Source organism: Sceloporus occidentalis, unplaced genomic scaffold (genome assembly GCF_023333645.1).
Source record: "Sceloporus occidentalis isolate IW3139 unplaced genomic scaffold, rSceOcc1.0.p SCAF_7, whole genome shotgun sequence".
In the NCBI taxonomy this organism is placed as follows: domain Eukaryota; kingdom Metazoa; phylum Chordata; class Lepidosauria; order Squamata; family Phrynosomatidae; genus Sceloporus; species Sceloporus occidentalis.
Window position 1 is genome coordinate 63,670,634 of NW_028316987.1, and position 144,179 is coordinate 63,814,812.

Below are 144,179 nucleotides of genomic sequence, written 5' to 3' on the forward strand. Positions count from 1 at the left end.
GTATCTGCAAATCTTTATATCTGTGAAAGCAGCATATAATCCCAGTGTCCGTCACTCAAGGCTGACACTTTATTCTGCTCAGTGGGGAAAATGCAGCCTTCCAGATGTTGGACTGCAACTCCCAGCACTCTTCTCTATTGGTTATACTGACCAGGCTTTTGCAGTCAAGCAATATCTTGAAGGACATACTTAGCAAATCCCTGGTCTAATGATAGGGCTGTCTCCACTTTTGTCTAGATATTCACCCCATCAATGGGGCTTGACAGACGGGTGGCACGGAGCTGCCCGTCTGTCAAGCCCCATTGATGGGGTGAATATCTAGACACAAGTATGATTGTTTTGTTACCCAGGAAAAATATAAACTTTTCTAACTGGTGCTAAGCACCCTTTTGCCATAGTGCATCCCAGTAAAAATGAATTGCTGCCTGTCTTTGCCCTGCATCATTGCCGTAGCCACCAAACAGCATGGCAACAATGTGCTGCCAGAAAGAAGTTACCTAAAACGGCTTCTTTTTTGCGGCGCCGTAAATGGAAAAGGGTGCCACCATGATGCCACTTCCTGCCAGCGACGTCTGCATACTGTGCAGCACATGCGTCATCATGGCGGCCCCCGTGTTGATGCGGCTGAGCCATGATGGTGCCACTGGCGCGTACTAGGGTTCAGGAGCGTGCGGTTGCTCTGTTCTCCTGAACCCTAATTTTGGCTCCAGGCCACCGCAAATCAGAGGTCTGTTTCGGGCCAATATTAGTTTTTGAGTGGAGCACTGAGTTCATACAAACACAAAATGCAATTCATCTTTACTGGGATGCACTATGGCAAAAGGGTGGTTAGCACCAGGTTAGAAAAGTATATATTTTTCCTGGGTAACAAAACAATCATACTCACCACTAGTATAAACAATGCTTCTATGTTTAAGAAGGAACTCAACAATTTTAGCTGCTACATTGCTGCCAGCATTTGCCAAGTAAAATAATTTATTTACTATTATTTACTGATGGGGAGAAGAATATATGCATGGATTTGATTTGTGCTTTATTAATTGCATTTTATGGAAGAAAATTGCTAACCAGTTCTTTCATTCCTGTTTTAGAGCAAATAATAGGATGGGCTTTTTTCTCCATGTAAGGTGACCTCTGATTTACAAGTTATGCAAATCTATGATGAAGAAATAGGATGCAGATGCACAAATCTGTTTGTTCTGCATATTTGAAGACAAGCATTGAAAAGCAGTAAGTTTGCAAAGGTCTCTCTGCAATGCATATTAAAACACTGTAACTAGGGTACTAGATTGTATGTATGTGTGTTGCTACAGTGTTCTAATCTCATGTGATACATCATCAATTTTGGAATAAAAGAAGATGGTAAAGCAGGTAGTAGATGGTTAATATAATTATTATCATTAAAAAGTGGTCACTAAAAAGTGTGGTCTTGCAAGGCTTGATGAAGACTACTGATTTTTACTAGATCATGACAAATCTTTGACATGACACAAAAGGAGAAGGGATGGCAGTGGGGAAGAGGACCAGTTCCAATAGATACTACCTGTTCTTCTCTCCCTCCAAAGTCAGGATGGTAGCAAACAAGATGGAGGGAGGGCCTTTCAGCTTCCCTTGGAGCTAGTCATAGTGGAACTGTGCCTGCCTTTCCTTCTCTCCCTTGAAGGCCATGTTTCTGCTGAAACCTTACCTTCTCCAGGATAAACATACCCAACTCCCTAAACCACTCCTCATAGGGCATGACTTACAGACCATTTCACCATTTTGGTTGCCCTCCTCTGGACATGTTCCAGCTTGTGAATATGCTTCTTGAATTGTGGTGCCTAGAACTAGACACAGGTGAGACCTGACCAAAACATAATAGAGCAGTACTACATATTACTTCCCTTGATTTAGACATAGTTTCTATACCAGATTTAACTCCTATTGATGCAGGCTAGAATTGCATTGGCTTTTTTTAGATGCTGCGTCACTAGGGTTGCCATAACCCCCCTGGGGCCGTGACAAACCCGATTTTTGGCCACTTGGCACGGTCACGGCACGGTTTGGCTCTTTGCCCCAGGTTGAGCTGGTTGCCGCCGCCGCCGCCGCAACAACCGCAGCTGTTCTGCAGCCGCCACCGCCCTTGCTGCTGCAGCTGCTGCTGCAGCCTTTTCGCCGCCTGCCTCGCTTTGCCCTGGCCCTGCGTGCTCTTGCGCGGCCACACGCAGGGCTGAGCAGGAGCTCCGGCTGGCTGGCCAATGGCTGGACAGCCCTCCCCTGCTGCAGGAGCCTGTGACTGCTAGCAGGAGGCAGGGCTGTTCCAGCTCCACTCTCCCCAATGGCCAGCCAGCCTCAAGAGGAGGAGTGTCTCCTCTTTGGTCCCTCGCGCGGCCGAGGGCAGAAAAGAGCCTTGCCGGCAAGCTATCTCTCTTCCTTCCCCTTCCCCTATTTTTTCTTCTTCTTCTTTTTCCTCCTCCTCCTCTCCCTCCTCCTCTTTGTTTTCTTCCCCTCCTTCTCTTCTTTCTCTTCCCCCTCCTCTTCTTCTTTTTCTTCCCCTTTTTTCTGTTCTTCCCCCCTTCCTCCTCTTCTTTTTATATTGTTCCCTATTCTTCTTTCTCCTCCTTTTCTTCTTTCTCCTTCCCTTTCCTTTTTCTCCTCCTCCCCCCTTCCTCCTCGGCTGCTGCTTGGGGGACGTTGTGTCCCAGGCCCCAGGGAGGCCTTGGACAAGGTTTTAAAATGTAGGAACTTTTTTTAAAATTTCCTGGCAAGGAAATTTTTTTTTAAAAAAAAAGTCCTACATTTTAAAACCATGTCCTACATTTTGCCCAGTTTGGAGGCCCTCAGGGATGGCAACCCTATGCGTCACACTGTCGACTCCAGTTTGTGGTCTGTTCAGACATTTTGTGCTCTGACTAGGAATATTGCTCCACATTACCGCACTACAAGGGCATAGTGGGGGGGGGGTCCGTACCCCCCTTCTGTTAGACATAATGAATGGAGCATGCTGCTGCTCCCAAGCCTCATTATAATGGTGCCACTTAGGCCTGTTACAGACTGCCAAAATAAAGCTGCTTCAGGTCTTTTTGGAGGTATGCTATTTAAATGATGCATGGGTCCTAAGAGTCCAGAGGTCACGCCAAAGCCACACTCCATTCCTAAGCACTGGAGTGCAGCTTTGGTGCAGCTTCCGGATTCTTAGGATGCATGCATCATTTAAATAGCATACCTCCAAAGAGACCTGAAGCAGCTTTATTTTGGCAGTCTGTAACAGGCCTTAGTCTGGAACCTCCCCCCCCCCCCATCTTTCCCAAAATCCTGGCTACATCGCTGGGCACTACACTCTTATAGTGCTGCTATTCCACTTTTACTGCTCTGGCTGCCTCCTGTTGCATTCTGAGGCTTGTAGTTCAGTGAGGCCTAAGAGCTCTCTGGCTGAGAATTCTAAATGCCCCTCCTTAAACTGCAAATGCCAGAATGCAACAGGAGGCAGCCAGGGCAGCAAAAGTGAAATAGCAGCGCTACAAGAGTGTAGTGCGGTAATCTAGGCTATCATTCTGTAGTATTAATGGACCTCTTGTTGTAGGAATGAAATCATGTTCACATATTGCATTCCAACCATGTTCTGGTATGGAAATGATCTTCCAAAGTAGAGCCCTTGGACCTGAATGTGGAACTTTCCTCAATATTATGTATAACTTGTAAAATAATTTAGTTGTAACACAACTAGCTGTGTTGAAAAAGTATGTAGCAATCACTTGCTGTCCAGTGTGCTGGATGGCAGCAAATAAATTGTGTGGTAAGATTAAAGGAACTGAAAAGATAACAGACATAAACAATTTTTTTATTTTAAATGTATCACTAAACAAGCTAGAAGGAGTCACTCTTAAACTAGCCTGCCTCACAGGTCTAGAAAACATGGATGGAAAACTATGTACACTGCTCTAAGCTTTAGAGATTAAAACGTAACAAATATAAATCAATCAATCACTTTATTTACATCCTACCTTTTCCCCAAGAGTGGGACTAAATGATTAGTTCTGCCAGAATAAACTACACCAAATACAGATAATATATTCAGTCTCCATAGTGAAGTGGATGAATATGTCATCTTTCTAAACTAGTTAAGTTAGGATAAAAAGAAGGAAGACAAAATGCACTGAGCTTTTTGAGAACTGGAAAGCATTTATTAATTGGCAGGATAAGATTCATACATTTCTTGACTAATTTATTATAAAAAAAACCCCAAAGAATCACCAATTATTAAGCCACTGTAGAAACTTTAGAGCTAATGTCACTCTTTGGTAATGTATTTGCTGCTTTGATAGATTTAAAAAATAATCAATATTCTGTTTAAAAGTCCAGCTAAGCATGTGGGTGCCAAAGTTTTGATAGGACAACTGGATGAGGAAACAGGCTTCTCCATGTGGTTTCCATGATGGATTAGGGAAACACAGAAAGATAGACCATGATCTGGAAATGCATCCCAATGTGTATCCAAATTGCAATCTACATCTATTGTGTTCCTCATTAGCGCTTCTGACTGTGAAATACACTTACCACTTCTTCCACAGCACTGAATAGAAACCGCTTGGAAAAAATGCGTACAGCTTTAGAAATGCATTGTTAAATTTGTGCTCAATTCAACAAGCATCTTAATGATCTTAATAATTTTCACGTCTGTTCCTACCATAATACGGCCTGGAATTAGTGGAATGTTCTGGTGAAATGGGTGGATAATGATGGAGATTCTCCTGTACAAATGATATCTTTGGCATAAAAAAGATTTTCAAATGGTCCCTTCTAGCTCTGTGATCATCTGAATATGATACATTGAAACCAGTAATGATGAGCAACAGTTTTGGCAAAGAAGAGAAAATATGTAGTTTTCAGCAACAGGAACACAGCTCTTCATTTTGAACAGTGGAAAAAAGGCTAAAGTTTTTCCTGACAGGGCTCTTACCAGTCACACAGGCTAGGTATACAGCCTGGAGCAGGAATGGGGGACAGGTAGTCTTCCATACATTGAACTGTACCTCCCACGATTCCTCACCACTGGCCACGCTGGCTACAGCCAATGGGAGTACCAGTCTAACAACATCTGGATGGCCACACATTCCCTATTACTAGTTTAGATGCAGAAAGAGTATATAAACCAAACCTGCCTGCTAGTCTGCTGAGCTAGGTCAGTAAACTTACATTTCTTTGTTCAGACAAGTTCAGGGATTGCTCTAGCTCCCTTGCTCCTAGGGCCCAAGACCTTCCCTGAGCTGTAGTCAGTGCTAGTAGTTCACTGTATGACTCCCTGGAGCCTTTTAATATCAGCTTTTGGGAGATGAGCTGTAACATGGACTAAAAATAAATGAAAAAGGTATAGGTATTTGATGACAATAACTAAATCAAAAGTGAAGCTTAAAAGACTATGCCAACATTATGAGCCAAGGAAAACTCTTGGAAACCAAAGCAGCTTTTTCCCAAATGCCCAATTACATTATTCTATGTTGCATTTAGGACAATTCACCAATTACAACTCAAAATAAGGAGCAGCACCCCAGTACATAATAGGACAGATGAGAAAACTATGCTGTGGGAGCTCTGCTTTTCATACTTGAAACTTGCATTAGATCTAGGGGAAGTGGAATTTACAATGGCAGCTGGAAACACTGCACAGAGGTATAGGGCTTCCCCCTTCACACATCTGCATAATCCAAGAACTTGGGGGAAAGGCCATTTCCACCTGCAGCTAGCAACATGGATCTATGTTTATAAAATACGTGCACAATACATTGTACAATCTATACATATACATGAGACTGGGAAATAGAGCATAACAGTTAGTCACATATACACTTATTTATAAGCACATGCTCAAAGCTGCTAAATTCTGGGATTGAAGCTTCTCTAGTTGTTCAGTTTTTCCATTTGTTATAATCCCAGGCCAAAAACCAGCCTGTGAATGTTGGAGGCTCATAACCTTGTTTCACAATAACAACTGGTGTCCCTTTATCTCGTCCAGAAGGATCAGTCTCAATGTAGCGTTTAGCTGAAACACACCAATATCAATTATATTAGTAAGTGATTACAGAGCAGGAAGGATGCATGAATTACATGTTGTAGCTGCCACCATTCCTGATCCTTAGGTCTCTTCTCCAAGCCATTAAATTCACGGGCCACTCCAGGTATGCCTCTTCTCATTTGTGAATTCTTCCATTGAAATGAAAATGCAAGCCCATTCCAGCAAAGTATATTTCTTCAGTTGTCTACCTCACAAATTTACCCTGGCTCCAATACCTGATTACTGAAAAGTGTCCTTGTACTAGTCCTACACCATTGCCTTGGTAGTCTACATAGCAGACCAGAGGAATCCAAAGATCAGAGTAAGTGGCTACATCTATTCTGAGTAAAGAAAGGCAAGCCAGCCTACAACTCAGCACTATTTCCTTCACCTCTGATTCTTAACAAAACCAAGAAAATTAACTCTCTCCATTATAGAAATGTAAGTCAGTCTGCCTTGGAGGTCCTAGCTATTAATCTGTTCTGAAGTACAATTCTATGGGTGTCCCAAAGAAGAGATACTAAGGTGGTGTACAGACCGCCCCTTTGGGGCGGCCTGCACCCACCCCTTTCCCTAACAGATCGGGGCCTCAGCTACCACAGCGGCAGCCCTGAGGCCCCAATCCACCGCTTTTCCAGGCCCCAGGGAAGCGGCAAAAGGCGGCTTCCCCGTGGCCTGGAAAGAGGTGTCCTTGGGGCTTCATGCCCCAAGGACACCCCGACGGCGGTGGGGAAAGGGGGAAAGGGGCCGAGCTGAAACAACAAAAAGGACTCCCTGAAACAACATCTCAGGCTTGGCCACATCGATCACCAACAATGGTCCGCCCTGACCTCACAGCGGGAGGCATGGAGATGCACTATCCACGATACTGCAACCTTTTCCAAAAACTCATGCCGAACAAGTCTTGGAGAGAAACGACAACACAGAAAGAACCACCACTTGGAAATATCATCCAAGGAGTCATTCTGATGTGCTTTCTGCAACCGGACTTGTTTATCTCGGATCGGCCTTTTTATTCATCAACATGCTTGTAGAAAGCGTGAGATGAGTCCTTCCTGAATCTTCATTCGCGAAGAAAAGCCAGAGGGAGAGACAATTCTACGCAAACTTACTTGAAAGCATGCCCCAGGTGAACATGCATAAGACTGCACTATGTGTGTCTCACAGTACTATCCCAAACACTTTTCCTGTAAACTAAGGTGCCGAATGTTCACAGCCTCCCTTCAATCAGTGAACTCATTACACATTTTTCAAATTAATCAAATTACAGGATTTGCAAAATACACAAAGAGAGAGATGGGAAGCACTGATTACAGCCTTTTTCACTCTGTATATGAAGTATATGAAGTATGCATAGAATGGCACCTTCGAGAGCAGAATACTGTAATGGCAAAGGCCTCCAAGACAGACTGACTCATATACTGTATCTATAAGGGGGAGAGTAAGGGGCTCTTCAGATTGGCCATAAAGGCAGGCCTGGGGGCAGAGTTGGGGCAACATGTCCACAAGACACACACCCTGACTCAGTCCCCCCACAGCACTGTGACACCATGTGCCACTCCACATGGCACGTGGTGTCATAGCACTCTTCCAGCACTGCATCCGGGCAGTGCAGCACCAAAGGAGCACTGTATAGCCATGGTGCCATGGCTACCCCACTCTTTTCAGGGCACAAAAAGGAGCCGCTTTTTGCAGCTCCTTTTTGCACACTGGAAAGGCTGAATCGGAGCCACAGCATACAGTTGCCACAGCCCCAATCCGGCTAGGAAAGGGGCGGCATCTTGCCATCCATTAGGGGCTGTCTGTACAGCCCCTAAGTTTTCTTGGCTTGATGCAGACCAGGATGCCACCCCTCAATTTCATCCTTTTTCTCCCGGGGTAGAGCAAATGGGATTGGGGATTTAAAAGAATCAGGGTCCCAATCCTGTGTAGAGCATCTATGAGTGGGATAAACCTCCCTGTTTAGACTCATGGTGTTCTATGAGGAAACAGTAATGGCCAGAGAGACAGAGAAAGTGTTTTTCAACAGATCTCTGTAAGGAGTAAATTGGGCTTATGTCACACAGGTAATGTGAGAATGAGCCTGGAGTATTCAGAATTGATTACCATCTCCTCGGACAAATGTAGCTGGTTTATGGCAGCATTTCAAAAATTATTTTTAATTCATATAAATGACAGTAATTATAATGAGCACTTAGATTTAACTATTTGTTTGCCTACCAGATTTAACTGATTCAGTGCGTTCCATTTCATTTGCATCGTTGCCAATCCAAACAAATACCTGTACAAGAGATGCAGATGTTGTTGTAAATCAAAAACTATCCCATAGGAAGTCCTAACAAAATACAAGCAGCCTGTAGCCACAGATGGTTATAATTTCTAACAAACATTTTAAAGGAAGACTTGTGCATTTCCTGCAGACCATTACGGCTTCAATGGTTTATACTCTTGAAACTGTTCCTTTTGTGTCCATGTCATTCCAAAGATACCTGCCCAGACTTCTTTCTAGCACTATGAGGAGTACTATATTCCTTCTACTCCATACCTTTATTGACAATCATATTACTCCTGCAGCCCTCTATCCTCTCCCCACATGTTCTCCGTAGGCAATGGTTGTTGTTTAAATGACAGAAGGGAGAAACTTGGAGGGCTATTGTGTGATAACTACAGAATGGTTTTGTCAATGATTCTGACTCCAGGCTCAGTTAAAAGTGTGGTTCTGACCTTCAAACCTATGCATACTACTTCTGCCTGCTAATCTTCTAACATGTTCAGCAGAGGCCTTTCTACAACTGTGCCTGCCATCTAAGGTGCAGAGGATATCTACAGGGAAAAGGACTTACTTAGTGATGGCTACCTAAATGTAGAATTTCCTTTCAAAGTATGGTGTTCACCTAGTGTCTACTATTATATCATTTTTATATTCCCAAACTCTTCAATCCCTCCATTTATTTATTTTATACCACTGATATTTTTAATTCCATTGATTGATTTTGTGGTGCTTTTCAAATTACAACTCTGGGAAGCTACTGAAGGACAAGGTATAAATCTAATTAATTAATTAACGAACCAGGGTTCCCTCTAGTGGGGAAGTGATAAAAATAATATCTAGTGTGTTTTGGTCACATACTGGAGAGACAATGCCCTGAAACCTACAAGAAAAAATTGGCTGTTGCATTCATGAAGATACTAACCATTTGGCATGAGACTAAAATAAACTCTCAGACTACATAGTTTTTTGTGGGTTTTGGGGGCTATGTGGCCATGTTCTAGAAAAATTTATTCCTGACATTTCACCTGCATCTTCAGAGAATGGTGGCATGGACGTGTGTGAGGTATATATACTGTGCAATCCTTGGTTGAGGGGAAGTATTTACATGTTAATCTGTGTGTTGGTCTGTTGTTGAATGGAAAGGCCTCAGGGTGGGAGGGTATGCAAGGAGGATTTGTGTCTATTTAATTACTGATCTGGGAAACCCTCTGATTCTAGGTGAGGTTCATTTACATGTGCTGGGTCTTGATTTTGGTGTTTTTCAGGACTGGTAGCCAAACTTTGTTTACTTTCAGGGTTTCTTCTTTCCTGTTGAAGTTGTTCAAATGTGAATCAAAGAACACAACAGACACTGCAGACTGGGCCAGCCAGAAAAATCAGCAGTAGCAGAACATGTTATAAACTGACCTAGGCATAAAATGCTATTTGAAAACACTGAAATTCTGGACCATGCCAACAACTATCAGGTCAAAATGCACAGGAAAGCCATGGAAATCCACAAATACTTGGACAACTTAAGCCCATTTTATGGAGACATATTACCCCATTAATTTTCTTGGTTTTATATTTGCAAGTAACTCAAACAGTAGGAAATGAACTGTAAACATGTAACTTCCCTCCCTACAATATGAACTGGTGCAATCTGTTCTGCCATTTGAACATTTCTTTCACTAAGTGCTGTTCCATATCTATACCAGCTCCATATGTCTCTCTCTTAGTATAGAATTCCATTAATAGAAAAACACCTTACCTGATCCCAAGTATCTAGCAGCATAACATCATCTTCAGCCAAATCATCCTGAGTGAACTCTCCGGGAACCTCCTCAATCTATAATATACAATAAAAAGATTTATTCTACTGTACATCCTCCTAAATACAACCCCACAGACTGATCTAAACTTCTCTGATTTAAGAACGAATGAACTTAACACTGCCGTTAATACTGAAGTGCTTCAACTTGCATGCCAAGTTAAGCTCAGACCTACATGATCTTTTATTAAAATCACAAGCAAATTAACAAACCATCCCAGCTTAGTTTGAAAAAGGATGAAAGAGATATAGCTGCAAAAAACAGTGGAGCACGGTATTACAGTCAAGACATGGTATTCAGGAGTTCAGGTCAAGGTAAAACAAGAATGGAGCCAAGAGCAAGGAAATAAACTGGTTTGGAAACAGTACTGTCTATAACTGCTGCAATTCATATTCTTCTTGGTCAATCAGAATCTAGGACAAGCCAATGGACAGAGATGCTCAAAGACTAAGGCTGCATCTACACTGCAGAAATAACCCAGTCTGACACTGCTTTAAGTGGCACAATGTTATGGAATTATGGGAATTGTAGATTGTTGTGGCACTAGAGCTCTCTGACAGAGAAGGCTAAATACCCCACAAAACCACAAATCCCAAAATTCTATAGCACTGAGACATGGCACATAAAGCAGTGTCAAACTGGATTATTTCTGCAGTGTGGATGCAGCCTAATTCAAGATGTAGGGTTTCTAGCACTAAATCTAAAAACACTGTGTAGCTATTTCATTTGTCTAGCCTTGGAAATCTGTTGCTGTAAGAAAAAGAGATGGAAGAAGTGGTGAGAAAGCTAGTGATGGAAGGTGTCATCTGGATCCTATGAAATTCTGTGAATGAAGCAGGAGGACTGAGTAATAAAATGGGGATCTGGAAGTACCTACGGTGACATAGTTTCTATGGTTTCACAGCAGGGGTTGTGATTCAGTTCTCACAAAGCATATCTGGACACTGAATTGTTTTATTAATAAGTAATATACATATTGTCCATTCACTGTAAAACTAGGCTCAGAAAGGATTTAAATAAATAAATAAATTGCAGTAAATATGTCAGACTAACTAGGCATCCGGTCACATTACACTAAATCCCAATTAAGCAAATTTTGGTACAGAACATTGTGTTTTTGTAAATCAGGGCAGATGTGTGTGGGAATTTGCATTGCCCCTGTTACTTTACCGAGTAAGCTGCTACCATTTGATTAGATATAAAGCTATTGAATAGAGAAAATGCTACTAAGTTCATCTTGCTCTCCCTTTAGATCATGAACAGAATGTGATACTTCTGGAGCAAAAGAACTGTGACAAAATTATACAGGCTGCATCAATCCATCCCTCACAACTTTAAACAAAATGTAACCATTCTTAAACATTTCCTAACTGTAGAAATATTGACCCATTAGAATAAGATACTCTATCATTATTAAAACCAAAAAGAAAATAAGAATTTCTCATCTAATTTTTTTTATCCGACCATCCATGCCTCATGAAGATTATCTGCATGAATTTTTTTAAAACCAGTTGGAATTAACTGATGTAAAAGATGCCACAGATGACACAATTCCTTTATAATACAGTCAGCCCTCCACATTTGTGGCTTTCACTTTTGAGGATTTGATTGTTCATGGATATAAGTGGTAGGACCTCTCTAGGAATCTCTACGTCTTCCAGCTCAACTCTGTTGGAGGTTGACCACAGAGTTGCAATGGAGGGCCTAGGGATTCCTAGAAAAAATATCTAGGCACTCTAGCACCATTTTATAGTCAATTTCCAGTGGATGTTGACTGTCATAGTTGCACTGGAGGACTTTGAGATTCCTAGAGAGGTGTTTCTTCAGGTAAAAAAAAAGTAGTGGTTTATTTGTAGTTTTTTCACTTTCACAGGGATCAATTTCACAGGAAATGTGGAGGGCCCACAGTACCACCAAATACAAAGTAAAACTGTAAGAAGATGCTTGAACTACTGTGCTAGAATAAATCTGCTCCTTTCTGTCTTTATGACCCACAAAATATATTTTCCATTTTTGTGCAAGAGATGCTAATAGTCTCATTCAAAACACAGACTAACTCTAACAAATAACAAACAGAACAAGAAGTATACACATTTTACTTACTATGAACCTGCCAGTCTTATTAGAACAGCCATAAAGACGTGGAGGATGGTCTTCTGACTCCGTCAGTAACTGTGCAGATGTCTGGTATTTTTTCTTTCCACCAAGGGCACTCCAAAATTCTTCTAAAATATACAACACAATAGTTCTTCAGTGAGTTGTATAGCAAGAAAATATAATGAGGGAACTGCCACCTACCATCCATCCTATCCATCTTCTTCCCATCTCCCTTTCCTCCTTGCCCATCACCATCTTTGCATGTAAGCAGCCCTTTCTTAGTCCTACTAAGAGAGAAGGAGAGAGCAGACATGCAAATGTTCACCTTTCATTCTTGAACCATTCTCTCAAACTATTAGACAAACGCTTTCCTGGTCGTCAAGATATTCCTGATTGTCAAGATTTTCCATGCACGAACCTGGTTCCTGGCCTTCTTCGATCCTCAAGGTTTGACATTTCAGGACACCAGCTACATACTGAGCTCCCTTTTCTTCATCTCTGCTTGCTCCTTTACCAATCCAGGTATACCCAGAGTTTCTTGGCAATTTCAAAACAAAAACATCATTGGAATTCAATGAAGTTGCATCTACATCAACCTGAGACAAAAGGAGACCGTTTCAGGTTTTAATTAGCTAAATTAGACCAGTATGCATAGGAGAAGAAACTTTTTTGTAATGCCCCTATCCTATGGCTTCCATCACATTTGAGGGCAGCTTAGCAAGTGCAATTGGCATGATACACACAGCTCTGCTCTTCAGCACTTTGCCATTGCTCCCTGACCCTCAGTATCTGCTGCCTCTCTCTGCATAACAGCATGCAGAGATGCAGTCAAGTGCTCTACATAGAACATATAGCTCTTCTCAGCCCTTCTATCTCCTTCTGGTATACAAACCTTAGAACTGGATCTGTCTTAGTGCTTGGTTAAGGATGTCACTACTTCAATATTCATTTTGTCTTTTTGTCAAATTAGACTGATGATGCTAGCTCAGAATTGTATTAGAAAGAAAGACTGGGATAACGTAACAGCAGCAGAGATGCAGGATGAGTAGTGTTACCACTATCAATCCCACCATCATCTGTCTTTGAAGATGCTTTTCTCCTTAGCTGAGCTCTGATTTCTCATGCAAGGTCAGCTGGGAGATAAGCACCAGGCAGTTACAGTAGGGGATCTGCAGTCCTTAAATTCATGCCTCTAGCAATGTAGAAAATCCACATCCTACACTAATTTGCATGTTGATACTTTGTGTTCAATTCAATTCTATCCTTGTTTTACCAAGTGCAATTTGGGGCTGACTCAAAATTAAGAGCATGGTCATAAATGTATGAAGCCTACGACACCTATCAGCACAGGATGAGGATGCACAGAAGGCTTTCACTAAAGAGCTGCAGTTAGTGGATCCCTGTGTGTGGCATGTCTAGTACATGTCAGGAGATGGTTGGATTCTCCACTTAAAAGGCTGACATCCCCAACAACAACAACAAAAAACAGTGTATGTAACTAGGGCATACATGTGTTTAAGCCAAGGCTGGGCAGCAAGTTCCCTTCCCCACCACACACATTGTTTTTGTGGTACCCACTGTGCCCCAGTAGCCAATGATGACAACAGCCATGCTGTTGGAAAAAGCATAAGGAAAGGAAGGCATAGGGGTATTTCTAAATCCAACTACTAGTCCCAACTGACTGAAGCAATGAGATTTACATAAGCATTGATCCAAAATGGACCACATAAATAATCCAGTTTGAGACCACTTTAACTCTTCTGGCTCAATGCTAGGGAATTCAGGGAACTGTAGGCCTGCTACAGACAGCCAAAATAAAGCTGCTTCGAGTCACAGTGGAGGTATGGTGTTTCACTGATGCATGCGTCCTAAGAGTCCAGAAGCCACACCAAAGCCATGCTCCAGTCCATAGGGCTGGAGCGTGGCTTTGGTGCGACTTCTGGACTCTTAGGACGCATGCATCAGTGAAACACCATACCTCCACTGTGACTTGAAGCAGCTTTATTTTGGCTGTCTGTAACAGGCCGTAGTTTTGTGAGACATTTAGCCTTCTCTGTCAGAGAACTCTGGTGCCACAGTGAACTACAATTCCCAGGATTACCTAGCACTGAGTCAGGGCAGTTAAAACAGTCTCAAACTGGATTATTTCTGCTATGTGTTTTGGACCTTTGACCTCCTACTCAGCAAGTTTATTCACTAAGTCTATTCTAGCAGAGACTTACAATTGAATTTATCTCCAGACTCCCTCATTTTCCTCCCATTTTAGAAAAGAAGAAAAGCACTCTAACTTGTAACAAGGCCTCCTGGAGCATGAGTATAATCTGGCACTCTTATGCACCAAAGAAAGGACTGCTACTGCCATTGCTGCTGCATCGTAGCAGTAGTGACACAGATCTCAGTTCAATCCAGGAGATCCATTGCGGGGCCTTGGCCCCTGGAAGTTGCCCAGCCCCACTTTAAACCCACATATTTGCTCCCATCATCTAAACTGCTCCTAAATCTGGAACATGAAGCAACTCTACCTCATTAATAAGAAAACAGATTTCTGAATTACAAACTGGATACCTCTACAATCCTGGTGATGGATGCTAGATTTCTCCGGATTTGAAACAAACGGATTGGAGGAGCAGCCACCTGGCCACCTTTCTTGGATGTCCCATCCTTGTAAACAATGAGAGGCTTATCCTTGAATAGACTCAACAAGTGTGGAGGTTCTTTGCCTTGGCTCACTCTGATCTGCAGAATATGTTGGAACATAAAAGCACAGAAACATATTATGCAAAGTCTTGTGAGGGGCAAGCTGCCTGCTCTCCTGGCCTGGTCTGGACAGCAGATGCTTCCCAGGGCAAAGAGGCTGACAAGAATTAAGGGCAGCATGTTTTCTTTCAATAATTGATGTTTACGTGACTGCAGCAGGCATGCAGGCTTGGCACTCTTAAATCTGCTCAGTCTCTCATGGTAGAAGAAAAGTGGCATGCCTGTTGCAATCTTTATATTCCCCTAGCATCACATTTGTGTGTGTGTTTGGTTCTGGGAGATTTGCATTTAAATGCAAGAAAAAGCAGCATCTCATCATGTCTGTTTTCACTGTTTGTATATCTGCCTAAAAGTGGAAGAAAGCAAGGAGAATAACGCCACCTGGGAACAGAAATTGACAAACTATACTGATTACAAGAAAGGCTGTCATTTAGGAATGACATGAGAATAGGTCTTTAGAAAGCAGTTATTTCTTATAGCTAATAGTGTAGCAGATCATAAGAATGGGTGGAAGCCGGAAACTGCTTAAAATGATTTAAAATGAATTAAAGACATAGAACTGACTATCTATGGAAAATAAAAATAAAAATGTCCATCAGACGACAAAGCTGGAGCAAGAATGATCTCATTCAGAGTTCCTGAAACTTCTGATAGCCCAATAGTATAAGGTTCAAACTAGATAAGGGTAAGTTTTGGATCTGTGTAGGAAATATGCCACTTAAAGTGCTGAAAGATTTATCATAGCACATGATTGATCTCACCTATGTATTGTTTGGGATTGGTAATTGAAAAGTAATCAAAAGATTAATTGGCAAATCTGATTGCTCAGGTACAGGCTTCTGAGGAAACATACTGTGAGAGGAAAAATGTGACCTCTTACAACTATTGTCCCAGGTGCCATATTTCAAAGACTTGATACTTCGTATAAAGTAGTTTTTATTTACATGGGACTCTAGAGAGTATAAAATGATGGGACCCTGTCACAAGTGCAATCTGAAATCTAGCACAGGGAAAACAACAGACAAAAGTGGGAGGAAGGGATAAATAAACTTTTCAACTTTAGTAACAATTGTGCTTTTGGGTTAAGAAGTTCTTCCTAGACCTGACTTGAAGTTTCTCAGATGGTTTGGTTTCTCAAATACATCCCTAGAAAAAGAAGGCTTATTGAAGGATTTTCTCTGAATATTCTGTGCCCCCCCCCCCCCTTTTCCATGATTACTGCCCCTTCCTCCACTATGGCAACAAATTACAGTAGGTCTGGGAATACTAAAAGCCAGCATGGTGTAGTGGTTTGAGTAAATTGGACTAGAACTCAAGACCAGGGTTCAAATCCCTGCTATGTCACAAAAATCCACTGGATGACTTTGGGCAAGTCACATACTCTTTGCCCCAGAGAAAGGCAATGACAAACCCTCTCAGATCAAATCCTGCCAAGAGAACACTATCTTCCTGTTAGAGTACAACAGGGGATTGCAAATTGAGGCTGCTGCTCTCTATCCGTGGCACCTTGACATGCAGGTGTGATGGGAAAGGAAATAACCAAGTGAAACCAACTGCAGATACCTGGAATTTGATCAGCAGTGGAGGTAGCAAAATTATCTGCAAGTGCATCCCATTATTTCAGTTCTCAAAGAAATACAATGCAAAATTATTTCTCTGTCCTCCCCTGCAGGACCTGTCTTAGGAATATGAAAAATGTCTAAATACCCTAAAGATACTAGGTCCCATCTGATTTTGGAAGCTAAGCAGGGTCAGTCCTGGTTAGTACTTGGATGGGAGGCAGCCAGTGAATATTCAGAAGAAGGAACTAGCAAAAGCCCCTCAGAGAGCTTTGCCTAAGAAACTCTCTCATGAAATTCATGGGGTTGCTGTAAGTCAACAGGCAACTTGAAGGTGAATGCACAGGAATATGAAAACATATGAAAACATCTCAAGAGCTTATTATGTTGAAAAGTAGACTGCACTGCCATCTAGTGTTTCATTAACCAGCTTCAAAACTGAGTTAAAGACAATACTATTCAGGGAAGCATTACATGATTGTTATCTAATGTTATTTTAATTTGTTGTCTGCCTTATTTTATTGAATGTTAACATGTACTAATATGTAATATATTTAATTATTTTTGTAGGCAGGTTTATTTGATCTATTTTAATTGATTGTATGTACAGCACTGTGTAAAACTCCACTCAAGCATGTTATAGCAAGAGTGAGTCGATTTTTGGATCATGAGATCTGAGTTTCTGGTTTTGTATTTTCAAAGTAGAGAATCAAAATTTTTGTTTTGGTTTTTTTTTTCCTCCTAGGAAACTAAGGATTGCTCTAGTGGAAAGTTAACAATATAATATCACTGAATCAGCACCAATTGAGAGCTGACAGACCTATCCTCCCCAGTGCATCTCAAAAGCAACAAATAGACTATATAACTTTTAACATCCAGCCCTCCCTGTTTTTGCCCTTTGCTTTCTGTGTTAGGAGAAATACCACTGACAGATACATATACCAAGTCTCATTTTCTGTTACAACAAAACATGAGTAAATCCATCCTAAAAAAAAAGGAAGAAAAAAGCTGTTGGTTTTCATCAAGAAAAACGTGCTGCTTTTACACTGCTAATACAGTAGTGCCTTGTTCACATCACCACCAATATTCTTCTGTTCTCAGAAAGTTACCAACCTGGACCGCATGCCCCTGAAGTGAGCGATCAAGCTGGACAGTCAAGAATGCTGAAGTAGTCAGCTCATCTTTAGTGGCATGAGCACCTTGCCTGTGGACAGAGAAGACACAAAACTAAAGTCTCACTTGAACAGTAAGATGTCACAGAATGGAGCTCTCTTCTCTGTGGATCAAGGCATATGATTTACTGGGGCAGTGTTCAGCTAGGAGAAACTGCAGTTGTCTAGTCAATACTTAGAGCTGCAAAGATTTTCTTTTTTCTGTGATTAGTAGCCAATCACTACCCAGTGAAACCATCAACAAGATTATTTTTGTGATTTTTTAGAATGCCTTTCTGCTCATATACTTGAGGCCAATGATGACTGGTGGCTCCCACGTCAAGGAAGTAGCAAATGTATTGCAGGTTTTAATCTGAACAAAACAGGTCTCTAAGGTGCTGAGACCTGTGCACAATATATCAGCACTTTGGACAGCTCTTTTAAAATTCATACTAAAACCAAATTCACCACCCTGCCAGAAAAGCAAAATAGTATAATAAAATCAGGAATGGTTAAAAAAAATAATAATAATCAGAAAGCACAATTAAATGTATAAAGTGCAAATAGTCTGTCAAAATGTCTAAAGCAGGGTGAGTATGCTTTTGAATCCTGAAAGGCCACAGACTGACATTTTGAACTCATCCAAAGTGCTGGATAGCTTCAATGCTCTAGACAGTCACAATTTTGGGTGGTGATATTTTCCATTGTGGCTACTGTTTTAAGGTAAATTTAAAGTGGGGTGCCCTTGAATCAGCCTATAATGGCCTCCCAAATGAGTTTGGGGGTGGATGGGTTCACCAAAGCATAAACAAGAAACGTAGCGACATGACAAGCAGTAAAAATAATAATACTGTATATCAGAGTGGACCATGAGAGATCCTGGATCGTGTGAATAAAATGTATTTGTGATGTCCTGGGTTCATTTTTCTTCAGCAATCTACTTCAGGATGTGACAAAAAGAAAGGATAAATCCCTCAGTATGAAGCAAGGAAAGAAAACAAGAAAATCCAGATCTTTCCCCCAAAGCAAGGTATGGCCACTCACAGCAGTTTTAGCTGTTTAAAGGATAACACAGCCAGACTTTGAAGGCCTGGCCCATATACAATGTTTTAAAGCAGCTATTCATACAGCATCCAAGCTAAAAAGAACAGTGAATCAAAGAGCAGTTCAACTTAATTATACATACCAAGTGTAGATTATCTGTCCTTTAGGATAGGTGTACAATATGATGTAACAATCACCACCATAAAACTGCCCATAGCTCTCAGGTTCTATAGGGATTCTGCCATTGCTTTCAACACGCCAAATCTAAGGAACAGAGGCAGCCAATAAAAATGTAAGTATTTGTGGATTCTCAAAACAATTTTTGGCAAAGTAATAAATTCCAGAGGAACAGCACTGTTATTTTGTTGTAACAAAGAGTCATGCAGTACTGTAAGGATTAAGCCAATCTAAACTGCAACTACACTTACCTACCTGCGAATAAACTACAATAGGAATAACTTCTGAGTAGACATGCAAGGTCAACCTTGGTTAGTATCCTAGGTGACTTTAATATCCACGTTGACGATTCCAATAACCCTACAACATCTCGCTTTAACTCTCTGCTAGCTTCTTTTGGCCTCCAACCACACTCCAACTCTTCAACTCATTCTCTTGGTCACTGTCTTGACCTAGTTCTTGCTGCAAACTGCGCCATTTCTGACTACCTGGCACTTGACTTTCCACTATCTGACCATCATTTAATCTCCTTTGCTCTCACTTATACTCCTCCTCCTCGCCATACTATTCAACGCCTTTTTCGTGATCTTCAATCTGTTGACTCTAACCATCTTGGTCTGACCCTGGATTCATCTCTCTCTTCCCTAAATCTCGGGGATTCTGCTGATTCAGCAATGTCTTTATTTAACTCCACTCTTTCCTCGACTCTTGACCATCTTGCCCCTGTCTCTGTTCGCACTTCTTCCTTCAAGACTAGACCTCAGCCCTGGCTTACCCCCAACATTAAGTTTCTCCGGTCCTGCTCTAGAGCGGCCGAACGTCTTTGGAGAAAGTCCAAAGAGTGGGCTGATTTTATCCATTTCAAATTTGTTCTTTCGTCCTTCTCACGCGCCCTATCTATGGCTAAACAGAATTATTACAAATCATTGATCTCTGCCAATGAGAGGAGCCCGCAGCGTTTGTTCTCCACCTTCAACTCTTTGCTTAAACCTCCCTCTCCTCCTGTCTCTTCATCTTTCTCTCCTAATGACTTTGCCAACTATTTCATCTCTAAGATTACCACTATTCGCTCTGAGATAGTCCCTCCTGATTCTTCTTCTGCTCTTAATCTTCTATCGCCTTCGCCTAACAAATCTAATCTTCTATCGCCTTCGCCTAACAAATTTTCTGTCTTTCCTCCTGCCTCCTTGGATGAACTCTCTACACTTCTGAACTCTTCCAAACCTGCTACCTGTCCTCTTGATCCTATTCCTACTCGTCTTCTAATCTCTATAGCTCCCTCCTTTCTGCCCTCACTTCTCCATATCTTCAATCTCTCTCTCTCTACAGGCTCCTTCCCTTCGGACTTCAAACATGCTCTCATTTCCCCAATTCTGAAAAAACCTTCTCTTGACCCCTCCTCTTTGTCTAGCTATCGTCCGATTTCTCTTCTCCCCTTTCTTTCTAAGGTTTTGGAACGGGTTGTTTATTCGCGCTGTCTCAAGTTTCTCGAAACCAACTCCATCCTTGATCCCTATCAGTCTGGTTTCCGCCCAAGGCATTCCACAGAGACAGCTCTCACCAAGATCTCGAATGACCTTTTACAGGCCAAGGCTAATGGCCTTTACTCTGTTCTCATCCTTCTTGATCTGTCTGCAGCCTTTGACACCGTTGATCACTGTTTTCTAGTTGATATCCTCTCTGATCTTGGGTTCTCAGACTCTGTTCTCGACTGGTTTAGATCTTACTTGTCTGGCAGATCTTTTGCAGTAGTTGCAGGGGGTCAGACTTCTTCTCCTGTTCCCTTATCTGTTGGAGTTCCCCAGGGCTCTGTTCTGGGTCCCCTTCTGTTTTCTCTCTACACACTGTCCTTAGGAAAACTCATCAGCTCTTTTGGCTTTTCCTACCATCTGTATGCCGATGACACCCAGCTGTATCTTTCTGCCCCTGACCTTTCTCCAAGGCTTGAACAGCAAGTCTCGTCTTGCCTTACAGCTGTCTCACAGTGGATGCGCCATCGGCGTTTGAAGCTCAACATGTCCAAGACGGAGCTTCTTGTCTTTCCTCCTAAGCCCAACCTTCAACACTCCTTTTCTGTCTCTGTGGACAACATTTCCATTCAACCAGTCCAGCAAGCCCGCAGTCTTGGCTTTATCTTTGACTCTTCTCTGTCGTGTATCCCTCAGATCCAGACCACAGCCAAGGCTTGTAGATTCTTTTTGTACAATATTGCCAAAATCCGACCTTATCTCTCCGCCTCTACTGCCAAGATCCTGGTCCATGCCCTAGTGATCTCACGACTTGATTACTGTAATGTCCTCCTGGCTGGACTTCCTCTTTCTCACCTCCGTCCTTTAATCTCTGCCCAGCATTCAGCTGCACGCATTATCACTTCCACCCACCGCTCTGACCACATTTCTCCTGTGTTGGCATCCCTTCACTGGCTCCCTCTCCCTTTCCGCATTCAGTATAAGCTCCTGCTGTCGACATTCAAAGCCCTCCATGGACTGGCCCCTCCTTACTTATCAGACCTTCTTTCTCCTCACCTTCCCACTCGGGCCCTCCGTTCTGGTAGTCAAGGGTTCCTGTCTCAGCCCAGGATTTCCTCTGCCCCATCCCGGATTCGCCCCTTTTCACTTGCTGCCCCTCACTTCTGGAACCTTCTTCCTCCACAAGCAAGAGTCATCACTTCTTTAACCAGCTTCAAAACAGAGTTGAAAACCATCCTGTTCAGAGAAGCCTTCCCAGACATCGCATAATTGTCGCTTACTATCTGATGTTCTGTTGTTGACTGTCTATTGATCCATTTCCTGTATTGCTATGTACTGTATATGTATTATCCTACTTGTGAGTATGTATTTTCCCTGGATAATGATTAACCTTCCATTTTGAAGCCAAGCCCTCCCTCCTGTCCATCTGCCTTGGTCCAGGCCTCGGAGGTTGAGAGGAACTGCTGGACCTCTTACCCTTTCCCGTCACCACTCCCTTCTCCTTCTGTGTCATGTCTTTTTAGATTGTAAGCCTGAGGGCAGGGAACCGTCTAACTAAAAAAATTGCATGTACAGCGCTGTGTAAATTTACAGCGCTTCATAAATAAAGGTTAATAATAATAATAATATTGGATGGAAAACAGCCAATGAATACCAGGTGCTACAGGCTATATTTCACAGGAAGGAACTGGCAAAATATTCTCTGAGTATTCCTTTCCTAAGAAAGCATATGAAATGCATGGAGTCACCATAAGTTGACAGATGACTTGAAGGTACATATGCTGTAGACACAGAGATATATAAAGGATTTCAGTGTTATTGTGACACAAGAGGCCATGGGTTAGAGGTCATCTCCATCAGATGCATGGAACATTATTTGTATTTGGCAAGTACATATATAACCGTGAGTACAGACAATAGTTAACAATAGTCAACAGTGGGACTTCCACACTACCCAATTATAGTACAATGTCCAATTTAACTGTCATAGCAACATCCTGTGAAATCCTGGGGTTTGTAGTTTTGAGAGAGGTAATTAGAATTTTCTGCATCATAGGATGCAGCTACAGCAGTTAAAGTGCAATTACAGTGCTATAATTGTGTAGTGTGAAAGAGTTTTGTGAGTCCAAAAGTCTATTAAATATTTGAGACTTTGTTCTTTTCAATACTTTTTTAAAAATAGAACTGGTAGCAAGAGCATTTAGGGATACCAAGTGTATCTAAGTATTCAAGGTTCTACACTGGATTTGAATGCTTTCACATTCACATCACAAATGTTGTGGCTCTTCAACTACATTGGCCTGAATCCTGCTAGCAGTTCCAAATACACCAGACCCTTTGAATCACTGGGACTGACATAAATGTTGACTCATCATTCTATCACTGTCTATAGGTCTGCTGTAGTTAGCATTAACACAAGGATTTGAGCCCTCGTCTCTCCCACTTTGCTTTATAAATATGAGATCCAAGCACCATGCTTGTTATAACATAGAAAGGTAAGATGTGTTTCTTTTGGCAAAGTTGGTTTCTGTCTCCTAATGTACCAATGCCTTTCAGTGGTTCTATTTTAGTGGCAACCACTGAGAACTGCTCACTGCAAATCCACCCAAAAGCACACATCTGGGCTAATGTTTAGATGTCAAAATACAGCAATTATTGAACAACAGTTACTGAAACTGTTTACATCTTATGCATCAGAAGACTGATGAGTCACAAAGTTTAAAAAAAAAGGCTGAAGAATCTTACTGTGCCTTAAGACCTATTTTATCAAGCCCAAGTCCACCGTATCAGATAGATAGCACACCCATCCTTTTGAGTTGTGTGTGGCCTACATAGGCCAGGTTGTTCTAAACTGGGGCTGCATCCACCCAAAATTAATATGAGCCACAGAAGATCTTACTGAATATTAAGAGATTCAGTAGGTGTTTCGTATCAGAGTAAAGCTTATTCCTACCCCACCTACTGTGTGCATTTCCAAATCATAGTGGGATGGTTCCCTCTTGAAGTTACAGATGTTCTGCAGGCATGTGTGCACACATCCCACCCAGGGGAGAAAGCCAACATGATGTGAGATAGCTGGTGCTTATATGCATTTTCCTTCCTTTTTTCTTCCCTCCCTAAATTGAGAAGCAGAGCAGCTGTAACAAAAATGGCCCCACTACCCCGCAATTTCTCATGGCTGGTCCAAGAGCCTGGAGAACAGGAGCAGTTGGCCCCTAATCTCCTGAATATGTACACTATGGCAGTTCATCTGCCACATATTCATAACTAGACAACAATGTAACCTGTTTTGACCTATTACATGTTGTACAATGAGCCTTGTACAATGAGAACCAATCAGGTGTTCATGATCATTTCTCCTGGTGACAATTTTTCACATCCACTACACAAGTCTTGGCTAGATAGGCACAATACTCCAGTTGCCTTATTTGTATGTAACATGACCATACAATAAGATTAACAGAGTAGTTATATAGATGTTTAGACCTTATTGCAATTCCCATTGTATTTACCAGTGGCCATGCTAGCTAGCTAGGACTGATGGAAATTAAAGTCCAACAAGTTGCACATGTGTCAAAACAGAACTATTTCAGAAGTGCAGCAGGTTTTACACTCAAAGGAACTCTTTTGCATGGCCAGATTTCAGCCATTCCAGTGAATTCAGCAACATACAGTGGACCCTTGTTATCCACTGGGGTCTGGTTGCAGGACCTCCCATAGATACCAAACTGGTGGATGATCAAGTCCCATTAAATACAGTGGCATAATAAAATGGCAAAATCAGGTTTGCTATTTGGAATTTGTACTTTTAAAAAAATATTTTCAAGTGGTGGATGCTTGAATCTGTTGATGGATATGGAAGGCTGACTGTACTGTGAGCTAAATCCAGCTGTTAGTACCAGTTAGACTAGATCTACTGAGTCAATGGGAGATTGCTAAGTGGATGCTTATTTAGGTTCTACTGACCCAGCAGTGCTACTTGAGTGGTTGCTAATGACTGGATTTAATCCAAAGTTTGTATGAAGCTTAATAAAGAGCAATGCAGATATGTCTCCATTTTTAAGTCAATCAACTACATATATTGTGGGCTCATTAATTATCAGAATCACTGTGTTCAGGAAAGGGAGATTTCTCCCTTTTATATTCAGCTACAATTAATTTTTTTTAAAAACAACCCAGCCCCCTCCACAGGGTCTAGGGGAAAATGCACTCACTGGTGCCAAGAAGAACTTTTTAAAAAGTGATTGTCCAATGGGAGGATTTTTGTCCAGATTGCACCTGGGAAGAGAATAAACATCCCCTCCTTGTGCACTGTTGTCCTAATTACAATTCCAGCTTCTGCTCATGCACACACATGTTGTTGTTGTTTTCCATCAAGTCAACTTTCACTTATAGTGACTTCCAAAAGTCCTTCATCAACAATCCTGCTCAGGTCTTGTAAACTCACGGCTGTGGCTTATTTGAATGAATGAACCCATCTGTAAGGGGGTAATTCTCCTTTCCTACTGCTTTCCACTTTACGAGCATTATCAGCACACATGTGTATATGTAATTAATTAAACACAGCCTCACATTACACATATTGTAATGATTTAATTCTGTTTTAATGTAACATTTTTCTATGTTTTTAATTGTACTGCTTTTCATCTTGTATGATGCTCTGAGTCCCAGTTTTGGGAAAAGGGCAGGGAATAAATATGTTTGTTACTTTTACTAAATTGTTAACTACAAGTATTTGTGTTGGGAGTGGGACAGAATCCAAGCACTGAAATAAGCCATCAAAAAGCAGAGCAACAAATAAAAGAGAGGTCAAGAAATAGACAGTTAATGAAAAGACAGTGACACTCAGAAATACCTCCACTTTCCCAGAGCCATCGTCCACCATGTTGTGCTGGGCTGCCATCCGTGGACACTCATGCAACTTTGTAGCATCAAATTCAATCTGCTCAATCCTTGCCACTCTTTCTGTGACATACACTTTCCCAAAGCCATCACTTTGATCTTTGTCCTTCCAGTCCCTAAAGAACTGTTTGAAAATGGGTGTCTCACCTCCTTCTGGAAGAACTTGAATCTGGAACAAACAAACAAACAAACAAAGACAAAACGGTAAAAGGTCAGAAAACCTCCTTCCTTGAGTAGCACTGTGTGACAATCTACCAAACACACACACACACATATACTAGACACAGAATTGAAATGAGGCCAACTGCTCCTTTGTGTTCCTCCCTCTTATCCCACAATCTAGAAAATACCAGTCCAGGAGAAGTGGCAAAGTTGCCAACCAGAAACGGACAACATGGTAACACTAATGTATTTAAAATAGTGAAAAGGGATATTTGACATAAGAACAGAGACAGCTCTCCCATTTGAATGAACATGCTTTCTATTTGCATTGGAAGGAAAGGCCAGTCAGTTCACACCAGTAAGAGCTTTTATGTCAGTGTCCTTATGGGGGCCCATGGCTCTCTTATTAGTGAGATGCTGAATTTGCTCTGGGCTTTTGTCTGAAACTATCCAAGATATAAAGCCTAAACGGAATAGAGCTTAATGCCCCTGGCAGCTCCTTTAAAGTTAAGTCTAAAATGCAGAGCAATTTCACCATTCCACTAACACGGAAGCCAGTAGCTTACACTGATCTGATGTACACACCTTATGACGCAGGTGGCTCCATGAGAGGTCCTTTTCAGTAGTGACTCCCTGGTTGTGGAATACCCTTCCAAGAAATGCTTGCCTGGAGGGTATGCTGTATATTTGGATTTTTCCAACATAACTTTTTACTACTTTTTAGATCCACTTGCTGTTGATTTTATTCTGTTTCTCTGCTGTTTTCTGTCTTGTTATATGTTTAACTTCTTTTTATGTACTTAGTTTTAATCATAAATAAAAAGACAATGTGTAGAGGACTTTAATCTGCATCAAGATCACAGCTGTGACTGGTATCAGGTCTAGTTTACAGTGGCTATGACCAGTTAACAGCAGTTCAGGGGATGAACTCTCTCTCTCTTTAGAAGGCCCCTATTTTAACTGGGTGGTGCCACATCACTCTAGTCATGTTATATATCATCTCCTTTATTCAAAACATTTGTTGTTGTTATATGCCTCCAAGTTGTTCCCAACTTATGGTGAATGTAAGGTGAACCTATCATGTTTTGTTTTTGTTTTTTGGGGCAAGACTCTTTAGAGAGAGTTTGCCATTGCCATTCTCTGGGGCTGAGAAAGTGTGACTTGCTCAGGGTCATCCAGTGGGTTTTCATGGCAGAGCTGGGATTCGAAAAATTTACACCACCTTTATCCCTATAGCAAACAGGATTAAGGTGACATCATAGCAATTGAATGTAGTTACCACTATACCTGGACAAAAGTGCTGTTGTTTCTCACATAGGCATACCTGTGTGTTAGCAGGATAACTCATTTGCTGAATGAATTCCTCCGCTGATTTCATAGCTGCTTTCCTCTCAGCTGGATTAGCATTCTTACCTTGTTAAAATTAAGTAGCAATTAAGGTTACAATGGCAAAATGTGAGGAAAATTCTTAAAAAATGTAAAATCCATGGCTGAGATCCAACATCAAGAAGATGCAATGTAACTTTATGCTCAGGCAGTTATCTGGCAGTTGTGCATAATTAGTGAATTATGATGCTGTGTAACTAAATATGCCCTGTTCATTGATGCTTATGTGCAGTGTGTATCGATGCACAATAGTGCACAACAGCTCCACGTGCAGTACTCAGTTTCTGCACCTGAAATGGAAATACCTCCAATATGCAATGATGAAAAGCTTTGATCTGCATGTGTAAGGCAATTTATGCCTGCATATGCCACCAACAAGATGCCAGACCATGAAAGTCATATATTCAGAGAATCAGTGCAATATTGTTGGATGCAGCAATGTGGGATGAGGGGGATGCGATTCTAAGCCTTGTGTGGAGGTGGTTGAGAAAGCACTGCCCCTTCCCCAGCACAACAGCTGCTGCTGAAATCGAGAAGGGAGAAAAGAGGGAAAGAGAGAGGAAAGGAGGGGAGAAGAAAAAGGGATCCCGATCCCCTTGAGGGGCAGAAGGAGGAGCCTCTGCCCGATTGAGGAGTGACAGTGGATGCTGGGATGAAGGAAGGCACATGTAAGCAACCAAACTTGCAGAGATGGACAGACATACAGTTTGCGGAGAGATTGCAGTTCCATAGAGTGAATACCAAACCTGGAATGTATGACTGAGGTTATTGATATCATTCCTCTAAAAAAAACCAATGTCTGAATGACCCCCTAGAGGAAAAGTATTTCTAATCATTACTGGACTAGCCATTATACTAGCAATCCAAGCAATAACCAGTAAAGAAAAATGGAACCTAAAAAGTGCAAGTCAGATCTCCTGCAATGTTGGGGCACAATTGTATTCCACATCCCTTAGGTTTATCCTGGCAATACAATGACAAGATAAAAGCTGGGATCAGAAGAACCATGAAATCTTTTAAACTGGTGTTGCTGAAATTAAGCAGATCTGGCTCTCATCAGCAAATCCTAACATATCACGAGTCTTCCAACGATTTCCCATCCTGATCAGCACACTAGATGGGAGACAATGTTATGTATGATTTTTATATATATTAGAGTGCGAGAAGTAGCAGGTGGGGAAGGAAGGAAACAAGCTAGCTAGCAAGCTACAGTTACAGGATTCCATTTTTACACTTGCACTTAAATATATCAAAGTGAGATTGATGCTTCCTCTCAAAGATGGAATTGAAACAGGGTTCAAATAGATGCAGACTGAATGTCTAGTAAAAGTAACTATCTATCAACATCTGCTCCAATTTGTAAATATGAAATTGGTGGAGAATGGGATTATTGTGACACAAATCACAGAATCAGAAATGGAAGAGACCACAAGGATCATCCAGTCTAACCCCCTGCCATGCAGGAATACACAAAGCACTCCTGACTGATGGCTGTTCCACCTCTGTTTAAAAAACCTCCAAAAAAGGAGACTCCATCACATGAGTGAAATAAAGATTGTGTTAATGATCAGTTCATGACAAAGGAACTCTGATGACTCCCCATCTTCCCTTGTTCAAGATACCTTCCCAAATAAGAAGCCAAACACAGCACACAGTCCTTTGAGCATCCTCTTCCCTCACTGCTGATGAGAAAGGGACCCTACACATGTATCAATTTTTGGAAAGGAAGCGTGTCTGTATATTAAATGTATTATGGAATTATTTACTAGTGAAAATTAAAAAAACAACCAGTTTTTCCACATACCTTTCCATACAAATATCTTTTTAGCTGCACCATGATCCAGTATAAAGCACTCCTCAGACAAAAGCATTGCCCTCGAGAAGGGATTTTCTTCTGCAACAACTGAAACATTCATGGAGCCACTTGCATCTGACACCTGATAATGCAGGACATTTATGTTTAGATAACCTCCAAACCTAGAACCATCATTTATTTAAAAAAAAACATTGAGACACATCCTATTGCAATTAGTCCTATTTTATGTGTCTAAGGCACGGGACAGACTGTCCAAAAAGGATGGTCTCCCGGCGCCTACTTTTGGTCCGCGGCAAAGCCGCAGCCACCAGACCATGGGACTACCCTGTAGACCAAAAAGAACCCACGAAAAGCAGGTTCTTCATGCAATGCCATTACGATGTTGCAGTGCACGTGATATGCAGATGCTATGTGTCCGGCACGTCATAATGGCGGTGCCCATCTGTACAGGGTGCCGCCATTTTGATGCCCTCGTCATGTGCGAGGGGCATCTAGAAGTGCCGCCACGAGGCACCCCTCGCACGTGACAAAGGCATCCTTTTCGGCCCGTCTGGACTGGGTCTAAAATAAGAGACTCATTTAGAGAAGCTGTTAGGACACAACGAATTTGAATGCCAGAGATAACTCTGTTGTTAAAAGCGGAAAATTTTGTGTTTCTTATGTTTTTAAAACCAAGCCACAGGCTAAAGAAAGAGAGATAGCAAAGATTGTTGTTCTAGATGAAGAGCCTCTCATGTTAACACCAGAAGGCACTGGACAGCTATTCCATCTTTTTCTCCTCAATGGATTTCCCTCAGTATGAAAGAAAAGATAGAATACACAGTACGAAAACAAGTAAAGGGTTACAAACAGAGGAAACCAATTTTAAAAGCTGAAACTGCAACCACCATTATCCTCACCATCCCACTTGAAGCATCAGAAACAATTTCTCCAATGCTTTCATTTTTTAAGAAATTATTTTTAGAGCTGGGCTGAAAACATTAGCAATTTAGAGGTGGGGGCAAGAAGAAAATGAGCGGCTATCTAGAAGCTATTCATCAACAACTCTGATCATACAAAACAGGATGTAATATACTGCACATGTCAAAAAGGAAACTTCTCATTAACACTGTAAAAGTTCTTTTGCTGAATCAGAATAAATAGTGTAGGAGGATATTCACAATGAGCAAGGGCACTACAGGATAATACATACTATTATATTCAGCATGATACGGAAATAGGGTTTTCCTTCCAGTTCCATTTCATTATGTGAAAGCAATTCTTCACCATCCTAAATAGTGGTCTCAGGATCTTGTGCATTGCAGTAAATCTGATACAAATGTAACTTGATACAATATGTTCCTTCGATGAAATCAGTAGAGGAAATACATCATTCCACTTTATTTCCCAAAGGGGGAGCTGTACTATTATGCTTCATGGCTTTCCTCTTTCTTTCTCACACATCATTTCCTAAAGAGGGAGCTGTACTGTTATGCTGCACAATTTTGCTCTTTATTTCCACAATGTAACAATATGTCTATATAATATATTTATAACCTGACTATCATACAACAGTATGCAGTGCTGAAGTATTCCTTCAAATCATTTCTGATTTATATCCTGGGACAGCCCTTGTCTCTGATGTTTTGTTCCTAAAAGCTGCTGTCCCTGATCCCCGGGACTCCCACATTTATTTTAACAAAGGCTATACCTTTGAATGAGGATCTTCTGCTTCTTAACAACTCCTCTTTCTCTCCCTCCTTGTTATCTTTTAGTAGTAATTATGTTTTAAATGTGTTATAACTGTCTTAACAGTGGCGGGTTACAGACCGCCATGAAAGTACGGAGTCAGTCTGTACTAGGGTTACGAAGGTGCAGTGCTTCCGCACCCCCCTAACCCTAGTACGGACTGAGTCCGTACAAAATGGCGGCTCCCCTTCCACATGGGGGCCGCCATGACGTCATGACCGTGCCGCCTCTATACGGTGCGGTGCGGATGTGACGTCGTCGCTCCATGCCAGGGCACTTAGTGCACCCTTTGCGCGGAGCAGGAAGGAGCTCCGTTTCGGAGCTCCTTCCTAGTTTGCGGCGCCGCTTTGCGTCGCTGGGCACAGCCTTCAGACGGCTGCGCCCAGTGAAGCAAGGGAGAAAGGGGCCAAGCGGCCCCTTTCTCCTCCTCCCCACCGCTGCGGGGTGTCCTCGGGGCTTGAAGCCCCAAGGACACCCCTTTTCAGGCTGCAGGGAAGCGGCCTTTTGCCGCTTCCCCGCAGCCTGCAAAGTGGCGGATCGGGGCCTCAGAGGCTGCCGGTCTGGCAGCTGAGGCCCCGATACACCGGGGAAAGGGGTGGGTGTAGCCCGCCCCAAACGGGCGGTCTATAACCCGCCCATGGGTTTTTTTAAAAAAAATACTCTTATTTAATTCTTCTTTTACTTTTGTAAAATAATATTTTAATTTAATCTTGTTTTAAATTCATGTAAGGCACCTTGGATCACTTCCCAGGAGAAAAGCATGGTATAAATTCAATCAATCAATCAATCAATCAATCTGTTAAAGTTCAGTGAAAGGGCTGCTTCTGAACAAGGAGAGCAGACAGATCACAGGAAGAAATGCTCTTGCAGGATGACATCCTTATCAAAATTAATAGTCCTTCATCTATTTTTTGCTTCTCCAGCTCCACGGAAGCACCTATAACCTGGATGATATCATTAATGACCAAGAGCCAGAAGAAACCAATTTTATTCACATATCCATGTATTCGTTATAGCTTATCTATAATGGATTTTAATTACTAAAAACGCTATTCCAAGAAGCAGACATGGCTGAAAAATACATGTGACCATTAATGCAATTAACTACACCAATAATCTGACAAATATAAGCATGTATCTATGTCACCTGCAGATGATCAGAGAAGCAGATCAAATATGTTCCACACAAAGCAGACCTGAAGAAAAGAGAACATTGCCTACTCACCATGTAAAGTTTAGCAATTTTTCTGTTGGTAATATCAGCAGATTCATCATCATTGTCATCACCCTCCTGAAGTTCCGGCTTGCGTCCTAGAACCTTCATGTACAAAAAGTATGGCAGGGTTGAAAATGGGGAAAGACAAAGAAAAGGAAGTTATGGTAACTTCAAGGGCTTATCTACAAATAAGCCAGTTTGCTTTCTGATATTTCTTGAGGCCAGATGATTTATCCTCTTTATCACTCAGTTCTTCTATTTGCAGAAGCTTATTTCTATACTTCCAGAGTTTAAAACTTCAACAGAATACTTTCAGTACATTTGGCTGGACAAAAAATATTGGGTCATTTTTTAAAAACAGCACCACTTAGGGCCTAATTTGATATAGCTGTGGTGACTGGTGACTTCTACATCAGTGGAGTGATGGGTCTGTATTTCAGTCTCAACTTGAAAAGAGGAATCCAAGGTGCTAAAGACATTTGGGGGATATGATTTAGTATTCTGGATAGCTGACTTAAAGCCAGGGTAAATCCCTGAGCAGATTCACTGCCCCTACTGGCATTGAAGCCACCAGGCATCATGAACACGATGTGGACCACATGCAACCAAATCTCCCAGTGTCTTTTTCTCTGGCAACAAGCAGCCTTTGGGTGACTGGGAGATGGTATGAGCTGGAGCCACAGTACTGGAGAAGAGGGGAGGTTCACATTTTCAACAGTGGTGTTGCCTTACCACCACAACACTGCTATTAGCCACAAAGAGAGGGGCAAACAGGGACCAAAACTACAAGTATCAGTATTTTCAGTCTAATAGGCTTCAGAATATATCAGGGATGTGTGAAGTGATGTGGGAGAAAGAATAAGAACACTTGTCCTTCAGTGCTATGATCCCAGTCTCAAACCACTGTTACCACCAACAGCCAAGGCTTGCTTATGACCAGAGGGGGAAAAGATAGGCGAATACAGCTGCATGTTAGGTGCCAACAGGTGTAAGCAGGTTATGTGGGTGCTGTGGGTGCTCCCCCCCAGCACAGTGACTTCGTTAGCTACTTCTCTGTGAGGGTGGCATGAGGCAACACTTCTTAGACCAGTGATTCCCAAATTCTGGTCTCTAAAAGTTTTGGACTTCAATTTCCAGAAGCTCCACACTTTGGCAAACAGTCAAGAATTCTGAGAGCTGAAGTCCAAAAATACTGGAGGACCAAAGTTTGGAAATCACTCGCTTATTCTTATGCCATTTTAAAAAAATCTGGTTCATCTTCTGATCACTGAATGCTGCACCCGTTGTACTGACATACACATGAGGCATCCTCCAGTTCTCTCTAAATGTGAGCATAGGACTACTCTGCTGGAAAAAAAACTATTTCTAATTTCACGGTCTTAAAAATGCTGTATGAAATTAATGAATATCATAATGAATTGAGATTAGAATAGGCCAAGAATGTTCTCTCATGTGGCCATCTTGGGAGAAGACCAAATGACATGATTCTATGCTTTTGGCTAATAGAAGTGAAAAAGCAAGTCCCTTCTGCACTAAGGATCAAAACTTTTTAACGGCCCAAATTGCAGAATGATCTCTTGAGTCATGACCTCTGGAAAGCCCCCACATTAGTTTCACAGCTGAATCTCTGGAAACAAAAGGCTTGTTGTATATGGACAGTGAAAAATCTGACAGGAAGAAAGTCAACACATTTGAAATGTGGTACTAGATGGATGATATGGATTGGAAAAAGATAAATAAATAGGTCATAGAACAAATCAAGTCAGAACCCTCAGTAGAAGCCAAGATGACCAAACTGAGGTTGCTATAGTTTTGGACGTATCATTAGGCGATGTGACAACTGGTAAAGATGACAATGAGGTGTTACAAAAGCCTGGTAAAGTGAAAGGAAGACCACAGTACAGATGTATTGATTCAATCAAAGAGCCCACAGCCTTGAATATTCAAGACCTGAGTGGGGCTCATAGGGTCACCATAAGCCAAAGTTGACTTGATGGCAAACAACGAAACGAAACAAAAAAAACAAATGTCCACATAAAATGAATAAGAAGCAATAAAATAGCCATCTTTAAAAGGAGGGAGAACAAGAAGCAATTAATGAGGGGAATCCTGTATGTATCATATGGCCTTATGAAAGCCACTCCCTGTTGTAGCTTACCATCTACATTTTGGATAGTAACACAGCAGTATTCATTTTTCTCTAATGCTATGGTCAACTAAAAACACAGGTTAGTACAATTAAAAGGAAGACAGGAAGACAACACCAAAGCTAAAAAGAGCCTAAAATTACTTATCTGCATAGGTAAATTTGTCCTACAATAGTTTACCAAAGCAAAGAAACAGAACAAGATGATAATCAAATAAGTTTTGCTACCACATGCCTGACTGCCAGCAGGTATGACATTTTTCACTAAATTCACTTTGCCCTTACCAGGAAAGGGCTAGTTTAATTGGATTTAATCTCTAACTAGGGAAATGTTTAAATAAGATAAGTGCAATGCAATATTACCCATTTCAGAGCAGATATTAATAAAGCATGAGGTCCCATGTTGACAATGTAAATATTTGATAAGGGAGAGCTGTCAAGAAAGACACATGTATTATATAGTTTTAAAAAGCTATACCTACAAATAGGATTTTGTTTCTCAGTGAACACAACAGCAATACTTTACTAAGCATGCATGGCCTGTGCAACTTACTCCATGCTGGACTGTTAAAGAAACATCAGAGGGGGGAAATGGTTAATGGTCCGAAGAGAGGCTGATCTTTCCTGTCATATACCCTCTAATGGTCCCAGTTTATGAGGGACAGCCTCAGTTAATCCTTTGTTGTCCCACTTTTTCATCTGCTTTGAAAATGTCCCAGTTTCTTTCTCCTTTTCCCACTTTTAATAATAATAATAATAATAATAATAATGTATTTATATTCCACCTTTTCCCAAAGGAATCATGGTGGATTACAACATGAATATAACAATAAAATATCATAAAAATAAAAATTCGCAGTTACAAACAGTCCTACTTTTCCCCCTTGTCCTTGGCTCACTTCAGTTGCTGAAAACTGAGTTCAAAGCGCAAAAGTAGTTTGCATCAGTTAACATAGCAAAAGGAAGAGGAGGGGCAAATTCTTGCTCTTCTCAATAGGCTCACTACTACTATTACTACTGCTACTATTACTACTATTACTTCTTGATGATGTTTACAGGCTTTCCTAAACTCAGCCTGCATCTACACTAAGACTGATACTGCTTTAAGTGCCCTATCTCCATGCTATGGGATTCTGGGATATGTAGTTTTGTGAGATATTTAGCCTTCTCTGTCAGAGAGCTCTGATGCCATAACTACAAACCCCAGGGTCCCATAGGGATCCAGGGCAGTTAAGGTGGTGTCAAACTGCATTAATTCTGCAGTGTGGCAGCAGCCTACATTAAAATTAATATTCAGCTCGCAGTCCAGTCCAGCCAGCTTTTGTACAAGTAGAAGAGGTGCCCTTTTGTCCTTTGCCTCAGACAGCAAAATGTTTTAGGCCAGCCCTGAAGCCATCCTATTTATATATTTGTTCCACACCTTCCAACTGTCTCAACCTGGCACTAACAGTCCCAATTACCATGTATACCTGACTATAAGTTGACCTCATATATAAGTCAAGGGCAGGTTTTGGGGCCAAAATCATGGGTTTTGATACAACCCATTGATAGGTCCAAGGCAAAATCTTGGATATAAATGATGAAGCAAAAGAAAACAATGCCAAAGAACTTACAAAATTCCGGCAGGCATAACTGGCCTAAAGGCCAAATGGATGAGAGAACAGAGGAGAGGGCCAGTGCTTCTAGGAAAGATTACACCTTTGCTTTGCACCAGTGGATGATTCCTTTTTAAATAAGAGTTGAAGTACAGTACTTTACATTGACCAAGGGATAAGTTGACTCAGTTTTTTGAGGTCAATTTTTGAACTAAAATTTCTAGACTTATACATGAGTTTATAGAGCAATCCTTTGTTGTCCTACTTTTTCAGCTGAATTCTGACCCTTCTTCTGGGGTATTAGCTACCCCTTCTAATTTCGTATCATCTACAGATTTGATAAGCATGCCCTTTATTCCTTCATCCAAGTCACTGATAAAAATGTTGAATGGCACTGGGCCCAGGATAGAACCACGTGGCACCCCACTAGTCACTTCTCTCTAGGATGAGGAGCCATTGTTGAGTACTCTTTGGATTCATCCAGTCAACCAATTACAAATCTACCTAATAGTAGCATTGTGTAACTACACTTTACTAGCTTGTTTGCAAGCTTAATGTTCATTAACACGAGGTTCAAAGACCATGTTTGTATGCCCACCCAGTGAGATCAATTATGCTTCTGAGCATATGCACAAACCACTTGGTTTTGGAAGACCTCAAAATGAAGTGTTCATGCCACCTGAAATACTGATTTTCAAATAGGCCTTAAAAAGTTCCCTCTTCTGGTCTGTAAGTACAGTACTGCTACCAGCTGTATAGATGTTTTAGACCAGGGGTAGGCAAAGCGCATTTTGCAGCCATGTGTAGCCCCCAGGACTATTTTTGCAGTCCTCAGAACCCCCTGCCATGGGATTAAAAAGTATGCATTTTTTTCCCAAAAAGACATTTTTGCACTGATAATGCTTATCAGTGCACTTAAGCACTCCCTAAGTGGTTTACAATGTGTAAGCTAATTTCTCCCAACAAGCTGGTTACTCATTTTAGCAACCTATGGAAGGATGCAAGGCTCAGTGGACCTCGTAGTCCTGAACTCACAACACTGTAGCTGTGAATGGCTGCAGTGCAGGCATTTAACCACTACACCACCAGAAGAACTCTCCCAAATACCCTTTGGGGGTGTGTAGGGTTGCCATAAGGCAGGACCTCCAAACCGGGACAAATGTAGGACAAATGTAGGGCCACATTTTCAAATGTAGGACACGTTTTTTAAAAATGGAGGACACATGAAAAAATTGATAATTTTTTTTAAATGTGAATATAAATGCATGTTTCTTAGGCATGCTCAAAATGGAGGACATTTTGGCATTATTCCTAGACAGAAGGCTGAAATGTACTTCTCTTTCTGGTCAAACACCCCCCCCCCCCCATTCTACAAGAACATTTCCCACTTCCAAGCAGGCATAGCATTTGCAAGATCACAGGCAGTCCCTTGTGCCACTGCAAACTACATTTCCCACTCCCAAGCCTTCTTAGGAATTCCCCCCTTCCTCCTTTTCCTTGCCCCCTCCAACCCCCCAAACCCCTAACCCCCTCTTTTTCCCAGGTATGTCTCAACTTAGGAGGGATTTATGGGACAGATCCAAAGCCTTTTTTCTTTTCTAATGGGGGCAAAGCCTTGAGAAGCCCTGGACTCCTGAGAAGAAGAGGAGGGGGGCTTAGAGAGAGGAAGAAAGAGAAAAAGAAGATGAGGAGGGGGAAGAAAGGAAGAAAAAGGAGAGGAGGAAGAGGAGGAGAAGAGGAGGAGAAGAAAAAAAAACGGAGTAACAAGAAGAAGAGAAGGAGGGGAAAGAGAAAGGGGGAAGCAGCTCGCCTGAATGCAAATTCCTCCCTGCTTGGATGTTGCCCAAATAAGGAAGCAGAGGGCTGGCCAATAGAGGCAGGGCATGCAGCAGACCCCACCCCTGCTGGTTTCAGTCCTCCTGCTGCTGCTGCTCCAGACAAGCTGCATAGGCAGCACTCTATAGAAGGCAGGCAGCAGCCCTGGGAGCCCAGAGTTGGGCAGCCACCCAGGAATGGGGGTGGGGGCGGGGCGGGACCGGGCACGCCCCCCAGGGGGCGGGAAAGTCCTGCCCACCACCGTGAAATGGCAACCCTAGGGGTGTGAGGGGATGTTTTGCCATGTTTGGAGCCTCCCAGGTCCATCATGCGACCAGAAAAGGCCTTTGTAAAACAGGACGTGTGCCAGAAGTGACTTCCAGTCATTTGTTTTGAAAAAAGGCTTCTTCTGGACCTAAAATGGCCAAGGAGGGCTAGAAACATGGCAAAATGTCCCTACCGTCCATAGAGGGAGTTGGAGGATATGGAGATCAAAAGGTTTTGGATTGGTTTTTTTGGGGGGGGTTTGCAATGGGGGTTGCAGTGACCCCCTCTCCCCAAGATTTACTAGGGCTTAATCCACCCCCTAGCCGCCACAGATGCCTACCCCTATTTTAGACTGTTTTATAGCCAAAAATATATGGGAATGACTCAGGTCTTTTTAAAAAGTTGCCATTTTAAAACTATTTGAGCACTTTGATTTCCAAAAGTATATCACAGCAAAACAAGGGTCCTATGTCACATTAAAGGCTTTCAAATTGCTTATTGCATGAGCTTTCATGGGCTATCCCCAAAAGCACACCAACTAATAAATGTATTAATCTTTAAAGTGCCACGAGACACTGTTATTTCTGAGGCATTAAATACACTTTATATTTCATTGTATCTGCTGCCTTATGGAAGCATTGTTCCAAAAAGCAAACTAACAATACTGAAATAAATAAATAATGAACCCACTCCAAGGTCTGCTACCTTGTCATGCTTTCCAAATGATCTCCCATGCACTTCAGCCATATAAGGTTGTCTGCCAAAAAGAGCTACCTAATTTTACAAGTCAGTCAGGCCAGCCACACATGGTCACTTGAACATGTAAGTGCTGTATGAAAAACCCAGTTCAGAAAGACTTCTAGCTTGTGGTTAAGTGATCATGCATACCATATCAGTCCTGCACAGGATTCAGCCCAGGTCATGAGTCCATCAGATGGGCTGATCAGGCTAGAAGTCATCCAAAAACTCTGTAGGTTTCACATGAAGAATCTTTTATTTCATTTGCTATATTTCCAGCATTAACTCATAAGCATGAAACACACCAGAAATATAACAAGACATATTACAGATGCCAGCACTTTTTTTATCAGGGAAAAAATGGCCATTTGAGATGCAAACCCCATCTCTCATATAATTTCATAAATTATCAGCATACCAAACAGAAGTAATGCAACAACTTATTCCTAGCTAAAAAAAATTTTTTTAAAGGTATTATTGACTAGGATGTCACCTGAAGGTTAATGCAACACTTGCCATCAACAGTACACTAGTTTTACAACCTTGCTCTCAGCAACATGAGCTCCATAAAGGAAGTTTGTTTTTACTCTTCTGTGGCTTATCAGGTTCAGTCTCTGACAATAAACCAGAAACACCTGTTTTGTCTCTACCTGGAAAATGCATTTTCACATTTGCAGCTATGATTAAAATATAACAACAACAACAAAAAGACTAAAGAAAGAAGCAAATTAATATAGTTTGGTATACTATATTCACAAATTCTTATTTATTCAGTATATTCATGCTGCTGTTTAGTAAAGACCAGGAAGATCATACAGTAATTCTAAAAAGCATGGGTCTTAAAACAAATACATGCATCTGTTCTTCAGTAATCCATATGTTTAGTGTATCACTTGGAATATTTAGATATCAAATTTAAAATCTTCTATCTAGAGGAGATCTTCCCAACCTGGTCCCCTTCAGATTACTATGCTATTATTCCTAGCCAACACAGCAAATGCTCTGTTGGCCAGGACTGAGGGAGATACAATCAAAGACTTCCAAAAGATGTCAAATGGGTGAAGGTTGTTGCATAGCCATTAAATTTAAAACGTACTTCCCTGTTAAGAGAAAAATGACATTCTGAGATGCAAAGAAACAAGCCTTGCAAAGGAATTAGCAAACCCATTACATGCAACGGCGATATTTAGTTAGAGATTTTATGATCACTCAAATCAGTAAAGCCAAGTCATTCATTTACAAATCCCAGGATTCCATAGGATGGAGCCATGACAGTTAACACAGTGTCAAAATGTATTAAAATGACAGTTAATGCAGTAACAAAATGTTGTTACATCAAGCTTGATACTGGATATCAGGGAATGTCAAATCATTACAGACATGGTGATTCAACCCTTGCTTCCGGAAGATCCCTTCCTTCATCTGGAAGGATCATCCATTATTCCAAGATAGATGATTTTTCATACCCCTCTATTTATGCTTCTAATTCACATGGGCTCTGCAATATAATTTGGTCTCCAATTATTAATATTGCCATCTTTGTTGCTGTGTGCCTCCAAGTGATTTTTTTACTGATGGCAACCCTAAGGCAAACCTATCAGAGGGTTTTCTTGGCAAGTTTCTTCAGGGGAGGTTTGCCATTGCCTTTCTCTGAGGCTGAGAGGGTGTGACTTACCCATGGCCACACAGTTGGTTTTTAAAATTTGAGAGAGGATCTGAACCCTAAGTCCAAAATACACTGCAGAAATAATCCAGTTTCAGACTGATTTAACTTCCCTGGGCCAATGCTAGGGAATTCTGGGAACTGTAGTTTTGTGAGATATTGAGCCTTCTCTGTCAGAGAGCAGCCACAATAAACTAAAATTCCCAGGATTCCCTAGCACTGAGCCAGGGCAGTTAAAGTAGTCTCATACTGGCTTATTTCTGCAATTTATTTTGGACCCTAGTCTCCAGAGTTACAATCCAATGCTCAGATCACTACACCATGCTGTGCCTCATTGCCATCTATAAACTATGGAGAATATTTCCTTTTCATCTTCTGAAAACAGACTGTTCTCTCCACTAACTAACATGCCTCTGGAGAGTTCTGGGCCCTTTGTTGTGTTCTTAATTGCCTGCAAGTCAGCTTCAACTTATGGAGACCCTATGAATCTTAGCAGGTTTATAATGCAGATTTATGCTATCTGCATCCTGGCAGTAAAAGAGAGGTCTTCCAGAGCAGATGGATTGTAGTCAGAACACTTGGGTTGATCTCCTGACAACTCGCTTTGGTGACCTCCTGACAACTCTCATCAAGTACATTCTGCAGATAGCAAGAACTTAACTCCATTTTGCTACCACTATTGATAATGGCTATGGAAAATGGTAATGAGATCTCTCTACCCGTCCTCTCTTAATGTGGGTGTAGGTGTGTATACACACTCAAACAAAGAAAAAGTTGGGGAGGAATCTAACAGCACCTTCAAGACCAACAAACTTATTTTAGAATGAGCTTTTGTGAATTTCAGTATCTTTTTTTAGATGCAACGATGGATTACAGTATTAAGGTCTGAGGCATTTAGCAGTTTCATAGTTCTGGGAGTGGGAGGAGAGTGTAAATGAGATGTAGAAAAATGAAAATTTCAACATTGGCCATAAACTTTTTAAGAGTAAATTGATACAGGCCTCTCAAGCAGCTGGCTTATTAATCTTGAAGTGATAAACCAGCACGTCCTGTGGACGGCAGTGGTATACATAAGGAAATTGCTAGCCAAGGCTGACTGGCAGCAGCCACCTGGCTATTGCTACCATTGTCTAGGAGTTAGCCTGGACAATGATCAGCACAGAAAATGTACTCTTTGAAGTGCCTTTTTTCCATTTTGCTCAGCCTTTATAAAAGACAGGACTGGTCAAGGCTCATCCATGCTCCATGGAAGAAAGGTTAAGTAGGGATAAAGACAGGATTCCTGCCTAAAGTCCTGGATGTCACAATCTAATGCCCTTTCTTTCTTGAGGTTACCAAGCTCCTTGCATTTTACTGCATGCTCCTAAAATGAGTCTGCGACTTTGCTAATCTTGGCCACTTAGCTCAAAAAATCTGGCTAAGCTAGAAGTCTTGCTTGGTCTATTTTGAGGGGCCTTGGCTTGTTTCCTCTAAATCCAAGTTTCCAACTTCATGGACCTTGTTAATCTGCCTGCACTTCAGCTTTGAGATCTTTGTCAGATTTGTCCCTACCCCGGTGTAGTTATGGGAAAATGGAGATGAGAGCAGTGTCTCCTCAATAAAAATTCTGCCCTTCTGCAATGAAATTTACCTTCAGTCCCTAAATTTCTAGCATTGCAGAGAGTGAGACAGTGAAAATCATCCCCACCGAGAACTCTCAAGTTTGATGGGTTCACGTTCCCTTGATAACTTTGCTTGTCCCTTTTTTCTTTGGAAGCCTCAACTGTATTTTTAAAAGGTCAACGGAAGTTTTAAGTGACTGCAATGCTAATAACTGGAGGATGGGTGGAAAAAGTTTTGTGGTGGAACAAGAATTCCTGTTTGGGAGGGGAAATCCCTCATTTTCCACCACCACCCCGTCCTAAAGCAAGCGAAATGTAATATCCTCAGCTCCTTTTCAAGGCTGCCTCCACACTGCAGAAATAATCCAGTTTGAGACGGCTTTAACTGCCCTGGCTCAATGTTAGGGGATTCTGGGAGCTGTAGTTTTGAGACATATTGAGCCTTCTCTGTCTGAGACCTCTGGTGCCACAATGAACTACAATCCCCAGGATTCCCTAGCACTGAACCAGGGCAGTTAAAGAGGTCTCAAACTGGATTATTTCTGCAGCGTGATTTGGACCCAAGATGAAACTTTGCATTACCCATGTAGAGTTAGCTTTGCAACTGCTATCTATCATCAGGAGGCATTTTCCATGCCAATTGCCAGTTCTCTTACCCTTTGCTCACTCTTTTTACTAAGGTATTCATGCATGCATATTTTTAAAGCAAGTTTAGTTAGCAACATAAGAACATAAAAGGAGCCCTATTGGTTCAGTTCAAGAAAAGATGTAGTCCCAGATTCTGTTCATACAACAGCCAACCAGTTGTGCATTGGACGCCCACAAGTCTTACATGAGCACAACAATGCTCTCTTATATTGTTCTACTCCTACAATAAACTGTTGGAAATTCTTTTCTTCTTTCTTTATCTATTAATCCCAATTCTTTTTCTTCTGCCAGAAAAAAACCTTAAATCTACATTTTGCTTTGGCCCCCATTGCTACCAATTTCTGGAAGTAAAGCCCAGCCCATCATAATCTATGGAGGCTCCACAACCACACCGTGGAACACAGAAACCTCCCAGTCCCTATGCCTAACAGTGAATAGACTCTTCAGTTAATTTTTCTTCATTTTGAACCATTGTAATTTACTCACTTAGCCCTGAATCCTATCATTTATCCCCACAACAGACCCATTAAATCACCTGTTGAGTTCTATAAATGCCACTGATTCTATTACTCTATCTAGTGGACACTAACAATAGAATTCAGACAATAGTTATTTGTCTAATAACTACAACAATAATAATTTTTATTTCTTACCTGCCTTGCCTTATGGATCAAATGAGTTTACTAACATACGTAAGTTTACTAATTTATGGCTTGCTGTTTATCACGTTCTGCCATAGTATTATATTATTTAGTGAACCAGTGTGGCATAACAGTTTGAGTATTGGACTAGGACTCTGGCAGCATGCATCCTTGTGTGCACCTTCAAGTCAGCTGTCAACCTATGGTGACCCCATGAATTTAATGGTTCAAATCCCTGCTCGGTCATAGAAACCCACTGGGTGACCTAGTCACATTTTCCAAGCCTCATAAGAAAGCAATGGTAAACCCCTCTGAACAAATCGTGCCAAGAAAATTTTTTAATTGGTTTCCCTTAGGGTTGTAATGTGATGGAAACAAATGAAGGCACACAACAACAACAACAACAACAACAACAACAACAACCATAGTATTTGTTATTCTGCAATGAAGTAGTTGTTTATATTTCAATTACTGGTTGCTCAGTAAAATTCCCTTAGGAAAGAACTCTGTGTGAATGTGCAAATATAGTGAAACCAATCTACTTAGGCTCTACTGCTAGATTTAAATAACCATTACACATATGTATTCCCAGAACATTACGAGTATATGCATGTATCTGAAGACAACTCTCAGTAACACTTTCCAGCTGCAAATTAACATTTTTATTGTTAGATTTTCAAAATTAAAAATGCATACTTTTTTTACAGGCCAAAATGCAATTTATTGTCCCATCTATAGAAGAAATACTGAATCAACTGTTGTATTGTAAATCAACCCTTATGCATATCTCTAGTTGGGGCTAGCAGTTGGATTTAGACCATGGAAAACCAATAGAAAAATTTATTTAAGCTAATGGTTTGAGTCAATTAACTTTTTTTGTGTGTGATTTCAATCAACTTTCAGAATTTCCATATTAAATAAATTAATCAGAGTGATATGTATGGTAGTTTTCATTGTTGTGAGTGAAAAAAATCCCTGAAGAACTTTGTGCTTTGACCATGAGATATTTCCTAATCCCTCACTCAAACTGGATAATCATTTTATCAAACCAAAGCATACTGGAGACAAGACAACAGGTTTCATATTTGTGTTTAAATACTGACGCACCATTAATAAGAAATGGCGTTCAAATTCATTGGAACTATTTGCATAAAGCAGAAAGTGATCGTTGTTTATTCTAAGAGAGCAAGCTATACATTCCATAGCCAGAGTAAAGGCTGGGAACACTACTCAGCCAAGGTTTGATCTTGGATGTTCTGCTTAGCAATGCTTTTGACTAATTTAGGCTAGCAATCAAACTGTGCCCATACTGAAGCTTGAACAGAATACTTTCGAACTTTATCTCCAAGAAACCCCAGCTGGATGATTCTATGAATTATACTTTACAAAAATAACTTTCCCAAGCTCTGTCCATAAATGGAAGCCTGATGCATGGCTAGGCTGACATATGGGTTATATATTATGCCTTGCTTAGTGTTCTGCACTTCACATCCATCTTCCTTTGAAGAGAACTGTACCTAGATGTGGCAGCAAATCTGGCTGCCGAAAGGGACAGAGAATTGCAGATGATTCCTTCATTTTAAGAGGAGAATTAAGGATGGTTCATCACCTAGCTAAATCCAAATATGTTTGACTATAAGTCCCATAATCTGTACTATTTGGTACTGATGGGAGCTATAGTCCAACACAAATGGAAAGCACAAAATTGGGGGAGACTACTCAAGTCTAATTAATCTTGATATCTAGCAGTGCAGGTAATTATCAGCTTTTTGGTTGGTTCCTGAAATAATAGCAGGGTTAAATTCAGTTCCTGAAATAATACATTGCTCTTCTTTTCACAGTAAGACAAGCAAGCATGCCCTGCTAGGTTTCACTTCACATGAGCAAAACAGAAAATAGAACAAACCACCTTTTCTACTTCACCCTCCTCATCTAAATTATAGCACTTTGATAATAGTCTTGCAAGTAAAAGAAACAATCACTATTTTGATAATTGTAAGGTAGTGGTTTAAGAGTAATATCTAATTCTTTAAGGCTCTGACCTTGCAAGTGGAAAAGATGCTGAGTAGAAAACCATACAGGACAAATGAGTAGGTTTCATAATGCTGATGTTGTACACTATAATTTTGCTTCTGAGCATTCTGCCTCCACCCCCCAGAATCATAATTATTGTAGAAAGATATTTAAACACCTAATAAGAGGATGTCTTGGTTTGCCTAAGGAATTAAAGGGTATTTACAACCATTCATTTCAGAGTTTCTTCTAAAGTACAAGATTAATGTCATCTCTTGCAGTAACTGTCTTGTCAGGAAAAATTAAGCAAACCACTTAAATTCCTATATAGGCCTCTAGATAAGTACTGTGCACCCACACCATACGTAGGCACACTATACATGGCTTCAAGTTTACGGTGAAGCCATGGGACAATAAAGTGTATGGCACAAGCACTGCACCACAAGCACACGCCCCATTGTTTTTATTGGGCCATGAGCATATGTGGAATTCCCCTTACGCAGGGGGATCTGGAACGGATCCCCTGCGTAAGGGAAGGGCCCACTATACTGCAGTCCTGTATTTCAGGCACCCAACTTGAAAAATAACAACCTGTATACAATTACACAGAAAATATGTCAAAACAGAAGACAATCTGTTCTTGTAACAACTAACTGCAGTAAGCAGTTGTGAGTTCAAAAGTTTCATCAATTTAAAATGAATTCCTTTCATATCTGTACAATAATTCAGTCTTGCCTGCTGGAATATTTTGCACTTAACATGCTGCCTCATCTCCAAGGAGATTGGTGGGGTTCACCCCTTTCATAGTTTCACTCTATTTGATGAGATCTTTGCATGCTGATCTTTTTAATTGGTTGGATTTAAAGTTAGTCATGCTTAGAGCAGACCTACTACAATCAAAGGCAATGGCAATACTCATGACATATTTAAGATTCACTGATTTCAATTCTTCTATTCTAATGTTAACTAAAGGCCTGTACAGACAGCCCTAAAGAGGTGACTTGACACCACCATTTTGATTGCTGGATTCTGGACACAGCAACCATACACCACGGCCCCGATTCAGCATTTTTTCGGACCAAAAAGAAGCCACAAAATGTCACTCCTTTTTGGGGTGGAAAAGGGGCAGCTTTTCCACTGCAGAGCCACAGGGTGTGCATAATCTAAACGCTGCCCCCAAGTCAGCGTATTGTGCCACTCTGTTTTGCCCCTCAGTCTGGATCTAACCAAATATGAATTTCATATTTAAGGCATAATAACTCTTTACTTGGCATCTATCACTCTGTGAAAACTGGGAATCATTCCTGAAATTATGCAGTTCCTCTCAGCACAAACATAAGTTGCTAGCTAACTGGAGAGATTGCAACATTTATGTGCACACTCATTAACTTTAATCTATAATATAATTAGTAAGGGAGAGTTAGCAGAGAATGGAAATGAAAGCCTACCGTACTCTCAGTCTCACCATGAACACAATCCTGGAAGCCATATTATAAATCAACAGCCCCTTTGTTATGTTCCTGAACAGTTGAACACCTAATTTGAGTTGAACATCAAATCAAACATGTTGCAATTGATCCATGACCAAGAACACAGGAAGCACCATCCACAAAGTATAACCACTAATCAATCTAACTCAATATTATGTACTCTGACCTTCAAATGGCTCCCTAATATTTCAGATGAAGTCTTTTTATCAACATATCTGAAAATGCCAAGCACAGAATCTTGGATCATCTGCATGCAAAGCATGTGCTTTACCAATACATTATGGCCCTTCTATAATCAGAATTGACTTTATATTCTTTATACACTTTGAGGAGGTGGTGGCTTAGTGGTTAAGATGCCAATTCTGATTATCGTAAGGTTGGCAGTTTGAGGCCCAAATGCTGCCTGATGAGGTAAGCTCCCATCACTAGCCCCAGCTTCTGCCAACCTAGCCGTTCTAAAACATGCAAATAGGTACCCCTTCAGTGGGAAGGTAAACAGCGTTCAGTGCAGTCATGTTGGCCACATGACCACCAGAGTTGTCTTCGGACAATGCTGGCTCTTTGGCTTAGTAACAGAGATGAGCACAGCCTCCTACAGTCAGTTACAACTAGACATTCATGTAAAGGGAAAACCTTTACTTTACTACTTTATGGGTTTTTTTGTTGTTGTTTCCACTCAAAGAAGCAACTGGGATGTAGACTGCATCAAGGAAGTCATAGTGGGAAATGGAATTCTTCAGGATTCATTACCTTTGCACTTTATCTTTTTTTAAAAAATTATCTGGTATCTCATTTTAGTTGTATATATTCCTTTTTAAATGTTTTTGGCTTGCTAAAACATAAAGGTCTAAACACAACTGCTGGTTTCAACTAGGGTAGAGTCACTAAATTATGATATTTGGATAATTATTGACTTGCCATTTCATAAAAAATTCAATGGGCCTACTTTGTTTAGGGCTGACTGTTGGAGAAAGGTGTTTGCATGCAAATTGAGGATAAAATGCCTAGGGCAGATTTTAATGAAACATTTCCCATGACATGTCTATTAAGCTACAAGTCACTTTATTTCTTAAAAGCAATTGTTCTAAGGAGTTTTCAATTGTTCTAAGTGGAGTATGTTTGTCTCTAACTAAAGAAACAAAGAAATTATTGGATCCTGGCCCTGGCTGATATTCCCTATTCAAACTATCATGTTGATGTTTTACTGATTTTGTTATTGGGTATCTTTCAAATTGCTCTTCAAAAGGCAATAAACAAAAGAACACAATAGATAGTGAAGATGGCATGGACAGGAAAGTGCTTTCTGTAGATTAGCTCAATCATGTTAAAAAGGCTCAAACTAATTAAACAAAAGTCCACATTCTCATTGTGCCGAGCCATCACTAAGTGTGAGAAAGTCCCAGGAAACCTTTTCATTGTTAGAAGGAGGGGTGAGCAATTGTTCTCAGTTTATCACGCCAGAAATTTGGAGAGCAGACTTACACGTTCCAGTCTATCATTTTCTTCTTGCTCATCTGTGATCTTACGGTACTTTATTACATTAGGGGTACAGACTTTTAAAACAATATTTCGGATTTCTAAAGAAAGAAAATGTCCCCAGCTTATAGAAAATTTAAAATTCATTTTACAAATACTTGGTCAGCAAAGGAAACTGAAAATGCTCTGATGTCATATCTGGTGAAAATATCTGTAGGAAAAACATGCTGGGCAAGTCACACTTAGCAAAGATCCAATGAAATTAATGGGACTAGGTTCCAAATATTTATACCAAATAGCTAAATCCAGAGTCTTTTATATTGCTATTCAGTTTTACAGGACTGATGTTGCCCGCCCACTAGGGTTGCCATATCCCGCCGGGGGGCAGGACAATCCCGGTTTGGGCGGTGCCATCCCGGTCCCGGTCCGGTTTGGCGCCCAAACCGGGACGGCCCCGCCCACCGCGGCCACCTCAGCCGTGGCGGCGGCTCCAAGGCCTTGCTGAGGCCTGGGAGGGCTCTCTGCGGTTGGAGCTCCAGCCGCGGAGACGCTCCCTCCCGGGCCCCAGCGAGGCCAGGGAGGAGGAGGAGGAGGAGGCGGCCGCTTCCCACCGCGGCGATCACCGCGATGAGGGGCAGCCTCCGCCTCCTTCCCGGCCTGGGAGACGGCCGAGGCTTGCTCCCAGACCGAGAGGAGGAGGCGGCCGCTTCCCACCGCGGCGATCACCGCGATGAGGGGTGGCCTCCGCCTCTTTCCCAGCCTGGGAGCCGGCCGAGGCTTGCTCCCAGACCGAGAGGAGGAGGAGGCCGCTTCCCACCGCGGCAATCACTGCGATGAGGGGCGGTCTCCGCCTCCTTCCCGGCCTGGGAGCAGGCCGAGGCTTCCTCCCAGGTCAGGAAGGAGGGGGAGGCCGTTTGCCACCGCGGCGATCGCCGCAATGACAGGCGGCCCTGGCCCTCCTTCCCGGCCTCTGTGGAGGCTTGGGCCTCCACAGAGGCCAGGAAAGGGAGTGGGGGCCGCCCGCGATCGCGGCGATCGCGGACGCTCTCCTCCCTCCTTCCCGGCCCCTATGGAGGCCCAAGCCTTCACAGAGGCCGGGAAAGGGAGTGGGGGCCGCCCGCGATCGCGGCGATCGCGGGCGCTCTCCTCCCTCCTTCCCGGCCCCTATGGAGGCCCAAGCCTTCACAGAGGCCGGGAAAGGGAGTGGGGGCCGGGAGGAGGCTGCTTCCCACCGCGGTGATCGCCGCGATGAGGAGCAGCCCTTGCATCCTTCCCGGCCTGAGAGGAGGCCGAGGCTTCCTCCCAAGCCAGGAAGGAGGAGGAGGACAAGGTTTTAAAATGTAGGACCTTTAAAAAAATGGTCCTACATTTTTAAGCCTTGTCCTACATTTGTCCTGGTTCGAAGCTCCTCATTTATGGCAACCCTACCGCCCACCAGACAAATGAGATCAGTGCTCTTTCTAGACAGGAAAAGTCAAATCCCTGATCCCACTTATGAGGATTCCAGATCAAGATCTGGAGTCTATGACACTGTATAAAAAAGACACAAAGATAGATGATAGATAGACAGACAGATACTGCACACATATAATTTTTTAGACATTCTCACTACTGCTACTGAATGTCTACATTCTAATAAGCCAATTTGGAAGAATATATCTTTACTTAGCAAACCAATATATAAACATCATTTTGCTTGTGAATGCAGCACAATCATTCCATCTTTCATAAAAACTACTAAGCTTCTATATATTGACCTTTTCATCCAAACTAGAAAAGTATGGTAAAGAGATTTGGGACAAGCTAGAATCTTAAACTGGTAACAGGTTGTGATTTAAAGTTCCTTCTTGTTCTTCTGGCTAGCTTCTTTTGGCATTGATGTAATGGAAACTATAGTTAATTTCAGACTTAATAATTTAATCACTCCTTATGTGAAAGGGGAAAATGAAAAGACTATGTGCAGGATTAGCGGGTTCATTTGTAACTCTATTAAACTGAGTTATGAACCAGTTCAATTATAAATGGCGAACCTACAGAAGCTCCATAAAAAAGGATATCCCAATTGGAACATGCACTGGTGAGTCATTTTCATTTTTGCACTCAGACTTCATTAGCTAAGGCAAGAACATATCTAGGAAATGTAATCTCATATCAATGCAATGATAAGAGGAGGCCAAAGTACTTGTTTCAGTTTCAGGCACATCTTCCCTGGATAGAAAATTTAGCCCAAGGTGGAGGGAAACAAGTTGTTCTCAGTCTTCACACAGGGACTTGGTTTGCACATCTTTAGGACCACCACATATTTCTTGAACCATCTGGTCAACCTTCTTCAAAGGAGGCAAATCTTTCCCCTATGGTTTCCACAGCAAAATGCTCAAGGTGCTTTAAGCTCCAATCCCAAAACACTAAGGAGAGAATAAACCTCAGTGGACACAATGGGAATTAACTTTTGATGAACTAGAGACAGAGAGAACATCTATATATTTCAGTAGCAGCTGGTGACATCAATGCTGGCAGAGTGGTGAATCTGCTCTGTATTTTAGTCCAAAAGCTAGATGCTGAGCCAAAATACCCAAATAGGTTCAGCACCTTAGTCTTTTAAAATTTAGACTAAAGCCAGACTGGATTCACCTCTGCACTGACATGGAAGCCACCAGTCCCCACTATGGTATACAGATAGAAGAAGTTGGGAACTTTCATATATTTCAAAAAACTGTTTAAAAACTGTTGTCCTATTTAGCCTCAAACTAAACTGCAGGAATTCAGATCCATCAACTTAAAGAAAGTGCAGTAAGTGAAAAATTACAGCATCTTATAATAATTAATAATAATAATTTGTTTTATTTATATACCGCTATTCCAAAGATCATAGCAGTGAACAGCAAGTAAGCTAATTTGCCTCCAACAGTCTGGGTACTCATTTTAGCGACCTCGGAAGGATGCAAGCCTGAGTCGAGCTTGGGCCCTTTTGCTGGTCTTGAACTCGCAACCTTGTGGTTTTGAGTGAATGGCTGCAGTACAGGCATTTAACCACTGCGCCACCAGGGCTCCTTGTACACAATGTTTATTTATTAAAGATATTGCTTGCAATATGCCTTTTTAACTTCATGCCAATCTGCATGGATGATTTGTCACCCTTATCTGCAACTTAAGAAGGAAATGTGCTGCTTGACTTTTATGGCTGGATAGAGTCTATAAGGAAATTACCTCTGACTCTTAAAGTATGCCAGCATGCATAAAACAAATAAACAAACTGACAATCATTTGTTTAAAGGGAATGGGAAATTTGGAAAGATTAAAGAAAGAGGAAAACAAACAATTTTTTAACTCAGTAACTGTCCTGTGCAGATTAAAATCTTTGAAACCACCAGGCAGTAAACATGCCAGAGGTTTTTATTTTGCTCCTCCTTTTGAAGATTCAAGTTCTTTGAAAATCAGTCAAAGGGGAATATGTTCATGTTTCATTACATTCTAGTTTCAAGGACTTTGCAGCTGTAAATCCGAGTGCCCTTACTTTGATGGAGTTCTGTCAATTTAAAGTTAATAATCAGCTTGGAGGATTTCTTGGATGACTGTAAGAACTCTCTTTTTCCTATGGAGCAAGCTGAAAAAGCAATTGAAATTAAGGTAATTATGTTTGCCCTCTAAAAAAAAAAGTTAAAGAAGACTTTAAAAAAAAATCACACTTCTCTCCATAGCTGTCCTCTCATGGTCCATGCTACAATATGTTTCCCATTTATGGAACAAAAACTGTGTATATACTGTACTGTACATGGATGGCATCCACACAAGTAGCATATTCTCTGGTTTGACCCTGATAAATCAGAGAGCCCAAATACTCAAAAAATGTGATTGTATTTGCAGAAACTTTGTCACTAATTGTAACAATGCTTCAGCATCTGAGCCCTGACCCTGCCTGATATATCACGGTCCTTGAGTCCCAGTTTTGGAGGAAAAGTAGGGTATAAAAATGTTAACAATAACTACAACAACAATGATGATGTATAGAGTAGCAGGTCAGATTCCATTTTGCAGCAGGCACAAGGGCGCTGATGAAAACTGAACTTTTCACATGAACAAGGTCTCCCTGTGATCAGCCACTGACATTTGTCAGACTGAGAGAAACTTGTGCTCTCTCCATGACAACTAATGGCTTGCAGGTCCATGGGGTGGTAAATCTGTTCTGGGTTTTGGCATGAACTTTAAGGGAACTCTCCTTTGTTGCTGTGTATGCCTTCAGGTCAGTTCTGACTTACAGCAACCCTTTCACAGGGTTTTCTTGACAAAATCTGTTCAGAAGTGGGTTTCCTTTGCCCTCCTCTGAGGTTGAGAGAATATGATTTCCCCAAGGTCACCTGGTGGGTTTCCATGGGCCAGCAGGGATTCAAACCCTGGTCTTCAGAATAGCAGTCCAATGTGCAAACCACTACAGTATGCTGGCTTGTTCCACCTGGACCTATCCTCAAAATAGTTCTAGCACTTTGAAGAGTTCCTTTGATGTTCAGAAGATCAATCGCCCTAGTGACATGAAAGTTTCCAGCCACTGCTGGTGCTGCTCCTCTCCTGTGTTGTGCTAGCAGCCCTTCCAATCACACAGAATGAACCAAAGGTAAGAGAAACTGGTTTCTAGAACAGGGAAAGGGTTTTCTTTGTTCAGCTAAAGCTACTCACAAGACTCAGTTGTGGCAGTATTGTTCTTCTCCCATGACTTAACTTAGACATCAATTAATCCATGAGTGACAAATATGCTGGAAGGTACAATATCTCTCATGCTTTATTATTAGCCACAATCAGCACAGCAAACCACAGCCATAAACATCAAGAACAAAGGTTTCCTTCACATTCCACCATGAAGCTAGTGTGAGGAAAACCCAGCTAACATTTCAAACCATTATGGAGCAAAGAGATAATGTCGTTTTACAGTATAGTTAGAAATTCATTATACCTACCTATTTATAAAACCTATTACAGGTATAATAATTAGAAATACATTATAACATATACACTAGACCACAAGCAGTAATATTTTTTTTAAAACGCAACATGTATGTTTGTGTGTCTGCATATAACTTAAGACTTAATGAGAAATATACCCTTCTCCATCAGTCTATCATTCTGTAGCTGGTGGAATAACCAGAAAAAAATCATTTTTAAAAAATCCTAAAATTATTATTTTCCAAAAATTATATAAGTGGGGATAGATACAAGGGCTAGTACGCAACACTATGGGAGTAGTTCTGAGGCTAAAGAGCCCATGTGGTGTAGTGGTTTAAGTGCTGACCTATGGGGATTATAACATGGAGGTGACTAAAACGCTAAAATGTTGGTAGAACATTCCTGAAGCATGAAGGTGTGATAGCCCATCGCGCTTCTAAATTGTCACTGAGGCATCCCACTTCTTTCCCATTGACAAAGTATTTGTGGAGCAGCCATTTCTTCAATAATGGGAACTTCCGTTATTGAAGAAATGGCTGCTCCACGAATGCTTTGACAATGGGAGAGAAGCAGGATGCCTCAATGACGATTTAGAAGTGCAATGGGCTATAACATTTTTGCTCTTTAGGAACACTTCAGGAATGTTTTACCCATGGTAAGCCTCCATATGATAGTAGCCATAGACTCTGAGAGAGACCAGGGTTCAAACTCTCACTTGGCACGGAAACCTACTGACTGAACTTAGGCAAATACACTTTCTCAGCTTCAAAAGAAGGCAAGGGCAAAACCTCCTCTGAACAAATCTTGCAAAGAAAACCCGCATGATAGTTTCACCTTAGGGTTGCCATGAGTTGGAAACAACTTCAAGGCACACAGTAACAACAACAATGAAGACGAATGACCAGTACAAATGCTGTTTATTCACTGGAGGCCAGGAATGGAGAACTTTAAGCCCTAAGACCAAATCTTATTCTGACAGGGTTCCATTCCAGCTGTCTGGGCTTCCATACATGGCTGCATCCCCTGTCATCTGCAAATTGCTTCTCAATAATAATTTAAGGTAGGGTTGACCCCAAACATGCTCCCAAAATGCTCAAGGGGGCAATTTCTGCCACTTTGGGGAGGGGCTTTACCATTTTAGGCCTAGGAGAGACCTTTCTAAAATGATGAAAATAACCCAGAAGTGACTTCCAGGTCAACCTCTGTTGTAAAAGAAGACCTCTCCTGGGCTTTAAATGATCTAGGGAAGGCCAAAGGCATAATACAAAAGCTCCCCATGCCCCCAAGAGGGCATGTTGTGGCCCTCTGTGCACCTATGTCCAAGGTCCCTGGGGGGATGTGCCCTTGACAGTTGTCAACTCTTGACTTAAGGGGTACAGCTGCAAAAAAAGAGGATGTAATCTGAAGTGAAAAATGAAGGCATGCCTTTCCCCCCCTAGCAACTAGTTTAAAAGCAAAAAGAAAACCCAAATCATGGAGGCTTCCCAGTAAGGAAAGAGTGAGTCCCATGAAGATCAGTAAGAGAAAGAATGGGCAGCCTTTCCTCCACTCCCCCAACACATATATCCCTTCTTCTGATACTGGCTTCCAGGTCAGTGGATGAATCTATTTCCTGTTCTATTCTGAAATTTAAAGTAGCTGTCCAAAATGCCATCCCCAAAACAGGTCCACAACCTTGGACAGTTCCTCTAAATTCTCTCCACTTACCAGGAAGCCAGCAGCAGTCAATGGCAATGGCATCAAGAGGAAGAACTAGGTGGAAATGAGGAAATTCAGTATCAATAGCACGTGGGGTAGGCTTTTAATCTCCAGCATGCAACTTCTAAAACCCTTTGGCATACTACCCATGTCCCAAGCTGCCTCCAAATCTTTTAAAAAGTGGTACCCAAACTAATACCCTAAAGGCACAAGACCCTATCTTGGAAGCTAAACAACATTAGCTCTCATTAGTACTTGAATGGGAGACTGTCAATGAATGCCAAGTTCTGTAGACTATATTTCAGAAAAAGGAAGTGGAAAAACCACCTCTGAGTATTCTTTGGCTATGAAATTCACTGGGTCAGTATAAGTCAACAGGCAACTTGAAGGCACATGTACACCCAAACTAAATCAGCTGTAGCCCTGTGACCATCAGGTGCCTGGTAAATGAACAAGAAGCATGGGTGCAACAGTCTGATGCACCCTTCCATCCTAAACTAACTGGTTGATGAAGGGTCTTCATCAGCCTATGTGTAGTTCCCAGTTCTGCTTCTGCTGTTCCTTCTTCTTACAGCTCATCGACGGAAGTATCATGACCCAAATAGCTCTAATTAAAAAAATGGCTTCTTCTCATAAAAGGTCAACCATTTCCCTTAACTAGCAAAACAGGATTAGCACTATGCCAGAACATTGTTCCAAAAGACTCCTTTGCTTAAAGAATGACTTATTTAATCTCTTTTGAGGACTAGGCAGTTTCCTCTATCATCTTGTAACAATTCATACAAATTCTGTTGACACAGAAATGTGATCACTGGCCTACTGTTCAACAATTCAGCAAACCCTAAAGGCAAACATACAAACTGCCATACCAGTTTAATGGTCATGCATTTTCTTCAAACGAGTCTGGAGAGTGTAAACTCTTTGGGTTATTTGTTTTCTAGAGAAAATAAACCTCATTCTCTTTCTCCACTTTCTAGTCTGCTCTAAATAACAACACTACTTAGTAGCCTTATACTGAGTTTGAGCAAGGTCCACTTAGGTAAAGAGTAAGTCATCTGTGGCTCTCCAAATGTTGGACTGCAGAGACCATCACACCTCAAAACTGGATAGGGCTAATAGAGACAACAGTCCAAAAAATCTAGAGGATTACAACTTGTTCATGCTTAATTTATTTCATTATTGCATACATTAAATAGCTGTAGCGTGTGTTTCCCTGTCCTGCCACTGAGGATGCCAACATCTGAACTTGAGACCATATGCATCCAAAAAGGTACTCTGCTTAATTAACTACAGCCCTTTCTTGAAGCTCTTCTATAAGACAGAGGACAGTTCCTTATATTGGCCCATCAGGAGCAATATTATTTGCAGCAGCTCACCACAATTTCAAACAGAGGTCTTTCCTAGCCCTACTTGGAGATATGAAATATTGAACCTGGGGCCTTCTGCATGTAAGACTTCTGTTACACTAGTAATCCATGTAACAGATCTGAAGCAAAATAGTTGCTGGGCTGGCAAGATAAGCAGTGCAGGTAACAGCTGTTTCAAAAGCAAGTGAATGTACAATACCTTTAGGAGTTCTTTTGGCTCACTTCCTTCATCCACAACAATCAACTGAGCTCTTCCATTCCGCTCATTGTCCCGAATGCCTATAGCTACCTGAGTAGCTTTCAAGCGCTCATATTTATTGCATGTAGAGCCACACCACTGGTATATATCCTAGAACAAAATAAAGACATATTTGTTTAATAGGATTAACACAAGAAGCTCTGTGGAAAGTGTATAACATCTAAGGATCTAAACTCAACAACTTATTAAAAATGGTAACCATTCTGACACCACTTTTTTTTGTTATACAAAAATGGTTCTCAGGAGAACAGTCACTACAAACATATGCTTGATCTAGAAAAGAGTTGAAATCATGCAATATTTCCTACTAACATATTCCACAGTAATCCCTCTAGTTTGAGAACTATACTCAAGTACCTTAATACAATGGTTTTTAAAAAATATTTTCATTAACTCTGTTTTTAAATCTGGAACACTTTAACACACCACTTAAGGCTTCGTCGTTCTTTTGAATGAAAGAAAAAAACAGGCATCTGTATGTGTTCTTCTTCATATACAGTACATTGATGTACTCCATTTATTGCATTAGTGTTCCATTCCAAGCACATAAACAAGCAGATCTTGGTTTTAATGCCTCTTGGAAGCCAAAAAAAATTCTCAAATTCTAATTTCTACAAGTTACTTTAGTTTAGTTAATAAAAATATGCAGAAAAGACTATTAATATTACTATTCATTTGTTTATGCATTTGTTCTGGGTTTTTTTAGCATCATCTAGGTACATGCCGCTTTACAAAGAACAGAGGATAAGCTTTCTTATTTCCACTATTTAGCTAGGCAGACCAGTCTACCATTTTAATGGCTGGAGCCTAAAACGTCTAGTAACAGGATTCCAAGAAATATGTAAGTAGGCCATTCACATACTGGCTTTTAAGTCTAGCAAGTAAAAATAAATTTTCAAAAAGTGCTTTGAAACAAAAGTAGTATGACAATATGATAACTGCATTCACAGGAAAAAGATTATAAACTACAAATCCAGAACAGCATATATAATTTAAGAGAAGGATGGTAATTTCTCCATGTTAATTACAGTATGAACAAATGAACAGTGAGAAGTCATAATGAAAGTTACATCGGTTTCATACCACATACTTTTAAAGATGACATCATGTTAAATAAACAATGAACAACAAGACAGAAGATTTGGAAATAATTTCTCCTCAGTTGCTTTTTCTCTCCCCACACCCTGAAAGTCCTAGACGAAACAGTCTCATTAGGAAGAAAGCCAAGGCTTTGCATTCAAATATAAATAAAATAAAAAGTACAGTCTCTTGTTGTTTCCTCAGTCTACAATAAGGGAATACTTTTGTGTAACAAAAGAATATCTAGTAACTGTTTTTAAGAAATATCAGGAAATGTGTCCAAATTTCTCATTTTTGAGAGCTTTTAGGAAATGGGTGTATTAAATAATGTAGATAGAATACTATGAAGTGTCAAATTTATTATTATTATTATTATTATTATTATTCACACTGTATTTAATGGAAGTCTGCAGAACTAAAATTGATAGCTGGGAACAAAGTATCTACCTATAAGCTATGATGAATCATGACTGATATTGGTAATCAGTTCAAAAATCAGTTAGTACCCTAACTACTTAAACTAGGAAAGCCTTTAACCAACTCCGGCACCAAAATAGCCAGAAAAAGAATTAGGTATTTAATCATTTTGTGCAGAAGTTATTTTGAACAAAAAGAAGACATTTGCATGTACAATTAAAATGCTTTTAACCAGGAGCTTTTCTCAATAAATGGAATCTGCAATTCTTTGGGGGAAACACACACACACACACACACACAAAATCTTGGGGGGAATCCACACAGACAAAAGAAAGCAGTTTCACCCCAATTCAATCTTCAGCCATTTTACATGACATGTGAAACCAAAATGGGGGGAAACTGGGATCACGCTGCACTCTGTTGCAAAAATAAAATAAAAGCTGGTGCAAAAAAAATGCCTCTTTGCTCTGGTCTAACACAGAAAGTGCACATTATCACATTGGTATATAAACAGCACAACACGAGTGAATAATAATAATAATAATAATATTTATTTATATCCCGCCCCTTTGAGGTCAATCAGGGCGGCTAACAGCAATAAAATAAAATACATTATACATTATACATCAAATTCCCTCCCCCCCTTAAAAAATTATTAAATCAATTATAATTAAAACCAACAGATTAAACAACATTAACACATACACATTACAAGACAAAAACAAACCAGAACAAAACAAAACAAAACAAGTAAAACAAAACAAAACAATAAACTACGGTGGCATTTCCAGGGAGAATAATAATAAAATTTATTAATTTAATAATAATAAAATTTATGCCCAGGTAGCTTACAGATGCTGCCTGGAGCATAAGCCATGGGCCCAATAAGAGGCACCTGCTAGCGCCATTGCTTGTCATACAGTGTTTTTCTTTTGTGGAGCTTACAGGCACATGATGAGCCAGATACACCATCAATCCATCATACCAGTGAGCCATCACACACCTCATGAAATGAAATTGTGACAAACACAGCAGGTCGCCAATAATGCAATAGATGTAATAAAAACACACAAACTGGCCAGTCCGGCTGGGGACCATGGGGTGACAGGTGGGAGGGGGGCCTCCATGACTGTGCATTGCCAATGTGTCAATGGGTGCACCAATGCACTGTATAGGTGGTGTGTCACTTGTGCAACTGGTCACATGGCCAGTCATATGGGGCATTCAGTGGGATGACAGTGTGCAGGACAAGGGAAGTAATCCACATTCCTCTCCATCTGCTCAGCTCCTTAGGGATGAGGCAGGTCCAATGAAAGTAAAAAACAAACAACAGTTTCATGAACAGGGCACATATGCAAAGAAGACTGTATTCTACACCTACTAGTTTGAAGCAGAGCTTTCATCCAGTTAAAGAAACCTCCGTTCATAAATCAGATAGTCTTCAGTCAACTGAATTTGCAGAAATTTTGAGACAGTGAGAACGACAGCTTTGAAAGAAATAACACTAATTTTCCTGGTGCAAATGTGCATTATGGTAAGGACCCGCTCTGTGAATCTGAGAGGGGAGTGGCTCTTCTAAAATGGTGCCTCCAAACTTCAGTCTTCATAACTAATTTTTATTTGTTGCTCAGTTAACTTCTTCGTTATTTAATGCAATTACCCTTTATTGCACTTACACTTTAATCACATTACTGTGTTTTAGGGGCTATACAGATGGGCGTTGAGATGTGGCCCCTTTTTGCCCTGGATTGAAGCCACAGCAACCACACGATGTGGCCTCTGCAGGGAGTAAAATGAAGCACCGAAAATGAGGTTCTTTTTTGCTTCCTGGAAGGAGCATCGTAGCCATGATGGGGTGGCATGATGACGCTTCTTCCACGCTGTGCTATTTGGGCACTGCATGTGAGTTGTGCTATGATGCCACGCACAGTGTAAATGTGTGCGCGGCATCATGGTGTGATGGGGATGGAGTCACAGCATCAAGCATACAGACACTACGCCATGACTCCACTCCTCCTCTTATTCTTCTAATTGTACATCAACCTGGAAACCTATCTCTAAATGAACTTGTTTGGAAATTGATGATATCATTCCAAAACAAGCTGTGGATGGTTTGAGTAAACATCTGTGAAATGAGCATATGTAGTTTAGTATTAAAGCAGAAAAACCTGGAAGGTGGAATAAATGAGCAACAGAACTGCAGTTCCAATTTTATGCACTTTGCCTAAATTTATCTCCAATTCGAAACATCTTGTTCTTTGGCTAGACTTCATGGCCAATCATGCATCCTGAGCATATACCCAAAGGAGAGACACATAAATAGTGTTTCCTGGTTGGAAATGAAAGAAGTGCAAGACAAAAGCCCACTGTGACTTTCTAGACTGAAATAGTTTCACTTCAACTTTGAATTCTAATACATATTCCAGAAGTGTCACTCAAATTGCACAGTATATGCATACACAGAAAAGCTGTATTTTTGGCTAATATGAATGGATTTCAATTGGGAATTGTAACATGATTCTTAATAGTTTTATTTAAATGGAATATCTGAAAGCCCTATAGTACCCCTACTCACAGTTTTAGGAGAGGGATCTCTGAACTTACAGAAATGTTGAACTATAAGCTACCTGGGCGAGCAGGGTCCCATCTTAGTACCTGCACATGATACTAATATGTTTCTATAGCATTTCAAAAACCAGTACAACTATAGAAATGGAAATTATTATATTTCCATAAGTTTCTAGAAATAATGCTTTAAATTAGTTCTGAGACAGTCAACCCTCAGTATCCACAGACTTGTCATCTGCGGATTTGAGTATCCACAGATGGCAAGCCTGCACTGTCCCCAATGGTGGTGCGTGCAGGTGGCCACACCACCATTACAGATAGCCCCCAGTGGCCAGGCATGCATGCATCTGTGTGGTCATTGGGAACAACGTGGGCTGTCCATAATGGTGGTGCAGCTACATGCACACACTGCCATAAAAATCCCACTGTCCCTAATACTGGCACAAATTTTGAAACTTGAGCATCTGAAGATTTTGATATCCATAAGGGCGGGGGGGGGGGGGGGAGGTCTGGAATGGATCCTGGCAGATACCAAGGGCTTACTGTATTTTTGAGGGCAAACCTTTTAGACTTGTTTTTTACACATTCTATAAAAATGACTTTTTTCTGGACAAAAAACCAAAACATAATCCATTCTGGTTTTAAATTTATTTACTTGTTGAGTCTCCCTTATGAAATCCAAAATGCTCCAAAATCCAACTGTTTTGGAGATACAACACAAGTAAGGTAATTTGCAAGGCTGAAGAAGGATGTGAGGCTGGAGACAGATGTGAATCAAGGACAAGGAGCACCTCAGGACTGGAAGCAAAGTGCCTTACCATTTGGGATAAGAGGGGTTTTCCCTCCTGTTAAAATGTGACAAAAATACTGATGGGCCTTGCATACTTGGCATGTGGGGGGCAATTCCAAATTTAGTCCCTGGTTTCTCCAGGTACAACTGGGAATGATCCCAGTGTAGCAATATTCTATTATGGCTAGACTACTTCAAAACATAACCATTCATACGCTTCTCTTTTTGGCCCAAGGTCTTGGTAGTATTTCTCTGTGTACTCAAATCTGATCCTTTGTGGTATTTGTTTTACAAATAGTGAAATTTCAGATCTCTTTCTAAAATAGGAACAGGGCTTGTTTTTACAAATAACAAGACCAAAATATTTTGGGTGAACAAGAAGTATGTAGACAAGGCAGTATAACAACAACATAAACAACTTAAAAATTTAAATTATGATTTCCAATGCCTCCCATCACCTTCCTTCCTTGTCTTCCACTTCTCTTTCATCACCTAGTAAGCTATGTTCACTCCATTTTATTCACTCCAAACCTTGCAATGACCACATAGGGTTCACTGAAGAGCATTAAAAATTAATGGAGCTCAACTGGTTAATTTTAGCAAAACTCAGTTCTGTGCATGTTTATTGAAAAGTAACTTGCACCTAGTCCAATAAGATTTACTCCTTAGTAAATATGCATAGACCGTAGTCTTCCAGTGAAATCTGATGCATACTTACTAACAAGAAGGGTCCAGTGTTTAATGACGCTTCGTTTTTCATACATGCATTTTGGATTTTGAAACACAACCTACACATAGGGAGGGAACGCCTCTCCTCATATAGTCCACCCCGCACTCACAGAACATCAGGGAAAAATTTACTAGTTCATCCTAAGGTGAGATTGGCAGCAACTCACCAGAAAGCATTTACATCGTCCACACTAATGTACTGGAATAAACTTCCAGAAGAGCTTTGGATGAATTCTACATTGGATGCCTTCAAAAAGTTTTTAATGACCTACCTCTTCCGTTTAGCATATCCTCCGGACTCTTTATATAGAATGTTTCCTCTGATAGAAATGGCTAACTGCGATCGACAGATTCCATGTTTGTGTTTGTTTTATGTGCTGCTTTGGTTTTTATTGGTATTTAAATGTATAGATACATTATGTTGCACATTTTTATGATGTGTGTTTTTAAAGACTCTGTGAACCGCTTTATCGTTCCGGAAGAGCGGTATACAAATAAAGTATATTATTATTATTATTATTATTATTATTATTATTATTATTATTATTATTATTGCCTTACTAACTTCCTTACTATCTTTCTGCAAGCAGGTAAAAACCTTTTTATTTTTGTAGGCCTTTCAGGATTGATTTTTCAAGGGAAGCAGGCCTTCTATAATGTGCTGGGCTTCTATTTGTTGATTTAATTTGTTTTGACTGGTTTCATTTTTATGATGGCTTAATGGCTTTTTAACGTTTAAATGCTGTTAATTTTTAACAATGCCTGTTTAAGTGTTGCAAGGTGCCTTGAGTCCCAAAGTGGGGGAAAGGTGGGACATAAATAAATATTTTAACAATGATAATTCCTTGACAGTAAGATTCAATGAGGTGAAGGGTCCTATTCCCAGGTAGTCTCATAGGTTTGCACCTCAGCCAATTTTCAATTAGCCTATTACCTTTCTAGATAATATTTTGAGTTTCATTAAAATACACATCAACACCTTCCTAGCCTAGAAACTAATACCTACTTTAATAAATAATAATAATAAAATTTTATTTATATGCCGCCTCTCCCCATAGGATTGAGGCGGTTTACAACATCGGGTAAAACACAGTATGAAACACAACATACAATTAAAATACATCTTGTTAATTCCCCCCCCCCCCCATCCATACTACAATACAACATCATTAAACAATCCAAGAATTAAAAGAATTAAGCAGTTTGGATGTTCTCTGTGATGGTCTGTGTGCATGGAAGATGGGTTGGGTTATTCAGGGAAGGCCTAAATAATTTAATAATAATTGCATATTTTAATACATTATTAAGCATTTTACTGGCTCTTAATATCATGGGAAAGGATACCTTATTGACCTAATTATTGCTTTTTTAAAAAAGGACCGGCACTCCCAGACTCCAGAACAAGTTGTGACAGATATGTGGGTTATCAGGACAATTTCTGATTTTGGAGCTGCTGTGTTGTTGTTTTTTGTTTGTTTGTTTGTTTGTTTGTTTGTTTTTAAAGGAAAGAAGCACACACTGACATCCAGAAAGTATAGTAAATGAACAGAAATCTGGATTTTTGAAACTTTTCATTGAACAATCTGATATAACAATAGCAAATTCATTCTCTGGGTGTAGATGTTTATGTAGCATAGAATCACACGCCGGTGGAAAGATCAGGACCCTTTGAACAAAACCTCCAGGTTTGCAGAGGCACAAAGAAATCTCACAGCTGCCACCATTTCATAGATGATGATGATGATGATGATGATGATGATGATGATGATGATGATAGGATTTATATATATGCCGCCCAATCACTGGGAATCCAGGCAGCTTACAACAGAGGGGATAATAGACGGTTCCCTGCCCTCAGACTTACAATCTAAAATGACATGACACAAAAGGAGAAGGAAATGGTGCGGGGGGGGGGGATCAGGTCCAGCATTCTTCTCTCCCTCTGAGGCCTGGACCAAGGCAGATGGACTGGAGGTAGGGCTCTTTTTCTTAACCGAGGCTGGGCCCGATGGCGTTGAAACATGTATGCGCAAGCAACATCACAGTGTGGTCAAGATGGCAAAAGTTATTAATCAGGAAGAACACACAAGCTAGGAGATGCTGCAGCAGTTTGCTTTTGCCTGAGGGCTTATCTACACTGTCTACACAAAAAATCAGACATACATCACATTTTCCTGTTCCACAATGACTCACACTAAAAGACACAGCAAGGTGACATCAGCCCAACCACACATTTCCCCCAGCCAACTCACTTTGCTCTGCTGTTTTTTGCCTTCCACTATGCATCAACCTATCAACCAACAGCTGTTATTGTTTACCCATCAACCTAAACCACCTTGCACTCTGGTTCGATGCTTTGCCTTTGGTGCCCAAGTGTGTGAGGGAGGGAATTTTAAATGTACAGACACACATATGCACATGACAAGAGAAAGAAAAAAATAAAACCATACTTTATTTATCTTTTATTTATGAAAATGTTCAGCCGTGAGATCAGTGGTGAGGATTTAGATTGGGCTACCACCTCTCTCTTCCTCCCTCCCACCCAAGGACTATACTGTTTTTACTCTTCTCCCTCCAATCCTCCTCCCAATGCTCAATCAACGGTGTCATGTTTACTTTTGATTCAGTGAATACAGTGAGTGTATTCTCTCTCTCCATTTTCCATCATTTACTTGCTTGCTCATGTAGAGACAGCAATAACAATAACAGCTTCATTTCTATACCATTTCATACCACTCTAAGCAGTCTCTAAGCAGTTTACAACTGTAAGCTAATTGCCCCATCAAGTTGGGTATTCATTTTAGTGACCTCGGAAGGATGAAAGCCTGAGTCGACATTGAGCTCTGGCTGGTACTGAATTCACAGCCTTGTGGTTTGTGAGTGAGTGGCTGCGGTACAGGCATTTAACCACTGTGTCACCAGGGCTCCTAAACACTCCCTCCCCCTGCATAGATGCATTGCAGATCTATGCACAAATGAGCAAGCAAATGATCGGGCCAGGGGTAAAAGTGGAATCTGTGTGCTCCATTCACTGAAGTAAAAACAAAGACAACACAATGCTGATCTGGTGGGGAGAGGAATAAAAATAGTACAAATGAATGAGACGCTCGGGGGGGGGGGGGGAGGAAATGGATAGCCCAAACTAGCCCGTCACCACTGATTACATGACTGACCATATACTGAGGTTGAAAAACATGGCGGCACACACCAGGCTTTCCAACTCAATCAGCCCCACCTACCAAAAACTCTTCCAGCCCCCAGCTCCATACTGCAGCCACCTCAGAGTGCCAGCCATGCACAGGAAAATTTGGATTTTTTAGAAGGTTTGGGCTAAAAGGTAGCATTTTATAGATTGCATTAAAGTCCTCTGAATCACATTCCCTGCAAATTCACAGCTACTTCTCTGGAAATCATCAAGAACATCATGTGCCCAGTTCATGGCAACCATGAAGTCAATATAGGCTTTCTTTGCCAGTGTAGACAAGCCCTGGGTTTTCAGGAAAGGGCAAGGTTCTGTACTCTCCTCTTCTCTCCTCCCTGCTTTGCTATTTGCATGCAAAGTACTTTTGCACTTTGAATTTCAGTTTGCAGCAATGGAATATACTGAGGACAAATGGGGAAAGTAAGAAGAATAGAAACTGGACCATATTTAAGGCAGCTTGAAAAAGTAGGTAACAAAGGATAAATCAGGATTGTCTCTGCCAAATCAGGACAGTTAAACAGTATGATTTTTTAAAAAACAAAAAACTCTCAGAGTGAATAAAACAGGGAAATGAGAACAGATCAAGCTAAGTGCAGTTAGAACAGAATGACAGCTGACTGACTGTTATGGGTGGGTGGGATAGAACTGTTAAGTGCTACTCAACGTGAAAGTGAACGAGTTCCAGTCCATGAACTATTAGCTGTTGAGAGTTTGGGGGGGGGGGCAGTTGTACTATCAATAGTTAAATATTTGGTAATAGTCTTTGGCATTTCAGGGGGGAAATTGCCAGTCTCCTGCATCAGACAGCCAGAGAAACAGTGAAACAGGGTGCTCTAGAAAAGAGGACACTAGCTCTCTAGAATTCCAGACACAAGCATGCTATTTACAATATTTGCTTGCAAATCCCAATTCTTTCTAAAGCATAAATCACTCTCTTTGATAATAGAAGAATATGTTTTGCATTTTCCTTGGCTCATCTGTATGCCATTATTTGTGATTCATGCAAACAGTTATGTAAAGGAACTGTAGCAAAATTTTCTTATTTAGCAACACCCATGTGCATTGGCTAGGGAAGTTTGCCAAATTCATCAGAGTAACTGTTTCATAAAGCATTTTAATTCCCAGTTCTTGCTTTGTGTGTTGCAAATTCCAAATGGAGAAAATTCAAAACTGTAAGTTATAAAATTAGAAAATCTTGATACAGCTAAGTCTTTGCATAAAATCACAGCTACACTTGGAAGATAAGGTTACTCTCACAAAAGGTTTCCATGGCTAAAAGGTTTCCATTATAAGCTTCTGTTTTCCAAAATGCAGAACTCTGGAGTAACATCCTGTTCAGAGTGAAATTTTCCATTGTGATCATAAGTTTTTCTGTGTAGGCTTGAACCAAAATCTTTTAATGTATGATCTAGTCCTATATTATGTTGGGGAGAGGGTTTATGTGGATGTTTTTGTTTTTAACCAGTACTGAAAATAATACATAATATATTCAAAAGAGACAGTGTAAATACACTGTAAATGGAGATAGTGGTAGCTTTATTTCTTTGTTGCCTGCCACAGGCACAAAAAGGAGAAAAGCAGGGACCACTGTAAGAAGATCTTCCTTCACCCATTTTATTATTGTCCTGATAGAGGTTGTTCACACCTCTTGGGCCTTATAATTATTCTGCTTGGATATGTGCCCCTTAGAGGTAACATATTTCAGTTGCTGAGCCTCCACATGCTTTGGACTTGTACCCCCAGAATCCTTGATCTTTGGCCATGCTGGCTGGGGCTTCTGATAACTGAAATCCAAATTATCTGGGGGAATCAAAGGTGGGGAACAACTGAATGACAAGACAGTTAGCAGCACCACAGCAGAAGAGCAGCCAAAACAATTAAGATAGGCTGCCTGTCTGTCTTCAAGAGATACTGGACTACAACTCCCACCATCTCCAGACAAATGATGGGACTTGTGATCCAACACATCTGGAAAACATCTAATTGTGGGATGGATGACATAAGTTATATAGCAGGTCCTCGTTGGGATATGGAAAAGGAGGGATGACACATTAAGCTGAAGACTAGAATAGATACATATATGTATGAAGAGACAGAGAAAGAAGTCAAAATACTAATATTCACACTTTCAGCTTAAAGTATGTGCTCATTCCCAGTATCTGTAACATTTAGCAGGATCCACATGAGACAGAATACTCAAGGAGTAACCCAGAATATTCTGGCCCTGGAGCTGCCTGACGCACCTCCAATATCATGGGCACTCAGTTGCGACACTGGCCAGCTGTTTGCACGCATGTCTCACTGTGCCACTTGGCAATCACATGGCTGAGCACCTTGTTCTGACTGAACAAGTGACTCGTGGTGGCAGTGATGGTGCCAGGTGGCACAGCAAGAAACATTGTAAACAGACACCCAGTGCCATTCTGGAGGGTTGTGGCTCTTCTGGAAAGATCTGAAGCAAATTGTGAGTTATTTTACACCACTTTAAGGGGGGCATAGCTCAGATTCAATGCTAAACTGGCCAAATGTCATCTGTAAAAGACACTTCACATCATAAACCGGAGATTGGGCCCTGAGTTGTCAATACTACTCACAGTGGGAACAGAGGAAGGACCTTTTCTTTGGCTTGTGCAGAGAGAGCTCTAGAGGCAGTTTTTGTGTATTCAATTATTTATAATTTTCTGACAGAGAAGGCTAAATACTGAGCCATCACAGTTGAAGTGGTGTCAAATTGGATTTTTTTCTACAGTGAAGATGCAGCCATGGAGTACTTTTTGCTAAGTACTCAAACTATTTGATACACACTGCATCAATAAATAGCAAAGAGCCCCATAGAATTTTGAAGATTAACACATTTTATTTGGCATATGCTCTTGTGGACTCCATCTCACTTTATCAGATGCATCAGATGAAGTGAGATGGAATTAACAAAAGCTAAACCAACTAAAATTGCTTAGCCTTGAAAGTCCCACAGGACTCTTTCATGTAATTTGTATAAGTGGAGATCTACCATCCAGTAATGGATTCAGAGGGTTTAGTAGCTACTGGATTTAGACCTAAAACTCTATTTCCTTACATTCTTTCCAATCAAATCTGCTGTGCCTAAAGGAGAAGTCACATTCTAAATTTTCCAGTTTGGTTTTGGTTGCATAATATAGCAAAGGGTGGAAGTCCCCTAAATGGCATGGCTTGCCAACTCTTCTCAGATACTTATGGCTCATTCTTTTTCTGTTGTTTTGGGTGCCACAGGTTACAAAATTTTGCTCCTGCAACTCGTGATGCCTTTGGCAATAGACTGCTTATTCTTAGTTTTTCATAGTTTGAATCATTGGCATGCTGCCTGAGTTCCATGATAGCAACTGATAATGAATACTACATCCTTAAACATAACTTGTGTCATTGTTTTAGTAAAGGTTACATCTCCTGAGTGCACAGAGTTGAGAGTAAACAAGATAGGGGGAAAAGCAGCTTTGATTCTCATCTTGTGAAAATCCACTTGCTCTTCACACATGATTTCTGCCTTATATACAACATTTTTTTTAAAAAAGTTTCTCGGTTTCTTTTTCAAACTAGTTGCTGTTGCAACCATCTTAGACATGTGAGAGTTCTAATTAATAGAATTTCCAGTGCATTTCTTTTTGTTCAATCATTTGCTTAAATGCTTAAAGGGAAGTGGTCAGCAGAGAACCACAAATGTTTATGGTCCATAACATTATCTATTATTGCAGAGGAAGATTCGTAATATAGAAGAGGAGCTCAGACGTAATACTCATATGATGTTCAGTAAGTATTTGGAGTAGTTACTTTGTTTGGAAAACTTTGCTCTGTACAAACTTACCGTTCCAAGATCTACGATGAAGCAGTCTCCTTTGTTGAAGCTCTCCCAGCTAAGAGGAACCTCAGTGGCTCGAACCACTCTCCGGCCTTTGATGTGCAGAAGTCTCCGTGCACTTAGGTCATTTGTGATGACATGCTTAAAACCTGATGCAACACCGCCTGCCTATGTGAAGTAAAACAATTAATGTTAGCTTGTTTCCTTGGTCAATCATATACAATCTTAGAGCTTAGTTACAGATAGAATTTCAGATACTGCAGCAAACCATGTCTGGGCTAACCACAGATTTTAGAAACAACACCATAGTTTGAACTTCAAGGAATACAAACGGTAGACTGTAATTTTTGGTGGGTGGCTTACTGGCTTTTGTTTTTTTTGTACTCTCAGTGTAGTACATATGATGGGCTTTCCTCCCTCCTGAGAGTAGGCCAAGAATTTTCACTATCTATAACAGGAATAGGTAATCCAATACTTTCTTTCTTTCTTTCTTTCTTTCTTTCTTTCTTTCTTTATTTTTTAATTTATTTAATGAATTTATATTCCACCTTTCTCCCAAAATGGGATTCAAGGTGGCTACAACTCCCATAATCCCTGCCTATTACTGCTAGAGATTATAGGCATTGTATGAAATATCTGTGGGAAGCTGTAGTCAAATATCAGTGGATCATACTGACTTTGAATAAAGGTGTCAAAGCCATGCAATATAATGACAGCAATTTCAGATTTCTGCATGTCTGTGGCAATTATTGCACACAATTTATCCAATCTTTTCCCTGATGGGATAGACACGCATATAACTGTCAATGACGGATCTTACCGCATTCTCCCATGGCCGGGCATATGCAGCCCGTATGCAGCCCATATGCAACTGTCCTTATCCTGCAGCTTTTCAAGAATGGGAAAATCCAATCCTTGAAAAGCCTGGGGACAAGCACGGGTTACAAACTGGCTGTATACGGGCTGCCTGTGCCCAGCCAAGGGAGAATGCTGTAAGATCCATCATTGACAATTAAACACATGTGTATCCCATCAGGGAAAAGATGGGATAAATCGTGTGCAATAATCTCCTAAGCCTCATTTCCACCTATTCAACAGGATTTAATGACGTGGATTATATATATTGATGGAATATGTGGAATCAACAGGGGATATCAGAACAGATTTTTTTTACAGCATATTTCAAAAGAAGGTCCAAGACACACTAATAAATTGATAGAGCAGCAACAGTGATTGGGTAGTACCCTCACCCCATTTAATCGAGAAAAAAAAAATCACCTCTAATATCAAACTGTAAAGAAACTCTAAAAAGGCAACTCTGGACAATGCTGATTGCATAAGGACATTTGCAAGCCCTCCTCCTCAAGTTCAGAGTATGTTTATGTAAGGGGTAACAGACTCAAGAGTGCCACTGTGACATTTCCAGTGTGTAATTAAACATTATGTGTTAGTATTACAAAGAATAGGCAATCACACTAGCAACAGAGAAAGCAGACTTATACTCATAAAACCACTGGGCCATCTAACCTGGCCAAGTTTCCAGCAGGACTGTTTCCTAGCTCTACCTGGAGATGCCAAGTGCTGAACCTGGGACTTTACAAAAAAAAACATCCAGGAAGTGTGTTTCCCACTTTAGACAAGATAGAAAACTAATTTAGATGGAACTTTTTCTGAATTATTTGCAATTCACAAGAGCTGATATGTGGCCAAATTGCTCTTCATATTGCACATTATTACACCACAATAAGATTGTCCGAACCCTCACATTGAATCTGTGTCTCTGCATGAAGTGAAGGGGTACAAGAGTATGTAAATCTGTTACATAAACTGCAAGGCCACCAAATGTATGAGAACTGAAATCCCACTTCTTCAGTTTTAATGTTAAATTTGAGTTCTCTCTTACTTTCACCTTTTTAGCAGTTTTTAATGTCACCAGTTTATCTAGAATCATATAATCACACTGCATAATCACACTACTGAATACCTTATATTTCATGCCATCTTTGAAATATCCAACAAATTGTGTTGATTCATATCCTTGGATTTCCCGATGTTGCACAGGTTTTCCTCCAAGATAATCATCCATCTGAACTGTAAAGATTGCTGCAGCAGTACTTTCATCCTGAGAGCACTCTTTTCCTAAAATAAAATGGAACAATTCAATTTAAAGGAGCAAATTAGAGAGAGAGAGAGAGAGAGATTCAAATTCAAATTGTATGTACTATACAAATATGTTAAATTTGACACCACAGCTTCCCTCTAATGAATTATGCAAAATGAAATTTGGTGAGGAGCACAGGAGAAGATATGGGAATGTGAGAGAAACACTGTTCAAATATGTGAAGGGCTGCCTCACAAAAGAGGACAAAATGTTCTTCTGGTTTAACTCAGATCAGTGCAAGAATGGACAACTTTTAATAGTGCCAGAGACCAATCCACACACACCTTATAACCCACTATGCACTAAATTCTGGCTGCAAACCCCTTTAAAATTAGCAACTCAGTGGAGCAATTCACAGTGGGCCCATGGGTTGCATGCAGTCTACATGTTCCTACCTCTAATTTAGGGGTATTTACAGGATGGTGAATCTTGGTTGAATGTTAGGGGAAACTTCTTGATTGTAAGAGAAGCTGGACTTTAGAACCAATTCTTGGGAGACTCTCAGGGTGCATCTACACTGTAGAAATAACTATTTGACATCAATTTAAGTGTTATAACTCCATCGTAGGAAATCCTGAGATTTGTAGTTTTACAAGGTCTTTAGAGTTCTCTGCCTAAGAATGCTGGTGCATCACAAAACTACAAATCCCAGGATTCTGTAGGATGGGGCCATGGCAGTTAAAGTGGTGTCAAACTGCATCATTTCGAGAGTGCAGATGCACCCCAAGTCATTGTAGGTAATCTAGCATAGGTTGCACAGTTCTCTGTCGGATTTCTTCTAGTTCAGTTTTATACATTGAACATAAAGTTGGGCTCCATGACAGAAATAGAGTGAGATCTACTGGTACATCTCTAAGTGATTTACAGCAGTGGGTCAGCAAAGACTTCCAACTGCCAGTTTCTAACAATAACAATACCTCAAATGTCCTGGATGGCAATGAAAAGAAACTCCTTCAAGAACATATGCACCATCCATCATACTAAAACACCATGACTAACAACATCAAGGTAATTGTGTGAACAGTCATATAGAAAACAAACAGGCAGGTAAGACATCTATAGTTACCCTTTCCCTGTGAATCACATTAAAATATATTAATGAGTGGAATACTTTGTGGCATGAGCAAAAATAACATAGGCCCGGTACAGACTGCCGAAAAGCGACAGCCTGGGACCAATTTTAGGGCTCAGGATTGTGGAGCAACCGCATGGTCCCGAGCCCTAGTGCAGCGGCGGCACCATCATGGCAGTCTCCCATCCATGTGGGGCCACCATGATGACACAAGCACGGAGCAGCACCCACACGTCGTGGCATAACGCTTGCATCATCGACATGTGACAGTGCACCAATGGTGCACTCATGGCGCCGCATGGAGACTAAAAAGAACCCACTTTCAGTGGGTTCTTTTTAGTCCTGACAAAAGCTGTGCCATTTGTTTGATGCAGCCTCCATCAGGAGTAAAAACGGGCGGCTCCAGCCCACCCTTACGGGATGGTCTGTTGAGCCCCATAGACATAGTGTATGGTTCAATTCAAACATTATGGCAAACCATAAATCTGGGTGTCTAATTAGGGTATTAGGTTCACAAGTCATGGAAATGCAGGATTACATGGGAAGTTTCTTCTATATCATCAGCATTGTGGAGATTGCTCTTGCTTATACTGGAGGCAGGGAAACAAATACAGGTTGGCCAAATTCCAGGGGTTGTCATTTGAGGAGACACATTTGCTGTTCAGGAGAAAAACCATTCCAGGGCCCACTTTCCTCAGATTCTTTTTGCTCTTAAAAAATGGTATACATTCGTATAAATCCAGTTTTTAAGAAAACATCATCATTGGTATAAAACAGGATATGGTCTAAAAATGTACATGCAGGACAAATTGTGTCCCTGAGCACGGTTTGCTCTTTTAGAGAACAAATTTTCTGCAGATAGTTCCTAAGAATGTGGTATTTTCTGAAAGCATCAAACTAAAGAAATCACAAACTAAACAATTGTTGCTTTCTTAGCTACTCCTACGGCAAGTGGGAGCCACTCATTATAATCAACATGCCTAATAATGTCTGAACTGACAGATCATGGTTTGCAAAGTCCAGCAAAACAGAATCAGAAATCATGGTTTCAAGTGGGTTTGTAAACCATGATTTGTACAGACTCTGGTTTAGTCTGATAGCTTGATAGTTGAAACACCATCACACATTTTGTTCTCATGAGTCTTTTATAACCAGAGCTGTAACCATCTGATTGCTCCCTTATTGAGCTGTAAACCAGGCCATTCTGAAATGTTTCATATCAAAATGTTGCAAGACAAATGCGTGAACATTGCCCTGTCTGTTGCAAATTGTTTTGTCTCTAGCCGTTAGAATTATAGAGAACAAATTATCAAAAAGAGGTCTGACTAATGGCAATATACTCTAGATCTATAATTCTATAATCAATAATAATCTCCAGTGTTGTAACCCAATCTGATAATTTAATTTTACGTAAACTACCTGTATCTTTTATATAACCTTTCGATTTTATATGGTTTTAAGTTATAGGTAATCTTTCTATTTTATATGGACTTACATTATAGCATGCCTCACTGAGTCTATTGACTGTGAAGACTGATTGATTGATTGACACCACATCAGTCTTCTACCAATGCAAAGATTTATGCCACACTAATATCCACATGTATACTATTATGCCTTTAGTGTTATTAGGAAACTATATGAATCATGTATTTATCACTGTATTTTCACATGGAATTGTTGCAAACCTATCTTTTTCTATTTACACACACACACACACACACACACACACTTCATTTATTTCCTGAATCAGTTTGTTGTCAGTCCTGTAAGGTAGGTCTTTCTTTTCTTGTTACAATATCTGAACTGACAAAATATTGTTATGGATAGCAAACTATTTGAAGAGTATGCTGCACTACAAAGACAAGGGTGAAATGATGAAAACAAAGCAGACAAGCTGCAATGAACCATAATATGCCCTTTATCCATTCACAAGATGAATTCATTACTTGTTTTCTAAAACATGGGGTTAATCTAAACTACTGTATTTTTATAAATGAAATGGCCATGCATATATATTTTTTGTCCTAAAAGAAGCTGAGGTTGAACTCTACCAACTTGGAAGGTCCTACTCAACTGAGGATAAAAGTCCTTCTGGTGTCTACATCCCTGCATAGATCCAGAATTATCCATCCATATTTAAAACAATCTTCATGTTGTGTCTGCAGTTAAAAAGTGTCAGTAATACACAGTTCCATTATAATCTTTAATCACAGCACTAGTTATTATTTTCAGCCACATGCAAAGTGGTTGTCTTCAGTGCCAGTGATTTGTACTATGAGCAGATGTTGAAAAGAAGAGCTATGACAATTTTATAATATAAAGGACTGAAAATAAATAAAAAAAATTCTTCCTTGCAAAGAACTCTGTGCAAACACATCTAGGAACAGAAAACAGGAGATTTTTACCCAGGCACTTTTCCTGCCACTCATTTCTATGTGGGGAAGTACAAACAAAAAACAAACAGAGATTTTACACAGCTCTGAATATTCAGCTTCTATGCTTCTGACAGCAAACATAAGAGCTAGTTTTACAACTAAGCCCAGTACTGAGAGTGGCAAAACACATTAGTGAAAATGCTATCTATTCAGATTTGCCAGTAGCCTCTAGAACTATATGCTCAAACAGGAACATACCAAATTTAATGTGTGCATTATTAATTAGCATGTACACCTGGCACTGAGACGCCTGCAGAAGGAGATGATCTAGAAGGGCGGGATCTCATTCTCCACCCTGCCCCTAGCAATAAAAAAAGCTATTAAAAATGTGAATTAAACAGAAGCATTGCCATTGTTGGATGCCAACTAAAAATTGAGGAATGGTCAAACATAGGCTCCCACTCAGGACTAAACTGTACACTACATTAACTATTTAATTAGCAGTTTAGGATCATTTTCATTTTTACACTCAGGTAATACTCTGAAGGCAAGAGATCCAATCTGATCTTGGAAGCTAAACAGTGTCAGGGTTGGTTAGTACTTGGATGGAGGACCGCCAAGAAATGCCCAGTGCTGTAAACTAGATTTCAGAGGAAGGTAATGGCAAAACACCTCTGAGTATTCCTTTCCTTTAATTGAGCTATAACACACCGGAGAGAATCAAAGGTTTAAAAATGTTAAAAGAAGCATTTATATTAAGAGCATTTGCAGATGATTTAGGGGTTATTCACATAGTGAAAATAATTCAGAATGAATCTGGTTTGAATCTCTGTTGTTCAGATGCATCCTGAATGCACCCGCTTAAGTTTTTTTGTCAAAACAATAAACACTCCCCAGGATAATTGATTTCAGGGAGTTCCCCAGGTTTTTTTAAAAGATGTGCATCATCAGCAGTGTGAATAACTGCCTTGAACATGTATCAGATATGTTCAAATGCATTCACATAGTTGATAGCCCTGTGGTTGAGAAAGTGCTGCCTTTCTCCAGCAGAACAGCCGCCACTGACACCAATAAGAGAGAAAATATGGAAAGAGAGAGGAAAAAAGGGGAAAGAAAAAAGGATGCTGACCCCCCCTCGAGTGGCAAAAAGAGGATCCTCTGCCCAGCCGAGGGATGTCAGTGGATGTGGAGACAAGGAAAGGGTGAGCGCACATGTGAGCAACCAAACTGGGAGAGATGCGGAGAGATGTAGTTTGTGGAAAGACTGCAGTTCCATAGTTTGAATAACAAACCTGGAATGTGTAAGTGAGGTTATTTGCATCATTCCAGTTTAAAAAAATGACATCTGAATGACCCCCTAGTGATTTTTTGGGGAAATCATTTAGAAAATACTGATATATTGCTGGAGATACTAAAATACTTTGAAAAGGGCTGGATTTAAGATTAATAAGCAAAAGACAATTATGGCCCGAGACAGACGGACAAGAAGTGCCATCGTCAGGCCGACACTAGGGTTCGGGGGCGCACAGCATCTGCACACTCCCGAACCGTAGCGTGCGGTGGCAGCACCATCATGGCGGCCAGCCGTGCACACAGGCCCTGCCATGATGACGCAAACATGGTGCAGCATCCACACGTGACAGTGCCACACTTGCATCATGGACGTGCCACAGTGTGCTAATGGCACACTGATGGCAGCGCCTGCGCATGCCAAAAAGAACCTTATTTTAGCATATCATTGAGACATGGCAGTTAGAGCTGTGTCAAAATGCATTATTTCTGCAATGCAGATTTAGTCCATATTTCTGTTTTCTTCTATTTCCTCTTTTTCTGTCTTTTATCAATTTTGTTTGTATATTTTCTTCTTTTTTAATTCATTGGAAATCGTTAATAAAAATGTATATTTAAAAAGGGTTCAAACCTTCCTCAAGTGCACAAAGTGCTTCTAATCCAGACTGGGGCTACACAAGCTTATCTGAGTGTAAAAATAGATGCAATCTTAAACTGCACACTGGATAATTAACATAACATGAACTTTAACCCTGAAAATGCAGCTGTGTAGCAGGCACAGGTGAGGTGGAACTGGCATACTATTTGCCACAGGAACCACACCCACTCAAACAAACATTTGTAAAAAAAGACAAATGGTGTCACCAGGCTGACCCACTGCCTTTAATCAGGGCATGATTCACTTGGGGATCTTGAGCTATCAGCTGAAGTCCAATGTCCTACAAAACCTATCAAACTTTTTTTTATTTATGTATTACCATGTACTGGCAGCACTGTCAGAAACAGTGTAATTTTGGCACCACCTCCATTTCCACTGCCGGGAAGCCTCAGCCTCCAAATGGGGAGGCTTCCTGGCGGCGGAAAAAGAAGCTGTAAAAAGCGGCTTCTTTTTGCGTCGTGCTCGTGACGTCACAAGCACAGGGGGACGCTAAGCGTTCAACACGTAAAAATGGCGGCACCCATGTGTATAGGGTGCCACCATTTTTACGCCCCCATCATGTGCTAGGGGTGAGGCCAGTATGGACACTAGGTCCTCGGCCAACCCCTAGCATGTGACGGGGGCGTATTAAAGGCCCGTCTAGAACGAGCCATAGTTTGGATTAATTTGGTAAGCACCAGTGTAGCTTAGAGGTGGAACAGACAGGCAGGGAAAAGCTGCTGGAGCCTGCTTTTTCCCCAAAGCAGGTTGAAACCCCACTGTCCACTCCAGCTGCTTCTAAGGCAGTCTGAATACACACAGCCTGACGACATGGCAGGGCATCAAATTGCACCACTGTTTTGTTGTTGTTGGCCTGGTACAAATGGGCCCTCAGTGTTGCCCTCATCACGTGGTAGGGTTGCCTCGAGGTGGAGCGCCCACATGCCCCGCAACCTTAGCACGTGATGAGGGTGTAATAATGGTGTCGCCCTGTATACATGGGCACCGCCATTGTTATGTAAGCACTGCGCCTAAATCAACAGCACGGTCCAGAACCCAAAACGTGTGGACAGCAGTCTAATGGCGGCCTCCCATCCACATGAGGGCCACCACCTTGGCGTAAGCAACGTGCATCTTGGCACTCGAGACATAACTTGGCAGGCGCAAAAAAAACCCAGAACAATCGGGTTCTTTTTACTGCAGAGGGACGCCAGAGGTAAAATGGGCGAGTGCAGGCCACCATTTCGGGACGGTCTGTACTGCGCCAGTTTCACCACATAGTGGTTAGGATATTGAACTAAGAGCACAAAGATTCAGATTTCAGTTCTCAACTCAGCCATGAAATACACTGGGCAACTTGAGCCAGTGAATTTAATAGTGGAGTTGGAACTGGAACCTCAGTCTCTTTGCTCTTGTTCAATATCTTAAACTTGAGCCAGTGGCCCCATGTGGTATAGTTGTCTACACCATTGTTGGACTATAACTCTGGAAGGGGGGACCTTGAAACAGTGGTACATGCACTGGTAACCTCTCGACTTGATTTCTGTAATGCGCTCTACATGGGGCAACCCTTGTACCAAACTCGGAAGCTACAGTTGGTTCAGAATATGGCAGCAAGACTGGTCACTGGCAGCTCCAGGGCCAGCCACATAACACCTATATTGAAAGATCTGCATTGGCTGCCAATCCGCTTCCGGGCGCAATACAAGGTGTTGGTTGTTACCTATAAAGCCCTAAATGGCTTGGGCCCAGAGTACTTGGAGGACCGCCTCTCCCCATATAATCCGCTCCGCACTCTCAGGTCGGGTGGGAGACAACTTTTGAGAGTTCCTAAGGTGAAATATACAGCGTCTGTGCATAGGGCTTTTTCTGTTTCGGCCCCGCGGACTTGGAACTCTCTCCCTGACAAGCTCCGCTCGGCCCCCTCCCTCGATTCTTTTAAGAAAAATCTCAAGACTTACCTCTTCCGCCAAGCTTTCCACCACATGTCCTAATCACTATTTTTCTCCTGTGTATTGTGTGTATTGTATTGATTGAATTGTCTGATTGTTTTTTAACTGGTTTTAATGATTGAATGATGCATTTTAATTGATGTATTGTACTGTTTAATATGGGGGACTTTTGCTAATGTAACTTGTATTTTATTATTCTGTATACCACCGTGATTGAAGGAACGGCGGTATATAAATAAAGACTCATTCATTCATTCATAGGATCATAGAGTTGGAAGAGACCACAAGGCCATCCACCTCAACCCCCTGCCATGCAGGCATAGTCAAAGCACTCCCAACATGACCATCCACCCTCTGTTTAAAAACATCAAAAGAAGGTGACTCCACCAATCTCTGAGGCAGCATATTCTACTATTGAACAGCTCTTACTGTCAGAAAGTTCTTCCTAACCCCACTGGGCCAAAAAAACCCACTGATTGACCTTTGGTAAAGCACACTCTCTCCACCTCAGGGGATGGCAATAGCAACCCCCTCTAAACAAATCTGGCCAAGAAAACCCCATAATAGGCCCACCTTAGGGTCGCCATAAATCAGAAATGACTTGAAGGCACACAAAAACAACAACCTGAGCCATCCACTCTCTCCTAACAACATCTACTTCACAAGGTTTGGGGGAAAATAAGGGAGGGGGAAAACTGTGTATGCCTCCAAAAAATCCTAGGGATAAAATATAAATTAATTATTTTTTTAAAAAAAAAAATCCTGTTCTTCAAAAAGTGTGTGTGAGAGACAGCTAGTAGTATTCAGGCTTGAACAGGAGCCCTGACATCTGTCCTCAAAGGAAAACTGTAAAGCTAAATATGTGCAGGCTGAGTTTGCTTACTGGTGCACTCTGTAAATAGTCAGAAATACCCAAAGGAAAGAAAGGATGGTGCACCACACCATTCTGAATACACCTGATATTGCCTGAGTTCAGAAGCTAAGCAGGATCGGAGATGGCTAGCACTTGGATGAGAGACTGCTAACTAATACCAAGGATCTCCAGGAAAGCTGAGAAAAAGTCCTGCCTGAAACCTAGAGAGCCACCACCAGTCCAGTGAATAACCCCCAAGATATTATGAATCAGCTTCTGACACTCCTATGTAACCAGCTCAGCAAAACAGATGAATGGTACCTGCTAGATCTAGAAAGGGATGGGCCTCCCTCATTTACAGAAAACAGAAAATCAAAATCATATGTTGCTTTGGAAGGTGAGCTGCATTACTATGACATAAGATTCTTTTTTCTTTTTTTGCATTTACTGTATTTTCAAAGAGATAGCTATGTTAGTCTATTTCAGCATAAAATGATAAAGCAGGGTGAGGCGGGAGGTGTGATGAAGGAATCCAGTGTGACCTTTGAGCAAGGCACGTTTAAAGAAATTGTTCCTGGATGTCTATTTACTCTTTCATGAATGGCAGCTTTTCTGCTATGTATCATCCGGACTTTGGGATTAAGGTAAAAGCTATTTGGTTTTGTTTTTCAGTAAAGAGAGTACAGTAAAACATTTTCAAATACACTTACATATATTATATCCTAGCGTTTGCATATAAAGTAACTTCCAATCTGAATCAGTGTTCTGGTTTATTAATTAAATTGCATCCGGCTCCACTAAATGGCCAAAATCTAGAAATGGATGTCCATTTGGATACACAGTGCTTACTTTAAAAATGCCTTTCTGTTGATTGTTGTGGTGGTTGCATTTCTTCAAGTCACTTCTAACTTATAGTGGCCCTAAAGAGAACCTATCACAGGGTTTTGTTGGCAAGATCCATTCAAATGTTTGCCATTGCCTAACGAAGCTGAGAGTGTGTGATTTGCCCAAGGTCACTCAGTGGATTTTCATGGCTGAACAGGGATTCAAATCCTGGTCTTCTTAGTCGTAGTCCAATGCTCAAACCAGTTTATTTCAGTATGAGCTGCTGTTGAAATAAGTCCACTCCCACTCCCCTTTTCCCATTTTATTTTGCATTTCTTGTAATCTGGACCTATTGTTCTGGAACTTGTCACCTAAGAGTACCAGATATATTCAATATAATACCATATAATATGGTACAACACCACAATAAAACTCTTGTTACTTTTCTATTATCAAAGACATAGCCATGTTAGTCTAGAAAATCAGTAGGTACAGAGATCTTGCAGCACCTTTGAGACTGTGTGGAAGGAGTTGTACCATGCATTTGGAGATGCATCTGAGGAAGTAGGATGAAGTCTACTGTCTTTCAGTTAGTCTCAAAAGTGCTGCAAGAACTCTTTGCATACTCATTTATATTATCAGTTAGGCAGCGTCATCACTGCATTTAGTTCTTTACATAGTACATGAGGGTAGATCTCTGCCCCAAGGAGTGCACAATCTAGACCAGCATAGCCCAGCCTGGTGGTCTTCAGATGTATTGTATTACAATGGCCCACACCTCCCCACATCTCACAACCTCATGGGGCAATCTGACTGGAGATTTGGCAGCTGGAAGATAGATAAAGAGATCTCATAATATTCCTTTCTGTACTCCATGCAATATTGTTTCTGTTTACAAAACAAATGAAGTATTGAGTTCTTATATAATCTGCAACCTCTGGGACTAACCCATCTGATTTCCAAAACCATGCGTGTCCCCACCAAGCTAAATGAAAACACAAATATCCCTCCCTGCTGTTATTACTGTGTTTTTAAAGCCTGTGATGTGAACTAAAAGGAGAGAATTACTGCACAAATGTAATTGCACCCACTGGATGATACTGTACTACCAAAACCGTTAGACAGCTAGTTCAGAAAGTGCAACAAACAAGTGCAGCAAAATAAATTTGGCTGCACCTTAAAAAGGAACATTGACCAAAGCCAGCTTTTAGGATCAAGTACTCTGTCCTTCCACTTCTTTTTGAGAAATCTTTCTCTTCCATCCCTGGAAAGATTCCCCGCTCCTTCCCACTTTGAACAAGTGCTGTTTTCCAAAGCTGTATGCATCTCACTCAGCTGTAAATGAGAGGACAACAAAGCCTGTTCTATGGATTTGTCATTCCTTCCTAAGAAGATTTAGAGAAAGTTATTCACAGAGAACAACACACCATTTGGCATAGGTATCAACCTGCCCTTATTTGAAGTACACCTTCCAGACCCACCCACTCTCCAGACAGCATAGTCACTAGCTAGGGTAATATGGGTGTTGCAATCTAAAAAGTTTCCTAAGTCCCAATCATGTACAGTCCAACTCCATCCAGTTCTGGCAGTGATAGATACATCCCAGTAAGCATACTTTTTAGACTACAGCTCTCAGATGCCCCCAGCCACCATGGGCACTAGGGAATTCTGAAAGGTGGAGACAAAAAAGACAACTTTCCCAAACTATGGTCTTATGGTCCTTTCAGGGCTGATCTTAAAGTCCCTTTCCATGTCACTTCAGTACCACTGAGTCCAATGGGATTTATCTTCAGGTGAGCACACATAGGACAGAAACCTATTCTGGTTTCCTGCTGAAGGCATTCTGCTTCCCTGTTTGGCATTGTTGTTTCTGCTCCATCTGTGTTAATCTTACACACACACACACACACATCTTTGTGGTGATAATGAAGGAGAAGCAGATAATCCTTAGTCAGTATTACAGGATACTGGTGGTAGTATTCAAAGAAAAGCTTCCCCCCCAAAAAAAAACAACAACAACAATTGGTGGAGGGTTGTATGGAGGTCTGAGGGCAGCACTTAGTTGAGATTATTCAAAAACACAGATGGAGAAAAAACACAGGAATGCCAAAACAAGCACCTGTCACCTATAGCAGTCCTATTCATACTTACCTGGTGGTCAGCTCCACTAGATTCAGCAGACTGGGAAATGGCTACCACCATCAGCTATGAAAGTACCACAGCGCCAGAGCTATGAAGAATTACCCCTTGGGACTACAATTCCCACAATCCCTGAACCAGTGCCCATGGCAGATGGCAAATTTCAGGGGAGGAAAAAGAAGCCCACAAGATGGGGAAAGAGTACAGGTGGATTAAACAGGGAAGGGAGACTATTTAAATGTTATGCTGGATGATTTTAATGTGCCCTATGTTTATGTTTTAACTTAATGCGTTGACATGGTTTTATGAGTTTTAGTCTATGTTGCATCCCACTTTGAAGATGAGGGAGAGGCACCTTCCGGAGAGGACTGAGCAGACTAGGAAATAAAACTAATTATTCTAAAAAGAAGGAGAACTGTGTGAGGAGGAGAAAGAGGTACTGAGATTATAAGGAAGAAAAAGGTGAGTGGAAAAAGTAGTGGTAAAGAAGCAAAGCCTCAATGAAAGGAGCACTTTTCACACAGAAAGTGAGGATGTAAGGAAAAAGCCTTTCATAAAAAGATGAAAACTTTTTTCCCTTTTCAGTTTCCAATTTAGTGGGTTTGGGGTGTTTTGCTTTCTTTCTTGCTTGATTTATTAATTTATGTGGACGTACATTCATTCATGTGAACTCCATCCTCTGTTCCAAAGTGATGCATATCATCCCATCTCCATGAGGATTGAGGACTATATTCAATAAAGTGAAGGGCCTAAATACCCTAAAGACAGCAGACCCCAGCTGATTTTGGAAGCTAAGCAGTGTCACCCTTGGTCAGTACTTGAATGGGAAACTTCCGAGGGATACCAGGTACAGTAGGCTAGATTTCAAAGAAAGGAATCTACAAAACCACCTCTGAGGACTTAATCACACAGAAGAAAATTGGAAGTTTAAACAGGGTTTGTCCTGTGAAAAATGTGCAAGTACTATTCAATTGCAATTAAGATTTTCACACACAGCAGTCATTATCCCAGGAAAAACCAGGCAATAAACAGCAACAAAGCATTCACAGGGTTTTCCCGTAAATGATTTGTTGTTGTTTGTTGCCTGATTATTCACGGGTTAATGGCAATTTAATCAATTTTCAGTCTGACATTGTGTGAAAACCTTTATCGCAATTGTGCAGTTTCAATGAGGTATTCCCAGGATAATGGCCATTTGATCGCAACAACGTGTGAAAATCTTAATTGCAAATACACAATTTTCATGGGATAATCCCCATTTATACTTCCAATTGTTCCCATATGATAAAGTCCTAAGTCATCCTCACCTAAGCAAACTCTACATGATCTGGTAGCCAATAAGTTGACAGGCAACTGGAAGGCACTTACATACAGTCCAACAAAGTACAATAACTAAAACAAAGGACAGTACTTGCCCATTGAGAATCATTAGAGAATACTTGCCCTTTAGGAAAACATGGAGATTACTTGCTGATAGAGAAACATGGGGATTACAGCACGTACTAAAGCACAGGGCAGTACTTGCCCATAGGGAAATAGTACTTGCCCATAAGGAAACCATACTTGCCCATAGAGAATCACTGGAGAATACTTGCCCATTCCCCAATGATTCCCTATGGGCAAGTACTGTATTCCCCAATGGTTCCTAATGGGCAAGGATTCCCCAATGCTTCTCTATGGGCAAGTGTTCCCAATACTACCTACCCAGCCAGTAGTGGAGGTTGTAGAAGGTGGCGTTGTTCCTCTTGACGGTGTGGAGCACCAGGTAGGCATCGCCCACGTAGAAGTTGCCATGCAAAGGCTCCGGGACTGGCACCAAGTCCAGGCTCTCGATCCTCCAGATCTGGAGCCCCGGCTTCTGTCCCGCGCTGGGGAACTCTTTGTGGTAGAGTTCTGGCGGAGCCATGGCTGGGGAAGAGAAGAAAGTCCTCCTCAGGCAAAGCCCTGCTCCTCCGGCTCTCCGCAAAGTGGCTCTCCAGCCGAGGAAGGAGGCCAGCTCCCTGCCTGCCTCCCTCCTCCGCCCTCTTTTATGGGCTGCCTTCTTCGCCTCAGGACCCAAAAAGGCGGGTCTTGGGGGGGGGGGCTTGGTTATGGACGCCCACAAACTCCAGGGGTGTGCTGTTGTGTTGTTGTGTGCCTTCAAGTCCCTAAGGCGACCCCCTCATGGGGTTTTCTTGGCAAGGTTTCTTCAGAGGGGAAATCTGCCTTTGCCTTCTTCCCCTGAGACTGAGAGAGTGTGACTTGTATTCCTGGGACTGGGTTTGTTGTCCTCCTGTGTCTTCAGTTTTCCAAGTCAGGCAACTCTGAGACAAACTTCTCATGGTGTCTCCTGAGCAAGATTTGTTTGCAGGAGGTTTTCCCTGAAGCTGAGAAAGTGTGACCTGTTGTATTTCATGGGATTGGGTTTATTGTTCTTGTATGTCTTCACTTTCCCACGTTTGGCATCTCTCAGGCAAACTTGTCATGGGGTTTTCTTGGCAAAATTTGTTCACAGAAGAGTTGCCTTTGCCTTCTTCTGAGGCTGAGAGAGTGTGACTTGCCCAAAGTCACCCAATGGGCTCTTATGGCAGAACTGGTATTTTTATTAGGTTTTAATCCATGTTCATTGCTGTTTTTGTGTGCCTCCAAATTGTTTCCAATTCATGGCAGCCCTGACTTGGGGTTTTAATTTCCTGGCAAGATTTCCTCAGAGGAGGACTGCCCTTGCCTTCCTCTGGGGTTGAGAGAGTGTGACTTGCCTGCGGTCACCCAATGGGTTCTTATGGCAGAGCTGGGATTTGAATGACTGTGTTTTAGTTCATGTTCGTTGCTGGGTTTTGTGTGTCTCCAAGTCATTTTCAATTTATGGAGATCCTAAGGTGACCTTGTCCTGGGCAGGTTTCTTCAGATGAGGTTTGCCCTTGCCCTCCTCTGAGGCTGAGAGAGTGTGACTTGCCCAAGGTCACCCAGTGGGTTCTTATGGCAGAGCTGGGATTTGAACCCTGGTCTCCAGAGTTGTCATCCAACCAACCACTACGGTGACTGGCAGAAAGGAAGAAGACTGGACTTGTAATACTGAGGAGGGAGGAGAAGGAAGAGGAAAGTGCTCCCTTCTTTCTCAAAGGCTGCCTGTGTGTCAGGGAACAAGGGAGACTTTTGAGTTGCCTCCCTGCAGGAAACCACCTCAAGGCAGCAGGGCTCTGCCAACTTGGCTTCTCAATCCCAGCTTTGTGTGTGGAAAGAGGCGGCTCAGAAAATGCTCTTCCATGCCTTGCTGGGAATTTTCACTTTTAAAAAACCTTGTTGCCGCAATGTTTGTTTTTACTTGTTTTCTCAATGTCAGCAAGGTCCTTGCTGTAATCCATCTGGAATCAATTGAAAGTGTGCCTGGCTCTCTGGAAGCAAAGCACTCTTGGTTGGACTCCCTGCTGGAGCCTAAAAACCCACTGGGTGACCTTGGGCAAGTCACACTCTCTCAGCCTCTGAGGATGGTCACGGCAGTCTGATAAGTAACTTACTATGCAGTGATTTGAGTGTTGGACTAGGACTCTGGGGATCAGGGTTCGAATCCTGGCTTAGCCATGAAAACCCAGTGGGTGACCTTGATCACACTCTCTTTTCAACTTTCCAACCTATTTTAAAACTGGACAGCTCTCTCTCATATACACTCTGTCCACACATGTTAATAAATTAATGCACCAGCAAAGCAGTACCGGCTCAGAGATATATGCCATTTAGACTGGACAGATTAAAATATCTCTGCTTCAGGAGAACAACACTGACCCATCTTTAAAGGTTTCAGTTCTGCCTTTCAAGCAAATTATTGCCTGGGTGGCTCACAAAATATTATCTGATCTGCAGTCTTCATTTTTGTTGTATTTCAGTGTACTAGATTTGTTGTTCTTGTATTCCTTTGAAAAATTTCTACCTCATGGCATCTCAGGCAAACCTGTCATAGGGCTTTCTTGACTAGATTTGTTCACAGGAGATTTGCCTTTGCCTTTCTCTGAGGCTGAGAGTGTGTCACTTGGCCAAGGTCACCCAATAGTTTTCCATGGCCAAGTAAGGATTCACATCCTGGTCTCCAGCATCCTAGTCCAATACTCAAATCATTATACCATGCTCACTCTTTGAGATGTTGTTGTGTGCCTTCAAGTATTCAGTGGTAAGTCTTTACACTTCAGGATCTTGTCTAGCTCCCTACCTTCTTCTGATTTCTTGACTGCAGTCTCCATTCTGATTACTGACTGAACTAAGGAAAGGAAACTCTTGAACTATATTAGTCTTCATCAACATAGCCATGTTAGTCTGAAATATCAGTATGCAAAGGGATCTTGTAGCACCTTTGAGACTGAGTGAAATATATCGTAGACAATGAAGAGGATGAAGACAACATCTTCATTGACTAAAGTGATGTAAAACATCTGTGGTCATAATTTTTCCTAATGTTCAACTGTAAACCTGCCTTTGCACTTTCGTCCTTGACTTTCTCCGGTAATAGTTCAAAGTCTTTGCTATCTTCTGCTAGTATTATGGTGTCATGAGCATACTATCTTGAATTGTTAGTGTTCCTTCCTCCAGTTTTCATGCCTTCTTCCTCATAGTCTAATCCTGTTTTACTTGTGATATTTTCAGTGTACAAGTTAAATAGATATAATGATAAAAGGCAGCCTTGTCTGACCCTTTTGCCAATTGGAAACCATTCCACTTCCTTATATTCTGTCCTGACATTAGCCTCGTGTCCCGAGTACAGGTTACACATTGGGACAGTCAAATATTGTGGCACATCCATTAGTTAAGAGCAAGCCACCATTTTTCATGGTCTACACAATCAAAGGCTTTGCTGTAATCGATAAAGCGTAGACTAATTTTCTTCTGAAATTTGAAATAATTTCAGAAATTAGAAATAATATTTCTTTTGAAATAAATAAATAGTGTGTATTTAATGCATGTTATGGGGTTGTGACTGAAAGTTGTATGCCTTCCTGAGCATTTCATACACACTATGTTAATAAACATCTCTGTACGCATAAAATAAATAGATCAATAGATAAACTTGATATGAGATGGAATGTGTCTTCTAGATCAATGACTGCAAGTAGGGTAGCCAAGAAAGATGTAGAGTGCATCTTTCATGATTGAAAAGCCTCTTAGCATTCTGCTATCCCTGCTACCACTCCCATTATGAGGCTCCCAGAAGACCTGGGCTGCCAAGAAGGATTTGAAATAATGCGGTAGGAATTTAGCATTCTGCCGTACCTGCTACCACTCCCATTATGAGGCTCCCATAAGAAGTGGGCTGCCAAGAAGGATTTAAAATAATGGGGTAGGGATTCCTTTTCCTATACCAGATCTTAGAACTGATAAAGGAGATATTGGAGTGGAGGCAAGTTCAAACTTCTCCATGGGGCAAGTGCAAGACAATTTTCTGCCCAAGATGGAATAGCAAATGCACCCCTCCAGATATCAAGATACACACCATAGTCCGCCAAGAGAGGAGCTTCACTCTGCCATATGGTAGGGCCAGACTCCATTCCTCAGCTCTGAATGGATTAATGGATAGATAAGGACATGGTGGCTCAGTGGTTAAGACACTGGCTCTGATGATTGCAAGACTGACAGATCAACAGATTGAGGCCCAAGCTCTGTCACTAGTCTCAGCTTCTGCCAACCTAGCAGTTCAAAAGCATGTAAAAGTGCAATTAGGTAAATAGGTACCATTTCAGTAGGAAGAGAACAGCGTTCTGTGCAGTCATGCTGGCCACATGATCACAGAGTCGTCTTTGACAACCCTCGCCCTTTGGCTTAGTAACAAAGATGAGCACTGTCCCCTACAGTCAGACACAGCTCAACAACTTTGTCAAAGGGGAATACCTTTACTTTTTAGAAGACAAGTATGCAGTACAAAACATTTTGCATTCTTTTGTGCAAATACACAAATATTGAGAATTGCTGCACAATGTGCAATACAGTGGTATTTGCTGGGGTTATGTTCCAGGACCACCAGCAGATGCTCAATTCCCATTAAATACAATGGCATAGTAAACGGTGTCCCTTATATAAAATGGGAAAATCAGCATTTGCTTTTTGGAACTTACCATAGGTATTCAACTATAAGTCGAGAAATTTATGCCCCAAAAGTGACCCAAAAAACCTGGGTTGACATATACATGGGGCAATACTGTAATAAGGCTTGCCCCTTGAGCGTCTTCCACAGCCCAGCTGTCTCTTGAAGGGAGAACTGGGCTGAAGAAGGACTTAGGAGGGAAATGTTTGTATCCCCTCCTTCCTCAGCCCTGCTGTCCTCCAGATGTCCTCTGAAGCGTGAGCCAGACTGAGGAAGAGCTTGGGAGGGAAACTTTTGCTTCCCCTCCTTCCTCAGTCCGGTTGTCCTCCAGATTTCCTCCAAAGGGACAACTGGGCTGAGGAAAGGCTTGAGAGGGAAATGTTTGCTTCCCCTCCTTCCTCAGGTCTTCCAGGGGACAGCCATGCTGCAGAGGGAGGAAAAGGGATACCCTCGACTTATCCTGAGGTCATATCAACGTCCTTAATTTTGGCCCCAAAACCTGCCTTGGACTTATATACGACGTTGACTTATAGTTGGGTATATATGATATATATTTTGGGAATCTTTGCAAGCCATGGATGCTTGAATCTGCGAATAAAAAATCCATGAGTATGGAGGGCCAACTTTAACGGAGTACATTTCCCATTGTGACTAGTAAGGCCCTGTGCAGACAGGCCTTAAAGGCCAGCTTGAGAGTGTAGTCGGGGCATGATGCACACCCTGACTCCACCCCCAAGGTGGTGTGACGCCATGTGCCGCTCCACACGGCACATGGCATCACAGCACTCCTCTGACACTGCATCAGCACAATGCAGCCTCAAAGGAGCACTGCCAAGCCACACCACCACGGCTATCATGCTCTTTGCAGAGCGCAAAAAGGAGCCACTTCTTGTGGCCCTTTTTTTCACCCTGCAAAGGACAGATTGGGACTGCGGCATGTAGTTGCTGCAGCCCCAATCTGGCTTTAAAAGGGGCGGCTGGAGGCCGCCATTTGGGGGCTTTCCGCACAGCCCCTAAGTCTCAAAGCTAGTGAAGAGAAGCAAATGTTCAAGCTGGCTGGAGGCAGGAGAATTTTCTCTCTTCTTACCACCATTTTGCCACAACCCAAAGTGATCTGCTGTGCAAAGAAGACAATGTCATCCGAAAACATTTTGCTTCCTGAAGCACAGCCAACTCTAAAAACTCTTGCTGCACCAATCAAATACTACATTGTACTCTCATCTATCCCACACCTTAACAGTGCCATCTAAAGGAGATTTCTTTATCCTGGAAAGAAAGCTCTGGTTACATATCTCCTCTGTCTCCCATTAAAGTGGCAAAAATTGTGATGTGGCACCTTTGTGGTTCAGAAATGTGGCAAATTAAGCCTGCATAGTATTAGTATAGATTAGCAGGACTATACAAATATGTTGTTGTTCTTTTACATCCATTAAATATGGGGCTGGTGTAAAGGCAAGCTGAACAGAAACCTAGGGGGTCATTCCCACTATGAAAAAAAATGAATCGCCAATCGAATTATATGACCCTTGTTCCCATTTGAAATTGGTTCTGTTCCTGATGTGATCAATTACAATTGCAATACAGTGAGGCAAAGGCAAAAGAACCAGTTTTTTGAGGAAGCAGTTTGAAAGAGGTTCTTTTAAAAAGAATCGATTTTGAAGTTCCTTAAACTGGAGAAGGAGGATGGGGAGTGACTATAGCAGAGGGGTGTTTACCCCTGACAGATTCACCATTTCACCACTGTCACCATTACTGACAGATCCACCATCCCACCCCCAGTGCTAACTTTTGTTTTTTTAAAATAAAATTGGTCAAATTTTCAATAGATTGATTTTAAAACTACTTGAAAAGTTGCAAAATAAATCTACCGCAAGTTCGATCAGTTTTATTTTTTTAAAAAATAAAAAAACTATTGTCCTCTTCTTCATCCTCCTTCTCCAGCTTCACCTCCCTCTTGGTCCCAGGGCTCACCTCCCTCTCAGTTCCTGGGCTCGCCTCCCTCTCAGTCCCCAGCCTTGCCTCCTTCTCCCAGTGGCCAAATTCCCAGCTGGGTGGCTTGGGGGAGTTCTTTCCCACCTCTAGGCTGCAAGGGCTGGTCCTGCCAGGTCCAGGGTGCTCTGGGAGCCCACAATCCAAATCCCTCGCTGGCCATGGAAACTTAAGGTGAGCTTGGGAGGGTCACACTCTCTCAGCCTCAGGGGAAGAGAAAGGTAAACCTCCTCTGAGGAAATCCCTCCCTCCCAAAAAAAATCCAAAATAAGTCCCCAGGCGGGGCTTCCTGGGCTGCCGCTTGCATCACTGATGATGCACAGATGATTGGCGACCAATTTGAAGTGGTGCAGCTAGTGAGAGCGACAACCAGGGCAAAAATAAAAGCGATTATAAGGGGCTAAAAAAGATCCACTTTCATAGTGGGGACTACTCCTCTAGCAAATTGATTCCTCAATTTGAAGTAAAAGCACATCACCGATCAAATTAAATGGTAATGAACAATAACACACACTGAAAGAGTGCCATAAGACACCTTAAAGATGAATAGCTTGATTGTGGCCTTAGGTGTTGAGGAGTAGAATTAGCATCATCCAATAGTAATATGTGTGTCTTTAAAATACCATGGGGTTGATGTATGTACTATATATGTATCTTGCAATAGACTGAAATGCCTGCCTCTCTTGTGACTTGCGGTTGGACAACAGTCCAAGAATTAACTTGTGGTGTAGTGGTTTGAGCGTTGGACTAGGACTCTGGAGGCCAAGGTTCAAATCCTGGCTCAGCCATGGAAACCCACTGGGTGCCCTTGGGTAAGTCACTCTCTCTCAGCCTCAGAGGATGACTGGCAAACCCCTTCTGAAAAAATTGGTTCATCACAGCAAATATTTGCCTTTTGCCCATGTCCAAGACATACTGAAATAGACACATCTGATCAAAATGTGAAAGAAAGTTGTACTCGGCAGTTAAATGACACCAGCATCACCTTTTCTTCAGTACGATGGGTTGTGCTCAGCCGATATACCTTACTGCCAATCAAATGGAGGATAAGATCCTATACACTTTTAGCACAGTTTAAATATACAGCAGTGTAGCTGCACCAGATCCTACAGTTGTGCACCTAATTGTACAGTGGATGTCAACATCTTGAGCTGATCTGTTACACATTGGCAAATGAGCTCCCCATCCACAAAGTCAAAAATGGGAATGATGACTGTGTATCTACTTACCAAATGTTTAGCTGCATTTTCACAACCTTGCACAATTATTTTTACACTGGTGTCATGCCCCAGTGAGATTCCAGGCAAAATGCTTTGCTCATTACAATCAAGGGTCAGGTAGGAGAAGGAATATATATGTTTGTGTATGTGTGTGTGTGCATGCCTTCAAGTTGCCTGTCATTCTATGGCAATGGAAGAAGTTCATAGGGTTTTCTTAGGCAAGTAATACAGTGGACCCTTGTTATAGGCTGGGGTTTGGTTCCAAGATCTCCCGTGTATAACAAAATCCATGGATGCTCAAGTCCCATTAAATACAATGACATAGCAAAATGGTGTCCCTTATAAAAAAAAATGGAAAAATCAAGGTTTGATATTTGAAATTTATACTTTTTTGGAACATTTTCAAACTGTGTATGCTTGAATCTGTGTATAAAAATCCGTGTATAAGAAGGGCTGACTGTACTATTTTGCTAGTTCCATCTTCTGAAATATAGCTTACAGCACCTGGTAATCATTAGTGGTCTGCATACAAGTATTAACCAGTTCTGATGCTGCTTAGCTTTCAAGATCAGGTGGGATCTGGTACCTTTAGGGTATTTAGACTAGCAACAGTCAATATAAATATTTTCGTCACATATACTGCCTTTTTTCAAGAATTCAAAGCAGTTTACAAATTAAAAGAAATACAATACAGTTAAAATATGCATTAAAATGAAATTAAACTATCAATATAATTAAAACAATTCTAAATGATTGTTATAATCTTTAATTGTATGATTTAAAAACACATACTACTGTATGATTTCAAAAAAAAAAACACAATACTATTTTAAAAAACCCTTCGTTATAAGGATTCAGTTCTCAAAAACATATTGGAATAATAAAGCTTTTCTCAGATAAGGCTTAACAGATCAAAACAGCAGTTTGAACTGTGCACGAACAAATACTGTATTGCTACCTGAATGACAATATTAGCGCAAAAAAAAAAAAAATACTTGCTAAACAGCTTCAGAATTTAATCCTACGTACGCCAGCCTGGTGCAGCTGCTTGAGCATTGGACTATGACTCTGGAGAGCAGGGCTCAAATCCCCACTCAGCCACGAAACCCACTGGGTGATCTTGGGCAAGGCACACTCTCTCAGCCTCAGGGGAAGGCAATGGCAAACCTCTTCTGAAAAAAACCTGGCCAAGAAAACCCCATGATAGGTGTGCCTTTGGGTTTCCATAAGTCGGAAATCACTTGAAGGCACACAATAACAACAACATACACAACACAGGGGTAAACGCCATCAAATTTGTGGGTGGATATGCACAGGGTTGTCCTGTCAAAGGGAAAGGCTAACAAAGAGAACAGGTAAATTATGGCAGTTATGGAACATGCTATATGAGAATATTCCCAGTTCAGAAGCTCTTCCTTATCCTTTTGTAAAAGATTGGCCTGAAGGAAAAAACAACAACATGTTTAGACACATGTAGAAAGAATGTTGTGGCACCTTAAAGATTAGCAGATTCGTGGGGGTCTAAGGTTATATAAAGCAAAGGTTACTTAGAAGATGTAACAAAGATCTTTGTGTAAGTTCCCCTGAAACTCTTCTTATGTGTTTCTTGTTAGAGACTAAACATCCCCTTGGAATGTACAGGACAGAGAAATCTGTACTGTCTTATGCACTTTGCTCTCCCACTGCAAATGTGGGATTGCAATACGCAATCGCTGGCATCTCATTAGAAGCTGAAATATGTTTCACTCAGAAAGTGAAAGGTAGAACTCCACCCTGCCCCCAGTATCCGGAAATTTGCTCAAGATGTACAACTTGATGGTATGCTTGGCTTGCTAAGCATAGGGGCTTTATTGAATACCATCAGTGTACATGGGGCTTTACAGAGCAGTTGAGGATAGGTCCCTCCCCTAAGAAGGTGACAGATAAAAGACAAACTAAAATAAAAAACAGTGGAAGGAAAAGGCTATGGAGGCAGGAGGTAACAGAGGAAGAATGTGTGGTTGTCTTTCAGTAATAGACTCTGGAAGATTATCGCACTGGGTTCTGAGAACGTTCTCATCACGTGATGAGAACGGAACGCATTTGAGTATGGAGATTATCGCACTGCGTTCTGAGACCGTTCTCATCACGTGATGAGAACGGAATGCATTTGAGTATACCGCACGTATGTGTTCCAATCGGGTTCTCAGAATGCTTAAATGTGTTCCAGATGTGTTCCAGGAGGGTACAGATATGAATGTGTTCCCAGAGAGCTGAAACGTGATGAGAACGTTCCAACAGAGGTGTGTGTGATATTCTTATCTGTTCTCAAATCCGTTCTCTCATTCCTCCGTCTCCTGATTGGCTGAAAGAATGACAGGCAGGGAGGGAGGCAGGCAGGCGAGCGACTGCAGTGAGGGAAGGTGTGTGTGTGTGAGGGGGGAAAGAATGAGGGAGGGAAGGGAGGAAAGTTGGGACAAGTGAGAGAAGAGGAAAGAAGGGAAAGAGAGAGAAAGAGAGAGGGAAACAGGGGGGCCAGAGCAGAGAGCAAGAGGGAGAGGGTCTGGCTGCTTCTGCGGGGGCCTCTAGTGTCATGTCCAGCGGGGCTCCTGTGCTGGCAGCCTGCAGGAGGCAAGGATGGCAGGAATGCCCAGGACCTTCTCCTCCTTCCCTCCAGGAAGGAACCCACAAAAGCTCCTCTGTTTGGAGCAACACACAAAAGCAAGCAAACAACTCCCAGAATTCCATAGCAAAGAGCCAGACAAGAATTAAAGCGGGGAGGGAAGCTCACAGGCCCCACCTGGAATATTGTGTCCAGTTCTGGGCACCACAATTCAAAAAGGAGCGTGTCCAAAGGAGGGCGACTAAAATGGTGAAAGGTCTGGAAACCATGCCCTACAAGGAACGACTTAAGGAGCTGGGGATGTTTAGCCTGGAGAAGAGAAGATTAAGAGGTGATATGATAGCCCTGTTTAAATATTTGAAGGGATGTCACATTGATGAGGGAGCAAGCTTGGTTTCTGCTGCTCCAGAGACTAGGACCCGGAGCAATGGATGCAAGCTCCAGGAAAAGAGATCCCACTTCAATATTAGGAGGAACTTCCTGAGAGTAAGGGCTGTTCGACAGTGGAACACACTCTTTCCTCAGAGTGTAGTGGAGTCTCCTTCCTTGGAGGTCTTTAAGCAGAGGCTGGATGGCCATCTGTTGGGGATGCTTTGATTGTGATTTCCTGCATGGCAGAATGGGGTTGGACTGGATGGCCCTTGTGGTCTCTTCCAACTCTATGATTCTATGATTCTATGAAGGCACACATTACATGCGCGCACACACAGGAGGCAAAAGGCTGACAAGCAGCCAAAATGGGGAATTGTGATGACAGCAGAGGACTCTTCTTTTCTAACCGGTTTAAAGAGCTGCTATGGCTGCCGGGGCTCTGCCCTTGGCCCAGTCCCCTCCCTGGCAACTTGCTTTTCTTCGGCTTGAAGAGACCTGCATGGAGCTCCTCCTTCTTCCCAGCCTTGCAAAGGAGGTTTGGGATGTAACTTGCAAGGCTCATCTCTCCTCATTTCTCTTTCTCCCTGCCTTCCTCCCGATCCCTCCTTCTTCCCTCCCTTCCCTCCCTCCTCCTTTCCCCCCTCTCTCTCACACACACACCCCTTCCCTCACTGCAGTCGCTCGCCTGCCTGCTTCACTGCCTCCCTGCCTGTCATTCTTTCAGCCAATCAGGAGACGGAGGCGGCCTTGGTGGAATATGTTCTCGGAACGGTTTCAGGAATCGCTGTGCGGTAAAATGCAGTTCTGATCACGTTCAGATCACGTTCTAGTTTACTAATGCAGTAATATCTGTTCCAGGAACGTTCTCATCACGTGATGATAGGAACGTTCTCAGAACGCAGTGCGATAATCTCCTATACCACACGTATGTGTTCCAATCGGGTTCTCAGAACGTTTAAATGTGTTCCAAATGTGTTCCAGGAGGGTACAGATTGAATGTGTTCCCCGCGAGCTGAAACGTGATGAAAACGTTCCAACAGAAGTGTGTGCGGTATTCTTATCCGTTCTCAAATCCGTTCTCTCATTCCTCCGTCTCCTGATTGGCTGAAAGAATGACAGGCAGGGAGGCAGGGAGACAGGGAGGCAGGCAGGCGAGCGACTGCAGTGAGGGAAGGTGTGTGTGTGTGTGTGTGAGAGAGAGAGAGGGGGGGGGAAGAAGGAGGGAGGGAAGGAAGGAAAAAGGGAGGAAAGGTGGAACAAGGAAGAGAAGAGGAAAGCAGGGAAAGAGAGAGAAAGAGAGAGGGAAAGAAGAGACCAGAGCAGAGAGCAAGAGGGAGAGGGTCTGGCTGCTTCTGCGGGGGCCTCTAGTGTCATGTCCAGTGGGGCTCCTGTGCTGTCACAATGCAGGAGGCAGGGATGCCCAGGACCTTCTCCTCCTTCCCTCCAGGAGGGAACCCACAAAAGCTCCTCTGTTTGGAGCACCACACAAAAGCAAGCAAACAACTCCCAGAATTCCATAGCAAAGAGCCAGACAAGAGTAAAAGCGGGGAGGGAAGCTCACAACCTGAAGGCACACATTACATGCACACACACAGGAGCAAAAGGGTGTCAAGCTGCCAAAAAGGGGAAATGGGATGACAGCAGAGGACTCTTCTTTTCTAACCGGTTTAAAGAGCTGCAATGGCTGCCTGGGCTCTGCCCTTGGTCCAGTCCCCTCCCTTTCCCTCCGCTTGAAGGGACCTCCATGGAGCTCCCTTAAAACCCAGGCTGCCAAGGAGGGGACTCTGCCCTTGGCCCATCAAGTTACATAGGTTTTATCCTATTTTCTTCGAACATATGCCAGCATATGAAGCCCCAACGTTTTATAGGGACTTGCCTTCCTTCCCTCCCAAGAGAATCCTCGGACTCCCTTCGGAGGGAAGACAAGCTGGGGGGCGGGGGCGGCCAGAGTCCCTAGGCTTACTGAAATCCCCCACCTCCCTTCCCCTTTGGGTCTGCATCTGGGAGAGATTTTAACCTCCGTTTTTGGATTGATTCCTATGGGGAAAGAGGGGAGAGAGAGAGATGGCAGGACATCCCCATAGCCAAGCAACCTCTGCCTCCCCAGATGAAGACCCATAGGGCTCTCTGCTCTTTTTTAACCTCCGTTTTTGGATTGATTTCTATGGGGAAAGAGGGGAGAGAGAAAGATGGCAGGACATCCCCATAGCCAAGCAACCTCTGCCTCCCCAGATGAAGACCCATAGGGCTCTCTGCTCTTTTTTAACCTCCGTTTTTGGATTGATTTCTATGGGGAAAGAGGGGAGAGAGAGAGATGGCAGGACATCCCCATAGCCAAGCAACCTCTGCCTCCCCAGATGAAGACCCATAGGGCTCTCTGCTCTTTTTTAACCTCCGTTTTTGGATTGATTCCTATGGGGAAAGAGGGGAGAGAGAGAGATGGCAGGACATCCCCATAGCCAAGCAACCTCTGCCTCCCCAGATGAAGACCCATAGGGCTCTCTGCTCTTTTTTAACCTCCGTTTTTGGACTGATTTCTATGGGGAAAGAGGGGAGAGAGAGAGATGGCAGGACATCCCCATAGCCAAGCAACCTCTGCCTCCCCAGATGAAGACCCATAGGACTCTCTGCTCTTTTTTAACCTCCGTTTTTGGATTGATTCCTATGGGGAAAGAGGGGAGAGAGAGAGATGGCAGGACATCCCCATAGCCAAGCAACCTCTGCCTCCCCGGATGAAGACCCATAGGGCTCTCTGCTCTTTTTTAACCTCCGTTTTTGGATTGATTTCTATGGGGAAAGAGGGGAGAGAGAGAGATGGGAGGACATCCCCATAGCCAAGCAACCTCTGCCTCCCCAGATGAAGACCCATAGGGCTCTCTGCTCTTTGTAAACTCCGTTTTTGGATTGATTTCTATGGGGAAAGAAGGGAGAGAGAGAGATGGCAGGACATCCCCATAGCCAAGCAACCTCTGCCTCCCCAGATGAAGACCCATAGGGCTCGCTGCTCTTTTTAAACTCCGTTTTTGGATTGATTCCTATGGGGAAAGAGGGGAGAGAGAAAGATGGCAGGACATCCCCATAGCCAAGCAACCTCTGCCTCCCCAGATGAAGACCCATAGGGCTCGCTGCTCTTTTTAAACTCCGTTTTTGGATTGATTTCTATGGGGAAAGAGGGGAGAGAGAGAGATGGCAGGACATCCCCATAGCCAAGCAACCTCTGCCTCCCCAGATGAAGACCCATAGGGCTCGCTGCTCTTTTTAAACTCCGTTTTTGGATTGATTCCTACGGGGAAAGAGGGGAGAGAGAGAGATGGCAGGACATCCCCATAGCCAAGCAACCTCTGCCTCCCCAGATGAAGACCCATAGGGCTCTCTGCTCTTTTTTAACCTCCGTTTTTGGATTGATTTCTATGGGGAAAGAGGGGAGAGAGAGAGATGGCAGGACATCCCCATAGCCAAGCAACCTCTGCCTCCCCAGATGAAGACCCATAGGGCTCGCTGCTCTTTTTAAACTCCGTTTTTGGATTGATTCCTATGGGGAAAGAGGGGAGAGAGAGAGATGGCAGGACATCCCCATAGCCAAGCAACCTCTGCCTCCCCAGATGAAGACCCATAGGGCTCGCTGCTCTTTTTAAACTCCGTTTTTGGATTGATTCCTATGGGGAAAGAGGGGAGAGAGAAAGGTGGCAGGACATCCCCATAGCCAAGCAACCTCTGCCTCCCCAGATGAAGACCCATAGGGCTCGCTGCTCTTTTTAACCTCTGTTTTTGGATTGATTTCTATGGGGAAAGAGGGGAGAGAGAGAGATGGCAGGACATCCCCATAGCCAAGCAACCTCTGCCTCCCCAGATGAAGACCCATAGGGCTCTCTGCTCTTTTTTAACCTCCGTTTTTGGATTGATTCCTATGGGGAAGGGAGGTGAGGGATTTCAGTAAGCCGAGGGACTCAGGAGAGGCGAGCTCCATTCCCCAAGCCTCCCTTTTTCCTCTTTCCTGGGAGCAGCGCCTCTCCCGAGCCGAGTGGTGACGTCATCAGAACACAGCCCACAAAATGTAATACAGCAAACCATTCTGAGAACGGTTTCAAGAAAAAGGAAGCGCTGTGCGGTAAAATGCGTTCCAATCACGTTCGGATCACGTTCCAGTTTACTCAATGCGGTAATATCCGTTCCAGGAACGTTCTCATCACGTTACGTGCAGAACGTTCTGAGAACGATATGCGGTAATCTCCTCTCTCTCTCTCACACGCACACACACACACACATACACACACATATAGTTTATACTCAAGAATAGTTAGAGGGAGGATCAGCTGGGGGAAGAATAAAAACAAACGTGACACTCAAGGGTGGGGAAAGGCCTCATCTAACCCCTCACTGCTGATCTCAAGGCTGAACATAGACTGAAGGAGAAAAATATGGTGATAACACACCAGGCTTGTTGGGCCCAACCAGCCCGCCCAACAATGTTCCTATGGACCACAGTCCATTTGTTGTTGTTTGTTGGTAACTGGATGAGACATCTCCAAGACTCCGTATCCTGCACTGCTCTGCTTAGTTCCTGTAATTTCATACCCGTGACCACCTTAATAACGTCCATCCATCTAGCATGTGGCCTTCCTCTCTTTCTACTTCCCTCCATCATTCCTAGCATTATTGTTTTTTTCCAATAAGTCGTGCCTTCTCATGATGTGACTAAAGTACGATAGCCTCAGTTTTGCCCTCTTGGCTTCCAGGGAGATTTCTGGCTCGATTTGTTCTAGAACCCATTTGTCTGGAAAGGCCCAGATTCAGCTTTATTTGTCCCTTACGTTGTCTCAACTGCTTACTGTGAAAATGAGGTGAGATCATTTTATTTGGCCTATGTAGGCATGCCTCCACTTTTTCTCTCCTTCTCCCAAATTCTCCCCTTTTCCTCAGATTATTTCAGTTGTTGCAAACAGAGATCAAAGTGCAAAAGTAGTTTGTGTTAAAATAACTCAATGGGGGAAGAGAGAGGAAGAGGCAGAGTCGACTCTAGCCCATTCTTGTAATCCCAGGCAAAAAGAAATTGCTGCAGCCATCAATGACTTTTGGCACATTTTGATGTTGCATGGCTATTCATATCTCAGTTATCATCTGTGAAATGAGGGTATGGGGGTGGTAAACATTCTTGCCACGATTTTCCTTATCATATGATCCAATACTCTGTCTTTCAGGTACTATGAAATTAAAGCCTTTTTTTTCCAATTTATTGTAATAGTCTAGCATCCTTAGTGGTCTGGAATTTACTGGAAAGAGGAAGTTGAATCATCCTAGGCATCTTGACCTCCACTAAAAATATGTCACTTACCCATATCCACAAAGCAAACTGAAACTAAAACATCTGATCAAAACATGAAAATGTGTTGTGCTCAACAACTAAATTACAAGACAGCCACCTACCCCCCCCCCCCAATCACTACCTTTTATGCAATAACAACAGACAGGCCTTGGAAAGATTAATTTTTTTGGACTACAATTTCCTCCTCCCCAGATAGTGGCTATGCCTGGTGGGGGATCCTGGTACTTGTAGTCCAAGGAGTAACATTTCTGAGCTCTGGTTGAGAAAGTCATCATACACAACTTCCTAGGTCAGGAATAGGCAACTGGAGAGAAACTGGAGGGTGGACATTTGAGTTTCTGGAGGAAACAGGACCTGGCCTTTTTTTTTTTCTTTATAGGCCTCACTCTGCCTCAAAGTAGGGTTTGCCTGGTTGCAGTGGCATCACTTTAGATTTCAGGTGATGAGGCCCTATCTGATCTGGCTTCTTTCTGATGCCCGGCCATTCCCTGAAAGGGAGAATAGAGAATGACATAAAAAGAGCTCGGGGTTGGCTCTTCCCTTGGAGGGAAGGTTTACTGGGAGGGAGGAAAACACAACCATCTGGGGCTTCAAGAGGAGGCTGAGTTCCAAGGCTGAGATTCATCTGAGTTCCAAAGCACTGGCTAAGCATGCCCAGCTTCACTCTTCCTGATCAATTATTGTATTGATTCAGAAAATGCTGTTTTGCACAGTTTTCCCTAACCCCACAACCCAAATAAAACACTTCAGTAGGGGGGAAAAGGTTACTTCAGCATAAGTAGGTCCATTATGTCCCAGGCTTAACAGAGATCTTTGCAACTTAAAGAGGAAACTGGCCTCTACAGATGAAAAATTGCTGAATGAATGACAGACCTCCAAGTCACCCTGTTATCATCAGCCCTACTCAGGTCTTTCGAACTCAGAGCTGTGGCTTCTTTCACTGACTGTAATGTGGCCTTCCTCTTTTCTTATTGTCTTCTACCTTTATTTATTTCTTTTAAAGTCATATAATTTCATAATATATCCAAAGTATGACAGCCTTAGTTTAGTCATTTTGGCTTCTAGGGAGATTTCTGGTTTGATTTGCTCTTGAAGCCATTTATTTCTCTTTTTCCCAATCCATGGTAACCAAAGAACTCCAGCACCACATTTCGAATGGGTTGATTCCCTTCCTGTCATCTTTCCTGATAAAAATTCATGCATTTAATGAAATAGATTTCCCCTCTATAGTCATATTTGGAGTGAAGAATGAAGTCCATTTGTTACTTAACCCCACACTCCCACTTTAGATCCGGTAGTAATGGCTTTGGGAAAACTTGATGCCATAGTTCATAATTTTTAAGGTCTTATTGGGAATGAAGAATGGAGCCCATTCCTTACCTTTTCCCTCCGCTCCTTATACAAACACACAAACACTTTGGGTGGTCCAAGTAAGGATCCTGGCAGGGACTTAGCTAGGATTTTAGGAAGGAGGGGGGTCCAGACTAAGTGCCACCATTATAATGGGTCTTGGGGGGGGGCGGCGCAGCAGCACACACCATTCATTTTTCTAATGGAAGGGGGGGGGGTCCGGACCCCAAGAACCCCCCCCCCTTGGCTACGTCCCTGATCCTGGGGACAGTTAAAGTTTCAATTTAATGTGAGCCCAAGTAGATTTAATTGTGCTACCTGAGCATTTCCTTCTTTGGAGTTTTTTAAACAGAGGCTAGATGGTCATCTGGCTTTTATTGTGAGTTCCTGCATGGCAGGGGGTTGGACTGGATGGCCCTTGTGGTCTCTTCCAACTAGTACGATTCTAGGGTTCCTTAGAACATCATTTCTTTTGGAATGCTTGCCACCTTCTGAAGACTTTTTCTTCAGCCACCCAAGACGGTGAGACTTGACAGCTAGGTGGGTAACAACTGTTGTTGTTGTTGTGCTTGGAAAAACCTGCTCTGACTAGGTAACGACTACATCACACTCCTTCCCTCTCTAGACTATACAATTCTATGCCAATTCTGTGATTTTACAGTTACAATATAACAATGCATTTATTATACAACAAAGAATTTGCAATAGGGTAACCACAGAACCCCAAACAGCATTTTGTGTTTTTTTATAAAAAATATATTTAGGAAGAATTTAACTGAAAAAGTGACTTGGAGGTAGCTCTAATACAAGCTAGATTTGGAAGGATGGTGGTGCTAATCTATTAAATGTCATGCTCTATTAAAATGATTTTTGAGGAAGAGATAAATGAGGAAGGAGGTGACGGATGCTATCTCACCCAGTTGATCACAAGCCTAGCCAAGTTTTTGATGTTGCCAAGATATCCTGCCCTTCTGGTTTGATCATATAAGTTATCATATGCAACCATAGGTTTAAAATTATAGTTTTATTTTACATGGGAATGACAATGCTTTGTTATTTGTTAAGTTACACTGCAACTTAAGTTACACTGCAACTCCTTTTCTGGAGCCCACATTGTCCCAGGGCAGTTGAGAAACTGCTTTCCTGATATGGTCTGCTTCCCTAACAGCAAAAGGATATATTCTGTTCACAAAATACTTTCTTTCTATGACAGATAATACTTTTTCATTATGTATTCATTTATTCATTGCATTGTGGAAAGTGAAAAAAATTATTAGAAGACATCCCACTAAGCAAAGTTTGTCTTGCTTTCCTCCCTTCTATAGAATGGTTAAAACCTTCGCTCTTTAAGGGACCTTTCAGGATATGAAGGAGCACATATATATATATATATATATATATATATATATATGCGCATAAACACACATGTTTCCTTGCTCCCCCAATTAGTCTTGTATACATCTTTATTTTATTTTTATGTCTGTGTGAATTGATTGTTGGTTATTACTTATAAAGCCCTACATGGCCTGGGTCCAGACTACTTGAGGGAACGCCTCCCCCCATACAATCCTTCCTGCACACTCAAGTCCTCTGGGAGGAACCTACTACAGCCGAAGAAAACCAGGCTGGTGGTGACTTCCCAGAGGATCTTTTCAGCCGCCGCTCCAAAAATGTGGAACAACCTGCCAGAGGAGATCCACCAAATTACATCTTTAGAGGCCTTTTAAAGGGCAATAAAGATGTATCTCTTCCGATGAGACTTCCCAGACTAAATGAGAACCTGACCTGCTCACCTACCCATTGTCTCTCCCTATGATCACGCCTGTAAATATTTTTCTGTGCTCCTAATTTTAGCTGCATTCTCTATGCAACAGAGTGTAATGTGTGATACTGCTGCTGTTATTATATAGTATGATGTTTTATTTGTATTTTAGCAGAAGGAGGGAGGGCTAGGGGACTGGGATCATGTTATTACTAATTTTAAATGTTTTATTGGACTGTTCTTACCTGCGTAGATCCTCGAAAGGGAAAGGCGGGATATAAATAAATATTTATTATTATTATTATTATTATTTAAATTATTTAAATAAATTATTTTATTTTCTTTTTTGGATACTGGTATATAGAGAAAGAGGACTTTCAAATAATTTTTCTTTAATACATAATATGGAAGTTTTCATGCCACAGTGGATCCCATAATCATGTGGCATTATGTTTTTATGCCAGCATTGGCACAGTGGCACCTGCTGCTAGTATGTTCAAGCCAACTAATGTTCAACCACTAATGAAGCCAACTGCATACCCCCACCACTGACTCAGCACAGGGAATTGTTGTATGAGTTTTCAAGGGGGGGGGGGCAAACTAGAAGGGAAAGAGGTTCACACCTCACTCATGTACACAGTGAGGTTTGTCTGGATTAGGACGCTGCATATTTATTTGCAAGCTAAAAGGACAGTCCCTTCCAACTGCAAGCTATGTATTTCACGCTTGTAGTTAAGATCACAGGAAAGGGAAGCTATGCTTTCAACTATCTCTTCATCACAGTTCACTATGGCCACAAACTGACTTCATTCCTAGTGCGTCTTCCTAACAAGTTATTACAAGAATGAAATTATCATAGATATACAGATAGAGTGGAAATGGGGTGGATTGTGTAATTTTAAACTCCAGTAACTCTTGCCAGAAACTAACTTTAGAAAGGACGAGTCACCCCAAAGCACTGTAGGCAAAAGCACCACTTTTTAAAAAAGATTTCCTCCCCCACTAGTTTGTGCAACAAAATTGAATTGGACAGTCTCTGTGATAAATCGCTCTAAGCTTTGTTTAGCATTTGGTGAAGTGATTACATCATTGTTTTATTCACTACACACTCAGCTTGGAAATGATCTAGTAACTGTGAATTGGAGGTGGCTTTAGACATTTAGATTGCATTGCAAGATAGCTGCATACTATTAAAATCAACATAGAGCCTGACAGCTCACATGCTTTCAACACCAGTATTGTCATATCAGTTGAACTTTCACTTCAGTTTTAGCAGTATCAGTGGGAACCATATCCTCCGGCATTTCACATATGAAAACCAGGACACGTGTTGCCAAACATCATCAGAGTTTGATCAAGAGGGCAAAAGTTATTAGCAAGTAAGAACAAAGAAGCTAGGAGAGGCTACAGCAGTTTGCTTTTGCCCAAGTGTACAGGGGAGGACAGATTGCTCCCTCCTTTCCTCTGCTATACACTTGGAACTCAGCTTGCAGCAGTTGAAGCGCGGACAAAGAGGGAAAGTGGAAAGAGGAGAGAGAAACTGGGACATTTTAAATGCAGCTGAAAAACAGAGATGGTTATTAAGATTGTCGCTGCCAAATTGGGACAGTTGGAAGGCACATGACAATATATTATGTTATTTTTCTGATATATTTCCAGGGCTTGGTAAAACTATCCTTTTGGACAATATATCCCAGGAGTGAGGGATTCCCAGCTGGATGTTTCTAGGAGTTGTATTCCAAAGGGCAATTTCCCTAAACTGTGTATATTTCTTATTCTCAGAGTGGAAACACTCCTAGGCTAAATGTCCTGGCTAAACATTCGATATAATGCATATTCTCACTGATGTTCTAGTCTGCTCAGAGTGTTGTGTTTAAACCTAGAAATACTTTTAATCCTTAATTTGGAGGGAGTGGAACCAGTTTCACTGGCTTCATCCTCAGTGTACATTTTTCTAAGTGCTTTATAATCCAAACGCATGCCATTGCCTATTTGTTTTGCTCCTTCAAAATGCCATTATAGGCCTCATCCATTCAAAGGCACTTTGTTAGATTTATTAATGTGTGCTCTTTGTATACATAAGTAAATACCAACATCATCAAGGATAGATTATGGCCTTTTAAATTTTTTTGTTGCAAAAAATTATTTTAAATTATTTTAAAAACTGCTCTTGCCAGAAAATTGCACAAGGAAACATCAGCATCTCCCTTTATACCTTCTTGCTTAACCAGGAAAGGAAGAGCAATAATTTACTGTGCTATAGGAATGCTAGCCTGTATTGTTTGATGCAATATCAAACTCTGGTCTTAATAACAGACTAAAAAAGAGTAACTGATGAGACCTACAAACTCTTGGCTAGACGTAAAAAACAAAGAAAAACAAAGGAGAAAAGGTGGAAGATGTCTTTGTGACAGTTGCTCAAATGGTACTTCAGGGAGTGGCTCTACACAGAGTTGCAGCACTTTGGTACCACTTTAAATGTCATACTATGGAATTCTGGAATTTCTAGTTTGGTGAGGTACTGATAATTGTTTGCTGGAAATATCTGATGCATTTCTAAACAGTGCCTTTCTAAAAAGAGTTAAGTACCTCACCAAACTACGAAGCCCAGGATTCAGTAGGTTGGAGACATGGAAGAGATATCAAACAGCTGTAACTGTGCAGTTTAGATACACAGGGTTTATCATTCCTGAGGATGTCTGGGAATTATGGTCCAAAAAAGAGAGAGCAATTTTTCTTGGCTTTTCCTGGGCATTACTTGACTAGTCAAACTCCAGAGAATTAGGCACTGAGAAAAGTGGCTGTCAGTCCAAGTGGAACAGATCAGATGAGAAGAAGAAAGGGCAGGTTCCAAGGCAGCAAAGTCATGGTTCATATGGAGGACAATAAACAGAATTCCAGGAACACAGGCAATATCCTCGGAAAGGAAACAAACTTCTCAGAATGACCATCACACTCTGAAGCTAGGATTTGGTGGGCTAGGACTGGCTATTGTGCTCGACTGATTGATGGCTTGTCTTTACTGACCAGAATACTCCAAGGTACCCCTGGAGTATTCTGGCCCCAACCCCCCCAATTCCTCCCATTACCTGTGCTCTCTCCATAGCAATGACAAGCAACTGCCTTCCCATCTAATCACCATTCATGTCCCAATGCCGCTGCGGAGGTCACAACAAGATGCCCAGACGCGTTATTGATGCTGGGCATGTTGTTCTGACCTCAGAGCAACTTGAGCCCACAGCGGTGCCACTGGGCAGCTTGCAGGAACTGTGTGGGAAAGAAACCATCTAACATCACTGTAGAGAAAACTGAAAAACTGGACATTGTGAAGATGGTCCATGCCCAACTTGGCATTTTGGCCCTGCATTATGTAAACAGTAAGCAGAGAGCTTGGGGGGAATTCGGAGTGAATAACCCATGTAGACAAGTCCTGAGTGCTCATTCAGACTAATACTGCAATACAGTGGCACCTTCAAGGTATCTAGCATCTAGTTTCATCTGCCTGGCATGTTGTGAAAACAAAGCACTAGCAGTGTAGTAGGTAATATGCTGAAACCGGGCTACTGGGAATTCCAGTTTGAAGTATGATCATCACATATTGCGACACAATTCTGTATTTTGTGTACATTTCTCTGTATTGTTCAAGGGACAAACTATCTGATCACCAAAGAGATTAGACAAAACCAGTTCCATTTCTACTGACAGAGAGCTGAGTCCCAGTGACAGCATGCATAATAATTGTTACTTTCCTAATTCTGAAATTCTTTTCTTGATCTGTCTCCTACCAACACTGGTCTGATGCTCAGGTATAATTTGCTACAAGAAAGGAAATCAACCACCACTATAGTAATTGCTGTTATATTTGAAAGCTACCAGTTGTGCCTTTCTGCTGATATCAGAAAACCTAATCCTGATCCTATAAACTACTTTGAGTCCAGCCAAGATATTTTGCTGTCTAAGGCAGAAGACAAAACAGTACATCTGCTCCGCATCATTACATGTATGGAATCCAACTCAACTAGCAACTGAATGTTACTTCAGGAGTGGCGATGGGACCTTGGTCAGTCATAACATTCCTGAAATTAGAGCATTTACAGGAATTAACATGAACCCCATGTGTGTTTTCCCCACCCCCTTCCACATACATACATTGTTAGTCTGTGCTAAAATACGACTCTGTGATGAATATGCAAGATCTATACCAAGAACAAAACACCATGACTCAAATCCTGTTAAGTCTCAACTAGAGTAGATCCACTGGTGAGTCAACACACAGGTAAATCCCGTTGATTTAATGGGTCTTTAATTGGGACTAACAACCGGATTTAAGGCCATGTGTTCTATACACTGCAAGCTTTATCCAATGGTTATATTAATTCTTGGACAGAAGTGGAAGGATTCTGAAACGTGTGGCCCCCAGTTGTTGAGGTAACTGGGGGAGTTTTTCATATTGTATAATACATGCTAGTATGTAGTCTGACAGACTGGGACCACCCCTTCAAATTCCCAATTGCCTTCTTAGATGTAATTCATGACAATCTTCTGCTTCACTGAAGTGAATGGAAGTTCCATAGAGCTCTAAGATCCAGAGAACTCAGCTTTACTGGGCTTAGCTTATTCACACCCTAAAGTACACAGCAGAGCTTTCTCACCTTTATCATACAATATTTCGTTGACACTACACAGTTTGCCTTTCACTGAATAAATGTGTGTAAAAGGCGTGATCTTTACCACCTATAAATAGACATGTTTGTTTAATGCTTACCATCATTGTTACTTTTGCCTGAAGGAAACCACAGAAGCATGTAGCTATTCATAGTATTGACTGTGAGAAATGTCTAGTATGCATCAACAAATCACAAGCGGAGTTCTTCAGTACAACTTTCTGTCACTGTAGTACAGTAATGTCCAAGGAAAGGACTGGTAGGCAGTCTGTAGGCCTGTTTTGGTTAAGCAGCAGCTGAGACAATCCTCTGATTACTCCATATACTCCTATTGTTTTGTTATTGTAGCTCATGGCTCAATTTAATTATTAGCTCAGCAGCCAGAAAGAATATAATGTTTAATATTCTACCAAAAGAAATGTGATAGGCTAGAAATGAATAAACTGCACCTGTGCTAATAACTCTACTAATGTATTCCAGTTCTTGCTTTGCAATAGTTTTCCCCAAAGGATATTTTGGGAAATTTATGTTAACAGCCTATTTAGACAGACATGCACAAACTACTGAGCTGCTTAACTGCCCTAACAGAAAGCTGTAAAAGCAAGTATACCTAGTTTGCTTTATTTCATTTCCATTCAAGCGAGATAGGAATTAGCTGTGATATATAGTTCAGTCTTGCAAATGAAAGGGCAGAATCAAATTCCATTAAGCTACATGCTAGCTCTTTGCAACAATTTCAAAAGACTCAGGGCCTCAAACAATCAAGCAAATGAAATCAGATGTGAGAGGGACATTTCTGTTTCAAAACAAACTTTTAGGGATATTTACAAGAGATCTTGCTCCTGCCCTCCTAAGAATGGGGAGGGATGGAGTGTTTCCTTCCTAGTGCTAAGAGCAGTTTCAAACACAAACACTCTGTGATAGGAAGTGGTCAAAGCAACATTGCTTCACATCTTTCCACTGCTGAGGAAGATTGATTTTGCATCAAAGCTTGTTAGATGGTTCCTGTTTCCAGATATTAATAAGCACATTTACTGGAAATTACAATAACATTCCTAGTTCTTTTCTGAATGCTTTGACTTGCAGGGATCAAACAGAACTTGCCTTCATGTTAGAAAAGTCAGTAAAGCCCTTTCCACCTTCATTTAACAAGCCTAAACAGCAATCAAAGGATTAAGTTTAAAAATGTGAATTAATGATGTGAATAACCACTTTGGATTTACTTACCATGAAAAAGGCTCCTCCCAGGTGGAGCAAATATATCAGGAAGTTGTGGTAACACCATTTAGTAAGTGTAACTTTTAATATGTTCACATTCAAAGCAAGCACCCAAACTTCAAATTTTAAAAGGATTTTGAGATTCAGTATTAAGTATTGTACTGCATTAAAGAATGTCATCCTAGGAAGTGGGGAGGGGCAAAGAAAGAATCTGTATTTCTTTTAAAGCCCTTAAGAATTCTGTCTATTTTCCTATTTGATTCACAGCAAACACAGCACTGCACTCAAACACAGGGAGTTCCAGGGGTGAGAGATAAATAGTAACTGCTGATGGAGCCTTTCATGGGTGAGTGCTTTGGGAGCATGAGATTTACTTTTCCAGGGAAATCACCTTCAGGTTCATCAATGTGTACCTTCTATTCAGGAAGCCGTGAGAATTTTTCACTGTTCTGGTGAAACCTCTGTCTAGACAGGGCAAATAAATTAACTGCGGCAGTCTTTCTCTCTCCCCTGCATCTCTCATGCTCTCTTTTTGTTTAGATATACATCACATAGTACATAGCATGCAAGAACCAACTGATCCAAGCCCAAGTTGATATCTTGTATTAATTGCATGTTCAATAGTCTGCATAAATTCATAAATCTGAGACATACATACTTTGAATAAATAATTTCCAATTTATCCCAAAAGCCATTAATTACAGTTGAGATCACATTGTTTGGAAGCCCACCGTGAGATTATACTGGATGGTTAAATTTCTAATCTGCTTTAACCTGTTTCTAGTCCATTCCTCTGATTCAGCAAACCGCATGCTTCTGTTTGTTTGCTTCCTTTGTTCAATTCCAAACCTGCTTTCCTGCCTCAATGTTTCAAGTGTCATTAAGCACCTCAATCATTACCTTTCCAGATTTTTTTCCCCGTACAGTAATTGTTCAGCATTTCTTTACAGGGTCCAGTTTTCATCTCCTAAAGCAATAGTTCCTTTACAAGGAAATCTCACTCTTCCATATTCAAAGTCCTTCCTTCCTTCCTTCCTTCCTTCCTTCCTTCCTTCCTTCCTCCCTCCCTCTTCTTCCTTCTTCGGGGTTGAACATGTCCATACTTGTATATAGTTTTTGTAATATTTATTATAATTTTAAACAAACCATTTGCATGCAACAGCATCTAAGAGTTTATTATATAAATGAAGTGATAAATTTGTTATACGTGTGTGTGTGTGTGAATGTGAGTTTGAGTTCTTGCATTTATCAGAATGCCAATAACACTAATTACTTATGTTTTTCCAGAAGCCTTCCTTCATTATTTGCACCTCAGCTCCTCAACGCTCTGAACTATACCAGTTGGCAACAAGAAACCCAATGGTTCAGGTTTTATGTATGCTGGAAGACTAGCTGACTTTGGCATTCCCCACTTGCATTGTCCTATATATGATGACTGAGAGAACCTCCCTTTTTGCTGGCCTTTTCCTCCATTGATCTGCTGCTCTGTCTCAAAGTAACTTTCAGAAGAAACAGCTACATTTAGTCTTTTCTGGCATGTACTCTCTGCTGCTTTCTCCCTTTTGCTTGCTGCTTGCTTCTGACTTGCCTGAGGAGATAAAATTGTAGAAAACTCAACATTCAGACTGAATCCCTGACATGTACAGATGCCATCCAGCTATCTGAAATGATCACAGAGTGATCTGCATGATCACTGTGCGCCCTGTTCATTCTTACTTACTTACTTACCTTGTGCATTTTTCTTACTTCCACACTGTTGAATGCTACAATTCCTCTACAGTTTACAGTCTACAGTTTAGTTTTTTCCCTCTGCACTACACTGAAACTGTATTCGCCACAATCACTTATGATTCCATTGCCAAATCCAATGGTCTTTACTCTGTTCTCATCCACCTTGACATTAGCTTGTGATACCCACTTGCTTTCCTTCCTTCATGTCCTGCTTTTCCAAGAATCTCTCCTCACTTTCATGAGGGTTCTATTGGGATTTCCCAAGGATCTGTTTCTGGCTCTGGTTCTTTTTCTTCACACTTCTTTTAGGTAGTATTGTCAAATTCCATTATTTTCAGCATAATCTACACACCATTAATAGTCAACACTACTTGATTACTCCAGAACTTTTCCTCTCCATCTTAAGCTAAGTCTAGTGTTTCTCTTGTGAGTATACTCAGTATATCAAAACGCAAATGTTTCCTATTTCGTCCCAATCATTCTCCCTGTATAATCTCTGTACCCAGTTTGATAACATCACTGTTCATTCAGATGAACACTATTAAATCTCTCTTCTTCATTTCCCATAGTCAGTCTATCCTAAATCATTGTAAGTCATTTATCTGACAACTAAACATATATTGTTCCTAATTAATCTAAGCATTAATTTCCTATGTTAGGATCTAGACTGAAAATTCCTCATGGAACTTTGTTTTTCAATGCTGGTAAGAATAACTGCACACAAATAGTGTAGCAAAAATACAGTGGACCCATGTTAAATGCTGGGGTTTGGTTCCAAGATCCCCCGTGGATAACAAAATCTGTAGATGCTCAAGTCCCATTAAATATAATGACATAGCAAAATGGTGTTCCTTACAAAAATAGAAAATCAAGGTTTGATATTTGAAATTTATATTTTTTGAACATTTTCAAACCGTGGATGCTTGAATCTGTGTATAAAAAAATCTGTGTATAAGAAGGGCTGACTGTACAGCCAAAAACAGAATACTTAACAACATGAATTTTCACAGAGTGCTCACAGGTTATACACAAGGGTTGTGTCTATTTAAGAATCAGGGACCATACCACAGCAAACTGAGAGCACTGATCAGGTAAACTGGCAAGTAATGAAGATGCTACATTCATGGGAAGCGAGCAAAGATTGTTACAGTGAACAAGATATTACTTTTTAAAGCACTTTGTGTTTGGGGATGAAACTAAATCCATGTTGTCAGCTCCATTTGGAAAGGATGTGATGTGATAAGAGACTGCATAAGAGCTAGAAACCATAAATGGAGAAAAGAGCTAGGAAACAAAAGATGGGCCAATGTAGTTCTCTCCTTAGTGCAGTATCTCATTTATGTAGCTTCATCAGCTGTAAAAAACAAATCAAAACACAAGCTGTCCGGAATATTCTCTGCACCTATATAGCCTACCCAGTAAGGATTTTTTGCAGAACATTAAACCTTAATTAAAGTATAAAGTTTAGATTAAACCACTTTAAAATTGGCTTATTAAATATATTCAGTGGAGAGTACTAGGATATTGCAACTTACCTCTTTGAGCCACAGCTTGCTTAATGTTTCTTCAACACGTTCTATGAAGGCACTATGTGCACCTCGTTGGTGTCTGTGCCTCTAAAGATGAAATCATTAAAAGAATATAAGAGAACTACTGAAAACCCCTGCTACCAAACAGATACTACTGTAAACTAATGGGGATTCACAGATACCAACACACTTAAAAAGATTTGCTCTATATCTTCTAAAAGAAGCAGACTGTGTGTTTCTGAACCTACAGGGTAAAAACTGTACTAGTAAAAAGGCTTCCATTATACAGACTGAAGACTGGCCATAGTCAATATCATAGGGCCCTGGATTTGCATGAAACAATATATTACAAACCTACTTGATAAAATAAGATTAATGCAGGTATTACTAATAAGATTGCTATGACCTTTGCTGTCAGGTTCCTGTAAATAGTTTTATCACAATAGGGCTTAAGGCAATACCTAGCCAAAGTCTTGGACTTGGCAAAGATAATGCATCTTCATGATACAATTTTATTTATATTTATTTATTATATATATAGTTATAGTGACATGTTATACAAATTTATTATTTTCATACACACCTCTAGCAGAATTCTTAGCTCATTCAAACCAAAATCTCATTCACAATAAATTTTGCGGGATTAATCTTTCTGAACACATATCCCTGAATGTCACTTGCTGTGTCTCAGTGGGAAGGCATGAGCTTTGTAGACAAAAGGTCTCCAGTTCTAACTCACACATCTTCATTCAGGGCAGATCCCCATCAGAAACTCAGAGAGCTGCTGCCAAGCTGCTTTTTCCAACCTGGTGTTTTCTTGTAGTAGACTGCATCACCCAGCAAAGACTATGGAAATGTCTTGAAGGCAAGATTGTGAAAAGCTGGTATAGACAATAAACCAAAGGCTGCTTCCTTGCACAGTGGTGAACAGATGCAAACTGCCAGGCCTGATTCATCACAATAGAATGGACGTTTACTATCTGAAATTACATCTACTAGCTAAAACATTGTCTGTCCAAATGTAATGAGCACCAATTTTAAGAAATTTGCACAGCAAGCAAAACTATTCACGTGGGAGCTGCTATGGCTGCCTGTGATGAGCACTGACCTCAGTGGCTTTACATTCTGATATAATCCTGTGAGCAAGGCACTAAGCAAAATAAAGCCTGTGTGAGTAGGAAATAGCATGCTGCAAAGTCCTACCATCTTCTTCCTGGTCTAAATCCAATTGCTAGTTCCATCTGGAGTAGAACCACAGCATTAAAGGGATGTATACAGTTATTGACTTACTGTATATACTTATATATAAATCTAGAAACTTTAGTCAAAAAATGGACCAGAAAAACCTGAGTTGACCTATCCACAGGTCAATGTATGTGATGCACTTTAACACTTCTATATAAAAAAGGAACCATTCTCTGGTGAAAGGCAAGAGCATAATTTGACCTGGAAGCACCAGCCTCTAGGATGAGCAAAAACACTTATTCCTGCTGGAATTTTGCAAGGTGTTTGGCATTGCTTTCCTTTGCTTCATCCTTTAGTTCCTTTGTTACATGCCCCTAAGTTTTACCCTCGACTTATCCATGAGTCATATCAAAATCCATCATTTTGGCCCCAAAATCTGCCTTCAACTTGGTTGACTTATAGTTGAGTATATATGGTAACCATTTATAGCAGTTGATTCAATGGGTCTACTTGAATTGGGAATAGGAATTGGATTTAGGCTCATAGTCCTAGCTAATTGTACTTAAGAGACTGTGGTGAGGTAAAGATGGTGGGAGAAGAAGCTGAATCTAGCGTGCTAAATCTGATGACCTATTTATTTATTTATGTTAGATGTATGTAAAGCAAAATACAAAAGGTCAACAAGAGAATTAGACCTCAGTTTATGTTAGACTCATGGCAGCTTTGTATTTTGGAGGTTATTTTCCTCCTTCAAGTATAGATTCTTGTTTTGTAATGTATCTGTTGTTCCATCACATCAAGTGACAGAAGTGTTTTGAGCAACAGAAAGTCCCTCAGCTAATCTCCTGTATAACAGATTGGCAAGATCTGTGTGATGAGATGATTTGTAGCATATTTAAAAATATATGCATTGCATTTAAAAATTAATTTTTCTTTGTTTAAATGAGTTTTGGGGCAAACTACTGAGAAGACAAAAACAGAACACAAAGAGAACAGGAGTAACAGACTGAAGGCAGCAATAAATATTTAAACCCTCAGAGGGGAAAGGATGAGGTAAGATCTCTGCTTACACTATTCTGTTTTCCACATAAATGAGGTATAAAAATGTGCTAAAACCTATTTCTGTGTCAGAAAACAGAATCTGTGCTGTTCATCATAAGCAGGCATGTGAATACATACTGCTCAGATTTTACCTACTCAACACTGTAATGGATACAATCAAATCAAAAACACACGTTAGCACATAATATTATTACATTATTTTGTAATCCACTACAATTCTTATTTAGTATTTCTTTATAGCAGATAATAGCAATGATCCAAAAATCTGCATGTGCATATTGGCACTTTATTCAATGTCAGGGAAGTGCTTAATGTTAATAGAGCGACTACATCAGAGAATGATATGAAACCCTATAGTTAAGATTAGCTATTTTGCTTCCTATATATTAAGATTCATTATAGTTTAAGATCATGTATAATCCCAACAATAATAATTGACATGCAAGATGATTCCTACACAATTACCACATTTGTGAACATGCATTTCCATCTCCTACATGTGTTGTTCTGTGCCTTCAAGTCGTTTCCAATTTATGGTCACCCTAAGGCTATCACAGGGTTTGCTTGGCAAGATTTGTCCAGAGAGAGCTTACTTTTGCCTTCCTTTGAGGCTGAGAAAGTATAACTTGCCCAAGATCACCCAGAGCCTGTACAGACTGGGGTTATACGCCAACATGGGGGCGTGGCATATGCATGCCAGCTGCCCCCATTCCGGTGTCACGCCATGTGCCCAACTGTGTGGCAGGAGGGCATCACAGCACTCCATTGGCATAGAGTTTAAATGTGCTATGCCAGAGGAGAGCCAAAAAGCCACCACTGCTGCAGCTAGGACACCCTTTCCACACCGTGAAAAGGAGCCACTTTTTGTGGCTTCTTTTTGTGCCTTGGAAAGGCCAGATCAGAGTCACAGTGCACGGTTGCTTTGGCCCTGATCTGGCAAGGAAATGGGTGGCATGGAGCCACCCCTTAAGCGTGGTCTGTTGAGCCCCCTCCCAGTGAGTTTCCATGCCCAAGTAGAAATTTGAACTCTGCTCTATAGAGTCATAATCCAAAACTCAAACCACTACACCATGCTGGCTAAAGGAACATGAATACCCCACACCAAGCCTGGAAGTAATGTAACTAGTTATTCTATGCTGGGAATGAGGATTGTCCAGAAGTAATGTAATGAGTAGGAATGGATCACTCCCCTTATGTAACCAGAACCACTTTTAGCTACTCAAACGTTCAGTTTAAGAAGGGGTGTTTTAAAGCATTTTTAGAGGCAAATTGCAAAGGACTTTTCAGGTTTTATACTTTTTCTTTTTAATCGTCATCTTAGTCTCCCCAAAAATGCAACAGAAAAATAACAGTGCATAAATTACCAAAGCAAGTTGCATTTCAATTTGCAATGAATAATGACAAAGGGGTTCCTTATCAAACTCAGTAGTTAATTAATTTTTTAAAGAAAATATGTTTCCAAGTTTTACACTATATATATATATATATATATATATATATATATATATATGGCTCAGGATTTTTTTAAAAAAATGGAACAACTGAGTCTGGTTTGGTTTCTTTTAAAATAACAGTCATCCATGTTTTATTGAAGAAGAACTATCATTTGAGTCAGAAATTTCAAAGCTGCATCTGATCCCTGCAAGTGGCTGTGGAGATGAGGAAGATTTGAGCAGGCAAAGGGAAGCCCTGGCAACATCCAATCAGGATGGGTCAAGTGCCAGCCAATGAGAGTGGAGCCAGCAGGGATATAGAGAGGAACAGAGAAGTGTTTAGTGTTAGTAAGGGTTAATGTTTTAGTGTACTGTGAGGGAATGAACAGCCTTGGTGGCTGGGTTATACTACTGAGAAGGGCAGTTAACATGTTTTTAGGTACCCAAGATAGGGAATTGGTTAGGGACCAATGAGGGTCAAGTTATGAATTACCCTGAGCCTGAGCGGCTTGGTTATACTGCAGAGAAAGGCAGTTAAAAGTTTTGAAAAGCACCTAAGAGAAGACTAGGAGTGTCCTGGGAGAAGTGAAGCGTTAGTCTCTGAAGAGAATAGTAGACAGTGAAAAGTGGAGCACAAGCAGTTAATGAAGGTGTAAGAAACAAGAGTACAATGCACCCTTACCTTACACTGGGGATCCGTTCCGGATCCCCCCACATAAGGCAACTTCCAGGTATGGTCAAGCCCCATTGATTTGAATGGGGTGCATCCCCGTGGCGTGCAGCACGGTGTGTGCCACAGACACATGCCCCATTCACCATATTAGGGTTCACCATCTGCGTGACCTCAAGTCCACGTATGACAAGCCCATGTACGGTGCAAGCATGCTATATAATAAAGATTTGGAATGGTTTTGGGTTACTGAAACAAGTATAAGTCAAGAAAACACAAACCTAAAACAGTGTAACACATACAGTATACCTATAATAAAGTATATCAAATGTGAACAACATCCCACACAAGTGATACTATATTTAAGTTGACCTAGAAATAGACTTATAACATTGTTTCAATAAGTGACTGCCTAGAGTGCTTTCCAAGATACAGTTACATGCTACCAACATTGAGGAAAAGATTTTGGAATTAAAGTCCCCTTGAACAGTTTGAGGGAGAAAATAAGCCTTCGTCACAGATTGGTGGCAGCTGTGGCACAAGATGACAAAGGAGTAAAAGGGTTTTAAAAAGGAAAATAAAGAGGTTTGGGGCAGTGCCATGGTGTCACCATCACAGCGACTAGCTAGGGAAATCTCCTTCTGTTTTTCTCTGTCTACAACACATTAATTTTGAAATTAATGGCTTTGGTACTGGTGTCTTTTAATTGTGCAATGCATGATCAGAAGCTTTGCTGATGTAAAACAACACTGAACTATTCACTGCACTACACTAGAGAAAATGTGTCCATTTTCCAAAGCAGACCATTAGCAGTTTCATCCTTACAAACTTCCTTTTCCATCACCTAACATCTGTTTCCAAATACATTAAAAAAAAACAACAACAACACTCTGCTACTGGTGTCCTCTTAGATTAAAACCAGGCAAGCCTTCAGTTTTGCTGATACTCCTGAGTACTTGGCCATTTGGTAAACTGAGGTCCTGATTAAAAGCACTCCAGACACATGTGAGAATGTTAAAATGTATGATCATACTAACCGTGAAGGAACCCGATTTGGCAGGCCAAGGCTCTTTGGGTAGAAAAAGCTTTGAATCCCACTTGAGTTCTTTAGGCTTGTAGGTAATGAATTTTTCCTTTGACCGGGGTGACATTTTTTGTTCCGTTAAAGGATGCATTCGATGTACTAAATTAAAAAAAAAAAGACAAGACAGTGAAAAATATCCAGATTGTTGTTAATGGTAGAATAATCTAGAAGCTACTTGTCATGATGGTACAATCATGACTGATTTGGCAGGGACAATCCTGATTAATCCTCCGTCAACCCATTTTTTCCAGCTGCTTTTAAAATGACCTGTGTTTTATTCTCCATCTCTCACTTTCCTCCTTTGTCATCAACTTCATTTGGTGCAAAATGAGTTTAAAATGAGTTTTAAAGGGAAAGAGATTCCACCTAAACATTAGGAGGAATTTCCTGACAGTAAGAGCTATTCGACAATGGAACACAATCCCACAGAGAGTGGTGGAGTCTCCTTCTTCAGATGTTTTTAAACAGAGGCTGGATGCTTATCTGTCGGGGAGCTTTGGTTGTGAGTTCCTGCATAGCAGGGAGTTGGACTGGATGGCAATTGGGGTTTCTTCCAACTCTATGATTCTATGAAAGCAAAAAAGCAGTTTGCAAATAGTTTGTAAAAGTAGATGACAGGAACATTTAGAGGGCCGCATGTTCCCCACCCTAACCTACTGTATTTTAGTCCCCAAAAAATTGTGTTCAACATACTGATAAGTAACTTGGAGGCTGTACAAATGAGAAGAAAAGGGTAGCTAGAGGCCACCCCTTTCTCCCCTGGATTGCGCGCCATTGCAACCCCATCGCGTGGCTGAAAGCCGGGTAAAAGGCACCCGTGTATGATACGGGTGCACTGTACTTGAAATGTGTTCAGACAATAATTTCACATGCACAGGTTTTTACATGATCAGACCAAAGACCACAGAGGCTGGATGGCCATCTGTCAGACATATTCTTTGATTATGTCTTCCTGCATGGCAGCCAGTTGGCCTGGATGACCCTTGTGGTCTCTTCCAACCCTATGAGTCTGTGATTCTACAATCAACATCCAATTCTTACGTACTAATTGTCCTTCATGTAAATTGTCAAATGTGAAAAATACCAATAATAGTTTATCACTATATGAAGAGCTTACTTTTATTGCAATTAATCCCAGAAGAAAGAATAGTTTTTGTAGGGACTAATTAGGAATGCATATTTTCTCAAGAAGCACTCTTTTGCTTTTCTTTGAAGTATATTAATTCTAATATTTATTGCAATGAGAATGGAAGGCCCAAATCAAAACTTAACATCGCTTCTCAGCCTTTTGGCTAAGATGAAGTGTAGTATAGTTGACCCTCCATATCCACAGATGCTTTATCCATGGATTCAAGCATCTATGGTGTGAAAATATTCAAATAACATATACATTCCCAAAAACAGACCTTGATTTTGCCATTTTATATATTGTAAGGGACACCATTTCATTACACCATTATATTTAATGGGATTTGAGCATCCGTGGATTTTGGTATCCACAGGGGAGGGGGGGGGGGGTTCTGGCATATACCAAAGTTTCATTGTATAATGTTTTAGTAGCTCATATGACAAATTCCATACCAACCTTTGCAACTCAGCAAAGACTTACCTTTGCTTAAACACTGTAATTTCAACTTTAGATTCAGAGGATCCTTGGCATAGCTTGTCACAAAATTTGGCATATCTTGTTCATACTGGACAGGGGGAAAAAAGGAGAGGGAACATATGGATTTGCCGGCAAACACCTTTGGTGTAGTTTGGCTCATGCCCCTCCTTTATTGTCCATTCACAATCTTGTACTAGTAACCTATATCAGTACAAACAGTACAGAAAGACAGCAATTACTTCTTTTATTTTGTCATGCTTAAAGCTTGTTATGATTTTTAACTTTTTGTCATGACACGTTTTATTTTATTTATTCATTTTAACTGGGTGTGCTGGTTGAGTGTGTGTGCCTTCAATGCAAATAAAATGCCATTCATCTGATAGAGGTGACCTCTAACCAATAGCTCTTATGCCACAATAACAGTGCAATCCTTTACCTTTCTCTCTGAGTATATGTGCCTTCAAGTCACCTACCAGTTTATGGCAACTCTATGAATTTAATAGGGTTTGCTTAGGCTAGGAGTATTAGCAGGTGGGTTTGCCAGTTCCTTCCTCAGAAATAAACCCATACAGCATCTCGTAGTCATTGGTGCTCTCCTATCCAGGTATTAACCAATGTTGACTTTGCTTAGCTTCCAAAATGAGATGGGATCTTGTGCCTTTAGGGTATTTCGGTGGTTATCTGTACTTTTTGTCCCCAGGGCACTTTCGGATCTTCTTCATGGCCAACAGGCAAGATAGAAATGTTTGAATGTGAGCAAGCAAGCAAATAAATAATAGGTAGTCCCAGGAACACTCTCTTTCCTGCCATATCCAGTTCTTGTTATTAAAGTGCTCAGCTAGCAATACAAAGCAGATTTATAAGCTTCTAAGACCTTCAAACACTAGTGCCTGTTAATAATACACAGCCACTTCCTGGTTTAAACCAGAAACAAGTTATCCAATGAGCCCAATATCTTTTTATAGGGAACTGCTATCTCAGCCTTTCAGTACATTTCAGTTAATTATCTCTATTTATGGCAGATATGGAACTTTTCTTAATTGGCCCAATTTAAGTATTAGTAAAAGATATTGTACAAAGAAGCAGATGCCCTTCATATTATAAGGCTCATACATAACCATGTAAGTAGGGCAGTCACTTAATAAAAGAAACTTACATGGAGTTTTCATGACTAATAGCTTTAACCAATTTAATCTATTTCTTACGTAAGTCATAACAAGAATACTAAAGCCAAAAAAAAGACATGTTGTCTTTTTCAAATTTCACAAGAACACAGATGGAAGTCCCAGGCATTCCCCTGACCAGGCATTGACCAGACAGATATCTATGTAACTTCAGTGAGGTACAGTCTTATGTGGCTTAAGACCATGTCCTATACCCTCTGACATTTTACAGATTAAAACCACAACATGTGTGACAAAAGTTATTAATAAGGGTGAACATGCCAGCTAGGAGAGGCAGCAGCAATTTGCTTTTGCCTGAGCCTACTGGGAATGGTAAGATTCCACCCTTCTTCTCCCTTCTTGGTAAGTTCATTGAGTGTAAAGTGCTTTTGAGCTCTGAAGTCAGATTTGCAGCAATTAAAGAAGGCTGAGAACAAAAAATGGAAGCGGGATGAGGAAAAACAAATTGGGACATTTTAAAAGCAGCTGGAAAAGTGGGGTGACACAGTATTGATTGGGACTGTCCCTGCCAAATGGGGACAGTTGAAGTTCTGGGGGCAGGGAGAAACAAAAGGTCTGTAAGTGCAGTATTGCTTTAAATTGCATTAACTTTTAAAAATCTTTTGTAGAGTGTAAACTTTTAATATGATTAATAGTTTGATTCAGTTTTAATGTTGACTTTATGTATGTTTTGAATTATAATCTTTTAAACAAATCCCAGTCTTGGGGAAAAGGCAGGATTTCAATGAAGTTAAAAATGATTATTATTATTAGTAGTAGTAGTAGTAGTAGTATTTTGAAGTACAGTCTGCCCTTCTTATACACGGATTCAAACATCCACAGTTTGAAAATGTTCAAAAAAAGTATAAATTTCAAATATCAAGCCTTGATTTTCCATTTTTTATAAGGGACACCACTTTGCTATGTCATTATATTTAATGGGACTTGAGCATCCACGGATTTTGTTATCCACGGGGGATCTTGAAACCAAACCCCAGTGTATAACAAAGGTCCACAGTATCTCTCCAGAATTCTTGGGTAGATATGTCAAGTACCTCTGATTTCTGGAAAGAAACTGAATGTGAGAGGATGTACAGACCGGAACTTTGTGCCGTCTTGGACCCGAACTAGGGTTCAGTAAGGGCTGAGCATTTACACACTCAAAGCCCTTCTGCCGACACCCAGGCACCATCTTGGTGCACACCCGACCAGACGGTGTCCACCATGATGCTGTTGTTCGTGCACTGTGCCCAAACAACACTGCACACAAGGGGCATCATAAGGTCGTGGTGTGGCCCTTATGCCACCTCTGTAGCAGCACAGATAGAAGCCACATTTCGCAGCTCCTTTTTGTACCAGGTTGGGGATGTGGTGTGCAACCAACCCAATGCTTTGAGGGGCAGCATAGAGCCGCCCCTTACAGGCTGTTTGTAGAGCCCGTGAGACTCTTTTTCTCATTTCTGGGTACATATGTAAGTCATAATACAAAATTTAAAATTAATATAAGTAAAAAAAAAGCCCAGAGGAATGATTAGAAAACTAGAATATTAAATAGAAATTTATTGCAATAAAATGTGTGCAGATACACAGAACAGGACATTTATAAATATTTCCTATATAAACATTGCAAAAACTGTACCACAGTTTTTTAAAATCGTAACAATATCTTCAGCATATTTACTGACAAGCAAGTTAGTCAAGAGCATCGGTCATCTTATCAACACTGATGTATTATGTGTGAATTTCACTGACTGACAGTTCAATTTTTTCTACCCCTGTTTCTGGAATGCCATTGAAAACATCAAGAAAACTCAGGGGAAGGCAATGGCAAACCTTCTCTGAACAAATCTTGCCAAGAATATCCCATGATATTAGGGCTTTCGGGTCGCCATAAGTCAGAAGCAACTTGAAGGCACACAACAGCAACAAAATAGAAGGGAAGAGGTACAGCTTTGGCCAAAAGGCTCAGTGAGCCTGGTGAGCTTTCTGTGATATTCCTGCATAGCATTTACCTCTCCATGAATGTACAGCTATGGAGAAATAAATGGGAAATGATATTATAGAATACAGCAAAGTAAAATGTAATGTTTTTTCATATGAATTCCTTTATGGAAGTCACTTCAAAAGAACTTGAATGGAGGAAACATTACATTAGAAGAGGTTATTGTCCCAGCTGTGACTTCAAAAGTTTATTACAATAATAGTAATATTATTATTTTAAAAATACCATGATGGGTACATGGAGTTGGGGACTCATCTACTAATTACTTTTGTGACTGAATAGAGGGCAACAATATAATGCAGGTAGAGTGAATTAATTAGACACAAACTGGTGTGTCCAGAAGACTGTGAATCTCATTTTAAAAAGGAAGTCTAAGCTCTTCAGTCACCAACAGAGCATCTGTTATTGAAGGTGAATATTCCTACCGCCAAGAATTTTCTAAGAACTCCTAAGGCTTCAAAGACTAATACAAATCACATAATCAGCTACACTATAACAGAAAGTTAAATGAAGCCCACATTACTGAATTGAGTTGGCCAAAGCTCTTGTCACAAGAGTGCCATCTCCTGGAGATAGTTAATTCTGTTCGATAATATTTTTTTTAGTTTTAACACACTCTATGGGAATCATGTTATGTAGCATTGCCTGAACTCACCTCCCGTTAGCCATTTCTGTCTCAGTTCACTTCAGTTTATCTTTACCTGTCTATAGTCATGTGGTCTGGGATCTTGGTATTTGGTGGTCTTAAACTTTCCCATCTTCACAAACATTAACTGAGCTTCATAAGGACCCACATGTGGAAACCTTGTAATGATCTTTGGTTGCACCTCCGGTTCTATGACCTGGTCAAATAATCTGGACCTTATTCCAACCAATTCGTCATGTACTGTACTTGTTTTTGACTTCTGCTTTTTCAGTTCTTTTGGTTGTCCATGTGGTTTCCTGATAAGGCTTGGGGTTATGTACAGTCTATAGCTAAAATCGGGAGGCTGCTTTAGCCAACATTTTTTTTCAGGAGGAATTCTAGGTAGCTGTGATGCATGCACTTGATCTCGTGATAAAGCTAAATCCAGATTTGTAATGAACTTTTTCTTTAAATCAAACGTCCACTTGGACTGGTTCCTGTCATGGATATTAGGAAACATCATGCATTTGTCCCTTTGTGCCTAAGGAAAGTAAAAGAAACACATTTTATTATTACACATTATTCTTACATATTTATCATCACCATCATTGACAACATCATCATCCTGCATTTGCTCCAAGGAGCTTGGAGCAATATGCTTGCTCCCACCCTTTTTTTTCCTCACAACAATCCTACGTTTTAGTTGATCAACGCTGAGAGTGCACCCTGAAAATGACTGGATATTGGAACCTAGGTTTCTTCAGTCTAAAACAAAATTTGAAATACTAAGCCACAGTACTTATTAGTACTGCACATGTTATTGCTTTGTATCACAACTGTCCTTCAGGGCTGTTCCAGATACACCAATAGTTCCAGAAAATGTCAGGCTGTTTCTAACAGTTGTTCTACTCCCACATCCAGTTGTGCCCTAAATATACCAAGATTTTGCCCATTCTTTTTTCCTGCTTCAGATGTGGTTTGGTGTGGGTAAGGGTTTCCTTTCCTCCATGTCATCCCCTCCATTAACTCATAACCTTCCATGATCCCAGTGGAATCAGTATCCATGACTCACATATTTAATTTTCATTTTTTAATATAGTATAGCACTTTAACACTCTTAGCTGTGAAGAAAGGGCATGTCTACATGGGCCATTTACACCAGTTTTTAATGTGCCTTCACATCACCTTGTCCACATGACACGTGGCTAATTTGAGAGTGGACTGTCTTTACATGGGAAGGCCAGTTCCACACTGAATCCAGGTCATCCATCCCTTAAACAGAATTTTAAAAACTTAGCTCTTGCTCCAGAATTTCCAAGAAATTGGAGCAACTCTGGAGTGATGCCGGGTGTCTGTTTACACATGTGTCCTGTTGTGCCATCTGGTGCCACTTCAGGCACAAGTCACTCTCTCTGAGGACACAGCATGGTGTTCAGCCATGTGATCAACACTGAATGCCTTGTTTTTGGTCTCAGAGGGAGCAACTCATGCCATCAGTGGCGGCAGTGGGCAGCACAATGGGGCACTCATGTAGACAGCCACCTGATGTCACTCTGGAATATGGAGGTAGTGCGGAGAATTTGGCACCACTTTGGAGTCTCGATCTCAGAGGAACGCAGTAGAAAAACCCCTCTGAACAAAGTTTGCCAAGAAGACCTTGTGATAGGTTTGCAGTACAGTCATGATAAGTTGAAAACTGAAAGGCAGACAACAACAAAGATGGACAGAGACAGACATATAAATGGACAGATTACCCCAATATGAAGATCAGGTAGCCACTGTGCATAAGCCAAGAAATTGTTTCATCCTGATGTAGTTCCAAAAGAAAAGTGCATGCAAAGGCAAAGTGAACCCCCCAAACAATACTGGAATTTTGCTTAATAATAATAATAATAATAATAATAATAATAATAATAATAATAATAATTTTTATTTGTATACCACTTTTCCATAGATCAAAGCGGTTTACAGACTATTAAAACCATTACAAACCATCTCATAAAAATAGATAAAATCCAATAATACAATCATACAATTATATAAACTCTAAACACAATCATTCAAGAGGGTCAGACAAAGAATCTATGGCAACAGAAATACACCAAACTGCCCAGTAATACTGGGTAATACCAAACTGCCCAGAAAGAGAACTACAACACTTATTCCTAGGGCTGGAGCAGACTGGCCTGAAAAAGGAGCCTGAGCCCACACCAGCCAAAAATGTGTCAGAACCCCACTGACTTGCACGGCCTACTCCCAAGAGGCCTGCAAAACTAGATGCTGCTTCATTTTGATTGTGTGTTTTACTCCATAGGTCAATGTACTGATCCTATACAGTATTCACATTTTGAGGTGTTTGTTACTCCATGTCTGAAATACCAAGTGCTGGCTTTCATTTTTGGCTCTTCCAACTCAGTTACACATCAATTTGATCATATTTATTACAAATCAGAGATGGCAATGTTTTCTGTGAGATTCTTTAAGTCTATAAGAATTAGTTTCCAAAGTCTGGTATTGGTGGCAGCCGAGAAATTACATGTTAACAATTAATAAATTATCAATAGATTATGGTTAAAGTGAATAAGAATGAAAGATTCTTATTATCAAATTGAACAAGAATGAGAGTCATGCTGAGGCAGTCACTTCCCACATGCTTTAATTTTTCAGAACAACACTGAGTCAGGAACACATGAACTGTTCCTGGGAAAGGAAAGTAGATTTTCTCTTGGAAATCCCTGTTGAAAGCACAGCAAACTTGCCATGCAGATGGGATAGGCTGTGTAACTCCTGCAACCAACTTGGTTAACAGAACACAGGAACATTTTGAATTTGTGCAGGGTAGCTCAGTTTTTTGCCAACATCTGATTTGAATTTACATTTGAAGATGTGAAGTAAGATAACAATGCAAAATAAAGACATTGTAAAAAAGGAGGGAAACACAGCTTACCCACACGCCCACACAGAGTTAAGTCATATAAACCCTACCCAAGAATAATGTTTCATTTAGAATACAAACTTGCCTATAACAGTTATAAAAGAAATTTTAAGCACACACACACACACACACAGAGTTCTCCTCAATATGAGCACATGTTTTAAAAGTATACCCATAGCTATTAATAACAGTAAAATGACAATTCTTAACAGAAGAAAGGAACTGAAAATGCTAAAACATGCTACTCACCTTCTCTTAAGCCAAATCCTTTTCCAAACTTTTCGTACTGAGCCACAGTCTTTTCTTCACTGTGCTAGGGAAAACCAAGAAGAATTCACAGTAATGTGTATTCTGGAAGATGTTTGTTCTCTTTTGTTATGCAAAGAAGCTTGAATGCATAACTGTATTCTATTTAGTTGAGTTGCTAAGAAACAAGCATTTTTGCTTCAGAACACCATTTAAAAAATCCTATGAAAGTAGTACCACTGTTGTGTGTATAAGACCAGCTCAAAACCCAGCAACAGGGCCACAAGTTCAAGACCATTATTTCACAGGCTAGGTATCAGAAAGATGTCAGAAGGAAAATATGATAGAGGGAAATACAACAAGAGCAAAGGAGCATATAGACTAAATATATTACTGCTACTATTATTACAATTACATTATATATTCTAAGTGTCCTTTGACAGTTTAGTGCAGTGATTCTCAAACTGGGGGTGGGATCCACAGGAAGAGTCTGATAGTTGCTCAAGGAGGGTGCAAGAGAAGTCAGCCTATAAGTACAGCAAATGTGAAAAAGAAGGGAAAGCCTACATGTGTGTCTGTACACTGTTGAGGACTGACTGGACTCAAGGCAAAAAGAAAAAAGTCTTGGGCCAGTCACTGGCACCACCCAGTGCAGTAACTCATGGTATCACCCCCTCTATTGACCTCCTCCCATATTACACCATACAGAAGGAACACGAAAGAGTCAGCTGGAAAAATCAGCAGTAGCAGAACATGTTATAAACCATCCTGGGTATAAAAATGCTGTTTGAAAACATTGAAATTCTAGACCATGCCAACAGCTACAGTATCAGGTCAGGATGCACAGGGAAGCCACTGAAATCCACAAACACCTGGACAAGTTCAACAGGAAAGAAGAGACCCTTAAAGTGAACAAAGTTTGGCTACCAGTCCTGGAAAATAGCAAAATCAGGAATCAGCAAATGCAAATGAGAAACCACTCAGGGTCAGGGCCTTTCCTAGCAGACAACGATCGCTAATTAAGCACTAATCCTCCTTACATATCCTCCTACCCTGAGGCCTTGCCATCAACAACAGAACAATACCCACATTCACATGGAAATTACTCCTCCCAACCCAAGGTCACACAGTATCACACACACACACACACACACACACACACACACACAACTCTCTTCCATGCCAGCATTCTCTGAAGATGCCAGCCACAGATGCTGGTGAAACATCAGGAATAAACTCATCTATAACATGGCCACATAACCCAAAAAACCCACAAAAAACTAAGGATGCCAGTCATGAAAGCCTTCAACTTCCCATACAGAATCCTTAGTAATGATTTTTGTACTAATGTTATTCATTAATCATAATTCAAATATATCACTTAATGTAATAGAAACTGTTCTGACATAAACAACTAGCAAAATTAAAATTAAACCTTTAAATTACAATATCATATGCACAGCCTGAATGTATTTATGCATATATAGATGCATGTGCTTAAAGTGAAAATTTGGTAAGATGTGATGTTTTTAAATCAAATTTAAAAAGCATAAAATTTAAAAAGAACAAAAAAAATTAAATTTAAAAAATTGAGCCTTTTCCTTTCTCCTCCTAGTGGCCCTCACTCAACTCTCACCATCTCCAGCATTTTAAAGGGACATACACGAATGCTTGGGAATGTTTGGAATGAAGTTGTATCACTCCCCTGTAGAGTGTGTCATCTGGTGCAGCCCACACACCCAGCACCTCACTACTGACACACCTGAGGCCAAGTGTTCTGCCTTACAAAGCGTGTGTATACCTATTTTTCCTCATTTGATAGACTTTGTCATTTTTGTTTCAGTGGCACACTCTGTGCAATTGTTAGGAGTGTGATGAGCTGCCCCTTGTCACATCACACTCCTAACATCTCCAGGTACTGCCACAAGGACTCATCCATAGATCTCAGGTTGAGGCCTGGGATAATCCCAGCTTGACAACCCTATGTTTCATCTGCAGTAAAATGTGGAATACAAGATATACTTTGAAAGCAAGAGGATCAAGCTCAATATATAATGGCATAGCATGGATGACCTCTATTTAAAAAGGGGAATTCTGCAGCAAAACTCACCCTTTCCAGCAAAGAGTGGAGATAGGGTTGCCATCCCGGAGGACCTCAAAACCGGGAAAAATGTAGGACAAGGTTTAAAAATGTAGGACTTTTTTTTATTTCCTGGCCAGGAAATTAACAAAAAAAAAAAGGTCCTACATTTTTAAACCTTCTCCAAGGCCTCGCTGGGCCTGGGAGACAGCCTCTCTCAAGCCCCACTGGGGCCTGGGAGACTCTGTAGGCAAGAGGTGCACCATGTTAAGAACTGCATTAAGCACACTTAGGCTGCTGCCACACTGCTTTCACTCTCATCACTCCATCCTATGGAATCCTGGGATTTGTAGTTTGTTGTGGTGCCAGGGCTGGGCTTTGAAATCTCAGGCATAAGAGAGGCAAAAGGCTTGGGCTGCATCTACACTGGTGAAATAATCTGGTTTGAAACCACTTTAACTGCCTCGGCTGAATGCTATGGAATTCTGGGAATGGTGCTCTGTTCCAGCTCCACAGCAGAATGGCAGTTAAACCCCTGGAAAGCTATCTGACCAAGGTGACCAATGCACTCACCCCAAAATGTAGGGCACCCAAGCAAAAAAAATGTAGGACATGGCCAAAAATAAAAGCTAAAAACACCCATGTACTTATAAATCCATGCTTCTTAGCCATAATCCAAATGGAGGACATTTTGAAATTTGACAGAAGAGGGCATGTCCTGGAAAAGGAGGAGGATGCCTGGTCACCTTGTCTCTGGTCCAAAATACACTGCAGAAATAAAACAATGCTGGACTGAAATGCCCAGAGTTCCTCACCAAAGCTGCATCCACATTGAGGAAATAATCCAGTTCGAGAGTGACTTAACTGTCCTGGGTTAGTGCTGGGGAATGCTGGGAATTGTAGTACACTGTGGCCCCAGAGCTATCTCTGACAGGGAGTTACATAACCCTCCAAACGTAGTTGAACTGCAGTGCCCAGAATTCCTCCCCAGGTGCATCCACACTGAGGAAATGGTCCAGTTTGAGACTGCTCAGTGCTGGGGAATCCTGGGAATTGTAGTCTATTGTGGCCTCAGAGCCATCACTGACAGAGAAGTCTCAATGTCTCCCAAACACTAGCATTCCCAGGATTATTATTCCTGCAGTGTGTGAGAGAGATATAAAAGCTAGGGACTGGATTCATTTGGAGGATCTCTGTGTCCAAAACACACTGCTTGGACTGCCAGGGCTCAGTGCTATGGAATCCTGGGAATTGTAGTTGATTGTGGCACCAGAGCTCTCTGACAGAGAAGGCTAAATGCCTCACAGGCACCAGAATTCCAGAGCATTGAGCTTTGGCAGTTAAAGGGGTCTCAAAGTGCAGAGTGGGGGGGGGGGGGGGGAGAGAAAAGCCAGGGAGTGTGAATGCGCAGCTCAGGCTGTGGCTACTCTGAGAGGAGGAGGGAGGGAGCCAAGGGAAGTGCCAGGACCATGCGGAGGAGCCCCTGCTTTTCCTCATCATCGCAGCTTCCTCTCTTCCACCGCTCTGCCCCCAGACAACGCCTCCTCTGTGGACCATTCAGCCTCCTTTTGTCAAAAGAGTTCTGGTGCCACAAGAAACTACAATTCCCAGAATCCTATAGCACTAAACCATGGATGTTTAAGGGGGGGTCAAACTCTGCAGCCTTTTGTTACCCCAAAGCCCTTCCTATTTACAAGCAAGGCAAAAGCTCTTCCTATACCAAGCCATTGAAAACCAACCCAAATGAAGGGCTGATTGCTTCTTTCCCATTGGTCAGCTTTGGGAGAAATTTGCATATTACAAGTAAAGGTGTTTAGGGCCTCAAAAACGATCCTGTGATAAAGAATTACAAGAATACTGACGCGGTATACATTTAAAAGATGAGGCAATTAAACTCCCAGACAACATGAATGATTTATGGCCTTTTTTTCTTTTCTCACTGTAACCTGGAAAGTAATGCCTCTTGCAAGGTTTATATACCAAGTGGGCTGGCCAATAGCTCTGAGTGGCAGATGTTTTGAAGACCTGCTCTCTAGGCTACGCCAGTGCACCAGGTGGGGAGAGTGGCACACAGCCGCGGGCAGGACGGCGGGGAGGAGGCAGGGGAAGCTCGAACCGGGGGCAAGGGGCCCCCCAAAAGCGGGTTTGTCACGGGGGCCACCAGGTTATGGCATCCCTAAGTGGAGATGGACTGCTCTCTCAGATCAATTCCCCTGAAGTATTTGGAGACACCTTTTTAAGCGTTATGATCCCCAGAAATATGTGGACCCTGAACTTCCCTTTCTTTTGAAAAGAGAAAGGATTAGGTTCCACATTTCAATGCTGCAGTGTTCTTTGTCTCCTTCAAAATGCAATAGGAAATACACTTCTATGCCGCTTATCAGTGAACTAGCATGCCCTAAGCAGTTTATAATGTGTAAGCTATTGCCCCCAACAAGTTGGGTACTCATTTTACCAACCTATGAAAGGATGGAAGGCTGAGTGGATCTTGGAGCCCTCCTCTCAGATCGAACTTATAATCTTGTGGCTGCAGTATTGCCATTTTAACCACTATGCCACCAGAGAAATGATGAACAGTCATATAAAGAGCTAAGAATGATCCCTCTCTTCTTAGGAAATGCTTCTGCTGAAAAATGCAAATCTCACAACCATTCAGCTGAGTCATGATTTATATACTTAGTGAAATTGTGCAGAAGGGATGAACATGACACTCAAAACAGACATCTCAAGTAAGCTCTGTGTGATGAACTGGAAAGAGGAAGGGAATGGGGAACTGTGGAGAAAAAATATCCCTGTACCCTTGCTATACGATGCATTTTTAATAAGACACTCTAGCAAATTATTAATGAGATCCTTTCCTTCACAGTTTCAGATTCTGAACTTCCTTTCTCCAGAGCCACTGCTGTATAGTGATTAGAGCTTGGGATAAGGATGTGAGAGTCTGCTCGGCTGCTGTAGGTGGAAATGGGTTGTGTGCCACCTTGCCCTTCACTTCAGCCAAGAAAATGGTTTGGGCTACCCCAAGATCGACTAATGACAACATTGCTGATGTCCAAATGATAGTTGGGATTTTGGAAAACTTGTAGAAGGCAGAGAACCAACAGGTACAGTGGGGTAAGTGCATTTGACCGGCCTGTACATGGCAGATATTTTTTCATAACTGGCCCAGACATGCTGCAAAGTAAAAAAAAAATCTGAAATACTGCACATCCCATTTATGTCTGAGCAGTGTCAATTTGTCTTCCAAGAACCACTTGTTGCAAAATGTGTTTTCACAACAAACTGTCCACTAAAACAAACAAAACAAAAATTTAGTATACGATTGCTACATAAGACTTGGAGCACTAACCTTTAATCACATAATGTAACAAAACTGTGTCAGATAAATGAGAGTCAAATACTACAATGGGCCCTTGGCATCCACTGGTGTTTGGTTCCAGAATCTCCATGAATACCATAACCCATGAAAGCTCAAGTCACATTATATACAATGGCACAGTAAAACTGTGTCCTTTATACAAAATAGTAAAGTCAAGGTTTGTTTTTTTATATATCAACCCATGGATGATTGAATCTGTGGATGCGGAATCCATGGGTATAAGGGCTGACTATGGCGCAGTGCAGACCACCCATTTTTTCACCAGACTGGGGCCAGGGCAGCCTCACCAGCAGCCCAGAAGCCCCAATCTGGTTCATTTTGCCATTTCTCCATGGTCCCAAAAAGGGGTGTCCTTGGGGATTCATGCCCCAGGACACCCTGACAGGCGCAGCCATGGGAGAAAGGGGCCACCTGGCCCCTTTCTCCCATGGCTTCATTCCCACAGCCTTCTGGTTGCCACACAGGAATGAAGCTTGCGGTGCCACAACAAAAAGGAGCTGCCTAGAGCATCTCCTTTATTGCGGCGCTGCAACCAGGAAGTGTCAAAGTGATGATGCCACTTCCTGTGCGCCACATTTGGGTACTCAGTGGCAGCACTGGCATCATGGTGGTCCCCGTGTAGATGGGAAATTGCCATGATGCCAGCGCAGTCCTGTACTAGGGTTAGGGAGCGTGCGGATGGTGCGTGCTCCCTAACCCTAGTATCAGCATGAGTACACCACTTTATGGCGGTCTGTACCACGCCTATATTTCACATTTATTGTAGATGCCCTGTCCTCAGAGTTCCAAATTTATTTATTTATTTTTGTGTGTATGTTTGTGTTTTCTCTTCTTCAGTAAAATATGTAATATATTTAAAGGTATGCAAAAGGATCTTGCAGCACCTTTGAGACTAACTGAAAGAAAGAAGCTGGTAGCATGAGCTTTTGTAAACTTGAGTCTATTTCTTAGGTGCACTGAGGAGCAACAGTAGCCATTTTATTTAGGCTACTGCATAGTAGCATATAGTGAACATTAATGAATGCCTGAAATAATATTCATAGAATCATAGAGTTGAAAGAGACAGCTAGGGCCATCCAGTCCAACCTCCTGCCATGCAGGAAAGCTAAATCAAAGCATCCCCGACAGATGGCCATCCAGACTCTGTCTGAAGACCTCTAAGGAAGGAGACTCCATTACACTCCGAGGGAGTTTGTTCCACTGTCGAACAGCCCTGACTGTCAGGAGATTCTTCCTAATGTTGAGGTGGAATCTCTTTTGCTGTAGCTTGCATCCATTGTTCCACATTCTAGTCTCTAGAACAGCAGAAAACAAACGTGCTCCCTCCTCAACATGACATCCCTTCAAATATTTAAACAGAGCTATCATATCACCTCTTAACTTTTTCTTCTCCAGGCTAAACATCCCCAGCTCCCTAAGTCTCTCTTCATAGGACATGGTTTCCAGGCCCTTCACTATTTTAATCGCCCTCCTTTGGATATGTTCCAGTTTCTCAATGTCCTTTTAGAATTGTGGTGCCCAGAACTGGACACAGTATTCCAGGTGGGGCCTGACCAGAGCAGAATAGAGTGGGACTATTACATCCCTTGATCTAGACACTATACTTCTCTTGATGCAGCCGAATCACATTGGCCTTGTTAGCTACCACATCACACTGTTGACTCATGTTCAATTTGTGGTCTACTTGGACTCCTAGATCCCTTTCACATGTAGTCTTGTTCAGCCAGGTGTCCCCCATCCTATATCTGTGCATTTCATTTTTCCGCCCTAAGTGCAATATCTTACATTTCTCTGTGTTGAATTTCATTTTGTTAGCTTTGGCCCAGTTTTCTAGTCTGTTCGGGTCATTTTGAATCTTGATCCTGTCCTCTGGGGTATTAGCTACTCCTCCTAATTTGGTGTCATCAGCAAATTTGATAAGTATGCCCCCAATTCTGTCATCCAGGTCATTGATAAAGATGTTGAATAACACTGGGCCCAGGACAGAGCCCTGTGGGACCCCACTGGTCACTTCTCTCCAGGATGAAAAAGAGCCATTGATGAGCACCCTTTGGGTTCGGTCAGTCAACCAATTACAAATCCATGTAACAGTTACGTTGTCTAGCCCATATTTCACTAGCTTGTTTGCAAGAATATCATGGGGAACTTTGTCAAAGTTACTGAAATCTAGATATACTATATCCACAGCATTCCCTTCATCTAACAAGCTGGTAACATTATTTAAAAAAGAGATCAGATTTGTCTGGCATGACTTGTTTCTCTGAAACCCATGTTGACTTTTTGTGATTATGGAATTGCTTTCTAGATGTTCACAGACTCTTTGTTTAATTATCTGCTCTAGAATCTTTCCTGGTATCGATGTCAGACTAACTGGACGATAATTGTTGGGATCCTCTTTTTTCCCCTTTTTGAAGATGGGGACAACGTTTGCCCTCCTCAGTCTGCTGGCACTTTTCCTGTTCTTCAGGAGTTCTCAAAGATTATTGCCAATGGTTCCGATATTATATTTGCCAGTTCTTATAATACCCTTGGATGTAGTTCATCTGGTCCTGGAGACTTATATTCATTTAGGTTAAACAGGTATTCCTGTACTATCTCTTAATTTATTCTTTGCTGAAATTCCCCTATTCTGTCCTCTGCTCCATTTTCCTCAGGTTGAGCACCCTTTGCCTTTTCTGAGAAGACTGAAGCAAAGAAAGTGTTTGAGTAATTCTGCCTTTTCTCTGTCTTTTGTTAGCATTTTGCCATCGTCTGCACGCAGTGGCCCTACTGTTTCCTTCTTCTTCCTAACATCTCATCAGGACAAATGCCAAAACAAATGCCTTTGCACTGCATCTCAGCCAAATAATGAGGATTTCGCTCTGTGTATTATTAAAGGTGAAAGGAGTTCATACATCAGCAATGTAAAAACTGAGATTTTTTGCCACTAGATGGCAGAGTATTACTTGCTGTAGCCATAAACATTTTTAGAAAAGAAAGAGGTGAACTTCTGCAAAACAAGTTGATACTTTTCTAACCTAAGGCATTATTTATTTACATGTAAATGAGAGCAGATTTTTTGAAAAATAAATAAATTCAGGAGGCAATGACATTCAATCTGGGGAAAGATGAAAGTAGTGGAGATACATTTTTGGGGAGAACCAAAAGGGGATTTCCTCAAAGCACCAAGTTGTTTTTCAGTTTTCTTTTTACATTCAGAAGATCGGAGCAAAAAAGAATACTTAATGGAGATAATTATTACATTGAGCAACTATCACAGCAAAGACCCAATGGAGAATTGACTCAAGCTTCAACAGCAAGATCCTCTGACACTAGATGATCCCTGAATACAGACTATCAAGATCACACCTATAATGCCTAAAGGCAGATGAACCCCAAGCTAAACATCAGAAACACACTTACAGTGAAGTCACAACCTGTGTGCTAGTCACATTTTTAAAAACCAATCTAAAGTTCAGACTAATTTCACACAGTGTCTCTGAACCTCTTTCTCCTTTTGTATGAGTTTTAAAGAAAAAATAGACTGTGTCCTTTTAAAACATCTCACTAATAGTTTGGCAGCAAGGAACACGTCAAATTCAGATAAAAGCATGTCAAATTCTCTATTTTTGGTGTGTCACCTGTGAATGCAGGTGCATTTGATCTGAACATTTTTAGTGCCCCAGCTACTATTTCAGACCCTCCAAATGTCCTGATTTGGCAATTATATCTTATCCTACCTTTTCAGCTGCTTTTAAAATGTCTAAGGACTGGAGCATGGCTTTGGCGTAGCTTCCGGACTATTGTGACACATGCACCATTTAAATAGCATACCTCCAAAGTGACCCGAAGCAGCTTTATTTTGGCCTGTCTGTATGGGCCCTCAGATTCTCTCTCCTCCTCCCATTTTCCCCCTTTTTCATCAGCTTACTTCAATTACTGGAGACTAGTACAATAGTAGTTTGTACTCAGTTAACTCAGCAAGGGGGAAATGAGTGAAGAGGGTGGAATCTTGTAGTCTCCAGTGAAAACAAACTTCTGCAGCCGCCCCTATTTTGTGTAGTTTTCCACAGGAATAGCTTTTATCATCTTGGCCATACTCTGATGTTGCTTGGGCACATGTATCCTGGTTTTCATCTGTGAAATGTTGGAGGGTATGCTATTTTTCCCCATAGAGTGGACCATATCTGGGAATGGCTGTACACTCTTCCTGGGGCAATTTTGGTTTTTTCTCCTTTTGATCTTTTCTCCCTCCTTTTTATCATCCTTTTCTCTTGACACTACTAATCTTGCTGTTGCTAATCCAGTGTAACAAAACAGGGGGTCTTGGCTTTGCTTTCTAAAGAGAATGTATGTGCACCAAAGACAGTAGGCACAATTAAGTTTTATAAAAATTTGACAAGAGAACATGCTGCCATAGAATATAAAGGGATTTTACCTTACCCGTTTTTTCCCATACGCGAGGGGGTGGTGTCCGGAATGGATCCCCTGCATATAGAAAGGGGCCACTATACATACCTTTTTGGATCAACTCCTAGAATCCTTCCAGTCGACACCATATCCACTGGCCATGCTGGCTGCGGGATCTTGGGAGCACTGAACCAAAAGGAATATTTCCAAGTCCGGTGCCAAATAAAGTACACTTCAGAAAAAATTGTGTGTACAAGATGATAAATGATATTGCTATTCAAAAGTCCAGTTTGTGGCACTACTGAGTTGGACCAACCTTTAAAGAAGAAGCTTTCACAGGAACGAGTTCTGGCAGGATTTTTAAAACCAAACAGCACTGTTAATACTCAATGATCACCACACCATGATTGGAAACACCTTATACCTAACCATGACTGGAAAGACCATCTAATTGTTGTTAATTCTGTATAAAGTTACTTGCCATTACTTACCATTAAATCAATTACATTCACTTTAGTAAGCCCTGAATATAATGGAATTGGATGTTCACAGACTGTAGGTTAATTGGAACCTGCAGTGAGTAAAGGGCAGACCGCAGCTTCCCGGATATATTTACAACATTATCATCCTCTGTGTGTAAATAATTCAGCCCATTTCCTGTAGGCCTAACACTTATTTTCTTCCTGATATTTTCCCCTACTGATTTATATTACCGTCTATATTAGATTTCACATACACAAAATGCTTGACTACACAGACTTCCTCCAGTTTCAACAGCCACATGTTTAACTCTTACTTAATGATTGCTCATCTCCTGAGGCTACAGGTTTAGAAGATTTTGTTACGCATAATTAAACAGGATGTTTCTGTCATTTTAAACTATAAATTATACACTAATTCCTATAGCCTGCATTCTCAGATGGCATCTGAGGCTGGGTCATGTCATCTTCCATGTCATTCTATTTTAGAGATGTTACAAATGTTATTATATTCAGTGACAAAAACACCGACACAGAACTTTAAACAAGAAAAAACAAAGAAATTTCCACTCTCTACTTTGCAGCAACAGGCAAATCCTCCTAGTCTTAATTCAGAATTAAATTCAACTAACATGACCTTTCCTTCAAAATATTCCACAAAACTGGGACAAAATGTAGGACATTCAGGGGAAATGGAGGACACAACTAACTAACAGCCAGAAACATTAATATAAATTCATGCTTTGCAGTTATGCTCAAAATGGAGGCGATTTTGACATTCTTCATGGACAGAAGGTTGAAATGTAGCTCCTCCTCTCTAGAGTTATTAGAGTTAGCCTAATATATATATTAATTTTATGTTGGGTTATTTAATGGGTCCAAGGTTTATGTGGATGAAACGGTGTGGTTTGAATGTTGGATGATGATGCTGGTGACCATGGTTCAAATCCCTATTCAGCCATGAAAACCACTGGGTGATCTTGGGCAGGCCACATGCTCTCAGCCTCAGGGGAAGGCAATGGCAAACCTCCTCTGAACAAATCTTGCCAAGGAAATCCCATTAGGGTTGCCATAAATCAGAAATGACTTGAAGGCACACAACAACAACAAAGCCTGGAAGACTAGGGAGAGGAAGGTAAGAAATAAATATATTACTGTTGTTGTTCCAATATGAGTTCCACATATACAGTCAGCCCTCCATATCCATGGATTCTTTATCCATGGATTCAACCGTTCCTGGCTAAATATTTTTTAAAAATATAAATTCCAATAAGCAAATCTTGATTTTGTCATTTTATATTAAAAACACCATTTTGTTACACCATTGTATTTAATGGGCCTTGAGCATCCATAGATTTACTGTGGGGGTCCTGGAACCAAACTCCAGTGGATCCCAAGAAGCCACAGTGTATTTAACACTGGAACCAATATCTCCCAGTTTTGACAGATCTTTGCTTTGCATGCAGCAATCAAACCAGGACTTCAAATCATATTCAAAGCACAGTTTAAGATCTTGCGCTGTTCTAAAACTACTAACCATATTTCCCATAGGCACTGCAGAAATAATCCAGTTTGAGACTGCTTTAACTGTTCTGGCTCAGTGCTAGGGAATCCTAGGAATTGCAGTTTATTGTAACCCCAGAGTTTTCTGACAGAGAAGGCTAAATGTCTCACCAATCTACAGTTCCTAGAATAATTCCCTAGTATTGAGCCAGGGCAGTTAAAGCAGTCCCAAACTGGATTACTTCTGCATTGTGGATGCAGTGTGCATATCTCCCTGAACTTCTTCCGCTTCTCCTGAGGGAGAGGTTCCCCCCTCCTCTCCCAGGCCAAGAGTGTCTCCTCCGAGGGATCTCCACCTCCTCTGATGCTGGCACTCACAACTCTACCAGGAACATGTGGAAGTGGCTGGGGCCCTGCCTGGTCTCTGCATGAAAATTGGGGACTTCATTTCCCAAGAGAAGGGCAGGCATGGAGGCAGGCATCTGGTGAGGAGGAAGTCTGGCGGAGGAAAGGTGGCAGAGGAGCAGCCCGGGAAAGGGAAAGAGAGAGAAGGAAGGGGGCACAGCCTACATGGTTGGGTGGACAACCAGGTGAGCACTGTTCACAGCAGGGCCTTCCTCTCCTGAGGTGGCGGTGGGAATCCAGAGCCCTGCTCAGCTGCTCTGGACATCACTAGAAACCGGGACATGCAACCAGCCGGGACATTTTTACAAGATTAAGACTGGGACTTTCCCGGTTTATCGGGACAAATGGCAACCCTATCTTTCCTTCAAAATATCAGAAGTTTGCTTTCCCCCAAATCAGAAATACAGAACCCTGTCATACTTTCATTTATCTAACTAGTAACACAATTGGACCCACCTACTTCCACTGCACTCCTCTGTGAACACTACAAATTTAATGCTCTCTTTCAGCAGACCTAATCCAGATTGCTTGTAAATTATACATTTGAAAGGATAGATAGATTGATTGATTTTAATATATGTACTCACTGACAAGCAGCCCATCTCCATATACAGGGCATTAATATATGGCGCTGGGACTATCTTGCTCTTAGTAAAAACTATGATAATAAAATAAGACGATATCCGTCATCCATTAAAACATTTGAGAATGTTTTTAACAGTTGTCCAAGCTGCAGTACCAAGTTTCAAATATATGTTGACAGTGGATCGTGAAAGAAAACATACAGGTATGTTATCTGAATTTTTAAAACTGTATAATAAAATGAACCAAAAAGTTTCCATTCGTTAATAAAATATATGGACATGGTTTTAGGGGATATCAAACCAAACAATTGTCTGCAAAATCCCTCTTCATGTAATTAGGAGAGCAGACATGCAAAACATGTGGGCTGCTCTGTTAAATTTATAAAATCTTGCATTCCAAGGAACACTGTACTGCCCACTGGGGACACTGCTGTGATTTCCAAATTTATTTACAGTAATGTCAACCTTGCCACAGGCATCCAGGCTGTCTTATGAATTAAAGCTGTGGACAAATACTCAGTGTTTGGCAGTGCAGCATTATTTGGTTTTGACTCATCTGGAATTCTAGTTACTATTCCATATTTTAATTTTAAAAAATAAGAAAACTTGGAAAGAAGGAAGCAGCTAGAGCCATCTGATATTTTTCCACCCATTCTCCTTCTTCCTCTGACCCAGGGGTTGTCCACACAGACCAAAAAAGGGCCCAGATTCCCCATGGCTTTGCATCATCTAGATCAGACGATGCAGGCAAAAAGCCCCAGGGAAAGATTGGGCCCTATCCTGCAAGACCATATGCAGATCCAGAGGATCCAGCCTGAATAGCCTTTACTCCAGGGTAAAATACCTCTGGTTTTGTGTATAAGCACCCACACATCCCCTCACCGACCCAGGGACCAACCCAGGTGAGCACCAAGACCAGGTGCTAACTGGCCAAAATAACCAACAACCAGCTGAGCTGACACTACATTAGCTGACACTGTGCTGAATCCAAACCTCACTCAACTAGGGAAGCAGGAAATTACTTCAGACTACCATCATTTCAACCTAATTTTGCACTGATAGTCTGACTAGATCCCTGGGCTAGAAGAGATTTATATCTGGGTTAATTTAATAATTAATAATTTGTTTTATTTATATACCGCTATTCCAAAGATCATAGCGGTGAACAGCAAGTAAGCTAATTAGCAAGTAAGCTAATTTGCCCCCAACAGTCTGGGTACTCATTTTAGCGACCTCGGAAGGATGCAAGCCTGAGTCGAGCTTGGGCCCTTTTGCTGGTCTTGAACTCGCAACCTTGTGGTTTTGAGTGAATGGCTGCAGTACAGGCATTGAACCACTGCGCCACCAGGATCCATTTGGATCCATTCTCAGACTACTAATTATCTGCCCCTCTCTTTCGACACTTCTGCTGATAGATCTTAGTTCAGCAGAGCTGTTCTGCCAGCAGATCACTCTCCTTGAAAGATATCTTGAGACAGCAGGGAATTTCTACAGACTGAAGAAACACATGCCTTATTCTAACCTTTCCATAACTGCTACATCTTTGAGTCAGGATTACACTTCTAGACAAAAGGCACACAAGTATTGTCTATTATCATATATGAGCCCAGTATTCAAAAATTAAAGGAACTGTAACAATACCCATTGGATGAGATGTGGAGAATCATCCAACTACAGTTAGAGGGCTGGGCTTACTTGATAATGTTGGATTCCTTCCTCCAGTAAGAGAACCAATGATCTCACAAAGGCCTCTTTGAGAAGTTCTAAGGAGCATCCATGCGGTGCAACAGTGACCTCACGGATGCCAGTTACATAAAAACAACATTAGCCAACATAACAGACTTTTCAAATAGTCATTTATCCATTTCTCATCATGAATTAGATGGCAGGTACAGGTAGCTAGAAGAAAAAACACATAATCAGGAAACCTGTGGATTTATCCAGATGTCAGTTTTCCGTGCCACATCAATAATACAACAAATTCATTAAAATCCCAGGCAGAATTTCCAACTCCCTTACAGTTGTGCTGATTTCAGCACCCTGGATAGCTTCCATCTTAAACAGGGGTAGACTAGATACTCCCAAGAACTGATTCTCTGTAGATCACAGCCACTGAAGAAATCTTTGCACTAAAAGGGTCATGAGCCTGAAATCAGTTGTGAACCAAAGCACATCCACGTTGCCAGTAGGATTAGAGCCAGTAAAGACTAGAAATGACTCCAAATGCATCTGAGGAAGTAGACTGAAGTCTACAAAAGCTCATGCTGCCAATTTCTTTCTTTCAGTTAGTCTCAAAGGTGCTACACGGTCTCTCTAAGTACTGATTCTACAGACTAACACAGCTATATTTTTGAATCCGCCTAAATCAGTACAACAGAAACACTGTTGCAGCTGTGAGACCGCTAGGAATTGCTATTCCCACTATGAAAGGTGTCATTTTATGTTACATTTATACAACATGTGCTCTTGTAAGCCGCCCTGATCGTTTGGAAGGGCGGGGTATAAATAAAAATTTTATTTTTATTTATTATTTATTAACATGGACTAACCAAGACTCGTAAAATGAATACCCTACTTTTGATTGTTAAAGCTAACTCTGAACAGATACTTTCACATGCTAAAATCATGGGAACCTTTCTCCTGCACACATGAGCATATAGCCTCCTATCTATATCATTACTATGTGAGTTTCTAAATCCTTGATCTATGCTAATAAAGTTGTTCTTGTTTGCTCCTGGTACAGACTGCAAGACTGACCTGTTCTGGAGAGGCAGGCCATTATTTATAGATTATAGTATATTTCCAATTTACTCATGGGCCTTCAGCACATAATCTGTTTTGAATCCTACAGTGGTATAACAGCAGCTCCTGTTAGGTGGTGACTTTTGCTTTTGTTGTTCTGTTTGATCCTTCTTTATAACACAGTAGAACTGAAGAAGATGCTCGGCTGTCTCCAGACACGGAATAGATCTACGGTACTTATTTCAACAAGTGTGACTGAGCTCCAATATTTTCAGATGAGATTAAGGCATTTCCACCAAAGAAAGAGGTCTATAAAGTCCCATTACATCCCCACAGCCAAACCAAATGTAACTCTTAACTAGAGAAGACCCACTGAATCAATAAGAATCTAGCAAACCAACATTCACCTAGGTTTTAATTGGATCGAACAATTAGATTCTGGCCCTCAAATTTAAGACAGCATTTTCTATTGATTACTCCTCCGAACTCTACAGACATTTACATTTAACTACAATGTGGGATGGGAACAAATTGTGATTTTTGAGTTCCAGAAAATGTGTTTCTGGTGGTATATATGTTAAAATCTATGCAGAGGTAAATTTAGACAATGAGACCAGTACCAGGTGACTTTAAGCCACTTCCAAGATCTCCAAATGTTTCCCAAGTTTTTTTTTCCAAGTAAAGTACATTTCTCACAGATTGAATTTTGGGTTGCTCTGATAATTATGTGACCGGATGAACAAACTGCTCTCTCAATATTGCACAATAAATCTCATAGGATTATGTACAGATATATGGTAAAAACATCATCTTGCAATGTCACAAAAGTAAAGTCAGCCGAGATGAAGAATAAAAACTATTGCTTTAACAGCATTTATGTAAGACCCTGCACATGCATTAGAAAAGCTGGAGGAATCCAACTTTTTGTGTCTTATGTCAGCAGAGAGAGACATCTAAATGCACTACAGAGTATAAATGGGACAAATGGGATCATTATTATCATTACATTGCTCTAAATGAGAATGTTATTCCTTTTTCTTAGTCATATTGCCATGGAAAATGGAGTACTGGTCTTCTGTGGAAACATGGCAGGCAACTCTGCACAAGCTGGCAAGGAAAATATGGAGGGAAAGAGAAAAACAAAAGACAAAGGAGGCATAAATCAAAATTCTGAATATTACTTACAAAAACATGTGAATTAGCACAAGTAAGAAATGTAAAGGCAAGTACTAAATCAGACATTAGAGATACTTGAACATCTCAAGATAACTATTACACCTAGAAATAAAATACCATCTTCACAATTATTCTTTGGGCAAATATTGTTAATAAACAATCAGGATAGTATATGGCATTGTTTTACAGCTTTACTGCTTCTTTCTGATTTATTTTACAAGCCACCCTGACATATTCACAGAGACATAGAATATAAATTACAATAAACAGGAAGCAGTACAACTTTGTTCTACTGATACTGACTGTTTTACAAGTGATGGGGAACAAGAAATCCAGATTCTGTAACCCTTGCTATTATTAAGATCCCAGAAGATTCAAGAAAATCTTTTTAAAATGTTCTATTTCATCATTTTAGTTCTTCAGTGCTCTGTTTATGTGTTATCCTGAACACCTGGCTGAAGTCTGCTTATTTGACAACTGCTTTGTTTTGGATGACCAGATTGGTATCACTAATACTTTTTTTTTAAAGTCCAGAAAGGGCAGGATAGGATAAGGGAGTTTTTTCTTTGGAACGGACACAGAAAAGTAGGGAGCATATGTGGCCACTCAAGATAAGCATATGTGGCCACTCAATCTCTTCACAATCCATGCATGGCAAAACACAAGCCATATTAATGGGCTACAGCAGCAAAGACATGATGCTCAATGGCACACACACACACACATAAAACCCACAACCACACAACCTCATATATGTTAATGCTAAGGGCCTTTTCAAATTGCACAGTTATCACTATAATTCCACATTAACTGCAAACCCAACATCCTAAGAAACCCTGGGGTTTGTTGTCTGATGTGCACAAACTGTAAATACAAGACTCTCATAGGATGTTGCCATATCAGTTAAAGTGGAATATAGTATTATAATTGGGTAGTGTGAAAGGGCTATGAGTTTACTGTTATATTACAAGATGTAAAAGATCACCTTTTCACAATGCAAAGCTTACAAAACATATTTAAAGAGGTCTACAAACACTGTCCAATCCCTTACACCACTCTGGAAAAAAGTGGTTTTCAAGATTTTTGAAATACATTTGTAAACTGTAGTTAAGGCTGCTGGAGAAGCCAAAACCTGATTAAAAGAAGAAGAAGATTCAAACAATTCTTCCTTTTATAGACTTAAATCTATGGTTGAGATTGCAAAACTTATTTATTTACTAATGAGGAGGAATGCAAAAACTGCTAGGAAAAACTGCAGCCGTTTGCTTTTACCTGAGCCTATTGGGAAGGACAATATTCTGCCACCGCCTTTCTTCCCCTGCTGAGTTGAGTGCAAACTACTTTTGCACTTTGAACTCAGTCTGCAGCAATGAAAGTAAGCTGAGGGCAAAGGAGGAAAGTGGGAGGAGAAGAGAAAAACTGGAACATTTTACAGGCAGTTGAAAAACTGAGATGACACAGGATTAATGGGGACTGTCCCCGCCAAATTGGAACAACTGGAGGATATGGCAGTCAAAAGGTACTTGATCAGTGTTGACTTTCTGGCTGCTACCATCCTGCCATCTAACTGTTTATACAATTTGTTCTTGTTGTTGTGTGCCTTCAAGTCATTTCCGACTTGTGGCAATCCAAAGGCATGAGGATTTTTTTGGCAAGATTTGTTCAGAGGAGGTTTGCCATTGCCTTCCCCTGAGGCTGAGATTATGTGATTTACCCAAGGCCACCCAGTGAGTTTCATGGCAGAACTGGGAACTGAACCCTAGTCGTAGT

General features: G+C 41.2%; 2 protein-coding genes across 3 annotated transcripts; both read right to left on the reverse strand.

Moving 5' to 3' along the window:
* Positions 1-4,166: 4,166 nt before the first annotated feature.
* Positions 4,167-83,822, reverse strand: LOC149309849 (scinderin-like). 2 transcript variants are annotated; one of them, XM_089533146.1, is made up of 16 exons: positions 83,560-83,822; positions 70,533-70,687; positions 68,555-68,716; positions 55,871-56,020; positions 31,588-31,680; positions 28,623-28,755; positions 26,757-26,845; positions 25,224-25,439; positions 18,865-18,986; positions 17,641-17,731; positions 14,777-14,947; positions 12,630-12,807; positions 12,218-12,339; positions 10,054-10,131; positions 8,252-8,312; positions 4,167-6,019 (listed from the first exon to the last, which is right to left on the reverse strand). In XM_089533146.1, exons 1-16 carry the CDS (start codon positions 83,759-83,761, stop codon positions 5,886-5,888), a joined length of 2,157 nt encoding a protein of 718 aa, XP_089389272.1. In that variant the 5' UTR covers positions 83,762-83,822; the 3' UTR covers positions 4,167-5,885. The 2 variants fall into 2 exon arrangements, with proteins under 2 accessions (XP_089389272.1, XP_089389273.1); XM_089533147.1 differs by lacking the exon at positions 8,252-8,312.
* Positions 83,823-109,701: 25,879 nt separating this feature from the next.
* On the reverse strand, positions 109,702-123,011 carry LOC149309850 (putative uncharacterized protein C7orf78). The gene is made up of 5 exons (XM_089531371.1): positions 122,568-123,011; positions 118,705-118,789; positions 117,049-117,194; positions 111,668-111,748; positions 109,702-109,989 (listed from the first exon to the last, which is right to left on the reverse strand). Exons 1-5 carry the CDS (start codon positions 123,009-123,011, stop codon positions 109,702-109,704), a joined length of 1,044 nt encoding a protein of 347 aa, XP_089387497.1.
* Positions 123,012-144,179: the final 21,168 nt, after the last annotated feature.

What these genes read in the sequence shown, in the direction of transcription:
- LOC149309849 (XM_089533146.1), bottom strand. Translation starts at nt 83,761, where the DNA reads ATGGCTCCGCCAGAACTCTACCACAAAGAGTTCCCCAGCGCGGGACAG. An exon ending in TTCAGGGGCATGCGGTCCAG is followed by an intron (nt 14,948 to 17,640) that starts GTTGGTAACTTT and finishes CATATTCTGCAG; the next exon opens with ATCAGAGTGAGCCAAGGCAA. An exon ending in CCATCACCAGGATTGTAGAG is followed by an intron (nt 12,808 to 14,776) that starts GTATCCAGTTTG and finishes CTTTTGTCTCAG; the next exon opens with GTTGATGTAGATGCAACTTC.
- LOC149309850 (XM_089531371.1), bottom strand. Translation starts at nt 123,011, where the DNA reads ATGTTTCCTAATATCCATGACAGGAACCAGTCCAAGTGGACGTTTGAT. An exon ending in GACCACATGACTATAGACAG is followed by an intron (nt 118,790 to 122,567) that starts GTAAAGATAAAC and finishes CCCCCTGTCCAG; the next exon opens with TATGAACAAGATATGCCAAA. An exon ending in ATTACAGTGTTTAAGCAAAG is followed by an intron (nt 117,195 to 118,704) that starts GTAAGTCTTTGC and finishes TTTTTAATTTAG; the next exon opens with TACATCGAATGCATCCTTTA.